The sequence below is a fragment of the Callithrix jacchus genome, chromosome 5 (assembly GCF_049354715.1).
Source record: "Callithrix jacchus isolate 240 chromosome 5, calJac240_pri, whole genome shotgun sequence".
NCBI classification, from domain to species: Eukaryota; Metazoa; Chordata; class Mammalia; order Primates; family Cebidae; genus Callithrix; species Callithrix jacchus.
Genome location: NC_133506.1, coordinates 164,934,721 through 165,078,899, shown reverse-complemented (window position 1 = coordinate 165,078,899; position 144,179 = coordinate 164,934,721). Strand labels below are relative to the sequence as shown.

The 144,179-nt window shown below is 46.6% G+C and overlaps 1 protein-coding gene and 2 long non-coding RNA genes across 3 annotated transcripts in view; 2 read left to right on the top strand and 1 right to left on the bottom strand.

Annotated features, from left to right (window-relative positions):
- The first annotated feature begins 30,002 nt into the window (after window positions 1-30,002).
- Window positions 30,003-126,137, top strand: SIAH3 (siah E3 ubiquitin protein ligase family member 3). Its single transcript, XM_035302610.3, has 2 exons — window positions 30,003-30,252; window positions 122,992-126,137. The coding sequence occupies exons 1-2, from the start codon at window positions 30,118-30,120 to the stop codon at window positions 123,658-123,660; spliced, it is 804 nt and encodes a 267-aa protein (XP_035158501.1). The 5' UTR covers window positions 30,003-30,117; the 3' UTR covers window positions 123,661-126,137.
- On the bottom strand, window positions 90,216-98,518 carry LOC144582795 (uncharacterized). The gene is made up of 2 exons (XR_013536250.1): window positions 98,255-98,518; window positions 90,216-93,722 (listed from the first exon to the last, which is right to left on the bottom strand). It is a non-coding gene; the product is annotated as an uncharacterized LOC144582795 (long non-coding RNA).
- Window positions 126,138-140,179: 14,042 nt separating the features above from the next.
- The window catches only part of LOC144582794 (uncharacterized), an 8,615-nt gene continuing 4,615 nt past the window's right edge, over window positions 140,180-144,179 (top strand). Inside the window, exons 1-2 of the long non-coding RNA XR_013536249.1 lie at window positions 140,180-141,240; window positions 143,140-144,179. The exon at window positions 143,140-144,179 is cut by the window's right edge and continues 4,615 nt beyond it. This is a non-coding gene — a long non-coding RNA (uncharacterized LOC144582794). The remainder of the gene's footprint in view (window positions 141,241-143,139) is intronic.

Below are 144,179 nucleotides of genomic sequence, written 5' to 3'. Positions count from 1 at the left end.
CAGAAAAAATGGCTTCCTCCTTGAGGAAGGCTGCTTCTCATGTGTGGGATGGGCCCTAGTGAGGCACTAGGTATTGAGCTTCTCTCTGATAGGAAACTTTTTAAACGTTATTGATTCAACCTCATTACTCACTATTGGTCTGCTCAGGTTTTCTGTTTCTTCACGATTCAATCTTGTAGGCTGTATGTGTCCAGGAATTCATTAATTTCTTCCAGGCTTTCCAGTTCCTGGCATGCAGTTGTTCACACTAGTCTTTCACGGTCCTTTGTATTTCTGTGGTATCGGTTGTAATGTCTCCTTTTTCATCTCTGATTGTATTTGAGTCGCTTCTTTTCTCTTTGTTAGTCTAGCTTACAATTTGTCTATTTTGTTTATCTTTTAAAAACACCAATTCTTTACATTTTGTTGATCTTTTATACTGTTTACTTAGTCTCTACTTTGCTCGCTTCTGCTCTGATCTTTATTCTTTCTTTCCTTAGGCTAATCGTGCCTTTCGTTGGTTCCTGTTTTTCTAGTTCTTCGAGGAGCAGCATTAGGTTGTCTAACTGAGATCTTTCCCCGTCTCTGATGTAGGCATTTGTCACTGTGGCCTCCCCTCTCAGAACCGCTTTTCTTGGGCAGGTGATTTTAAATTTTCCTTTTAAATTTCTTTGTTGACCCATCGATTGTTTAGGAGCATGTTGTTTAATTTCCATGTGATTATACATTCTCCAAAGTTCCTTCTGTTGTTGATTTCTAGTTTTATCCCAGTGTGGCCAGACAAGATACTTGATAGCATGTTGATTTTGATTTTTAAAAATTTGTTAAGATTTGTTTTGTGGCCTAACTTATAATCTGTCCTGGAGAATGTTCTATGTGCTGTTGAGAAGAATGTGTATTCTGAAACTCTTGGATGAAATTTTCTATAAATACCTGTTAGGGCCATTTTGCCTAGAGTCCAGTTTACTTCTGATGTTTCTTTTTTGACTTTCTGTCTGGATGATCTGTCCATTGCTAAAAATGGGGGTTAAAGTATCCTAGCACAAGTGTTTTTCAGTCTGTCTCTCCCCTTAGATCTGTTAAATATTTGCTTTACATACTTAGGTGCTTCAACATTAAATATATACATACGGCCGGGATCGGTGGCTCACACCTCTAATCCCAGCACTTTGGGAGGCCGAGGCGGGTGGATCACGAGGTCAAGAGATCGAGACCATCCTGGTCAACATGGTGAAACCCCGTCTCTACTAAAAATACAAAAAATTAGCTGGGCATGGTGGCGCATGCCTGTAGTCCTAGCTACTAGGGAGGCTGAGGCAGGAGAATTGCCTGAACCCAGGAGGCGGAGGTTGCAGTGAGCCGAGATCGTGCCATTGCACTCCAGCCTGGGTAACAAGAGCAAAACTCTGTCTCAAAAAAATATGTATATATGTATGTATACATAAGTACACACACACACAGACACACACACACTCTCTCTCTCTCTCTCTCTCTCCTGCTGTATTGACCTCTGTGTTATCTTAGCATGGCTTTGTCTCTTTTTACAGATTTTGGCTTAAAGTCTACTTTATCTGATGTAAGTATAGCTACTCTGCCCTTTTTTGTTTCTATCTGAAAATCTTCGTTGTAAAGGAGACTTTGAGAATGGTCGTATTAAATTACCACTTAAAATGGCAAGTGCAGTAAATTATTTAAGGACTCTTCCACTGCAGGGGTTGTGCTTTTGTTTTCTTCAAATTAAAAATGAAAAAAAAAAAAGCAATTTCAGAAAAACACCATTCAATGTTTTTCCATCCTGTGGAGATTCAGTCCTAGCTTTACCACCAGAAAAAAAAGAATGTCAATCATGTAACTGAAAGGAGCTGAAAGAAGGAAGACCTTTCCAGGGGAGCTCTGATTCAAGGCATGAGGACCAGTGCCGGCGATCACCAGGTAGCCTCTGCTATTCTGGGAGTGAATGAAGCCATGTGCCAGAGGCGTGAGGCCACTCATCAGCCAAAAACAGGGGCACCAAACACTGACCCTGCGTGACATGGATGAGCCTGTTCCTGCCTGGCTCACAGGCTTCCTGTAAAGGAGAAAGAATAGTATTTCTCAACCTTCTTATATTAATACAGGACAAATGCTTTTTAATTAAAATCCTTCTGAGTCCGCACATCAACCCTGTGCAGTAGATACAACTCTGCCCATCTCCAAGTGGAAAATGGCTCAGAACGAGAAAATAACTCACTGAAATAACACAAACATCTTCTGTGTTTAGACTCTGGGGCCGGGAGCGGTGGCTCACACCTGTAATCTCAGCACTTTGGGAGGCCGGGGCAGGAGATCACAAAGTCAAGAGATCCGGACCAGCCTAGCTAATATGGTGAAACCCCGTCTCTACTAAAAATACAAAAATTAGCTGGGCGTGGTGGTGCGTGCCTGTAGTCCCAGCTTCTTAGGAGGCTGAGGCAGGAGTCACTTGAACCTGGGAGGCAGAAGTTGCCCTGAGCTGAGATTGCACCATTGCACTCCAGCCCAGGCGACAGACCAAGACTCTGTCTCAAAAAATAAAATAAAATAAAATAAAAAGTAAGACTCTGAACCCTCCCTGCTTCTGCCACACCATAAGCTTCATTCAGCAACCTCAGAGGAGAAGCCGCAGCAGCTCTTGGGAGAGGAGGTTTTTCCAGAAATCAATAGCAGGAGGAATTTTGTATTTGTATAAATACATGGAAATTAAGCTACAGCAGGAATGGCCGCAGGAAGCAAACCTCTCGAACAGTGAACTGGGAAGAAAGGGGTGATTTATTCGTCTGGGAGCAATGTGGCATGGTTGCCTAACAGCCAAGCTCCAATTCACAAAAAAAGTCCCTGCCCTTATAAAGACTTACAACTCTGGAAATTACATGTGAAAGGGTCTTGGGCTCACAACTCTGGAATTACATGTGAAAAGGATCTTGGTCCATGGAGTAGGCGTGGGGTATGTGGCTTAGGCGGGGGTTTGATTTTGCCTAAGTAAACACAATACCTTCCGGAAAGATTCCTCCACACCGTGCCTGCGATCTCTAGGAGGGCGATTAAGGTGGCACTGGTCTGCCAGCCTTCACTTCTCCTATTGAAATGCAATGTGGAAGTCAAAGGGGAGGTGGCCTTAGGTGCTTAGGTCTCCTTCCTCAAAGCAACCCAGTGACAAATCAGAGAATTACAACTGTGGATGGTATATGTCCACAAACCCAACATCTGTCTCATGTATAAAGAGAGACTCCTTCGAAGCATGCCAAAGAAATGAGGGAGAAGGTTCATAGCAGCGCTGTTTGTAAACCCCCAATCTGGAGCACACTCCATGTCCATCACCCATGGAATGATACATACATCGTGGTGCAATTATGGGAAGGAACGCTGGGCTGCAGTGAAAATGAATGACCTCCGCCTGCCACATCAACAGAGATGGATCTCACAAAATGAGCAGAAGAAGCAAATCTTGGAGGAACAAGCGACACAGACCTCAAAGACAGGCCAAGCTACTCTTCTTCCTGATGTATACATAGGTGGTAAAATCATAAAGAAAAGCAGGGAATGATCATAAAGTCAGGATGATGGCTGCCTCCGAGTGGATGGAGGGAAGTGGAGTCCAGAGGTGGGTCCTAAGGCCCCAGCTCTGTTCTCGTTCCCCATCATAGCAGTGGGAATTCAGGTTCCTGCTTTCTTAAACTCTACAACAGAGAAATTGTATATATGCTGCTGGATGTTTATTTCACAATAAACATGAAGGTTAGGCTGGGTGTGGTGGCTCATGCCTGTAATCCCAGCACTTTGGGAGGCTGAGGCAAGAGGATCATTTAAGGTTAACAGTTCGAGACCAGCCTAGTCAACATGGTGAAACCCCGTCTCTACTAAAAATACGAAAATTAGGCGTGGTGGTGTGCGCCTGTAATCTCAGCTACTCAGGAGGCTAAGGCGCAAGAATCACTTGAACCCAGGAGGGGGAGGTTGCAGTGAGCAGAGATTGCACTGCTGCACTCCAGCCTGGGTGACAGAGTAGACTCTGTCTCAAAAAAAAACAAGTTAAAAAACAAATAGAAATCCACAGTGTGTGTCACTCTAATACACACATTCATATATCTGTGTATGTTCATACACTAACAAGAGAACTTCATGAAGAAACCTGTCTTTATTACAAGAAGTATACTCGTATTTTAATCCTATTCTATTTGCTCCCCTGTTTAAATGCTGGTTGTAAACTATTAAGCTGATTTCAGAATCCACTACCGGATTACAAACACTGCTTCAGACTAATGATAAATACCAATATACCTCCTTGCTTAGCTTAGAAAGGCTGTTTGAAATACTTGGTAAAGCCCAACGTAGCAAGGGCAGCCCTTATTCTCAGAAGGGATGCACCTCTTTTGATCCGACATTTGCATTTCAACAGCAGAGCTTTTCCCCTGGGAAGCTCATCCAATAAGTGACTGCTGGTTATTGTACTGCGGAGCCAGATGCCCTTATCATCTGATTCAGTGAAGAAGAAGAAAAAGACCCTTTGCAACAGTTCAGGGCTGTGTTTCCGGTAGAATAACAGTATTGCCAAGAGACAAAGTGTATCATCAGGAAATAAGCAACGAATACTATCTGCAGAGGCGGCAGGAGTGAGAATGGTGGCAGGCCCACCTGAAGGACGAGGAATGCTGGGACGAAAATGGAGCTGGGATAGCGCATCCCGTGAAGAACGCTTTGTTCAGAGCTGTCCTGTTGTGGTTGGCAAAATACGTCCGGGGAACGGCTTGTGGATGGAAGAGCTGCTCGCGGCCAGGTAACATGGTGGCAATGGAAACCATCAGTAGACAGCAGGCTAACAATAGACAACCCTTCAGTGCCTGGGTGATTCAGAACAGTCCTCTCCAGTGATTGCACTTTAGCATTTGTTTTTTAAGCGATGAGGTCTCGCTCTGTTGCCCAGGCTGGAGTGCAGTGGCATGATGATCTTGGCCTCAAAAATCTTTCTGCCCCAACCTCCTGAGTAGTTAAGACTATAGGCATGTGCCTTCATGCTTGGCTTATTGGCATTTTTTTTGTTGTTTTTTTTTTGCAGTGATGGGGTCTCAATTTGTTGCCCATGCTGGTCTCAAACTCCTGGCCTCAGGATACTCAAGATATTCTCGATATTCTCCTGCCTTGGCCTCCCAAAGTGTTGGGATTACAGGCATGAGCCACTGAGCCTGGCCTACTATTGCTTTTAAGGTTGAGGATGACCCCAGGTAGAACAAGCCAGCCACAACAGAAAGACTAGGTACCTGCTTGCATAGTTCCACGCCTTTCAGGGTCCCTGGAATAAAACCTTGCTGCCCTCTGCCTTTCCTGGACACCCGAGTTCAGGATTGCATATACGTTCTATTCAATAGGACAATACCAGCAAAGAGGCATTAACAGTTTCCTGGGGTGAAGGGGAAAGCTCAGCAAATGATGCCTTCCACACAGCCTCCAGAACCCAGCTAGGCCAGGGCGGGAGCCCATGGGGTACTGTTTCCAGGCCCCCCTGCCCATCTAGCAAAGCCCCATAAGGGCTATATCAGATGGCCTCTGCCTGGGTTGGTCTCAGACTCTTCTTCAGGGCGTGACTGGAGGAGGGGAGGCTCTGGCTGCTTCTGGGTACTTTGGGACACTCTGTATTCAAGCTTTAAGAAGGTAAGCCAGTGGAGCAACCAGGTGTTACCCTCCGGGAAGGGTCACAGTTAACTGCCACCCAGTTCCTGCACCCAACCAGGAGGAGGTAGAGTACCAAGTGTCATTCTGACAAATTCCAGCTGGTGGAGAGGATCAGAACCTTTGGTGTGAGCTGCCTGGAGGCGAGGAGCTCACGTGGGCTCCGGACAGTCTCTGCCGCGATGGTGGGGCTGCCAGAGTAGTCCAGCCTAATTCATGTATGGGTGGGTTTTCGTAGGACAAGGGCAGCCATGAGATAAAATGAGGAAGAAGAAATAGCAGCACTCTCACCATCCCCTGTTTTCTCCATGGTCACTGAAAATTTCTAGCCAGAGTGATAAAATCTGGGTTCCCCAATTCCTTTCACTGCAGTATTCCTCTTCCTAAGTAGGAAGGAGACGTTCTGCAATGTGATTGGCTCTCTACAAATCTTTTTAAATTAAAGTTTTTTTTTACAGAGGTAACCAAGTAAAAACTACAAATCTGTTGTCACCTTTTAGGTAGAGGAGAAGACAGTCCCCGGGGCAGTCAGCCTGAATATACTCAGGGCCTTAGCTTTGCATCAGGGTACAAGCAATGCAGAAAATCAGGAGCATTCTGTCCTCCAGAAGTGTCCATGAAGCAGGGTCTGCTGAGATGACATGAGATGCATTCCCTTCACCCTGTAAAACTGTTTAATGCTGTAAGGACTGCAGTATTGCAGCTGTGTGTGTGTGTGTGTGTATGTGTGTGTGTGTGTGTGTGTATTCATAAATTAGCGAAAGAACAAGCTTCAGAGAGAAAGACCAGAAACTAAAGGAAGCTCAAATGCTGGCAGAATGAGAAACCAGATATTACTCTTCAGGGTGGGGGTTTTAGCTCACAGGGCCTTCTTCCCGTCAGCCGTGGCTCTTGGCTCTCAGCCCAGTCTCCTGAATAGTAATGCCTGTTTCTAACCTTCTGGAAAGAGAGGGCTCAAATATACATTTTAGGTATCCCCTAAAAGGAAACCCCGAGTTTGAGAAGTACACCATCAAAGCTTTGTTAAACAGACTGTGATTCATAGTAGGGGCACGCATCTTGATGAAAATGGAAATCAAGCAGCTGTGCCTTTCTCCTGTGCTACGTGTAAATGCACCAGAGAGTGATAAGCCATGAGCACATCCAATAACTCTAATAATTGAATAATAAATAAGCATGCAATCAGGACAGACTGTGAGAGAGTAATGCCAGCGGGCGGAGGCAGCACCTCCCTGGGGCAGGCAAAGGCAGGCTGAGACAGATCAAAAAGGAAATGTTAGGATAACCTTCTGTAGATTTTGTGACCTTGGTATTTGTCCGGGACATGCAGCCACAAGAAAACTCCTAGAGACAGAACTAGCACAACCCCACCAGCCTCCTTGGAGCCCTAAAAGAGCCACTGAAACTGTGGTGGTTGTTTCCTTGTGGGCCTAAGATAGTCCCTGGCAGCTGCGGGGAAATCGCCTGAGTACTTAGATATGGCAAAACTGGATGGGTTCTGACTTCAGCATCAATCAGCTTCTTCACCAGGAAAAGAAAGAAAATGTGTGTGGTGGGTGGGGAGGGAAATTAGGTTGTTGAGTTGGAAGAATTAACATAATGGAAGGGAACTAGAAGCTACGAAAAGTATATGAATCCATTGCCATATACAACTCGTTCCTTGAAGCTTTGTTTTTTTCCTCTTTATGATTCCTGGAGGGTTTGGCCCAGTGATTTGGGCGATGTGTGAGGCTGCAGTTAAATCTGGGGCAGGGAGGGTGGAGCTCCATTGCTGAAGGAAGAAGTACGAGGCAAGGGTGAGAGGAGAGAAATGGCAGGTGCATGTGAGGACTTGCGTAGCTCCCGCTTCTCGAAGGAATGCAAGGAGGAGGCACTGTCTAGTTAGAGGAGGAGCCTCTCCCAGGAGCTTCTACCAGGGATGCCACGGCCACTGTTACTAGAAACACCCAGAGCTGGCCTTCGGCCATGTTCCTTTGGGCCCTGGGAGAGGAAAAGGGGCATGGGGTCAGTAAATTGTGGTGCCTTCTATTACTGTTGTTAGTGACCTTCAGAGTAGCAACGAGGTACTAGAATGTCGTTTAGAAATGGAAGACACAGTCTCTATTTCAGTCCACAGTCTAAAACAGTTCCAAGGTCACACATAAATTAATCTAACAGTTCTCTGTATTCATTTTACACACTTAGCATAGTACCCTGTACACAGGGCCTTAGCAAAGGTTATGGCTGATGATTGAAGGAGAAAGGGAGGGGGAGAAGAAGGGGAGGGGGGAGGAGGAGAAGGAGGAGAAGAAAAAAAAGGAGAAAAAGAACAAGAAAAACTGAGGGAGAGAAGGAGGTAGAGGAGGAGGAGGAGAAGGAGGAGAAGCAGAGGGAGGAGGAGAGGTTGGTGATAAGGCCTGGGAATGGCTGGGGTAGCCCTTTCTGCAGAAAGGGGTAAATCAAATGATCTGTACTATTGCTTGTAGCCTATGAAAAACGACTTTACGGCTGGGCGCGGTGGCTCAAACCTGTAGTCCCAGCACTTTGGGAGGCTGAGGCGGGTGGATCATGAGGTCGGCAGATCGAGACCATCCTGGTCCACATGGCGAAACCCCGTCTCTACTAAAAATTACAAAAAATTAGCTGGGCACGGTGGCGTGTGCCTGTAATCCCAGCTACTCAGGAGGCTGAGGCAGGAGAATTGCCTGAACCCAGGAGGCGGAGGTTGTGGTAAGCCGAGATCGCGCCATTGCACTTCAGCCTGGGTAACAAGAGCAAAACTCTGTCTCAAAAAAAAAAAAAGAAAAACGACTTTACTTTCATGTTTGGTCCAAAATTATATTAATATGAATATTTCACCTCTCGGTGTTGAGCCTATTATCATTGAATAATAAATATCTATTAACTGATTTTATGAATCTATTTAATGGAATGTAAGTGGAGAAACTAATTCTGCTCCACCAACAGGCAGCTTGTTAGCAATGGAGTGCAAAGAGAAATTGATTAGGCAGGATCCCAGTGGAGAATAGGTCCTTGAATACTGAGATTTTTTTTTTTTTTTGAGACAGAGTCTCACCCTGTCACCAGGGCTGGAGTGCAATGGCGTGATCTCAGCTCACTGCAACCTCTACCTCCCAGGTTCAAGTGATTCGCCTGCCTTGGCTTCCCGAGTAGCTGTGATTACAGGTGCACACCACTACACCTGGCTAATTTTTTTGTATCTTTAGTAGGGACAGGGTTTCACCACTTTAGCCAGGCTGGTCTTGAACTCCTGACCTTGTGATCCGCCTGCCTTGGCCTCCCAAAGTGCTGGGATTACAGGCGTGAGCCACTGCGCCCGGCCCAAGCTTTTTTCATTCCATTGCTAAGTCCACCTTTTCTGCTGTGAGGGGAAGAGTAAGGAAAGCATCAAAGCTGTGATGTCAGAGGCAACTCCTTCCTTGACAAGGGAAAATCACACACTACCACCGAACGTTAGGAGCTTAATAATTAGCTTTTGTTTTCCTTAGAGAGGTTCAACTTCTTCTTCTCTCTGTCGATGGAAGTGAGTGGATTTTGAGCACCTGCTGTTCGTTCATTCATCAACGATTCTTGGTTTAACTAGATATCTGCTAGGTGCTGTACATCATTCATGCCAAGCCAATTCAGAATCAATTGGTGCCCTCGGGGAGCTTTCAATCTAGTAAGAGTCTTAAAAGTATTTATATATCACTAGAGTACAAGGCAGGATAAGGCAAATGCCCTGAGAGCGTTGCATGTAAAAGCTAGCAGGTGCTCTGAGGTGGTAGAGAAATGGTGAGAGAAGAAACCTGCCATCTCCATTGTTGTGTGAGGATGGGGAGAAGGAAGGGGCCCATCAGATTGTATCCCCCCAGGACCTGAAACTGATCTGACACTGCAGGTGTACTGCCAGCATGTTGCCTTCCCGCCTCAACCCCCTCCTGCCCCCACCTGAACTCACTCTTTGCTGCCTCTTTAAGAGACTGTGACTTTTGGCCCTCTGCTTTGCATTTCAGGGTCTAAAAGTCTGAGACTACTTCAAGTGCTCTTAACATTTGTGCAGTCAGGAGACTAAATCTCTCATTGCAAATCAGCGGTCCAAGAAAAGAACAGGTTAATGCGATTATATGTTGACATTTCTGCAGTGTCCAATCTGAAAAGTGCTGGCTGTTGTCTAGGTTATCTATTCAATGAGCACTCAAGGTGAAATGTCCCAGTGCTATCAAGAAATAGCATCATTTCAAGCCCTGCCATTACGTACACTAAGAATATCAAGTCTCAGGGTCTGCTAAGAGGAGGAAAAGAAATCAACCATCCTCATGAAACACACACACACACACATGCACACACACATGTACACACAGTTTCTCAGTACTACCTTTGTTTTTATTTCATCGATCCTCATGAAACACGCACACACATGCACACACACACGTACACAGTTTCTCAGTACTACCTTTGTTTTTATTTCATCGATCCTCATGAAACACACACACACATGCACGCACACACGTACACACAGTTTCTCAGTACTACCTTTGTTTTTATTTCATCGATCCTCATGAAACACACACACACATGCACACACACACGTACACACAGTTTCTCAGTACTACCTTTGTTTTTATTTCATCGATCCTCATGAAACACACACACACATGCACACACACACGTACACACAGTTTCTCAGTACTACCTTTGTTTTTATTTCATCGATCCTCATGAAACACACACACACATGCACACACACACGTACACACAGTTTCTCAGTACTACCTTTGTTTTTCAACCATCCTCATGAAACACACACACACATGCACACACACACGTACACAGTTTCTCAGTACTACCTTTGTTTTTATTTCAACCATCCTCATGAAACACACACACACATGCACACACACATACACAGTTTCTCAGTACTACCTTTGTTTTTATTTCATCGATCCTCATGAAACACACACACACATGCACACACATACGTACACACAGTTTCTCAGTACTACCTTTGTTTTTATTTCAACCATCCTCATGAAACACACACACACACGCACACACACACGTACACAGTTTCTCAGTACTACCTTTGTTTTTATTTCAACCATCCTCATGAAACACACACACACATGCACACACACACGTGCACACACACACGTACACACCACACACGTATACACCACACACACACGTACACACACACAGTTTCTCAGTACTACCTTTGTTTTTATTTCAACCATCCTCATGAAACACACACACACATGCACACACACACGTGCACACACACACGTACACACCACACACGTATACACCACACACACACGTACACACACACAGTTTCTCAGTACTACCTTTGTTTTTATTATTGACGTTTTTTGTCATTAGCCTCAGAACCTTTTTTTTTTTTTACTACAGCAGCACAGAAAATTTTATTAATATTCTGATTCTTGCATCACAGCTCTTAGGGCAGGAAAGGATGAGGATACAGGGCACCTCTATCGTAGAGCAAGCAAACCACCAACTAGGATCTTGAGATTCTCTCTAAACTGTTCTTTAGAAACATGCTGTGCCTTTAATCTGCCTTTTAAAAGGGACACAGAACAGAAAATGCTTGTTTGCAAATAAGCATCTGAAAGAATATAGTAACAGCTGACCTGGGCTGAGGCATCCAAACAAAATGGTCATTGTGGAAGGAGACAATGCAAACCACACTGGGCAAGAAACTGAGGGCAGAGAATGTGCAGTCATTTGTGCTTTGGGTATTTCCACCAGCTCCAAGGCCCCGTTGGAACAAGTATCAACCAGGAGGGTCTCTACAGCTTGATACTTTATTAAGCTAACTCAAAAAAAGTCACTGCCACCAACAGCACTGTGCAGTTTTATTAGCCATTCAACTCCAGTAGCATCTGGTAAGATTGGGACAGAATTGGGATTGAAAAGTCAACAGATATTCAGCATCTAACAGTTCAAAAGAAGCCACTACATACTCTTCACAAATATGTTCTCGCAGCGCCGATACAGACTAGCCATTAACCCAGTACACCAAGTGTACTGAAGTAGAAAAGGTGCAACAAGAAAAACAGCTGCATCAGAAAGACCAACACTTTGGAAAAAAACCCTTTCAGTTTCTCCCCTTTCGCCCCTAAAACGACATCTTACAGTCTGGATCTACCTATACAGTCCTACATTAGCTTCTAAAATCTTAGTCAGGAGGGAAAAAATAAAATGACACCGGCCAGTACAGCCTTTGGAGATTTAGGAAGGGGATGGGGAGAAAGTCAGTTCTCAGGGCAGATTAGTCAGCTTCAGCCTCGTCAGCAGATCTTTGGATTCTCTGTTCTTCTGCGCGTCTTCGATGTGCTGATGCTTCTCTCGCAGACGCTTCCATTTTGCGGGTCAGTTCTCTTCTGCCTTTCTGCTGAAGTTGTTGTTCTCTTCTCTCGCCTTCTGAGCACTTCTTTCTCGTGCTCTCGTTTCTCAGCTGCTGCTTCAAGACCTCAGCTTCATGGGACTTGCGTTTTTCTTCTGCTGCTTCTAATTTCTTCTGAATTTCCTCCAGGGAAAGATCCTTCTTTTTTGGAGGGGAAAGGGGGAATTCCAGAACGGATTCCTTTCACTGAGGGCTGAGGATCAACTGGGCCTCAAGGAAACCCAGCATCTGCCCTTCTAACCAGAGAAGGGAGGTCATAGGACAGCAAGCAATTCATACCTAAGAAAGGCACGTTCCCCTATTTCTTTAAACATACAAGTAAGCAGAGATTTAATGGAGAAAAATTAAAAATACAGACAAGTTAAAAAGACAAAACAACCAACCAAAATTCTACTACCCAGAGAACGTCACTGTAAATATTTTGGTGTATATCAATCAAAACTTGGGTGTGGGTTTTAATGGAATTATTTTTATATATAATATTTTCTGACCTAATTTCCTTTTTAATATGTGATAAATATCTTTGCATATAAATGTTAACAGAAAAGCCTTAGCCAAATTAAATTTAACACAGTTTAATTGAATACAGAACAGTTCATGAATTGGGCAGCCTCCTGAGCCAGAGTGAGCTCAGAGAGACGCCAGTGCAGCCTGTGCTGGGAGATCTATGGACAGAGAAAGACAAGTGGCAACAGAAAACTGAAGTGAGGTGCAGAACAGCCGGATTGGCTACAGCTTGGTGTTCGCCTTATTGGAATATGGTTTGAATGGCTGGCCCCCTTTTTTGATTGACCAAAACTTGGTGACGGACACAAAAATGAGTTGCAGAAAAACAAAAATAAGTATAGAAAAACCTTTAGGCGGAATTTAAAATATGTAAGGAGGCAGCTTAGGCTAAATTTGATTTAACATATATACACATATATTCATTATATTCTGTCTGCAGGAATTCTGCCTGCAAACAGACACACACTTGTATATCATAATTTTATCATTTTTAATGGTTATATAATATTTATTCTCAAATGAATTGTAATTCATTTATTCAATCCTGCATATTGTTGGACATTTAAGTTGCTTGTAGCTTTTCACTATTAAAAAATTACCCTAATGAGTATTCTTTTATATACATTATGCTTTCTTGTCCATAATTTTTTTAGGATAAATATCTTAAAGTAGAATTGCTAGGTATATACACATTTTTGAAGCACTTGCTGTATATTTTCAAAGTGTATTCAGGAATATTGTTCTCATTTACACTTTTAGCAACAGAATCCAAGAGATCCTCTTTCCCTAAACCCACGAGAAGCACCTTTTAAAGTCCTGGGTGTTATCCTTGCCCTTGGACTTCCAACTAGGACACGCTGCTTTTGTGACAGCAGGTTACAGAAAGTGCTCTGCACCTCTCATGGGCACCGGACAAAGAAAGATGGGCAGGCAGCCATAAACTGGGGGAACACCTGAGATGGGCTGTCAGGACCTGGTGAAATTTTGCTCCAGAGAAAGAAGAGGAAACAGCAAGCTGTCATCCTCAGAGATACACGGCTCAGTTCTCTTGACTTTTTTTTCTGTTTTGAAAGGAAGCCATACCTTGAGTTTATAGAGCACCCCCCAGCAAGGTCTCAGCTTTCAATCCCTTTCCAGATTCAAGTACAATAAAAACTCGTGCACTTTTATGTAGATGACTGAAGCAAATCTTCCTGCTACTGTGTTCAGTGTAGGTCTGATCATCTGCTTCACTACGGCCGCCTAATGGCAGGGTAGAGCAGTGGTCCAAAACCAGTGTTCCCTTTAGATATTTTCCTTTTTCATTTCATATGTAAGATATTGGCATAAATATATATTAACCCTCAAATCTATGGATGAAATTGCCTTTTTGACATTATTCTTGGTATCAACTGTTTTTTTTGGTACCAAGAATCTGTTGCCCGGCTGGAGTGCAATGGTGTGATCTCTGTTCACTGCAACCTCTAGAGACTCCCTGGTTCAAGCGATTCTCCTGCCTCAGCCTCCCGAATAGCTGGGATTACAGGCACTCACAACCACACCCAGCTAATTTTTGTATTTTTAGTAGAGACAGGGTCTCACCATGTTGCCAAGGATGGTCTCGATCTCCTGACCTTGTGATCCGCCCGCCCTCAGCCTCCCAAAGTGCTGGGATTACAGGTGTGGGCCACCACCCCCAGTCTGGTGTCAACTTTTGTTTTATTTTCTCCTAAGGAAGCACCAAGAAAGGAAATGTAAGATCTGGTCCGATGGATCCCACACCATTAGCTACATGAATAGGACCCTATTCATTGTATGAGTGACTTACTAGGGCCGTGGTTACTCACTCCACAGAGGGTTTATGGGATGAGAATTACTGCCGTTTACACAGCGCCCTGTGGGGCCCTGTGAGGTTAGTTAGTTTTAAGTGTCAACCTGGCCAGTTCTCAGTACCCAGATATTTGGTCAAACACCAGTCTAGACGTTTCTGTGAAAGTATTTTTCTTTACGAGATTAGATCAGTAGACGGAGTAAAGCAGGTTACTCTCTCTACTGTTGATGGGCCTCATCCAGTCAGTTGAACGCCTTCGTAGAAAAAGACTCATCTCCCTTGAAGAAGAGGGAATTCTGTCTGTAGACAGTCTTCAGTCTTGAGCTGCAGAATTGGCTGCTCCCGAGGTCTCCAGGCTGCCAGCCCCCCTGCAGATTTCATACTCAGCAGCCTCCACAATGACATAAGCCGTTCCCTAACTCTCTCTCTCTCTCTCCTTCTATCTATATGTTGGTTCTGTTTCTCTGGAGATCCCGAACACAGGCGCAGTGACAATTTGTAACAGAGCTTCCTGGCCAGGGTTTCTACTTCACCTAGCCTCACTTTTAAGTCCAGGAAGCAAGCACATGTGAGCTCCATTCCTTCCCAGGCTCCAGTGAGAATGATAATTCAAGCAGTGTCCCAGGTGCCGCACTGAAGTCACTGCCCACCTCCAGGAGGCTGGCCTCAAGTTCCCTGTGTATAGAAGAGGAAGCAAAGGCCCCAGAGGGTGGGCTCCCTGCCTCTAGCCTCGTATGTGTGACTGTGAGCAGCTCTGAGCCCAGGGTTCAGATCCAGGTTCCCCTGACTTGCCTGATTCCAAAGTCCAGGCTTTTGTTCTCTGTGCTGTCCTACCTTGTTGTAAAGTGGTTGGCATTTGAAAACATATTCAGTCCCAACTGAGCAGCAGCAGGACTCTAAATGCTCTTACTTGTGAATGAGTAAAAGCCACCCAAAGACTCTTTCAGGTTCTGAACACATTAAATGAGGATCTGAGGGAGACTCAGAGCAATATTTCTAGAATGCACTTTTTTTTTTTTGAGACGGAGTTTCGCTCTTGTTACCCAGACTGGAGTGCAATGGCACAATCTTGGCTCACCGCAACCTCCGCCTTCTGGGTTTAAGCAATTCTCCTGCCTCAGCCTCCTGAGTAGCTGGGATTACAGGCATGCACCACCACGCCCAGCTAATTTTTGTATTTTTAGTAGAGATGGGGTTTCACCTCGTTGACCAGGATGGTCTCGATCTCTTGACCTCGTGATCCACCCACCTCGGCCTCCCAAAGCGCTGGGATTACAGGCTTGAGCCCGGCCTGCACTTTGAAAATATAGAGCAAGTGCTTCAAAAATGTGTATGTACATAGCAATTCTACTCTAAGAAATTTATCCTAAAAAAATTACAGACAAGAAAGCAAATGTATATACAAGGATATCAATTAGGGTATTCTCTTAATTGTGAAAAGCTGCAGGCAACCTCAATGTCTATGTTAGGACTCTGTTTCTCCAACGTAAGAATGATTTAGATGCTCAGCTGCTCCACACGGATTTTTCCAGGTCTGTCTCTTCATGCCCCACTCTGATCCTTCTCTAGGGCCTGTTACAGGTAGAAATGACCTCTGCCCTGCCTAGAGAGCCCCTGACCCGGCTCTTCACAGGTTCCTGGTGGCCGTCTCAGGGCTGCCTTCTGTAGGGGATCCTGCTGGACACCCTCTGCTTTGGATGAAGCATCTCTAGCCTCCACGTTCCTCTGCCTTCCTCCTCTTCCTTGGCAGGTAGAAAGATTTGTAGGCAAGAGCCAAGGGGAGGAGGAGAATGAGGAGGAGGAGGAGGAGGAGGAAGACGAAGACCAATGCTATTTTCTCTCTTTTTCCCTCTCAAGTTGAGGCAAAGTAAAAGCATAATAAGCATCTTTCAACCACCTGAATAGATGCCACAGCAACGGTCACAGAGAAACGTCAATGTGTTTGAGCACTTGGGGATAAAGCTGTAAGAAGGCCTGTCCACCCCTGTTGGAGACGTAGGAGAGAAAATGACAACACAGCAAGAGCCACTGGGCTCCCACTGCGTTCAGGGGGGGTTGTAATATGTAAAACACCATTTGCCTTTCATTGTTAACACATCAAGTGCTAGGGGAGTAGGCTCACCCAGAAAGTGTTTGCTGTTTTACAATATTCTTTCCCATTTCCCCAGGAAAAATCACAGAATCATCTGCCTCTTTATTCCCGCAGCCCCCACCCCGCCCCCTCCCCCCCACCGCCAACCCTGTTTGTTGCCAGAAGCAGCTGCTGTTGCCTTGGCAACATTACAGAATAAACCTGTTGCTCGTGGACCATCTGCACCCAACCCGGCTGTGTGGAGGCTGTTTGCCTCCTTTGCTTGTTACCCACCAAAAATCAGAATTCGGTGTTCAGCTGCTGACCGTCCTGAACAGTTCTACGGGGGTAACTGAGCTGCTCATCCCCGTCTCAGACGCGGAAGCCGAGCCCTGGTTCATTCCTTCAGGTTCAGGTCTTTTCCACAAGACCCCTGGTAAATACATGCCTGTTACCAGGGAGACGGGACCCATCAACACATTACAACCCAATGGGATTAGTCAATTTTCTTGTAGAAAATAGAATCTTGATGGATGAAAGCATAGGGCCAACGTGAAAAATAGAGTTTTTTAAAATTGTACGATTTTTACTGATTTTTTTAACTGACTTTTAAAACTGAGTTATCTATTTCTCCTTATTCTAAAAGGGATATAATACAGTGATCATAAAAATAATATTTGCTTCTTAAAACAGGTTTAAAAAATAAATTTTTTAAATTACCAACAATCCTGCTACCTGAAGACAATCACTGTTACTATTTTTGTTTTTTTTCATACTGTACAGAATACTTCTTTTTTAAAAAATGAATTTATTTTATAAATACAATTTTATATTCTGATTTTCCTAACTTAATATATGTTGGACTTTTTTGCATAAAGATCATTTAAACATGATTTCTTTCTCTTTCTCTCCCCCGCCCCCCATCTCTCTCTTTGCAGTGTGCTCCTTATTTGTTAAAGAAGTGGGTCACTTTTCTACAATCTGGATTTCGCTGGTTGGATTTTCATGCTGTCCTCGCTAGCATTCCTCTGTCCCCTGTACTTCCTAAAAAATGGTGGCTACCTCTAGAGGTTTGGTCAGATTCACGTTTGATACTTTGGCAAGCATATTTCATAAGCGGAATGGCATGCTTCCCGGGAGAGACATGGCACCTGGTTATCTGCCTCTGTGTGGTCAGCAGCCGCGGAGGGTCACTGCCCAGAGCCATTATTTCATTAGGAATCTCAAAAAGGTAATATTCTCATCTGACCATCATTTCTTCATTTATGAACCGGAATACTTCTGCAAGATAAAACTTCTCACCAACAATTTGATGATACTGAGGTACAGTTCGCACAAGAAAGGCAAGATAAATGCTCACTTTATTCCCTTTGCCAGTTATCAAAACAACGAATTAAGTGCCAGACATACTCCAAAGCAAGCTAGTTTTTTGTATCATTGTGAGCGCAGGGGCTTAAACATACTTGATGTGTTTTAATCCATTGCAGCCACCATTTTAACGATGCTTCAGTCGTCCCATCTTCAGCAAGGAAGAGCCTCTCATGATCGCTTCTGAGCCTTTAACGAGACCTTGGTATTTTCCTCCTTGTCTTTTTTAATTGCTTCCTTACTTTCTCTGGTGATGAGATGCTCCAGGCTGGTCTAATACATTTTCTGTTCCAGACCTAGAACTAGCCACTTCTTCAAAGATATCTAGTTTGTTTGCTGTTGGGAACATTTATGTGGAAACCACAATCTGTGTTCTATGGCACTTTTTATTTTTTGATACAGGGTCTCACTCTGTCACCCAGGTATGAATGCAGTGTGCAATGGCATGATCTCCACTCACTGCAACCTCCACCTCCCCAGCTGAAGGAATCCTCCCACTTCAGCCTCCCCAGTACCTGGTACTACAGGCATACACCACCACATCCAACTAATTTTCTTTAATTTTGGTAGAGATGGGGTTTCTTCATGCTGCCCAGCCTGGTCTCAAACTCCTGAGCTCAAGGATCCACCTCACCTCAGCCTCCCGGAGTGCTGGGATTACAGGTGTGAGCCACCATGCCTGGCCCTACAACACTCATTTTTAAAGGTCTTTTCAGTAGACAGAACTAACTAACATAACTTTCTTCTCCTTCTCCTCCTTCTCTCCTTTCCCCTTTTCTTCCCCTTTCCCTCCCTCTTTCCCTTCTCCTTCTTCTCCATCTCCTTCACCTCCTCTGCCTCCTTAACATAAAATACACCACTGCAATCATTGCAATTCAAATTCAGGACTGCAATAGATGTATTTTTAACTTAATGCATTTTATACCTGTAACTTCTTTCTTTCACACCAATGGCACCAACATAATGACTCATTTGTTTCATCAGCAATACACACACGCATCAAATTACTCCCCAACTTGGTGGCTTGCCACAAGGACTAACACTCACTATATTACAGCTTCTATAGAGCAGCAAGTCATAAGCAGCATAGCTACACGGCTCTGGAACACGGGCTCTCATAAGATTGCAGACAAAATATTGGCCAGAGCTGCAGTCATCTGAAAGCTTGACTGGTGCTGGGGGATCTGCTCCCATGAGGGCATATTCCCATGGCTGGTGAGTTGATGCTGGCTTTGAGAAGACCTTAGCTGCCCTTCACACGGCCTCCCACACAGCTGGGAAAGGGTCCTTACCGCATGATGTCTGGCTTCCCCAGAGAGAGTGACTCCAGGGAGCGACATGGAAGTGGCAATGCCTTTGATGGTGTTGCCTCAGAAATCCCACATTTTTGTGTATATCACATTTATTGTTATAAGCGAGTCAAAGGGAAGGAATTCGTCTCTCCTGTTGAAAGGGAAATGTTAAAGAATTTGCAGACTTATTTCTTCCTACCGTCTCTCTGCAGCTCACTTACATTTCTCCCATATGCAACATACACACCCTTTTTCCAAAGACCCCAAAAGTCTTATTCCTTTACAGCATCAGCTCACAGTCCAGGATCTTGTAATCTGAGTCAGGTCCAGGCGCGACTGAGACTCCTCAGCTGTGGTTCCTTGAGTTCAGCTCCGTAAGTACAGTTTCTCACAATCTGAGGACCTGTGATCTGAAGAAAAAGTTATCTGCCACCCGCTCTTCCATTATACACCTAATACAATGGTAGCAGAAGCATAGGATAACTGCCATAGGCCCACCCCTTTCAAAGCAGGAGAAAACAGGAGATACAAAAGGGTCCCTGACCCATAGCAGTTCTAAAATTCATCAGAGCAAGTGTTGGAAGTTCCTTGATTAGAACACAAGACCTGAGAATGAGTCTCCATAGCTCCCAGCTCCAATATCTGAGCCCTTGGTTCTACCCATTAGGTCATTCATTCTTTTTCATGAAAGAAAAAGAGCCCATGTTCTCTGCTGAATAGTTTTCTCATCTTGCTTCTTGCCTGTAGAAGCTTGAGGGTTCAAAGGCCTCTTTTCATTTTACATGGATTCTGCAAGCTCCTGATAGTTCTAGCAATTTACTTCTCTTAAAAGCTTCATGGATCTCCTGTGATTCTTTTTTTTTTCTTGAGGCCTTTATTTTCCTTAAAAAAAATTTTTTTTAAATTTACTTTACATTCTGGGATACATGTGCAGAATGTGCAGGTTTGTTACATAGGTATACATGTGCCATGGTGGCTTCCTGCACCCATCAACCCATGATCTAGGTTTTAAGCCCCACATGCATTAGGTATTTGTCCTAATCCTCTCTCTCCCCTTGCCCCCCACCCCCCAGCAGGCCCTGGTGTGTGATATTCCCCTCCCTGTGTCCATGTGTTCTCATTGTTCAACTCCCATTTATGAGTGAGAACATGCAGTGTTTGGTTTTTTGTTCCTGTGTTAGTTTGCTGAGAATGATGGTTTCCAGCTTCATCCATGTCCCTGCAAGGACATGAACTCATTCTTTTCAATGGCTGCAGATCTCCTGTGGTTCTTACTGTAGCCTACTCAGGTGAAACACACCCACCGACTCCTCTAAAATAAACCCTTCTCAATCTTGGACTTCCTCTAAAAGCCTTTTCAAGATCCTTGAGGTTTACATTAATACTCTCAACTCCTATCCGCTACCCAATTCCAAAGCTGCTCCTAAATCTTAGAGTTTGGTTATGGGAACACCCTATTCCTGATGCAAAGACTGTATTAGCTGTCTATTGCTGCATGACAAATTTCCCTTGGAGACGAATTAGCCTAAAACTTAGTGGTTTAGAGCAACACTGAACATTTATTCTATCACAGTTTCTGCAGGTTAGACATGTGAAAGCAGCTCTCATAAAGTTGCACTAAAGGAATTCATTAGCCAGGACTGCAGTTATCTAAAGGTTTGACCAAGACTTTGGGGTCTGTTTCCAAGGTATCTTATTACATGGCTGGCAAGTTGGTACTCGTGGTTGGTAGGGAGATAGTAGTTCCTTTCCAAATAGGCCTCTCCAGGAGGCTAATGGAATGTCCTCATGGCAGGGGGGCTGGTCCCAGAGCAAGCCATGCAGGAGGACAATGGGGAAGCTCCAATTCCTTTGACAATCTAACCTCAGAAGCCAGACGTCATTTTCACACTTCTTATCAGAAGGAAGTCCCTACGTCTGGCTCAGGTTCAAAGGAAGGGAATTCGGTCTTACCTTTTGAAGGTGGAGATATATTTTTAAACTACCCAAACACCGCTACCAACAAATAATTACTAAAAGTAGTTAAAGTTTTCACATTTGTTTTTGTCCTTAGAGGGTATCTTACTAAGGACTTCTAGACTGATTACTATATCTAAAGTCAATTAAAACTGTTCTCTCTATGTGCATATGCCACCAACTTCAAAAATAGTTGATTTCTTTTGCTTTTGGCAAAAGCTTGTCAAGAGGTTTTGTCAAGGATTTCTTGTTTTGTAATTTTAGAAAATAACTTCAATGTTTAAAAGCCAAACTATAGAAGAAGGTATGTCCGAGAAGCCTGGCTTAATTTCCACACCCTCTGCCCCTTCCTTTCCTTCCCATTTATTAATTTTATTTTCAGTTTGTTAGTTATTCTTTTTTTAAAAAAAATCGCTATTCGAATAAATATGTATTCCCCATTTGAAGACAAACATTTGCATGTTATGCACATGTTTCTTCATATTTCTTTCTTCTTTTACCAATATAATCTGAATTCAATCCATAGTAGTATTTGGAGATCGTTGTTATGCCTACAGCTAACGGTCACCATTTGTGGAGATGTATATAGTTATTCAACCAGTCCCCTATAGAGGGATAATCTGGAGGTTCCTAGTGTTTTATCATTACAAATAGTGTTTCAGCGAATAGTGTTATGCATATAGCTTCTACATGTGTTACTGAAGCATATTTCAATAGCTATAATTTTCCATATTGTGGATAGATAGATACACCTTAAATACTTTAAGTCTACTTGGATTGTGGACATATAGTCTCTTTCTGTTTTTTTCCCCGAGTAGTATAAATGATACAGCAGTGAACATTCTTGCTCTTAAATCTTTGTTGAAATTTCTGATTATATCATAAGAACAGATTTCCAGAAATTTAGTTAGTAGGTCAAAGTTCATGAACCAGCCAGGCACAGTGGCTCACGTCTATAATCCCAGCACTCTGGGAGGCCAAGGTGGATGGATCACTTGAGGTGAGACGTTTAAAACCAGCCTGATCAACATGGTGAAATCCCATCTCTCATAAAAGTTCAAAATTTACCAGGCTGTGGTGGCACACACCTATAGTCCCAGCTACTCGGGAGGCTGAGGCAGGAGAATCACTTGAACCCAGGAGGCAGAGGTTGCAGTGAGCCAAGATCACGCCACTGCCCTCATCACACCCAGCCTGGGTGCCAGAGTGAGACTCTGTCTCAAAAAAAAGAACCATTTTAGGCTGTTGGTGCATATTGTCAAATTGTTTTCAAGGAAAATGTGTAAAAAGTTTATATTCTCAGAGGTAGTAAATCTCAGTATCTGTTATCAGACAGGTCTGGGCTCAAATCCTACCTTTACAATTCACTAGTTGAGGGACCCTGGACAAGTTACCTAATTTTCCTGAGCCACAGATTCTTCATCCATAAATGAGACTAAAATCACTCATGGTTTTGTGGCAAAGAAATAAATAAGGTATTTGACTATATATGGACTTGAGTACATAGGCCAAGTATTTAGTATAGTTCTTGACAAATGGCAGGTATTTAAAAGCTTGTTTTTATTATTCTTACCACTAGCAGAAGAGAATGTCAGCGTTATAGCAGATTCATCATCACTGTATATATATATATATATATATAAAATCCTCCAGTATACCCTTAATATGATGGTAGCATAATCATAGGATAACCACTATAGACCCACCCTTGGGTATACAATATAATATATATTATATATAATACAATATTTTAAATAATTATATTATTTTAATAATATTTAATAATAGTAAAAATACAAAGAAGTTTAAAACCAGCCTGACCAACATGGTGAATAGTAAAAGAATGTTATCTTGTTTTAATTTGCATTTCTTTGATTTCTTGTTCTAGTGAACAGTTTTTATTTTCATGTTAATTTTTATTTTTAAGACCACTTTATTGAGGTATGATTGAGATACAAAAATCCGTACATATTTAACGTGTACAACTGGATTCTGGAGCTCTCAGGAAGCTATTTGTGTCTGTGGACGGTGGTTCGCTTCGAAGGGGCGGAGGGCAGGGACCTCCTGTGTTACTGTCTTGTTGCCCTCATCACTCCCTATTTACTCACCTTTTCATTACTTCTTCTGGGGACTCTGATATTCTTGGTCTATTTTTTCTATATAATTTTAGTTCCTTAAAATGCATGTACAAGGGTTCTTCATTAGAAATCAAAACCTTTCTCATACTAGCTGCAGCTATATCCTCAATACTTTGTTTTTCCATTTTATTTGTTTGACATTATTTGGACATACAGATTTTAATATTTTATTTAATCAAGTATTTCCCTCTGTGATCACTTCAATAGATTTTTGAAAACCTTTGTGAAGTACTTCACTATTTTAAAATTCAATTATTTGCTCATCCACGGGTTATTTTAGCGTTATTGAGGGCATAGATCTTATGTATAGAAAAGTGCTGATCATACATTCACAGCCCGATGCATTTCCATGAAGCGGGCGTAGTCATTACATGAGTTTTCTAAGTCTGCCATAAACGGTGTGGCTTGGATGACAGAAATTCATTGTCTCACAGTTCTGGTGGCCGGAAGTCCAAGGTGTCAGGAGGGTTAGTTTCTTCTGAGCGTTGCAAGGGTCCCTTCCCTGCCTCTCTCCACCTGCTAGTAGTTTGCTGGTCATCACTGGCCCTCTTTGGCTTGTGGTGTGTGGTTGTGTTGCCCCAATCTGTGCCTTTGTGTTCACAGGTCGTGCTCTCTTATGTGCATGCCTCTGCCTGCATTTTCCTTTTTATAAAGGCACAAGTCATATTGGATTATGTCCCACCCTAATGACCTCATCTTAATTCGATGATCTCTGTAAATACCCTATTTCTACATTAAGTCGCATTCTGAGGTGCTGGAAGTTAGGGCTTCAGCATGAATTTTTTGGGGAAAACAATTCAGTCCATAACATTCATGGAACTAGGACACAGATCAAGACATAGAATAGTACCCGCTTTCTACAAGCCCACCTCACATGCCCTTCAGCTATCCCCTCTTGCCAAGGTTACCCTCTCCTGATTTCTCACGCCACAGGTCCCCTTGTCCATTTACTTCCCATACAAGGAATCACATGTACATGTTCTCTTGCATCTGGCTTTTCTGCCTGAAATTTGTGTCTGTGAGATCCATTTGTGTTATTGCATTGTTGCGTGCAGCAACTGTTCGCTCTTTTTCATCTGTATGTAGTATTTAATAGAGGAAAATTAATGTAACGTGTTCACGTTATTGCTGATAGACATTCAGGTTATTTCCGGGTTTTGGCTAGCATGAGTATGTTGCTATGAAAATCCTAGTGCATATCTTTTGGTGAGGACATGCTCCCATCTCTATTGCTTGTGTATGGGGAGTAGAATTTCTGGATCAGAGAATATATATGTTTAGTGCTAGTAGAGGATACCTAATGGTTTTCCAACGTGGTTTCCAGCAATTATATGAGAGTTCCACAACCCCAGTGGTACTTTGTGTTATTTACACAGATACATTTTTGATAAGAAGAAGGTGGTGGTGATGATGATGGTGATGAAGATCGCTTCTCATTGCTACGTTTATCATGAAATCTGCACATGGGGCTGTTATTATCTCTATTAACTCATTTAATCTTTCAAACTATGCTTTAATGAAACTAATAGCTTTGTTTTACAGATAACAAAACTAAGCGCAAATGAGGTTGAGTAACTTGCCCAAAATAACAGTAACTAACAACGCAGGGTTTGAATCTAGATTTGCCTGATTGTTAATCCCAGACACTTCCTCGTACAGATGAAATGTAAATTTGGTTGCCATCAAAGAGGAGATGTTCTGGGCCTCATGGGTAGCGTGAGGGGATAGGTGTGTCTCTTGCAAAAGAGCCAACTCGGTGGTAAAAGTGGGCAGAGCTCCAGATCTCCACCTCAAGTCTTGTTTGTGCCACCCTATTTTGGGACATTAATCATAAACAGTTATTATTAGGGTAAGTTCCAAACATTGCCCATTAAATGATTATTTTCAAGACTGTCTCTAGGAACAGATTGATGTATTTCCTATTTTAAAATAGAGTGACAAAGCCAGTTTTGGGGTATAGAGTTAAAGCTATGACTTAAGTCTAAAGCCAGGCAGAGTGTAGCAGCAGGTGCATGCTGCTCGTCTCATGGCTGATACGGATCGCTGTGTCGCCCTTCCGGCTTCACCTTCTCAGTCCTGGTCCTTGGGCAATATGAGGGACATTTACCCTTCTAAGTATATAGCCAGGGGCCAGCTCTACTTTTGTCATGCCCTCTACTTGTTTGACCCTGGGTGGTAGGGAGGATTTCAGTGGGGAAAAATATTTCAGGGCACAGGAAAAAAAAACATATTACCTGCTGGGCGCGGAGGCTCAAGCCTGTAATCCCAGCACTTTGGGAGGCCGAGGTGGGTGGATCACGAGGTCAAGAGACCGAGACCATCCTGGTCAACATGGTGAAACCCCGTCTCTACTAAAAATACAAAAATTAACTGGGCATGGTGGCACGTGCCTGTAATCCCAGCTACTCAAGAGGCTGAGGCAGGAGAACTGCCTGAACCCAGGAGGTGGAGGTTGCGGTGAGCCGAGATCGTGCCATTGCACTCCAGCCTGGGTCACAAGAGCGAAACTCCGTCTCAAAAAAAAAAAAAAAAAACATATTACCAAATAATCACCCTTCTGCCAAAGATGCTCAGTAGAAGCAAGTGTTGGGAAGCGACTTCAAATCAGGCAGTATGCTGGTGTCTTCAAATATCTCAGCTTAGTCTTCACAATGTCCACGAAAAAGAAATAAATGTCTATTATTCCCATGTTACAGTTGTGGGAATTGAGCCTTGGTGAGGTTAAGAAAACTGGCTGAGGTTATAATAAGGGAAAAAAACAATATAATAATGGGTTTGCTCTAGGCATACAAGGCGAGTTCAACCTTGAAAAGTCAATTAATGTGGCCAGATGCAGTGGCTCACACCTGTAATCCCAGAACTTTGGGAGGCCAAGGCGGGTGGATTGCGAGGTCAGGAGTTTGAGACCAGCCTGACCAATATGGTGAAACCTCGTCTCTAATAAAAATACAAAAATTAGCTGGGCATGGTGGCAGGCACCTGTAATCCCAGCCACTCTGGAGACTGTGGCAGGAGAATTGCTTCAACCCAGGGGGTGGACGTTGTAGTGAGCAGAGATCGTGCCACTGCACTCCAGCCTGGGTGACAGAGCAAGATTCCATTTCAAAAAAAAAAAAAAAAAGTCAATTAATGTAATTAATTGCATCAACAGACTAAAGGAATAAAATCACATGATCATTAATAGATGAAGGAAAAGCATCTGACAAAATCCCACATCCATTCATAGTAAAAATTCTCAGTACACTAGGAGTAGAAGGAAACTTCTTTACTTGATAAATAATAACTACAATAAACCTATAGCCAACATCATACTTAATGGTGAGAAAATAGAATCTTTCCCACTAAGGTCAGGAAAAAGACAAGGACGTCTTCTCTTATCATTTCTTTTCAACATTGTACTGGAAGTTCTAGCTCATGCAATAAGACAAGGAAAGGAAGTAAAAGGTACACAGATTGAGAAAAAAGAAATAAAACTACCTTTGTTTACAGATGGCATGGTTGTTTCTATAGAAAATTCAAGAGTCAACAAAAAACTTCTTCAAACTAATAAATGATCATAGCAAAGGTGTAGAATACAAGGTTAATACATAAAAGTCCATTGATTTCCTATATGTAAACAATGACGAGTAGACTTTGAAGTTAAAAACACAATACTGTTTACATTAGCACCCAAGAAGAAATGCTTAGTTGTAAATCTAACAATTTTTCAACAAATGGTACAGAAACTGAGCATCTGTATGCAGATTAAAAAAAAAGAATCTGGACACAGATCTTGCACACTTCACAAAAATTAACTTAAAACTTGAAAGTAACCAAGATGGCCTTCAGAAGATGAACAGATAAATAAACTGTGGTCACCCAATGGGATATTATTCAGTGTTAAAAACGTGAGCTATCGCATCCTGGATATGGATATTCAATGCATGTTATAAAGTAAAAGAAGCCAGTTCAAAAAGACTACACACTATATGGCTCTAATTACATGACATTTAGAAAAAGGCAAAACAATGTCACAGACAGCGTAAAGATTAGTGATTGCTAAGAGCTGGGGGAGGTTGGTGGGAAGGGGTGAATAAGCAGAACACGGAGGATCTTTTAGAGCAGTGAAAATTCTTTGATACTCATAATGGATTTGGGTCATTACACATTTGTTCAAACCCATTGAATGTACAACACCAAGAGTGAGCCTTAGTATAAACTATGGACTCTGGATGATGGTGATGTGTCAATGTGGGTTCATTAATTGTAACAAATGCACCCCTGTGGTGGGGGGTGTTAATAACAGGGGAGGCTGTGCAGGTGTGGGGGCAGGGGGAAAATGGGATATCTCTGTGCTTTTCTCTTAATTTTGCTGTGAGCTTAAGACTACTCTAGAAACATTAGGTCTTTAATTTATTAAAAGGGAAGATAAAATTAAAGGAGCGTTGATTTTTATATCTTAAGCACAAACATGAGATTATCAACACAAAGTTATAGATCTTTGACCAATCTGATGGAATCCTCATCTTGTGTACAATCATTTTATTTTAAAAATACTTTTTCAAAAAAAAATGCAGAAATCCCCACTCTCATGGAACTTACCTCTAGCAGGGTGACAGAAACAATAAATTTTTAAAAAGTAAAGAAAAACCAAACCAAACAAAAAATCAACACAATTGTTCCACTAGAGCCAAAAATGTAAAAATCATTTGAACCGGCGGGCGCGGTGGCTCAAGCCTGGAATCCCAGCACTTTGGGAGGCCGAGGCGGGTGGATCACTAGGTCAAGAGATCCAGACCAACCTGGTCAACATGGTGAAACCCCGTCTCTACTAAAAATACAAAAAAATGTAGCTGGGCATGCATGGTGGCACATGCCTGTATTCCCAGCTACTCAGGAGGCTGAGGCAGGAGAATTGCCTGAACCCAGGAGGCGGAGGTTGCGGTGAGCCGAGATCCCGCCATTGCACTCCAGCCTGGGTAACGAGAGCGAAACTCCGTCTCAAAAAAAAAAAAAAAAAAATCATTTGAACCTTTCTGAATTGTTAATATCTTTAAGGAATCGATAAGAGTATATGCACACTTTTATTTTTTAAAAGAAATAAGGACATTGAATGTTTTCCCAATGAACTGCTGAAAACTTATTTTCTGGACAATGCAAACCTTCCAAAGCGGATTCCGGTTTTGTGGGCCAGCAACCCTTATTATGTGCCATGTAACAAGTGGGTCCAGGGACTCATGTCCTATAAAAATATCACACGGATGAGGTTCTAATCAGTTCAAATGTTGGCATCTTCTAGTTTGGTGACAGTGTAGTAATTTTAGAAAGCGCAAAGTTTCCTTTTTAGTTGGTGGTCAGCTTGTCCCTTAAAACACTGATTTGGTTTTAAATTCAAGCTAAAATGAACAACCTGGGCTCTGTCCTGGCATCAATAAACTTGTGCATTATTATTCTCCTGCATGTTATTTTGTTGTTAGTTTAATGGCCTGATCAGGTCACAGACTTAGGTGTCCCACGTGGCCGTGTGCTTTGCATACATTACAATCCAAGCATTGTAGTTAGAACAAGAGCCACGTGGGAGGGGGCAATGGGCTCACACTCACAGAGTACAATTCACAGTGGGGGCTGATCCAGCACCGGGTCTGGGCTGACTTTGAAGAGGAAAAACACGATACACTCAACTCCCCTGCTTTAGCTGCAAAGAGGAAAACATCAGAGCTAGTCCCAAAAAACCCAAAGCCCTTCAAGTACCGCTTGGGAATCTTTTCCTCAAGAACCAGCGGCCTCCCGCTCCCCGCTCCTCACCAGCCCTGTTGTGGGGAGCAAGGACGGGTTTGCAGTCTGGGGACTAGAATGCCCTCTGCCTGTGCCAGCACAGAAGGGTGCTGCTAGCATTTGCGGAAACAGGTAAATGATGCGGCACGTGCATCCTTCATCTCTATTTTAACGTCTCCAACAATCTAGTGGTTAATTAGCAATTTGCTGCCCACCGATATGCAAATGAGTGACAAACAAAGGTTCTCTGCATCTGTAATTATTTTGCTGATTTACAAGCCTCTTTCCTCTCAGTGTAGGTTTCTCTCTGTGTATGTGCATTCACGCATCAGGGATTTCATTATTTTTTGAAGCATACTCTGCATTTTTATACTTTAATACTTTCAGACTTCAGTAATCACAGTAATTTGGGTAAAAAGAAAAAAATACATATAGTAATATATGCTTCCCTCCACCCCTCAACTCCAAATGGATTTGTCAGGGGTTCTTTTCTCCGATGAAGAGTGGAGAGTAAGATTTATCAAGGGGCTGTAATCCAAATTGCAGAAAGTCAGACGCAAGATTGAAAGATACACATTGTGGCTGCTGCCAAGTCCTTATCTGGATTCAGAGTCTTGTAATATTTTATTTTCTCCCAAGCAGCTCTGGCGAGTCGAGCCACGATCTGCGTTATCCATCTGCCTACTTTGGAGCGGGGTGTTGTACTATTTGGCGGCTTAAACGCTCTACGCTCTTGCCAGGGCATTAAGAAAGGCTCTCATGTTAAATTAAGTCAATTAATAAACGGAGACACATTAAGCAATCAATTTTGTCAGCCCCTCTCGCCGCCGTGATGGACGGTTGGCTGTAATCAGAAGATAAATGCAATGCGCTGATCTATGGTGATGTTCAATAATTCGTTCTCCGCCAGGCTCGATTCATCAGGGAGTTCGGCGGGGAAGGCGCTTGTCATTGGCTGTGTCTGCACCTCAAGGATAACGTTTCTGTCCCTTCGATTGGCCGCGTCACGCTGCAGATTCTAAGCGTCTGGTTTGATGATGAATATGAGAGCGCGCTGAGCCGGCTGGAGCGGGGTCCCAGGCTGCGCTCAGTCCCGGCCCGAGGACTCGCCGCTTCCTCCGCCCCTGCCCGGGCGACAGCCCCCAAAAGTTGTGATGCTTTTCCTCGCCCAGTGCTTCGGGGCTGTGTTCGATCTCATCCACCTCCGCTTCCAGCACTACAAGGCGAGGCGGGTCTTCTCCGCGGCCGGGCAGCTCGTCTGTGTCGTCAGCCCCACGCACAACCTCAAGGTGAGTCTCCGTGTCGTTTTCTCTCCCCCGGCTCGGGTTCAAGTCTTCTCTCGGCGGCGGCGCGGGCAGCCCTTTGCTTCGCGGCGGCGGGGGCTGTGCCTGGACCCGGCGTTCGCCCGGCTCGCTGTCCAGGTGCCCGGGTGCTGGCAGGGACCCGGTGGGGTTTCCCGACGGCAGGAAAAGCTGGACTGATGCTCTGGTGTCTCCGTCAGCCTGAGAGTGGCGTGGGGGGCAGCGGCGAGGCTGCTGGAGGGGACGGGGGGCGTCCCGATCACTTCCCCAGTATTTGTGGGCGAGCGTTCAGGAGACAGGATGTGAACTTAGCCAAATTGCGCTCTTCTGTCCCATGTTGGGAGAGGTGGTCAAACACGAGGGTTTTGGAGGCTACTGGGGGGTGAGGAATCCTGGAACAGGGAGCTGGGAGTTTTGGGCGGGCGGCGGGGAGGTGGGGGGGTGTCTTTCTGCAAAGTGTTTGTCCTTGTCCTCAGACTCGTGTGTCTGTGTGTGTGTGTGTGTGTGTGTGTCGGGAGGATTTTGGCTTTTTTTCCTTCCTGCTGGTTAGATGCGCTCTTTGCGCTGAAGACAGGAGGAGCAGGATTTGCCTGGATTGTGTAATAATGAAACCAGCTCCGAGCTGCTGCAGCCACTGCCTGGAGCTCCCTAGGCGGCTGGGTGCTGGGTTGCTGGCGGCTGCCTTGCTGCCCTGCGGCCTCTGCGTTTGTATCCTCAGGTTAGTGTCCTTTTAGGGATCAGACCGGCACAGCTGCTACACATCACAGTCAAAACCGACTGGGAGAGGAGGGATGGGCCACTGGGTAGGCGTGAGGGGGAGACGGGAAGAGAGGAAGTCAGGGAGATCGGGGCTGGGGGCTGGGGAGAGGCCATAACTGAACTCCCCAGATGGGAAACTCAGCACCTTGCCTCTGTCCTAACCGAAGAGGTGGACTCACTGAAAGTTCCTTTCCTGTCCTCCTCTGTAAGGCAGGACTGCGTGCAGGGGGGAGGGGCCATGTCGGCAGCGCCAGTGCCAGACAGTCTGTGAGGATAGATCTGTCACTCTGACCACTGCTGTTGGGCAGGAAGAGCATCGCCTGTTGTCCATCACTTTATAAACTCCCACAGCCAGACCGTCCTCAGCTGGAGACCCAGGTCAGCACTGATGGGTACTCTCACTCCCAATTCCTGGAAGTCCCTAGGAAAGACAGCTGCTTGGAGCTGCTGGGGCTTCCTGCCAAGGCCAGTCCTGGAGGAGGGGCGATGGGCCGTCCTGGGACCCCGATGGTGCACCACCTGACCTAGGATCTGACTCTGTCTGTCACCCCAGCTCTGACGAATGCCACCGCAGCAGCTGTTCACACCTGCTCTTGCTTGTGCACTCTTTCCTCTCATTTCACTATTTTTTTTCTTTAATGGCTTAGTTTTATAAATGAGAATTCACTACCAGTCATCCTTGGCAAAGCAAGTATACAGTATACACATTAAAATATAATTCTGAATTCCATTTTACGGCCACTTTTGAGACACATTCAAACTCCCATTATTTTGTCACTTTGCATTAGTTCCCTGGGGCAAGAAATTTTGTTTACTTCTGTTTTGTATTTTAATACCTTTAAAAATTGCTTATGAGACTTTAGCGTTTCCGAAGTTTGAATTTTTTTTTTTTTTTTTGAGACGGAGTTTCGCTCTTGTTACCCGGGCTAGAGTGCAATGGCGCGATCTCGGCTCACCGCAACCTCCGCCTCCTGGGTTCAGGCAATTCTCCTGCCTCAGCCTCCTGAGTAGCTGGGATTACAAGCACGCACCACCATGCCCAGCTAAGTTTTTGTATTTTTAGTAGAGACGGGGTTTCACCATGTTGACCAGGATGGTCTCCATCTCTTGACCTCGTGATCCACCCACCTCGGCCTCCCAAAGTGCTGGGATTACAGGCTTGAGCCACCGCGCCCGGACGGAAGTTTGAATTTATATGGTTTCATTGACTGCAGATGACGAAGGAGAATAGCAGGGTGTTAAGGTCTCCGAGAGGACTGAGGGGAAACTGTTTGTGTACATTTCTCAATGATGTCTGCCTGGGTATTAACGAGTCGTCTTGCTGCCCTAACTGGGGATCCAGAGCCAGGGTCGGAGGCCTTGAGTCAGCTCTGGCCAGCTGTGTGAACTTGAATCCCTCCTCGGCCTGTTTGAGCCTTCCCTTCCTCACCTTTTAAGTGGGCTTCTGATCTGCCCTTTCTCCGCCTCAGCTTTTGAGGTTGAAGAGAGGTGTTAGAGGTGCTTTACAACTCTCCTCTAAAACTAATGTATGTTATTGTATATGTAATTTGTAGAGTTCCAAAAGCAAATTCAAAAGTTGTCACATAACACCTTCAGGCACTTTAGAAATCATCTAAGCAGCAACCTAGAAGTGGGTGACATATGCTTTGAGAGGCCATGGCTCACTTCTTCACTTACTCTCATTTGGCTTTTCATTTCCCATAAAAAAAAAGACTTAGGGATTTTGCTCAGAGAAACATCACCACACCTAAGCAAAGCAAGTTGAGTGCTGCTGCCGTCCCCAGGATGCGGGGTGGGGCGCACAGGATCTGGAGAGGGTGCCAGGTAGGGAGAGACCCTAAGGGTCCAGTGGCCCATCAGAGAAGTTTTACCCCCTTCTCAGACCTAAGGGCTAATAGCCATTTGGATAACTTGAAAAGGACTAACTGTATAGGAACATCACTGCCCCACTGCTTGTGTTAAAAAGCACATGTAACCTCAAAAAAATTCTCCTTCGAAACACTGATTTCTATAAACAGACCATGGAAATATCCCTTGGAAATAATAAGCTGTGATCTATGTAGTGGGGAGGAAAGTCCTTTTTTTTTAAGGAAAAAAAAAACCGTGGCGATATTAACCCAGAATAGCTATTGATCAGCTGTGCGTCCCCACACTTTGTATGACAGGCCAGTGCATGAGATGGTGACCAAGGGCAGACAGGCTGCAACGTTGCTTCCAACTGTCTGGGTTGCATGTAGCCACATAGAGGGCTGGGTTTTTCTTTGTGGAAGCATTTATGTGTTTTATCCTTTCTTGGGCTTTCCTGAGAATTTGAACCAACCGCATTTTAGAACCTGAGGCAAGTGCTGAGTTATAATCAAAATTCACTTACAAAGCAAAGAAAATGGTGTATTTATCATGCCTGTATAGATGACCTTCCTTCTCAGTCTTCTTATGGTGATCATTCAGTAACCTGGGATTCCTTCAAGCAAGCTGATGCTTTTCCTTCTAAATGGAAGGCAGAACCTTCCCGGGAACAGCAGATCCTCTGGCTAAAGCCATTAGACCCCTGAAGCTCACCCTAATTAAGGGACATTTAGAGTAGCCAGCCTTGAGCATGAGAGACCTCAGCTTTCAGTGGGTGCCAGGCAGTGGAGGGCAAACAAGAGCGTTTCCCTCTGTCTCTCTGTCTCTGTCTGAGGACTCTTTGCACAGATCAGGGTTCCAAATGGTGCCCCCACTTCTTTCCACCCCATAAAAAGTGACCGTCAAGGAGCCAGCTTTCTTGGCTGCCTGCCCTCTGCTTCCTCATTCACAGAGGTTATTGAAATGTGGTGAGCAGACTTCAGGCTGGCGCTCATGAGGGCGCCTGCTCCTGCTCCTGATTCAGCATCCTCTCCCTCTGTCCTCTGCTTGTTTCTAAACCAAGAAAGCCTTTCTCTCCTGGCTGCACTCCCATTGGCGCTGGTAGCTTCTAGAGTGCCCTGCCCTGGGCAGCCCTGCCTTCTTTTGCCCAATCTGCAGAGGTATCCTTTGAGGGGAGGAGCACTCAATTCCCATGCCCAGGTTCTTCCAGAGAGGGCTCTGTAGTGCTAGCCCTTCCCAAGCAGGCACTAAGTAGCTAGGCTGAGACTGGCTGAGTGACTTCCTCTTCTTAACCACAGCTTTTGATGAGCAAGTTTCTGAAAGAAGAATAGCAAAATGCTTTCTGGCAAACTTCCACGAGGCCCGCTCTGATACCTGCACCCTGTGTCTGCACCACCCAGACAACCAGTTAACCTTTTCGTAAACACGGAATGGGAGGGGCATACGGGGCAGTCGTGGCGTTAAGTGCCTGACAGATACGAAATCTAAAACTGGGGCGTTTCAGTCCCATTTGTTGATGCATTCATGTGTCTTTCATTCTCAGACCAACCTGTGTGGATGAATGTGTGCTGAGCGGCAGTGGGGAGGGTGGGAGCTGTAAGGAAGAGGAGGAGGCAGCCGGGACCAGGAAAGGACCGAGGTGAGATGTGTGGCCACCTTTGCCATTTATGGGGTAATCTTTGGAAACCCCGTGCTGCCCCGGGCTTTGCTAACTGTTTCACACAGCACAGCAGGCTGCTGAATGAGAGGTAGAGACCTGAGCCTTGTCTTTAAAGATTTAGAGGTGGCCTTTGGAGTGTTCTGCGTGAATACCTAGTTTAAAGCAGTTAAAGCCTTCCAGCGAGATTTTTCTATTATTATTATTAAGAAAAAATGTCTATTATTTATTATACTGAACAACTCTGACCACCAGAGACGAATGGGGGGGGCAGGAGAGAAGATGAATAGCTGGTGTGTGGGTCACTCAGTTCCTCTCCACACAGCCACCTCCGATGGTTCCACTCCCAGTCCTCTGGGTATTTCACTGTCTTCTTTCTCTGTCCAGGCTGTAGCCACTTTGCCAGAGGGGCTGGCGGAAGGGTAAGGAAGGCGACCTCAAGCTAGTGGTGGTCACTGCGCGAGCATTACTCTAAAGGTTTTGCGGCCTCTTCCGGCCCATGGGTTTCTGTGAATATTGTATGGCAGTCCACTGTGTGGCTCAGAGCAGTCGTGCGGCTTTTCTGGTTAATGGTGATTGCAAATGACGCTCCTGAGTCACGTAACCGGGAGGCCCAGAGCCCCAAGCTGTCATTTGGTTAGCTGTGTGCCAGTGATTGAGTTGCTGGGGAGGCTGACGCTGGCGGCTGCGATGAGGTGAGCCGATTACCTCTGTACTGCATTTATCCAGCAGCCCCGAAGCAAATTTGGTGGAATTCCCTTCACTGTGATCCCTCAACCTGCAGGGACTGTTTGGGAAAATTAGAAAATAGATACTGAAAGCTTTCTTTGAAATCTGCAGAGAGGTCTGAGTTATTTGAATGGCTTCCCTGGGGTAGGATGGATTATCTTCCCAGCAATTAACAACGAGAACAAAATTAACTGTCTGTGGAGGTATTTTACCCTTAGCAAAGTCATCTTGACCCACCTAGCTCTGCTCCTCCAAAGGGAAACTGTGACCTGGTTAGACATGAAATGTCCTGTGGAAGGGATTCACCTGAAGAATGGAGACCTTAGAGACAAATTGAGACTAGAAGTTAGGTCTTCTAGGCTGGGTGTGGTGGCTCACGCCTGTAATGCCAGCACTTTGGGAGAACGAGGCAGGCGGATCACCTGAGGTCAGGAGTTTGAGACCAACCTGGCCAACATGGTGAAACCTGGTCTCTACTAAAAATACAAAAATTGGCTGAGTGTGGTGGCAGGAGAGGAGGCTGAGGCAGGAGAATCGCTTGAACCCGGGAGGCAGAGGTTGCAGTGAGCTGAGAGCATGCCATTGTACAAGTCTGGCAACAAGAGCGAAACTCCATCCCCCCCACAAAAAGTAGTTAGGTCTTCTAGCACCAGATTATGTTCCTACACTGCCCCAGGTTGCCTTCAAATTATGCTAAGCTAAATGCCCCTTGCTCCAGATGCATGGTGTGGGGGCAAAAACTTGCAAGGGTCCCTTTCCTATACGCTGTCTCCCCTTGGAGGCCAACAGCACGGCACCCTCGGCTGTGCCACACACCCTGCCATCTCCCCTTTACCAGGGCCTTGTTTTCTTCCCAAATTAGAGCTTCTACGTCGTCATCCTTCCTTATCCCCTCACCCCCTCTATGAGTTTTGGGCCATAATTTTGAAAGAGACAATCCTGAATGTTGAAGTTGGGAAAAATGAAAATCCCAAAAATATAAGTATGGGAAAAAGCTAAAAAATTGTAACACCTTTATTTAGATTTTTAAAGAGAATTTATTTGAGAAACATACAAAACCACAACAGAGTATGTTATAGGCCACTTGACACAGTAAAAGGGGCAACAGTAACATACATAAACAACACTCAGATATACTAACTACTGTAGCATGGGCATAAGTTCTAAGTAGACAAACTGTATTCATAAAGAAATCAGTTGGGAGGCCGAGGCGGGTGGATCACGAGGTCAACAGATCGAGACCATCCTGGTCAACATGGTGAAACCCCGTCTCTACTAAAAATACAAACAATTAGCTGGGCACGGTGGCGCGTGTCTGTAATCCCAGCTACTCGGGAGGCTGAGGCAGGAGAATTGCCTGAACCCAGGAGGTGGAGGTTGCGGTGAGCCGAGATTGCACCATTGCACTCCAGCCTGGGTAACAAGAGTGAAACTCCGTCTCAAAAAAAAAAAAAAAAAAGAAATCGATCAGACGGGGAAATGTATAAACATGTATTTCTATGGTTGGTAATCGTGTGCACCAGCTTTATATCTGCGGCCATCTGAAACACTCAAATCTTTTGATGGATGGCTCAAAAACCAGTGAGTCACCACTGCACATAGTCACTGAGACCACCAAGATCTCAAGTAATTGTATCTTTCACGAATGCAGATGTACAGGAAGGACGTTCTTCATTTACTCAGGAAGTTTCAGCGTTTGTACACACACACACACAATGCCTACACACAAAATCAATGTGATAATGTACTTTCCTGGAGTCAAATTTGCCAAAAAAAAAATAACAATAAAACAAATGAGAACTTTCTAAAAGTCTTTATACAATGCATACAGAATGTACACATCTATTATCGGAGACAATACGAAGATAAAATACACAGTACAGTATCTTGGCACTATGTGTGAATACCACAGAAGCAGTACATGATTAAATAATTTGGCAGCAGAGTTTTGCATTTTCACTTCTGTGGTCTTCGAAATGGTCACTGCACTTGTATTCGGAGAGTGGTATGGCCTACACACTCTGTGAGTATATGCTGTCCGTTTGAAAGTTTGCTTTTTGCTGGGCCATTGCAGTCAAGTGATTCTCTGCCATCACAGCACCAGTGTGACTAGCTTCTCAACTTTCATCTTTCACCATGATGTAGCTTCATGCACTTAATTTCTCACAGCATTTTTGCAAGGGGTCGGTTTCACAGATCTCTTCCACTGTGTTGTGAGGTACACGTAAGAATGAATGAATGATACTCAGCTTCCCCAATACCAGATCTGTATTAGTTAGGGTTCTCCAGGGAGCCAGAACCAAAAACATATGTATGTATACGGATCTATGAGAGGGGATTTATTAGGAAAATGGGCTCACACAATTATGACAGCGTAGTAGTCCCACGACATGCCCACCCGTGAGCCGGAGACCCTGGGATGCTGGTGGCGTGGCTCACTCCAAGTCCAAAGGCCGTGGAACCAGGGCAGCCAATGGCTAACTCTCATTTATGGGGGTGCTGGTGTAAGCCTTGGAGTCCGAAGGCTGGTGAGCTGGAAGTTCTGATGTCCCAGGCAGCAGAAGAAAAGTCTGTCCTGACTCTCAGAGAGACACCAATTTGCCTTCTGTGTTGTCGGTCCATGGCCACCGACACTGAGAACACCTCTTCCCCAGCTGACCCACTCAGAAGCACACACTAACCTCCCCTGGAAACACCCAACGTAATTTACCAAGATGTCTCGGTATTTTTACATTCAGTCAACCTGACACCTCACGTTTAGTCCACAAGTCCACACCTTGGTACCCATATGCATCTCTTTAAATCACACTTAATTTCCCAGTGACACAGTAACAAAGGAATAATTCTGCCTCACATGATACAACTACATGGTGCAGTTATCCTGTGCACAAGCCAAAGGCACGAACCCTTCCTCCAGATTTTGACCCTCAGAATTTTAACATTTGGGATTTTAATCTTTTGGGAATGGGATTTTCAGGATTTTGGACTTAGGGATTTTGATCTGCGGGGATTTCAGCTTTTGGGGTTACGACGTTTGAGATTGCACCTTTTGGGATTATGCCTGGCACCAGCTGTGAGCACGGTCACTGTGATGAAAGCTGGCTTTGACTCCCCACCTGATGTCTTTCTCCCTCTTCCCTTCCTCTCCGCCAGCCTCAGTGCTCGCTGCTCCTTGGTGTTTTGTGAGTTATCTTTGGCCTTGACGAGAACTGTAAATAGAACAGTTTTTTTGCCTTATGTGAAGTCAGATTTGTCCTTAATGTTTAGCTTCAGAGAAAGCATGGGACCCCGTTGGGCTCTGAGCCTGGAAACCGATGGGAGACAGGCTGGGTCTCGGGAAGACACGCATGCCTGCAGTGGGACAGGAGCTGAACGAGCTGGGCCCTGTCATTCATAGAGCTGGGAGCCATGCAGATAAATCCCCTTCTCTGCACATCCTGAAAACTTGCCCCTCATGATTTATGTATGACTTCTTCTCATTAGCAGAGGCTTGAGTAAGCTCATGGGTAGGTGGCTGTGGGAGGGGTACCCAATTCAAAGGGTATATATCTGCAGGCTCAGTGACACCACTCTGAGATTAGCAGGGCAGAGAGAGATGTGGAGGCAAAAACTGCATGTCTCCATGAGGTTGTACATTTTCTCTCTGCCTGCCGTTCACTGAAGCTTGAGGACACAGCTTCCCTCTGAGCGGGGCCTGGATGAAAAGGGGGATCATTCCCAATCTAGGCTGCAGCCCCTGGAATCGAGGAAGGGCGAGACAGAACTCCTACCCCACTGTCATCAGAAAATTAAACATTAATGTGCTAAGCCCTAGGCCTGTGTTCCCTGCACTCCAACCTGAGTTTCTACACACGCAAACACACACACACACACATACACACACACACACACAGAGGAGAGAGAGAAGAAAGAAGGAAAGAAAGAAAGGAAAGAAAGAAAGAAGAAAGAAAGAAAGAAAAAGAAAGAAAGAAAGAAAGAAAGAAAGAAAGAAAGAAAGAAAGAAAAGAAAAGAAAAGAAAAGAAAAGAAAAGAAAAGAGAAGAAAGAAATGCAATTCTGAGATGCTCCCTGGTGTGGGCCCTGAGTGGTCTCCGAATAGCAGTGTAAGATCACAGGATGCAAAGCCCAGTGGGTGAGGAAACCTGGTCCCAGCACGGGAGGAATGAATGGGATAAACGAGACCCTTCTTCCCCATCCGGGCTGTAACCAAGCAGCCTCAGGAAAGAGGTAAGGGGGGAAAGCGGTGTTGGGAAACAAGAGAAACGTTTCAGTTGAGGACCTAGAATATGAGTTTTGGAGTCAGATCTGGGTTCGAATCTAATGCTGCACACCTTGGATAATATCTGCAGCCTCCCAGAGCCTGCATGTCCTCCCCTATAAAATGGCTGTTGTAAAGATTAAGTAATCTGATGTACAGGTCAGGCACGCATGGTGGTTCATGCCTAGAATCCCAGCACTTTGGAAGGCTGAAGTGGAAGGATTCTTGAGCCCAGGGGTTCGAGAGCAGCCTGGGCAACACAGTGAGACCTTGTCTCTCCAAAAATATAAATATAAACCAAGCATGCTGGCCCATACCTGTAGTCTCAGCTATTCAGGGTGGAGGAACTGGGGTGGATGATTGCTTGAGCCCAGGAGGTCAAGGCTATAGTGAGCCATGATTGCACCACTGCACTCCAGCCTGGGTAGCAGAGCAAGACCCTGTCTCAGGAAAGTATGCACAGGATGTACGTAAGTGTTCAGCACGGCACCTGACATATTATAATTACTCCGTCAACAGCGGTTACCATCAGTTACCATCACTACCGATGAGTGATGAGTGATGAGGCTGAGTCCTGCAAGTTGTTACCTGATGCACAAGATGTGGCCCGAGTTCCTTTGCTTAAGTTTGGATGACCAAATTTTTACTCCAACTGGATGTTGAAGGGAAGGGGGAAGAAAAAGGACATACCCGTTGAGGACCGTGCGTTTGAAACACACAGTGTTCAAGCTGAGAGCCAGCAGGATGTTCTAGTTCAGGGACCTGGTCTAACCAATGTGACTCATGGGGATGAGGTGACCTGCCTGAGGTTCCCAATGAGGAGGCTCCAGCAGGGCTGGGGATGGCACTGTGGTTAAGGACACTGCCTCTCTAATGTGTCCCCATGGCAGTGTTGGACCTCTTCCCAGAGGGGTCTTGTTCTCAGGACCTTGCCAAGGAATAAACCAGCTGGACCACAGTGGGGCATTTAAAAGACAAATGTTCCTTGTGTCTCTAGTGCTGGCACAAATACATAGCGAGGGACAGGGAAGAGGCTCCAGACCAAGTCACCGAAGCCTTGCAGCCGCCATCCCAGACTTTCACACAGCAGAGGCGTCCAAAGGCTGCATATTCAGCTTCACTATGGCAGCATCAGAAAGCAGATCAGAAACAAACCTAACGTTTGTAGCAGAAGAACAGGGTCTTTGTGGATAATTTAGAACTGTGGTCTGACTGGAAATGTCAGTTTTACTGGCAAGATGCTATAGCTTGTAATCATTTCTTGGTCCTTTAATGTATTTTTAATCAAGAATCCATGGTAAGGAGGAAACTGCTCATGGCTGTTTCCAGCTGTGGCACCAGCAAGGAGAGAGTAGCCTGAGGAAACAGTAGGCCCTGGCTCCCCAGGACAAAAGGACGGTGTCCTCTGCAGAAGAGATGGGTCACTGCAGCCCATGTTTGGAGAGGGAGGGCAGGGTTGGCATTAGGAAGGCCCTATAGAGCTGGAATCAAATGCAGATCAGCAACACAGATTTCACCAGAGACTGGCCAGCACGCCTCGCCACCTGCCAGCTTCATCACCAGACTTCATGGCCCCTCGGAAATAACTGCTACAACTCTGCCAGGATGTGCCAAGGAGTCCGAGGCAAGTGGCTACTTGGAACCTTGGGTTCCCGTTGTGTACTTTAGGGATGTATGATGACCTATACTAGGCCAAGGCGGGTGCCCATCCTGAAACTCTGACACTAGTTTTCTACTGCATTAGTCACGCACACAGTAAAAACAGTAATGGCAACAGCCACAAAGTGCTACATCCAGGAACTATGTTAAAGGCGAATGCATTTAATTGTCACGGGGAAATAGTATATTTCCATTCTCCGTTATACAGAATATCAAAACAGGAAAAGGTTAAAGAGCTGACTCGAGGTCACCTGGCTCTTGGTGGCAGAACCTTTTTTAAAAATTAAAATTCTGTGCTTTACAGCACGTCCTGGTACGTCATCCTTCAGAGTTCACTTTGCACGACAAACAACAGCCGATGTGCTTGGCCTTAGGATTCATACTGAGTACGTTTCATTTTAAAATGCTGAGCTGGGACCCTGTGTCTTTCATCCTGTGTGTATAAATGCACTCAGAGATGCTCCGGCTCTGGGTGGGCATCCTGGTAGCATCCTGTGCGTATAAACGCACACAGAGATGCTCCGGCTCTGGGTGGGCATCCTGGTAGCATCCTGTGTGTATAAACGCACACAGAGACGCTCCGGCTCCAGGTGGGCATCCTGGTAACATCCTGTGTGTATAAACGCACTCAGAGATGCTCCGGCTCTGGGTGGGCATCCTGGTAGCATCCTGTGCGTATAAACGCACACAGAGATGCTCCGGCTCTGGGTGGGCATCCTGGTAGCATCCTGTGTGTATAAACGCACACAGAGACGCTCCGGCTCCGGGTGGGCATCCTGGTAGCATCCTGTGTGTAAAAACGCACACAGAGATGCTCCGGCTCCGGGTGGGCATCCTGGTAACATCCTGTGCCTATAAATGCACACAGAGATGCTCCGGCTCCAGGTGGGCATCCTGGTAGCACCCTGTGTGTATAAACGCACACAGAGACGCTCTGGCTCTGGGTGGGCATCCTGGTAGCATCCTGTGTGTATAAACGCACACAGAGACGCTCTGGCTCTGGGTGGGCATCCTGGTAGCATCCTGTGTGTATAAATGCACACAGAGACGCTCTGGCTCTGGGTGGGCATCCTGGTAGCATCCTGTGTGTATAAATGCACACAGAGATGCTCTGGCTCCGGGTGGGCATCCTGGTAGCATCCTGTGTGTATAAATGCACTCAGAGATGCTCCGGTTCGGGGTGGGCATCCTGGTAGCATCCTGTGTGTATAAACGCACACAGAGACGCTCCGGCTCCGGGTGGGCATCCTGGTAGCATCCTGTGTGTATAAACACACTCAGAGATGCTCTGGCTCGGGGTGGGCATCCTGGTAGCATCCTGTGTGTATAAACGCACACAGAGATGCTCCGGCTCCGGGTGGCATCCTGGTAGCATCCTGTGTGTATAAACGCACACAGAGACGCTCCGGCTCCAGGTGGGCATCCTGGTAGCATCCTGTGTGTATAAACGCACACAGAGACGCTCCGGCTCCAGGTGGGCATCTGGTACCATCCTGTGTGTATAAACGCACTCAGAGATGCTCCGGCTCCAGGTGGGCATCCTGGTAACATCCTGTGTGTATAAACGCACTCAGAGATGCTCCGGCTCCGGGTGGGCATCCTGGTAACATCCTGTGCCTATAAACGCACACAGAGATGCTCCGGCTCCGGGTGGGCATCCTGGTAGCATCCTGTGTGTATAAACGCACTCAGAGATGCTCCGGTTCGGGGTGGGCATCCTGGTAGCATCCTGTGTGTATAAACGCACTCAGAGATGCTCCGGCTCCAGGTGGGCATCCTGGTAGCATCCTGTGTGTATAAATGCACTCAGAGATGCTCCGGTTCGGGGTGGGCATCCTGGTAACATCCTGTGTGTATAAACGCACACAGAGATGCTCCGGCTCCGGGTGGGCATCCTGGTAACATCCTGTGTGTATAAATGCACACAGAGACGCTCCGGCTCAGGGTGGGCATCCTGGTAGCACCCTGTGTGTATAAATGCACACAGAGACGCTCTGGCTCTGGGTGGGCATCCTGGTAGCATCCTGTGTGTATAAACACACTCAGAGACACTCCGGCTCCAGGTGGGCATCCTGGTAGCATCCTGTGTGTATAAACGCACTCAGAGATGCTCCGGTTCGGGGTGGGCATCCTGGTAGCACCCTGTGTGTATAAACGCACACAGAGACGCTCCGGCTCCGGGTGGGCATCCTGGTAACATCCTGTGTGTATAAATGCACACAGAGACGCTCCGGCTCAGGGTGGGCATCCTGGTAGCACCCTGTGTGTATAAACGCACACAGAGACGCTCCGGCTCCGGGTGGGCATCCTGGTAACATCCTGTGCCTATAAACGCACACAGAGATGCTCCGGCTCCGGGTGGGCATGCTGGTAGCATCCTGTGCCTATAAACGCACACAGAGACGCTCCGGCTCAGGGTGGGCATCCTGGTAGCACCCTGTGTGCTGCTCTGTGCTGCCTGGTGGGATCAAGTCCCTGTGGCCTGCAGCAGTGACTCGTTCCCTTCTTCCTGCATGCTGGAATCACCTACCAAATTTACTACTGCATCCAAATCCTTATCTTAGACTCTGTTTTGGGGGAACCCAGTTAAGACTATGTGTATGTATATTTTTTTAACTACTTAGCATTTACTGAGCACTTACTAAGTGCCAAGCACTGTACTAAGTGATTTACCTGAATTGCCTTTTAAGAAATCCTCAGGATAATCCATTAGTCGATTTCCAGTTTACACGTGACGAAGCTGAGGCACAGAGAGATGAAGTAAGCCGTCCAGAACCCATTCCATGAGCAGCAGAGTTTAGCTCATGCTTTTTCTTTTCTTTTCTTTTTTTTGAGCCAGAGTCTCGCTCTGTCACCCAGGCTGGAATGCAGTGGTGTGATCTTGGCTCACTACAACCTCCGCCTTCTTTTGGGTTCAAGTGATTCTCATGCCTCAGCCTCCCAAGTAGCTAGGATTGCAGATGGATGCCACCATGCCCAGCTAATTTTTGTATTTTTGGTAGAGACGGGGTTTCACCATGTTGTCCAGGCTGGTCTTGAACTCCTTACTTCAGGTGATCCACCAGCCTCAGCCCCCCAAAGTGCTGGGATTGCAGGCATGAGCCACAACGCCTGGTCTAGCTCACGCTTTTAACCTTGATGTTGAGCTAGCTCTCCCTCCTGATTATAGAATTGGTTGTCTAGAAGCTTCTACAAAAAGCTAAGCCCTTCGAATTCAAGCTTGGTAAAAATTATGCTTTGTATACAATATTTCTGGAAAATCTTTGCCACAACTTTACCTAAATGCCCAATTCGAAATTATCCTGTAGGAAAGGAAGTTTGTGCTCTAAGAGCGTGTCTTTTGAGAAATGAGTTACCTGGTGTCACAGGTGGACAAAACGTCTGAAACTTGGCCTGGTCTCCAGATGCGGGTCCTGTGACGGTCTCGGCGTTATCCAACACTGGAAGTTAGTTGACCACACTGGAAATGCACATGGTCTGTAAGCACCAAGATAGCATCAAACAGCTGCTTTTTCTCAAGAAAGAAAGAAGGAAAAAGAAAAAGAAAAGTCTTTTTATACAAAGCAAAATGGCCTTTAAGAGAATGCGGCTCTCTCCATGTAACCTGTTCTCTAGGAGATCTACAGGCTTTTGAAACTTCCTTTCTCATTAGCGGCCATACTCTATAACTATTTTTTATTTTTTCTAAAATCAAAGAGGAAAAAAATTTTAATGACCATTTTCTACCTCATTTAACTCAGCTTCTACCCTGGTTTCTGGTAAACCCTTCCCCTTATGCCCTTGGAACATTTTCTTTTTCGAACCCTGCTGTGAGAAGAACTGAGTGAAGGAGGCATCAGGGCGAGGTGGGCTTGTGGGAGGGAAGAGGAATGACGTCAGGGCGAGAGGCGGGCTTGTGGGAGGGAAGCGGGATGACGTCAGGGCGAGAGGCGGGCTTCTGGGAGAAAAGCGGGATGACGTCAGGGCGAGAGGCGGGCTCCTGGGAGGGAAGAGGAATGACGTCAGGGCGAGAGGCGGGCTCGTGGGAGGGAAGAGGGATGACGTCAGGGCGAGAGGCGGGCTTGTGGGAGGGAAGCGGGATGACGTCAGGGCGAGAGGCGGGGTTCTGGGAGGGAAGCGGGATGACGTCAGGGCGAGAGGCGGGGTTCTGGGAGGGAAGCGGGATGACGTCAGGGCGAGAGGCGGGCTTGTGGGAGGGAAGCGGGATGACGTCAGGGCGAGAGGCGGGGTTCTGGGAGGGAAGCGGGATGACGTCAGGGCGAGAGGCGGGGTTCTGGGAGGGAAGCGGGATGAAGCCTACAAGCCGTGTGTCCAGGTGAAAGCCAGAGAAAGAAGGGACTGCGTCGACATTGACCCTAGAAAGCGGGAGGGAAACCCTCAGGCCAGGAGCCAAAGAGGGAAAGTCACCAAAGAAGGCCCCAGAGCCACCTCATTAAACAGCCCTGACATCTGGGAAAAGTCACCAAGGGGTGCAGAAGGCTCATAGGAGAGCCTGGAGTAGAAGGAAGGAATGAAAAGGAAGCGTGAGGAAAGGCCTCAGACGTGGTGATGTGCAGTCTCCACCACCCCCTGCTCTCCGTGATGTCTGCTTGTCACAGTGCCCCTCAGGGTGGCGGCCTGGGTCCCCTGGGGCCGGCGCTGGTGCTGCAGGAACCTGGCTGTTCTCTGCCAGCCCCGTGCCCTGCGCGAGCCTCCCTGTAAGCGGGAGGGCTGACGAGCACATCAAGAAGCCGCCTCATTGAAGCCAAAGCGCTACATCTGTTTATGGTAATTAAATAAATGCCAGTTGGAGCCTTCTCAGTGTGCTTACCCAGGCAAGTGCCAGAAACGCGCCGCTCTCCAAGAATCGCAGAGAAATTAGAAACAAAGGCGAGCTCCCAGACACTTAACCACCCACTCCTTGAAAATCTTGGCCTAGGAAGTTTACTGAGAAGCAAGAGGCTAAGCTCTCGTGTGCAGTTCCGGCTTCTCCAGTGGGGTCTGCAGCTAATCGTTTAAACGTGGCTGGTTCTGCTGTCACATGAGATGACACTTGCCCTTTACCTCCCTCCAAGGTGACCTTGATGTGCAGAGACGGGTCCTGACAATTGAACTGATTTACAGGCTGCGGCTTTTCAAAAAATTTTGAGGCAATTTACACCAAATGGAGGGGTGATACGTGACAATGGAAATAAAACGGAGAATGCAAACAGCTTAATTTTATGAGCTTAACTCGTTTATAGTGGGAGACGGGAATTGAGTAGAAAAGTCCACGGATGTATTTTAAACATTCCTCAATGTATGGGAGACGCCATGGGCTTTGGACTAGGATGTGGCTTTAACTCCAGTTCTAATATTCCGATCTGTGAGATCCTTGGCAAGTTGCTTAATCACCTTGAGCTTCATTTGCCTGGAATCACACATACAATGTGAGGCTAATGAACAATCAGTGTGGTAAATAGAAGCAGACGCACCTAGGCCAGAGCCTGGCACACAGTGGTGCTCTCATAAACATGGCTTTCTTTTGGCCTGCATGCATTCCTTCTTTCTTCCCTCCCTCTGCCCTCCCTTCCTTCTTCCCTTCTTGTCTTTCTCTCTCTCTTTTTTCCTTTCTCTATTTTCTTTTTCTTTCCCTATCTTTCTCTCTCCTTCCTTTTTCTTTTTCATTCTTTTTCAAATTTAAGGAAGTCCCCCCAAAGCTCCTCACATTATTTGATGAGTGAGTTAGAGAAGAACCTCTGGGAATGAGAAAGAGTTTGAAATTAGGAAAGGAAGTGAGCCTTGACAGCCAGGAAAGGGAGAAATTTCCAAAATGGGTAATGACTCTATGAACGATTCCAAAGCCACCAGATGAGTCTCTTAAAATCTCTGAGTCTTTTTTTTTTTGTTACTGGAGTGTAGAATTAATAAGATTAGTTTCCTCCTTTCGCCCCTAGCCAGATCTCCCCAAAAGATTTGGGAGTGGAAAAGGGAGAGCTGGGAAGATGTTTTCTCCACCTGAAGCTAAGAAGACCAGGGCCACTGTTGTGGTGTCCCAGGGGGACACAAATCCAGACAGATATGAAGCTGCACTGAGCGACATGGAGCTGGGACTAGGGCAGCAGATGTCCACACATTTACCACTAGCCAATTATACAATAAAGATGGCAAATGCAATTCTCTTTTACTCTCTGAGCTCACGGGGGTATGTCCATGCAGACAGAATGTGGTGTCTGCAAAGTGACCACTGGCAAATATTACAGGCAACTGGGACATCCAGGAATGTCCAGCAGCAGGAAGCAGCGTCACGGCCACAAGGTTACCGACTGAGGCAGGATTTCTTTCTTCAACTTTTAAGTTTAGGATACACACGCAGGATGTGCAGGTTTGTTTCATAGGTCAGCGTGTGCCATGTCAGTTACTGCACAGATCATCCCGTCACCCAGGTATAAGCACAGCATCCATCAGCTATTCTTCCTGATGCTCTCCCTCCCCCTGCCCCCTCACAGGTGCCCAGTGTGTGTTGTTCCCCCAGCGTGTGTCCATGTGTTCTCATCAATAATCAGCTCCCACTTATAAGTGAAGACATGGTGTACTTGGTTTTCTGTTCCTGTGTTAGTTTGCTGTGGAAAATGGCTTCCAACTCCATCTATGTCCCTGCAAAGGACATGCTCTGTTTCCTTTTTATGGCTGCATAGTATTCCACAGTGTATAGGCAGCACATTTTCTATATCCAGTCTATCGTCGATGGGCATTTAGGTTGATTCCCTGTCTTTGCTATTGTAAATAGTGCTGCAGTGAACATATGCATGCATGTGTCTTGATAATAAAATAACTTGGCAGGACTTTTCAAGATCGAGTCCTTGCCTCCTCCTCTGTGAATTCTTTCCTGATAATATTTGACCCCCTCATCTACCTCACTGGTCCTCACTGATTTTAAGCACAAAGCTCAGACTCTCCACTCTATGCATGCCCTTGCATGTCTGTCAACGGAGAGTTCCCCAAGGGGTCTGTATCCCCAGGCCTGGTATAAATTGGCTTGTATAGTGGGTGCATAGTAGATGTAGGTCTAATTAATAAATCAAAGGCTCGAGACTGCAAGAAGGTGGGAAACTAACCGTGTTATCAATACAGAGGCTGAAAAACAGGAAACAGTCCGGTGTCTCCCAAAGCGGGCTGGAAGGCAAAAACGTGACATTCAGAGAGCTGTGACGTACAAGGCCAGAGCCGAGGAGGGTTCAGAGCGTTGCTTCTGAGCCGGCCTGGGTCTGAGCTCACAGATGCGGTCAGTGACACATCAAGCTTAGCATAATACTAAGTGCCGGTCTCTGCAGTCACGCTTCCTGGGTTCAGCTGCTTCCTCTACAGATGCAGCCATGCGACCTTGGACTTGAAGTTTAGCTTTTTGGGGACCTCAGTCTCCTCATCTGTAAAATGGGGTAGTAACAACTGCCTGTCTCCTCTGGTTGTTCTAAATGAGTTAATGTAATAAAGTGCTTGGCACAGAATACATGCTGTACGGATGTGTTAGCTGCCGTACGGATGTTGTTAGCTGCCGCACGGATGTGTTAGCCGCCGCACGGATGTGTTAGCCGCCGTACGGATGTGTTAGCCGCCGTACGGATGTTGTTAGGTGCCGTATGGATGTGTTAGCCGCCGTACGGATGTGTTAGCCGCCGCACGGATGTTGTTAGCCGCCGCACGGATGTGTTAGCCGCCGCACGGATGTGTTAGCCACCGTACGGATGTGTTAGCCGCCGTACGGATGTCTTAGCCGCTGTACGGATGTGTTAGCCGCGGTACGGATGTTGTTAGCCGCCGTACGGATGTGTTAGCCGCGGTACGGATGTGTTAGCCGCCGTACGGATGTGTTAGCCGCGGTACGGATGTTGTTAGCCGCCGTACAGATGTGTTAGCCGCCGTACAGATGTGTTAGCCGCGGTACGGATGTGTTAGCCGCGGTACGGATGTTGTTAGCCGCCGTACAGATGTGTTAGCCGCCGTACAGATGTGTTAGCCGCGGTACGGATGTGTTAGCCGCTGTACGGATGTGTTAGCCGCTGTACGGATGTGTTAGCCGCGGTACGGATGTTGTTAGCCGCCGTACGGATGTGTTAGCCGCGGTACGGATGTCTTAGTCGCCGTACGGATGTCTTAGTCGCCGTACGGATGTTGTTAGCCGCCGTACGGATGTGTTAGCCGCCGTACGGATGTTGTTAGCCGCCGTACGGATGTGTTAGCCGCCGCAGGGATGTGTTAGCCGCCGCACGGATGTGTTAGCCGCCGTACGGATGTGTTAGCCGCCGCACGGATGTTGTTAGCCGCCGCACGGATGTGTTAGCCGCCGTACGGATGTGTTAGCCGCCGCACGGATGTGTTAGCCGCCGCACGGATGTTGTTAGCCGCCGCAGGGATGTGTTAGCCGCCGTACGGATGTCTTAGTCGCCGTACGGATGTTGTTAGCCGCCGTACGGATGTGTTAGCCGCCGCACGGATGTGTTAGCCGCCGTACGGATGTTGTTAGCCGCCGCAGGGATGTGTTAGCCGCCGCACGGATGTGTTAGCCGCCGTACGGATGTGTTAGCCGCCGCACGGATGTTGTTAGCCGCCGCACGGATGTGTTAGCCGCCGTACGGATGTGTTAGCCGCCGCACGGATGTGTTAGCCGCCGTACGGATGTTGTTAGGTGCCGTATGGATGTGTTAGCCGCCGCACGGATGTGTTAGCCGCCGTACGGATGTGTTAGCCGCCGCACGGATGTTGTTAGCCGCCGCACGGATGTGTTAGCTGCCGCACGGATGTGTTAGCTGCCGCACGGATGTGTTAGCCGCCGCACGGATGTGTTAGCCGCCGTACGGATGTTGTTAGGTGCCGTACGGATGTGTTAGCCGCCGTACGGATGTTGTTAGGTGCTGTACGGATGTGTTAGCCGCCGTACGGATGTTGTTAGGTGCCGTACGGATGTGTTAGCCGCCGTACGGATGTGTTAGCCGCCGTACGGATGTGTTAGCCGCCGCACGGATGTTGTTAGGTGCCGTACGGATGTGTTAGCCGCCGTACGGATGTTGTTAGGTGCCGTACGGATGTGTTAGCCGCCGTACGGATGTTGTTAGGTGCTGTACGGATGTGTTAGCTGCCGTACGGATGTTGTTAGGTGCCGTACGGATGTGTTAGCCGCCGTACGGATGTGTTAGCCGCCGCAGGGATGTGTTAGCCGCCGCACGGATGTCTTAGCCGCCGTACGGATGTGTTAGCCGCCGCACGGATGTGTTAGCCGCCGCAGGGATGTGTTAGCCGCCGCACGGATGTCTTAGCCGCCGTACGGATGTGTTAGCCGCCGTACGGATGTTGTTAGCCGCCGCACGGATGTGTTAGCCGCCGTACGGATGTCTTAGCCGCCGTACGGATGTGTTAGCCGCCGCACGGATGTTGTTAGCCGCCGCACGGATGTGTTAGCCGCCGCACGGATGTGTTAGCCGCCGCACGGATGTGTTAGCCGCCGTACGGATGTTGTTAGGTGCCGTACGGATGTGTTAGCCGCCGTACGGATGTTGTTAGGTGCCGTACGGATGTGTTAGCCGCCGTACGGATGTCTTAGCCGCCGTACGGATGTGTTAGCTGCCGTACGGATGTTGTTAGCTGCTGGGATTCCCATTGTTGTTGTTGTTATTACTAGATGTGAGGAGGGCACGCTTAGTTCATAGGTCCTGATGTTGATGCAGAGAAAGGAGAGAAGAATCTCGTGTGTCCGGCTTCCATTTACTAGATTATAGCTGCTCTAACCTTGACGGATTAGTAGTTGATAATCCGAAGACTCGTTCTCTGCGTGCTATTGAGAAACGCTTCAAGTTCCATTTTTGGAGAGCCTGGGAAGTAGTCACTATCACAGTGATACCAAAGGTTCGGTCTTTAAAAAAATGGGCTGTAGATTTGTGAGTATATTCAGATAAATCAGGGAGCTTCGTGGTTTGGGAGGTGGTGGGAGGGAATCACTCTTTCTCCTTTCCCCTTTCTAGTCTATCTTGTGGGCTTTTACACCTGCCAAAGGGAACACAAGAACATTAAAAGGACTCTTTCATCATTAGAGGAAAGTTTCTATTTACTTGTCTTTAAATATACACTTATAAAGCGTTAGGCACACCCTGTTCTAATTACAAACATAACTTATTTGATCCTCAAATAACCCTGTGAAATAGAGCTATGACTGTATAAATGAGGAATCTGAGGCCCAGAGAGGTTTAGCAGTGAGTCCAAGGCCACACAGCCGCAAGTGGTGGAGTCAGGATTGTGAACTCAGGAGTTCCTCCTGTGTCACCTCCAGAAGGCCTAAATTTAGGGACCTACACAAGACGGTCAGTGCCCCTTTTCTGGCTCAGGGTAGGTCAGCTTGGGTGGCCCAGCTTTGGAAGGGACGTGTCATAATCCACAGGCAATGCGCTGGAAGCCCAATGGGACAGCCTCCAAGAGGACAGGGGTGCTGCCCAGCAGCCGTAGGCCCCGAGCTCCCAGGGAGAACCGCCCTGGAACCCAGACCTCTCTGCTGCATCTTCCTGTCGGTGTCCTATTCCCCAGTCTCATGAGGTGCTAACTTCTGAATTTCAGTGAGATTGGAGGCCCAGGGGATTTTCTCCCCTTTTTCCAAGCGAGAACAAAAAGCCCTAGGGAGCCCAGCGATGTCAGTGAACAGGTCTGTGTGATTGCTGGGCCTTCGCAATTGGACGGCCTTTTTTTTCCCCGGGTAGAGATAAACGTTGATAACTCAATGATGATAAAAAACACTGTGAAGTGTCAAGCACAGCATGTTTAGTGGCAGAAGCTACGAATAATTGCTTCAGCTTTGCTGCTAAGAAAACCAGTTGTTGAGTCCGGGATAATTCTAGTACAAAATTGGCATTCAGGGATTAATTGTTAGGAATATAATGACTGCTACAGCCCAAACTAATGAGAACAGAAGGCAGTTTCCAATTAGAATTCCGGGAATGAAGTAGGGTTTGCCAGGCCGAATGGTGCAGAATGGAAGGGCTTTTTCCCCCACTTTCTTCTTTTTTTTTTTTTTCCTTTTGACCTCAGTATAGGTTGGGCAAAACATAAGAAAGCATTTTGCAAGAACAGCTTCTCAGAAGACCAGCCAAAATCTGTAGAGACTCCCCAGGAGAACTTGATTGACTGTGAAAAGCCTGGCTGAGCCCTTCCTGGAGGCCCTGAGCAGGTTGGGGACAAGAAGGCCAGGGTGAGTCATCACCATGCTAGGGAGAGGGAGCCAGCTCTGGGCATGGAATCAGACCTGTCCCTGCCACTTACCAGCTCTGACCTTCAGCGGGTCATGTCCCATTTCTGAGTCTATCCCCCTGTTTCAAAAGCAGAGTGGATAACAGCACTTACCCTGCCAACCGTAATGGTTTCTCGCAAGGATCAAATGAGAAAATACCTGACAAGGTGCTCTGCAACCTTTAAATCACAGTGTGGGTAGAGAGTATCATTCCTTTTATTTGTGTGCTTAGCTCTGCCTTGTTCTAAAAAGGACTGCCGTGTGTGTGTGTGTGTGTGGTGTGTGCGCGTGCGTGCGTGTGTGTGCACGCGCGTGTGTGGTGTGCGCGCGTGCGTGTGCATGCGTGTGTGTGTGCGCGTGTGCGTGTGTGTGTGCGTGTGTGTGTGTGTGTTTCCTGCAAAGCTATGAGGGCCGTGTAGAAAACTGTCATGGCAAGCAGTCGGTCAGTACCAAAAAAGACCCAGTGCGGTGACTAGATCCAGCTACACAATAGCGAGGGCCCTGGGAGGGAGCTGATTCACTCTATGGAAGTGTAGGATGTCTGACCTTCAGCGATGCCCTTGTCAGACCTGGAGCTTGAATAATGGAGGAGAAATGAGGAAAAGAAGAGGAGTAGCTCTTTCCTTCAAGTGGTTATTTATTGAGCACATGCTATGAGCATGTGTTTACTGACACCGGCTGTAGAGAGTCGTGCTATAATGGAGGGAAGCAAAGAATCCTTGGAAGATGCCCACTATAATGGGTACCTCATGGGAGAGGTCCCAAATTTGTCACCAGTTTCCCGGTTCCTATCCAGTTTCCTCCCACCTCTGTCTCTGCTTTCTGGCTGCGGTTGCCAGCAGGGGTGCTGAATAGAATTTCCCCGAATTCTTTCAGCTACCCAGAAGGCACATGCATCCAAGTCCCACCACAGAATAAAGACTCCTCACATTGCCAACAGGATTTGCATGATCACAGCACATTCTGAGAGAGGATTTAGACCCGATGCTTAGGATGAATCAAAGTCAACAGAAAGTAGCAAGTGTTGATGAGGATGCAGAGGAGTTGGAACCTTGAGCATCGCTGGGAAGAATGTAAAATGGTGCAGCTGCTATAAAAACAGTATGAAGCGTCCTCTAAAAATTAACATAGAATTTCCATATGACCTACAATCATACTTCGGGGCATTTGCCCAAAAGAATTGGAAATAAACAGTCAAAAGGATGTTTGTTGCAGCATAATTCACAATAGCCAAGAGGTAGAAACAACCCAGGTGTCCATCAACAGAGGAATCAATAAACAAACGTGGCAGATGCGTACAACGAGAGATTACTCAGTCACAAAAAGGAATGAAATTCTGACATCCTACATGAGCAGACCTTGAAAACATTATGTGCAATGAAATAAGCCAGACCCAGAAGGACAAATATTGGATGATCGCCTTGACACGAGACGTGTCAAACACACAAGTCCATAGAGACAGAAGGTAGATTAGACGTTACCGGGGCTGAGGGACGGGGAAACGAGGAGTTCCTCCTTCACGGCCACACATCCTACATGAGCAGACCTTGAAAACATTATGTGCAATGAAATAAGCCAGACCCAGAAGGACAAATATTGGATGATCGCCTTTACACGAGACGTGTCAAACACACAAGTCCATAGAGACAGAAGGTAGATTAGAGGTTACCGGGGCTGAGGGACGGGGAAACGAGGAGTTCCTCCTTCACGGCCACACATCCTACATGAGCAGACCTTGAAAACATTATGTGCAATGAAATAAGCCAGACCCAGAAGGACAAATATTGGATGATCGCCTTGACATGAGACGTGTCAAACACACAAGTCCATAGAGACAGAAGGTAGATTAGAGGTTACCGGGGCTGAGGGACGGGGAAATGAGGAGTTCCTCCTTCACGGCCACACATCCTACATGAGCAGACCTTGAAAACATTATGTGCAATGAAATAAGCCAGACCCAGAAGGACAAATATTGGATGATCGCCTTGACATGAGACGTGTCAAACACACAAGTCCATAGAGACAGAAGGTAGATTAGAGGTTACCGGGGCTGAGGGACGGGGAAACGAGGAGTTCCTCCTTCACGGCCACAGCATCTCTCGGGGGTGAGGAAAGGTTCTGAAAATAGATGGTGGCGATGGTCACACACATTGTAAATGTAATTCATGCCACTGAATTGTACACTTACACATGGCGAAAATGGAAGATTTTATTTTAGATACGTTTACCAAAATAAAATATATATATATACTTTGCTCAAATCAAAACAAACAAAACAAAGGCCAAGTCCCCAGGCAGAGTTGAGCATGGCAGGGCCCTTGACTGCCTGGGTGGCGGCACCCCAAAGCTCTCTTCCCTCCTTTCTAGGCACTTCCAACTGGAAATGCTCTCCCACCCCCCAAAGTCCGTCTTCTCAGGTGGGGCTCCTTGGCCGTGTGCTCTCCAGGACCTATGCTCTTCCTCCCCAGAATATGCAGCTTGGTGTAGGATGTCTGAATGGTGTCTGACTCCGCCATGAGCCGTGAATGCCATGAAAACAGCATTGTGGTTTCTTCTCTCCACTATAGACGCTGCCCATAGTAGGACCTCAATAAACACAGACATGTTGGGTGAAGAGACACACGAAGGAATGAGCTGTTCAGGCTTTTTTCTCACGTCCCCCTTCCTCTTTACCCCATTACCCATTACCCAGCACTCACCGCCGTCTGAACTGCTCTATGTTTCCATGGTGTCCCTGCCTTCCCATTAGAGTATCAACTCCTCGAGAGGATGGATTATTTCTGCCTTGCCCACCATAGCTTCCCCAGTCTAGAACCGTGCCTGGCATATTGAAGGGCCCCGATAAGTATTTACTGAGTGAATGCAGAGCAGACCTTCACTAACCCACTCCTGGATTATCTCCTACTGTGTATCAGTGCCAGATTTGTGTGTCTACAAATGTCACCTTGCACACGACCCACTTCTGCTGATTGCCTCAGTGCCTCCCCCATTCCTGGAGGTAATAAAATCTGTGCTCCTCTTGGAGCAAACACTGGCCTCTCCTGGCACCCCCTCATCGCTGATCATACCCTCTCACTGCTGGAAGGCTCTGAGCTCATTACATAGACCATTTTTTTTTTTTCTGAGACAGAGTCTCGCTCTGTTGCCCAGGCTGGAGTGCAATGGCGCGATCTCGTCTCACTGCAACCTCTGCCTCCCGGGTTCAAGTGATTCTCTTGTCTCAGCCTCCCAAGTAGCTTGGACTACAGGCATGTGCCACCATGCCCGGCTAATTTTTGTATTTTTAGTAGAGGCCAGGTTTCACCATGTTGACCAGGCTGGTCTCGAACTCCTGACCTCAGGTGATCCGCCCACCTTGTCCTCCCAAAGTGCTGGGATTACAGGGATGAGCCACCACACCTGGCCAACATAGACCATTCCTAACTAATTCTGCGCTCTCTTCCCGAAATACCCTCCTCTGCCTCTTTGGTTAGTACTTTCTCTCCCTCTAGGACCACTCAGAGGTGTCTCCCTCAGACCTCCTGTGTCTGTCTCTAACATGGCATAACCTGCTACCCAGCTGGGTTCTCCACCTAGACTTGAGGCCCTGAAGAGCTGAGAGCAAGTTCAGTTCATCTCCCTGGCTTAATGCCTGGCAGATGGCAAGCACCAGTGAAGAGGGTTGTAGCCAACCACAGCTCTTCACGGTGAGTTTGAGAATGAAGCAAGTTGCCTCTCGATTGAGATAAATGACCTGTGTTATAAAACCACCCTTAGGCCAGGCAGGTGTGCCCCCTAAGCTCTACAGGACCCACCTGCCTGCCTCGGGCTGTGCCCCCACCCCACACCTTGAGGAATGTGCAGCCCCAGCTGAATCTCCCCACTTGGAGCTCATGCTTCCCTTTCTTGTTCTCTCTCTGGGTCCTCGGGGCTTGTCTTCTGCAGGTCTGTCCTCCCAAGAGTGCACAGGGCCACCGGCGGGCATACCCCTGACAGGTGTCCAGGCTTGCTTTTTATAGAGACTGTAGACAGAACTTAGAGATACAGGCTGAGGTGGCCACATACATCAGGTGTGGGATGGAGCCAGGGATGGGAAGAAAAGGGGGTGGCTGCCCCTGGAACCACAGCTGACTCTGTCCAAGGAGTCTGAGCCCTTATTTCAAACCTGGCTTTCTCATGTGTTATGAAGATGTTCATTTATCAAGAAAGGAAGAAAAATGGAGTTTATTTAACAGCCTGTTGGCTTAGTGTGTAACTCCGAAACATTTAGATAGATGCTTCATGCTGCTTTCTGTGACTCTTGCCCGGAGTCTCGCAAATGTTCGAGGCAGGCGTGCATCGCAGCCAGGCAGGAAAGCCGCACCCTGGGACAGAAGGCTCCTGGGGTGTGGGTTATCATGGCCTCGAACCCAAGCGCCTCTAAAAACACAAGGTAATTGCTGCCCTAAATAGGGGTGAGATTTATTAGGAATCCTGAGAGAGAGGCAATGCGTGGCCTTCTCAGAGGGAAAAAAAATACTGAAAGGGAAACAGGCAAGACTGTTTTGCCTCAGACTAATTGCTGGTGTTAGATGTCAGATCAGGGGTAATCTCTGGAGGTGGAAGCGAGGGTCCGCCTGGGAAGCAGCATGAGAAAACATTCTAGGATGTAGCAAGTGTTCTGTATCCTTTTTTTTTTTTTTTTTTTGAGATAGGGTCTTGCTCTGTCACCCAGGCTGGAGTGCAGTGGCACGATCACTGCAGCCTTGCTTTTTGGGCTCAAGCAATCCTCCAACTTTAGCCTCCCAGGTAGCTGGGACTAAAGGTTGACACCATCATACCCAGGTAATTTTTTTTAATTTGTTATTTTTTACAGAGACAAGGTCTTGCTATGTTTCTCAGGCTGGTCTCAAGCTCCTGGGCTCAAGCAATCCTTCCACCTCAGCCTCCCAAAGTGCTGGGATTACAGGCATGAGCCACTGCACCAAGCCATGTTTTATATCTTGATCCGGGTAGTGGTTACTGGGTCATGCATATGTTAAAATTCACCAGGCTGCACCCTTGAGATGAATGCATTTTACATACCAGTGAGTTTTGGAGTCAGTCAGCTTGCTGACGCTTGCTAGCTCTATGCCCTTGAGCGAAGTTACTGATCCTTCAAAACCTGAATTTACGCCATTGCAAAGTGAGTGAAATCAGCCCATCTACCTCACAGCACTGTGGTGCCAGTGAAAGGTCTTGGTGCTCAATCAGAGATCATTCTAGATTAACCATTATTAAAGTAGTTATGTAAGCTACTGCTTATTAAAATGCTTTGAAATTTGAAAAGGGTGGATTTTTTAAAATGCTGTTTTCTGCAAAAAAAAAAAAAAAAAGAGTTAATTCTGTTCAAAACTCTCCTCCCTTCTAACTGCTCTGTCAATACCACTTGTTCTCACTGATTCCCTTTAAACAGCACGCGGGTCTAGATGCTTTTCTGCACGGTAAGCAGGTTTCTCTTTCACCGTCACGCATGACAATGAGACCAGATTCAATCCTACAGGAAACCAGAGCACACTTTTGAAAACGACTTATTGAAAGAGACCTTTGTGGTCATGGACTTCACCTCGGGCCCCTGAAAGAGCCTTGGTCCTGGCTGCATTTGATTCCTTATGGAAATGTCCTGGCTCTAATCTAATTCCACGCGGAAGCTCAGCCTGGATTGAGAGGAAATTTGGACTGTCTTTGATTAGATACGCTGGGATAGCAGCTTTTGAGTCTCACAAAATAGTGACTATGCCTCCTTATCATACTGCGGTTACATTTTGCTGTTACCTAAACACGACTTCAAAAGGAGAAGTGGCTACAACACAGAATCCCAGCGGCTTCCAGAGCAGCATTTGTTCCTTTGTCAAGCCTTTACTTGGTGCCTGCTAAGGACAAGGAACCATCCCAGACACCACTGAGGTGAAAATGATCAGAATAAAGATCACCACGGCCCTCAGAGAGTCTAGCTAGTTCACTTCCGTTTTCTCATCTGCAAAATGAGAATAATAATTGCTTTGCTGGGTTGCTGGGAGGACTAAATGAGATATTACAGGCAAAGCATTCCCCCAGGCCTGACCCATGGGACTGCTCCATCCACCCACCCACCCACTCATCCATCCATCCACCCACCCACTCATCCATCCATCCACCCTCCCACTCATCCATCCATCCATCCATCCACCCACCCACCCACTCATCCATCCATCCACCCACCCACTCATCCATCCATCCATCCATCCATCCATCCACCCACCCACTCATCCATCCATCCATCCATCCACCCACTCATCCATCCATCCATCCATCCATCCACCCACTCATCCATCCATCCACCCACCCACTCATCCATCCATCCATCCATCCATTCATCCATACATCCACCCACCCACTCATCCATCCATCCACCCACCCACTCATCCATCCACCCACCCACCCACTCATCCATCCATCCACCCACCCACTCATCCATCCATCCACCCACCCACTCATCCATCCATCCATCCACCCACTCATCCATCCATCCACCCACCCACTCATCCATCCATCCACCCACCCACTCATCCATCCACCCACCCACCCACTCATCCATCCACCCACCCACCCACTCATCCATCCATCCATCCATCCATCCACCCACTCATCCATCCATCCATCCATCCATCCATCCACCCACCCACCCACTCATCCATCCATCCATCCATCCATCCACCCACCCACTCATCCATCCATCCATCCATTCATCCACACACCCACTCATCCATCCATCCACTCATCCATCCATCCACCCACCCGCTCATCCATCCACCCACTCATCCATCCATCCACTCATCCATCCATCCACCCACCCACTCATCCATCCATCCACCCTCCCACTCATCCATCCATCCATCCATCCATCCATCCACCCACCCACTCATCCATCCATCCATCCACCCACTCATCCATCCATCCATCCATCCATCCACCCACCCACCCACTCATCCATCCATCCACCCACCCACTCATCCATACATCCACCCACCCACTCATCCATCCATCCATCCATCCATTCATCCACCCACCCACTCATCCATCCATCCACTCATCCATCCATCCACCCACCCACTCATCCATCCATCCATCCATCCACCCACTCATCCATCCATCCATCCATCCATCCATCCACCCACTCATCCATCCATCCATCCACCCACTCATCCATCCATCCACCCACCCACTCATCCATCCATCCATCCACCCACTCATCCACTCATCCATCCATCCACCCACCCACTCATCGATCCATCCACCCACCCACTCATCCATCCATCCACTCATCCATCCATCCATCCATCCACCCACCCACCCACTCATCCATCCATCCATCCACCCACTCATCCATCCACCCACTCATCCATCCATCCATCCATCCATCCACCCACCCACCCACTCATCCATCCATCCATCAACCCACCCACTCATCCATCCATCCATCCACCCACCCACTCATCCATCCATCCATCCACCCACTCATCCATCCATCCATCCATCCACCCACCCACTCATCCATCCATCCATCCATCCACCCACCCACCCACTCATCCATCCATCCACCCACCCACTCATCCATCCATCCATCCATCCACCCACCCACTCATCCATCCATCCATCCATCCATCCACCCACCCACCCACTCATCCATCCATCCACCCACCCACTCATCCATCCATCCATCCATCCATCCACCCACCCACCCACTCATCCATCCATCCATCCACCCACTCATCCATCCATCCATCCATCCATCCATCCATCCACCCACCCACTCATCCATACATCCACCCACCCACTCATCCATCCATCCACCCACCCACTCATCCATACATCCACCCACCCACTCATCCATCCACCCACCCACCCACTCATCGATCCATCCACCCACCCACTCATCCATCCATCCATCCATCCATCCACCCACCCACCCACTCATCGATCCATCCACCCACCCACTCATCCATCCATCCATCCATTCATCCACATACCCACTCATCCATCCATCCACCCACCCACTCATCCATCCATCCACCCACCCACTCATCCATCCATCCATCCATTCATCCACACACCCACTCATCCATCCATCCACCCACCCACTCATCCATCCATCCACCCACCCACTCATCCATCCATCCATCCATTCATCCACACACCCACTCATCCATCCATCCACCCACCCACTCATCCATCCATCCACCCACCCACTCATCCATCCATCCATCCATTCATCCACACACCCACTCATCCATCCATCCACCCACCCACTCATCCATCCATCCATCCACCCACCCACTCATCCATCCATCCACCCACCCACTCATCCATCCATCCACCCACCCACTCATCCATCCATCCACCCACCCACTCATCCATCCATCCATCCATTCATCCACACACCCACTCATCCATCCATCCACCCACCCACTCATCCATCCATCCACCCACCCACTCATCCATCCATCCATCCATTCATCCACACACCCACTCATCCATCCATCCACCCACCCACTCATCCATCCATCCATCCATCCATCCATCCACCCACCCACTCATCGATCCATCCACCCACCCACTCATCCATCCATCCATCCATTCATCCACACACCCACTCATCCATCCATCCACCCACCCACTCATCCATCCATCCACCCACCCACTCATCCATCCATCCATCCATTCATCCACACACCCACTCATCCATCCATCCACCCACCCACTCATCCATCCATCCACCCACCCACTCATCCATCCATCCATCCATTCATCCACATACCCACTCATCCATCCATCCATCCACCCACTCATCCATCCACCCACTCATCCATCCACCCACTCATCCATCCATCCACTCATCCATCCATCCACCCACCCGCTCATCCATCCATCCACCCACCCACCCACTCATCCATCCATCCATCAACCCACCCACTCATCCATCCATCCATCCACCCACCCACTCATCCATCCATCCATCCATCCACCCACTCATCCACTCATCCATCCATCCATCCACCCACTCATCCATCCATCCATCAACCCACTCATCCATCCATCCATCCACCCACTCATCCACTCATCCATCCATCCATCCACCCACTCATCCACTCATCCATCCATCCATCCACCCACTCATCCATCCACCCACTCATCCATCCATCCATCCATCCCCCCACCCATCCACCCACTCATCCATCCATCCATCCCCCCACCCACCCACCCACTCATCCATCCATCCACTCATCCATCCATCCATCCCCCCACCCACCCACCCATTCATCCTCCATCCATCCACCCACTCATCCATCCATCCACTCATCCATCCATCCACCCACCCGCTCATCCATCCATCCACCCACCCACCCACCCACTCATCCATCCATCCATCAACCCACCCACTCATCCATCCATCCATCCACCCACTCATCCACTCATCCATCCATCCATCCACCCACTCATCCATCCACCCACTCATCCACTCATCCATCCATCCATCCACCCACTCATCCATCCATCCATCCCCCCACCCATCCACCCACTCATCCATCCATCCATCCCCCCCCACCCACCCACCCACTCATCCATCCATCCACTCATCCATCCATCCATCCCCCCACCCACCCACCCATTCATCCTCCATCCATCCATCCATTCATCCATCCGTCCACTCACCCACCCACTCATCCATCCATCCACCCACCCATTCATCCATCCATCCATCAATCCACCCACTCATCCATCCACCCACCCACCCACTCATCCATCCATCCATCCACCCACTCATCTATCCATCCATTCATCCATCCATCCACCCACCCACTCATTCATCCATCCACCCACCCACCCACCCACCCACTCATCCATCCATCAACCCACCCACTCATCCATCCATCCATCCACCCACTCATCTATCCATCCATTCATCCATCAATCCACACACTCATCCATCCATCCACTCATCCATCCACCCACCCACCCACCCATTCATCCATCCATCCACTCACCCACCCACTCATTCATCCATCCATCCATCCATCCATCTACCCACTCACCCATCCATCCATCCATCCATCCATCCAAATGTTTATTTAGCATCTCCTATATGCCAAACACCATCCTAGGCTTTGAAGATATGTTAGTGAATGACATAAACAGGTCTGATCTCATGGCGTTTACAGTCCAGTCCAGAGAAGAAGAAAATAATAATATATCAGGTAATGTTAAATGCATTACAGAGAACTAAAACAAGCCTCTGTAGACTGACTCGTCCAGGAAAGCTTTCTTTAGAAAAGTGTCACATGAGCTCACATCTGAATAAAAAGAACACACACGGAACCAGCCATATAAGACTCAAGGGAAAATGCTTTCCAGATAGAGGCTAAGGAGAAACAAGGAAACAAAGACACAGGGCTGGAGCGTTGGGAGCCGGGGGAGGAAGGCAGAGATCTCTGAATGCTGAGAGACTTGGCTTTGGTCGTCATGGTCAGGGGAGGGAGCCTTTGGAGGAAAGCTGTACTCAGACAAGACCTAGGAAGCAGGGGAGCTGGGGAAGGACCATCCTACAAAATGAAGAAACGTCGCAGGCACAGAGGATGTGGCCAGAGCAGGTGCGATGTGAGCACCCAGACACCGGGGGTCTCTGAGAAGGGACCCTGCCCTGGGTCCTCAGAAACTCTCTGGCAAGGGAGTGATCAGGAAGGGTATCATCAGGGTGTTATCCTCAAGGACCACCTAGGGGAGGGGTGGCTGGAGCCCTGATAAAGGCCGTGACAAAATCCGGAAAAGAAATGAAGAGGACTCACAGCACAGAAAAGGCCAGGAGTTGGGAAACACAGAGCTGATCTGGGAGATACGTAGGAAGTAGAAGTGTCACTGGGCCTCCAACTGCAGGTACCTTACCTACTGCAGGTGTGCACTGATGCTTTTGAAGGAAGGAACAGATGAGGAAGCTGCTCAGAGCTTGGGAAAGCAGCAACAGAAAGTACTGCCCTCATAACTTCTTGCTTACCAAGATGTTTCCTAAGAGACACAGCTTTTCACATTTCCCCATGGTTGCCTTCCACAGAACAGTGAGCTGGGCAAAGTGGACCCTCAGGAGGACTACTTCACAAAGATGGGAAAAGGTCAGTTCAGATGTCGCTCCCTCCAAGGCACACTGAGCATGCGTCCCGGGTGAGGCTGGGGGCTGTGCTCCTGGCTTGGGTGAAATCCATTTTCCAGAGAGAAATGTGGTGTGAGGCCTTTTCTCCATCACCCACATGTCCATCTGTTAATGCAGTGCTCCCGGAGTCGAGATAATGATTTAAAAGCTCTAATTTTGTTACATTCTGAATCCTGCCTGCTATCAAGTCTGATTGTAATGAGATTTGGGCAGGAGATTGGCTCTTAGTGGGGTCAATTTATCTTTGGGAGAAAGTCCTCCCATCAAAACGACCAGGAATTATTAGCACTTAGAGGAAAGCTGAAGAGACCTATTAATCCGAGATGCCTAGGGAGTCCTGAAGTGTGAGGTGCAATTATATTTCTTATTTATTTCACCCAGCTTCATGTTCGAGGGTTAGGAAAAGATGTGTAAGTAGGATCTCGTGGAAATCGATAAATATTTATTAAGCACCTGCGATACCGTCACGCTGCTGTACATTTGCACTCACCGCCGTGAACACCTCAGCACACACGTCGGTACTGTCACTTCTCAGCACAGCCCTGCAGAGTAGAGGATGGCCTCCTTGTTGGTTTTTGTTTTTTAATAAATGAGGACTCAGGCTCACAGCTAAGAAGTCCCCTTCTCTGATAAGTGATAGAGATTTTAACCTGGATTTTCCGATTCTGGTGCACTGCCTTAACAAATCATACCACAACACGTTCTTTAGGTGCCAGGCTCTATGTGCCTGGAGGTCCGAAGACATCCAGCCGTGGTCTCTTTCCAACAGTGGTAACTCCACCTGTACATTAAATCATCTAGGGAGCTTTAAACCAAGGTGAAGGGCTGAAACCTGGGTCTCAACCCCAGACGCTCTGCTTTAACTGGATGAGGTCAGGCCCAGAGCCTTCCAGCTCACAAAGAGGGAAGGAAATGGCCAGTGGCAGGTGAGGGGTATGGAGGCTACCCCGGACCACGCTGGGTATTGTCACTGTTTTTGTTAATGGCAGCAGTGCCTTATGACAGCAGCCATGGGCAGGTCCTGCGCCTGCCGTGGGCCTGACCACGTTCAGTCTGACTGACAGGCTTTTGAGGCAGCTAACATTACTGACACTCTTCGGGAATTCGATATGGCATTGTGGACAAATAAAGGGTTTGGCACTAAACGGAATTGACTTTAAAACCTAGTTCTGCCATTTTTCACTTGTGTAGTTTTTTTAAACTGAAGTTCACTTAAAGCTAAGTCAGATTTGCCTAGTATGTAAAATGGTGTGAGATGTGATAAGATTTATCTTCTAACAGCCTGGTTAATCTTTTGTTCTTTAATTCCCAGTACCCCCTACCCCCACCCTTCTCTTTCTTCTCCTTTCCTTCTTTCCGACTGTGCCACAGCACCAGTGGCATTATCAGGACCAGCTCACATTCCTTCCTTTATGGGGAAAGACTGGCTCTCTAACTTGCCACAGATGACCCCTGCCCCTCTCCCTTCTCTCCCTTCCATGCCCACCTTGTATAAGATAATTTAAATGCTTAGCCAATCAGGTCTAGTTTAGATTGTGTGGTCCGACCCCAGCCAGTGGGGAAAGGACATGGGGGCAGGACTCACATCAGGAATAAAAACTTCCACTCTCCCTTGTTCTGTGTGTTCTCTGGTGGCAACTAGCCGTACAGGGGACACCCTTCCCTGCAGAAGTTAATTTGCCTTGCTGAGAAAACTACATTTATGTTCTAGTGCTATTTCTTTGCAGCACTGAAGAACAAGCGTTTTATTTCTGACAAATGGGATGTAAAAATTGCCTTAATTATAGAGCGGTGAAGAGTAAACATATAAGAATGGATATCTGGCCTTTGTAAGGCCAGTGGACTTTGTAATGTGGACTGTTGGTACTGTGTTCACTGTTTGGGTGATGGGTTTACCAGAAACCCAGACTCCACCATCACTCAAGATAACCATGTAACAAACCCGCACACGTGCCCTTGAATCTAAAATAATATATATTTTTTAAGTGGTCCCAGTGTTACTGGAGAGGGGAGCTGAGGCTCAGAGCCAGCAATTTGCCCAAGGTCACACCCAGGTCACAGCCCAGGTCTTTGACAGACACTGTCAGTCCCGCTCCCTACAGTCCTTGTCAGGCCTGTAGGACTTGTGCGGTGCCGGCTGGCCCTGACGGCCTTTGCATCTTTTGACCCGTCTTAAAGAGAGGGTTGGATAGTGCTGGGTGATGAGAAGCGGAGCAGGCTTCCTGGTGTCTTTGGATAGTAGTTTTGAGACCAAAATCTTTTAAGTGCTTGGAGAATCACAGAATAGACGGCGCTCTCTAGGGCTGAGAGTTTACATTCAGACAACTGGAGAGTTTTAAAGCTGAAAGGCAACGGCAAATTTCACGAAGGGAAAGAAAATGGGAAAAACTCCAGAATAGACTGAGATTCAAGGTTTCTAAAGGAATGCTATAAAAAGACCTGCCTGGGAAAATAGGGCGGACTCGCCCTGCCTATAGTGGTTCTGAGGATCAGCTGAGATCGAGCACAAGTGCTTCAAAAACCCAGATGCAGCAGTTCTCAGCTCTGGCTGCGTATTAGAATCACCAGGGGAGCTTTTACAGAACTCCAGCTGTAAGGCCCACCCCAGACTGACAAAGTCAGCACTCTGGGGTGGGGCCAACCACTGGTCTTCCATAAATGCTCCCCAGGCAGTTCGATTGAGCCGGTACAATGAAGAAACCACCACTCCAAACGTCAGGAGAATACGAGTTGTAATTGTTTTATTATTCAAGCAGACCCAGGACTATCATGGAATAGGATACCCACCTTCTGCTGAGGTTCAAATAAGAGCTAACAGCTTCAATCTGGAGCAGAAGGGATGGGTTAAATCTAAGGAGAAGGTTTCTGTCTGGAGAGGGAAGGATTCAAAGAGCTCCTCAAGTGCTGGCCCCTCTCCGGGATGACGCGAGGATAGACCTTGGGGTGACTTCATAGCCTCCGCTCTTCATTTTCTCATTAAGAAAGGAAATCAAAAGAACCTCATGGAGATAAGTTTTGAGGCTGGGGATGGAGGCCATGGGGCAGGCAGTGAAGTGCAAGAGCACAGCACCTCAAAACCAGCTCGGTTTCAGGACGATGAGCAAAGCACAGCACCTCAAAACCAGCTCGGTTTCAGGACAATGATGAAAGCACAGCACCTCAAAACCAGCTCGGTTTCAGGACAATGAGCAAGAGCACAGCACCTCAAAACCAGCTCAGTTTCAGGACGATGAGCAAAGCACAGCACCTCAAAACCAGCTCAGTTTCAGGACGATGAGCAAAGCACAGCACCTCAAAACCAGCTCGGTTTCAGGACAATGAGCAAGAGCACAGCACCTCAAAACCAGCTCGGTTTCAGGACAATGAGCAAGAGCACAGCACCTCAAAACCAGCTCGGTTTCAGGACGATGAGCAAAGCACAGCACCTCAAAACCAGCTCGGTTTCAGGCCTATGAGGAGTTCTGTCCCAGGCCTGCGCACGCCCAGCTCCCAGACAGCAGACATTTGTCATCTTGGCTGAGGATTTCAGCTCCTCTAACAATAACTTTTTTTTCTGATTATATAAAAAATAAGTGTTCATTTTCAAAATTAGGAAGTCAAAAATGTAAGAAAATCAAATCACCCATAATCCTGCTGCCAGAGGCAATCATTATTAATGCAATGTTGTCCTTTTCCATATATATATTTGATAATGAAATGTTAGCTCACGTTTTCACAGCATTGATCACTCTAGTTAGCGAGTTCATAACTGAAGCTTAGATCAGAAAACACTCAAATTCAAATGCACTTAATTATTTTAAAAGTCCTTTCGGCTCAGTGTGTTTTCAAATGATCCTATATACTGTCTTACTATACTTGGAAAAAATAAGGAACGATTGCTGAGAAGACACGTTCACCTCTAAGAAAATGATATTGGAGAGAAGAACAAGTTCCCAGCTCACATTCCAGAAAGACGGCAACTTTTCTCTTCTCTGTTCCCAAGTCACGGCACTGAGATGCCAGTGTCTTCAGAAAAGCTCCCAGTTACACCAGCCAGGCAAGTCTCAGGGGTGGTGCTGGCGAGCTCGAACTGGGAGTGCCAAGGAGCCGGATTTCTCCGAGACACTGTGTCCACGTGTCACTTGTAGCAGGGGACTCATGCCACAAGAGCAAAGGCGTGTGGTCCTGCTGGGGACACACAGGTGTGAAGCGTTCCCTGCAATGGCAGCTGATAACCCTCATGAATCACACCTGGCTGGTACGCAGGCCGCTCCCCCTGCCCTGTGGAGTCTGGTCTGAAAGAGAAGCAGCAGAAATCAGTTCGGCAAATGAAAAAGAACCTCCAGGTGTGTCACAGTGAACGTTTGTTCTTGTTCTCTCTTCCTACCCAACTTGCTGAGCCACAAACAGTCTCTTGACTGCCTTTTGGCCCCACTCTCATTGATTTTCAACCCAAGAATTGAGCACAGTTATTTCCTGGGGGCCATATCTAGGTAATGATATAATTAAGAGGGCCACAGAGTCATTTGCATAACACTTGCTCATAATTAGCATCTTTGTTATACTTAATTAGGACAATGGTTCAAACTCTCTGCGGTGATTTTCCACCTTGACGTCTAACTAGTCTCATGACACCAGATTTTTCTGATGGCCTACGATGCGTCAGGCACGCTACTGGGCTGCAGGGCGACAGGTTCAGGCCCTTAAGAACCGATGGCTTTGTTTCACTGAGTTGATCTTCGACCTCTGATATCCTTTCTTCTGCTTGGTCAGTTTGGCTGCTGAAATTTGTGGATGCTTCTCCAAGTTCTCGTGCTGTGTTTTTCGGCACAATCGATTCATTTATCTTCCTCTCTAAGCTGTTTGTTCTCGTTAGCATTTCGTCAAACCTTTTTTCAAGGTTCTTAGTTTCTTTGCATTGGGTTAGAACATGTTCTTTTAGCTCAGAGAAGTTTCTTATTACCCACCTTCTGAGGCCTGTTTCGGTCAATTCATCACACTCATTCCCCATCCAGCCTGTTCCCTTGCTGGTGAGGAGTTGTGATCCCTTGGAGGAGAAGACGCGTTCTGGTTTTGGGTGTTTTCATCCTTTTTGCGGCTTTGCTGGGGAGGCGAGAACTCAAATACATGTGACACTGTGACTGGGCTACTAGGACCTGAATTAGAGTTCTAGCTGCCACAGCACAGTACCGGGAATTAGATGGCTGGAATAACAGGAACTGATTGACTCAGTCCCGGTGTCCGCACAGCTGTTTCCTTCTAGGCCATGAGGGAGAACCTGTCCCAGGCCTTTCTCCTGCCTTCTGACAGCCTTGGGCATTCCAGGGCGTGTTCTCCCTGTGTCCTCACCTCATCTTTCCCAGGTGTCTACATCTGTCTCTGCCTCCAAGTTCCCCTTTTTACAAAGACACCAGCCATATTAGATTAGGGCCCACCCTGATGACCTCATCTGAGTCTGATCATCTGTAAAAGCCCTATCTTCAAATAAGGTCACCTTCCCAGTTCACAGGTACTGGGGTTTAGGGATTGAACATCTTTTTGGGAGACAATTCAACCCATAATGATACGCATTCATATGCAGAAAGAACAGAGGGGAACACAGAGAAGGAAAGGACAGACCTTGGTGGGAGCGTCTGGGGAGGAGGGAGGAGGAGAGATTCCTGGAAGAGAGAATATTACATGCAGAGAGCCAGAGGGCAGACATCAGCCTCCTAGAAGCTGGAAAGGCAGTAACACAGCAGGAAGCACGCCCCAGGAGCTGCCTGGTTCCCTTAGTTCTAAGGGCCTGAGAATCTGGGGGAGGAGGGGAAAGAGAAGCGCCAGGTAACCCAGAGAGTTACAGAAGCAGCCAGGCAGGGTCTCCTCTGGGAGGGGATTTTGGAGGCTGGTGGAAGAGGAGGCCAGGGTGGCGGGAGGAGGGGGAGGGAATGCTGCTGCTCAGCAGTACCCCGAAACCGCCTGGCTGTACCACCCACACTGTACCATGTGTCTGTGCACTTCAGAGTTAGCAATCAAGTGAACAAAATCAAACAAAATCTGTTCTCTCCTTCTACCTTTACAAGCACAGGCCTTAAACCATCGGGAAGACCAGGTTTCAGTCATAATCCCTAGATTCCGAGGAGCTCCTCCCCAGCACATAGTGGTGTGAGCAGATGCAGTCCCCGGCCCGCAGCCCTGTCCCTTCTCGTCCCATCTCTGGCTCCATCCCCACCACAGGGGGTTCACCTGCATGGCACCCTGCCCATTCGTCAAAGCTTCATTTGTCTCCAGCCAACACAGCTTCTTGACCACGTCTTGGCTTCGGGGTCTGCTTGTGGCATCGTGAGCCGTCTGGGTAGGTGCTGTGGTTGAATGTGCCCCTCCTAAATTCAGGGGTTGAAACTTAGTGGCCAATGTGATGATATTAAGTGGGGGGGCCTTTAAGAGGCACAGCGGCCACGCAGGCTCTTCCCTCCTGAGTGGGACTGAGGCCCTCATAAAGGAGGCCTCGTGCAGCGTCAGGCCCTCTTGCCCTTCTTCCTCCTGCTATGAGAAGACGCGTCGTTTCCCGCGGGGGGTGACACAGCAAGGCACCGTCTCGGAAGCAGACCGCAGCCCTTGCCGCACGACTGAGCCTGCTGCTGTTTTGATCTTGGGCTTCCCGGCCTCCAGAACTGTGAGAAAACACATTTCTGTTCTTTATAAATTACCCAGCCTCTGGCGTTCTGTTGTAGAAGCACAAGAGGGCTGAGACGCGGGGCTGGAGCTCTGCAGGTCCTGGGAGCGGGTTTGGGGCTTTGAGGGAAGAGACCAGATCCCCGGAGTGAGGTCTGTGTAGGTCACAGCCCTGGAGACCCCGCCCCTAAGGTGGGCACTGCCAAGGCGGCCAGAACCAGCCCTCTGACACACACGCAGGGCCCATTTCCCCTGTGAGCACAGAGCAAGCAGAAAGCTATTTCTAAAGCCACGTTGTGTGGCCGCCCAATAATTATGTTCCTCCTGAATACCAACTGCCACAGCCTCCTTTTTCTAGTGTTCCAAAGTCTGATTTCCTCCTTGCTGTTTCTTTCTTAGTTTGCAGTTACTGGTTTCTTGTAGAGGCCCTGAGGATCTGACTCTTCCTCAATGACCCCCATTCTTCCTCAACGACCCCACTCCTTCCTGGGCCTCCACCCGGTGGCATCACTGTGCGGCCCAAGGCCATGGCTGCCTCCTGGCTCTGCAGATGAGCGCACTCTTCTTCCTTTCTTCCTTAAATGCTCTTCCCATGCTGTGTCTGTTAGAAGTAAAGTCCAGCAGCAAATAACAACCCAACAAGACAATGAAAGACCACGGCTCACGTAAAATGTATTGCGTTGCTCTGTTAAAGCAATCTGGAGGCACCAGTCCCTGATGGTTCGGTGACAGCACAGGGCCGTGTGGGACCAGGCTCTTTGGACTTTCTACACTGGCCTCTCTTCCTTCTCAGGTCCTGGCGCTCTGAGCCATCACACGCACACGCAGCCGGAGCCCTCTTCACGGCTCTGAGTCAGCATTTAGCCAGCCCCCTGTAAAGGTCGGTTTCCTTGTCCATCTATCTCTCCATTAGAATACGAGCACCTAAGGGACAAAGACTGCCTTTCATTCATCGCCATTCCCTAACACATAGCACATGAAAAGGATTAAGAGTTAAATGTGTTTGCGTGAATTGCTGTATTATGGCAAACTGATGATGATCCTCACCTCTGTCCCCCTCCTAATCCCAGGAATTTGTGAATGTGACCTTATGTGGCAAAGTGTTTGTAGCCATGACTAAGTTAACTGTCTAGATAGGGTGAGAGTATCTTGGAGTATCTGGGTGGGCCCTGAATGCTATTACAACCGCTCTTATGAGAGGGAGATTGACACAGGCACACAGAAGACAGAAAACAGAAAGCTTTGAAGATTCTGGCCTAGAAATTGCAAGGATGCAGCCACAAGCGGAGGAATGCCAGCTGCCACCAGAAGCTGGAAGAGGAACAGATTGTCCCCTAGAGCCTCTGGAGGTGGCACACTTCTGCTGATGCCTTGAATTTGGCCCCGTGATAATGATTTCAGACTTCTGACCTTCAAAACCCTGAAAGCATAAATTTCTGTTGTTTTAAGTCACCAAGTCTGTGGTAATTTACTACAGCAGCCATAGGGAAAAAGCAATTATCTCTCCAGAAGTCATTATTTAACCTACGTACGTCCATGAAAATAGCAAATATACATACGTACATAGTACAAATTTCCAATCATTATGTAGCGTGTGTGCCTTGCCTTGAGTTCTCCCAGCAGCAGACCCTGAAACAAGGACATGATCACAAGTAGATTATTTGGGAGGTGGCCTGAGGAAACACCAGTAGGGGAATGAGAACATGAGACACAGATGGAGAGGAAGCCATGCCAGGTGCATGCGCAAGCAAGTTACCACAGCGGGCAGCTCGGGCACAGTCTCCCTGGGGACCCTGGGAGGTGATGGAGGATACCTCAGAGTTGTTCTGCTCAAGAGGAGGCATCAGGGTATTTTCTGCTCATCATTTGTCAATGGCTGCCCCTGGGGCACAGAGTTGCAGGGACTGGAGGAAGGCACCACACGTTGAGCATCAGTGACTACAAAAGGGATGCAGGCTGGGCCCCTGCCGCACCTTCTGCAATGTGGATACTAAGCTGGTGGCCTCTCCTCACACATGCAATAGACAGCAAAAGGGGCACAGTGGGTAAGAGCGTAGGTTCAGGGTGCCAGCAGACCTCAGATCAGATTTTCGTCTCTAAAATGGGACTAGCATTGTTGCCTGCCTCATGGGATTGTTGGGAAGAGTAAATACATATGTGTATATATATATTCTCTCTACATACGAGCTCTAAGAGAGATCCATCCTCTGCCTCTCCCAGCTTTGGTGGCTGCCGGCATTCCTTGGCTTGTGGTTGCATCACTCAGTCTTCAAGGCCAGAATCCTCACATCTGTCTCTGCTCTGTCTTCCCATTGCTTTATCTTCTGTAGGTCTGTGTCAAAGGTCCTTCTGCCTCCCTCATAGAAGGACACTTACATGATGCCATGTAGGGCCCACCCGGATAGAATCCAGCATATCTCCACATCTCAAAATCCTTAACTTAATCACACCTGTAAAGATTGGCCCGCCTAAAATTGTGTGTTGTTTAACTACAGGAATACGTTCTGAGAAATGCATCGGTCGGCAATTTTGTCATTGTGAACATCACAGAGTGCACTCACACAGACCTAGGTGGTCTAGCCTACCCCACACCTAGGCCATACGGCACAGCCTGGTGCTCCTGGGTTACAAATCTGCACAGCATGTGGCTACAGTGAATACCGTAGGCAGCGGTAACAGTGGTATTTGTGTACCTAAAAACATCTAAACATAGGAAAGATACAGTAAAAATGCAGTATTATAAACTGGTGGGACCACCATCGTATATGACCTAAACATTGTCATGCAGTGCATGACTGTGTGTGTGTGTGTGTGTGTGTGTCTGTGTGTGTGTGTGTGTGTCTGTGTGTGTGTGTGTCTGTGTGTGTGTGTGTGTCTGTGTGTGTGTGTGTCTGTGTGTGTGTCTGTGTGTGTGTGTGTGTGTCTGTGTGTGTGTGTGTGTGTGTCTGTGTGTGTGTCTGTGTGTGTGTGTGTGTGTCTGTGTGTGTGTGTGTGTCTGTGTGTGTGTGTGTGTGTCTGTGTGTGTGTGTGTGTGTCTGTGTGTGTGTGTGTGTGTGTGTCTGTGTGTGTGTCTGTGTGTGTGTCTGTGTGTGTGTGTGTGTGTCTGTGTGTGTGTGTGTGTGTGTCTGTGTGTGTGTGTGTCTGTGTGTGTGTCTGTGTGTGTGTCTGTGTGTGTGTCTGTGTGTGTGTCTGTGTGTGTGTGTCTGTGTGTGTGTGTGTGTGTCTGTGTGTGTGTGTGTGTGTCTGTGTGTGTGTGTGTGTGTCTGTGTGTGTGTGTGTGTGTCTGTGTGTGTGTCTGTGTGTGTGTGTGTGTGTCTGTGTGTGTGTGTGTGTCTGTGTGTGTGTCTGTGTGTGTGTGTGTGTGTGTGTCTGTGTGTGTGTGTCTGTGTGTGTGTGTGTGTCTGTGTGTGTGTGTGTGTGTCTGTGTGTGTGTCTGTGTGTGTGTGTGTGTGTCTGTGTGTGTGTGTGTGTCTGTGTGTGTGTGTGTCTGTGTGTGTGTCTGTGTGTGTGTGTGTGTGTCTGTGTGTGTGTGTGTGTGTGTGTGTGTCTGTGTGTGTGTCTGTGTGTGTGTCTGTGTGTGTGTGTGTGTGTCTGTGTGTGTGTGTGTGTCTGTGTGTGTGTGTGTCTGTGTGTGTGTCTGTGTGTGTGTCTGTGTGTGTGTCTGTGTGTGTGTGTGTGTGTGTCTGTGTGTGTGTGTGTCTGTGTGTGTGTCTGTGTGTGTGTCTGTGTGTGTGTGTGTGTGTGTGTCTGTGTCTGTGTGTGTGTGTGTGTCTGTGTGTGTGTGTGTGTCTGTGTGTGTGTCTGTGTGTGTGTCTGTGTGTGTGTCTGTGTGTGTGTCTGTGTGTGTGTCTGTGTGTGTGTCTGTGTGTGTGTGTCTGTGTGTGTGTGTGTGTGTCTGTGTGTGTGTGTGTGTGTGTCTGTGTGTGTGTGTGTGTGTGTGTGTCTCTGTGTGTGTGTGTGTGTCTGTGTGTGTGTGTGTGTGTGTCTGTGTGTGTGTGTGTGTCTGTGTGTGTGTGTGTGTGTCTGTGTGTGTGTGTGTGTGTCTGTGTGTGTGTGTGTGTGTGTGTCTGTGTGTGTGTGTCTGTGTGTGTGTGTGTGTGTGTGTCTGTGTGTGTGTGTGTGTGTCTGTGTGTGTGTGTCTGTGTGTGTGTGTGTCTGTGTGTGTGTGTGTCTGTGTGTGTGTGTGTGTGTCTGTGTGTGTGTCTGTGTGTGTGTGTGTGTCTGTGTGTGTGTGTCTGTGTGTGTCTGTGTGTGTGTCTGTGTGTGTGTGTGTGTGTCTGTGTGTGTGTGTGTGTGTGTGTGTGTCTGTGTGTGTGTGTGTGTGTGTCTGTGTGTGTGTGTGTGTGTGTGTGTCTGTGTGTGTTTGCAATTGTCTAGACACTATTTTAAGTGCTTTTAACTAATTAACTCATTTAATCCTCACAGTAATACTAAAAGGCCAGTGAAATTATTATTCCTATTTTACCCATGAGGAAATCAAGGCATTAGCTAGTCAGGAGAGGAAACGGGACGCGGGATGCATCTCACTGCCTAGTGCAAATTTCTAATCATTATGTAGTACAGCCTTTCGTCAATGACGTAACAGTACCTGGGTCAGTGAAATAATAGCCTGGTTGGCAGTAATCACTCCATATGTTATTGTTGTTACTGCTCATTGCCACTACCTGCAGGCACGTGTGGTTACCGTGGGCCCTCTCTCCCCACGGCTGTCATACTCTGAGCCGGATTCACACTGGATTGGCTGTCCTGGAGCAGGTGAGAGGCAGTTAAATGTCCCCCAGAGTGAAGAAAGTGGATGTGGATGATGTCAGAGGGCAGCCCGAGCACAGCCGCAAGGCGGCCAGGGGCGCAGTGCAGTGCAGTGAGCCTCCGTCTGGGGGAACGTGATTACGGGGCGGGCACGCAGGGCGGGGAGCTGAAGTTGTGAGCGCTATGTTGACATTTACATTTGAATGAACGCCATTCCTCAGGGTTCATAACTGAGCTGTTGTAATTTGTAACAAGGCTTTTAAAAATAGATGCACATTATTTTCCAGTCCATATGTTAGTGGAAATAAGTGACTATACACGCCCTGTCTTCTCTGGCTGGGATATTGCTGTGGTTTTCCGGATTAACCTCACTTCGTGTGTTTATTCCAGTTCAGTCAGCAGAATCCTAAGACGAAAAGGCCAGCAGAAACAGGGTCTCTCGGGCACCACTCTCTGCAGGGCACCACTCTCTGCAGGGCAGCACTCCTGCAGGGCACCACTCTCTGCAGGGCAGCACTCTCTGCAGGGCAGCACTCTCTGCAGGGCACCACTCTGCAGGGCAGCACTCCTGCAGGGCACCACTCTCTGCAGGGCAGCACTCTCTGCAGGGCACCACTCTCTGCAGGGCACCACTCTCTGCAGGGTACTACTCTCTGCAGGGCAGCACTCTCTGCAGGGCACCACTCTCTGCAGGGCAGCACTCTCTGCAGGGCACCACTCTCTGCAGGGCACCACTCTCTGCAGGGCAGCACTCTCTGCAGGGCACCACTCTCTGCAGGGCAGCACTCTCTGCAGGGCACCACTCTCTGCAGGGCAACACTCTCTGCAGGGCAGCCCTCTCTGCAGGGCACTCTCTCTGCAGGGCACCTCTCTCTGCAGGGCACCACTCTGCAGGGCACCACTCTCTGCAATCCTTGTGAATAGAGGCAAGGGCACCTGGAGTTGCACAATGCAGTGTCACAAACAGACAATCAGCAAGGATACAGCTTTGACGTCACCTCCTTCCAGTCCTAATCGGGCCTCACAGAGCGGTGAAGCAGAGGGACTCAGGCCAGCTGCCTAGGCTCCAATCCTGCCTCCGTCTGCCCGTGTGTGCCTGAGCATGGCAGCTACATTCCTCTGTATGTCAGTTTCCCCACCTCTAGAATGGGGTGATGATGGTCCCTAACTCGTGGCTTAGCTGTGAGCATTAAATGAGATGGCATGCCACGTGCTTCGTGTGGGCCTTGGCTCCTGAACTACAATACTTAAATACAATTTGCTGTGATTTTTATTGTGGGGATGCCCCATGCTGCCATGCCACCTCACCTGCCTCTGTCTGCTGTGTCAGCAGATAAAGAAACAGAAGTCTGGGAAGTTAGTTGCCTTATCTGGACTTGAGGCTCATTTCAGGCTGGGGCAGGAATGAAATTTGTTTTGTGTGGTTTTTCCTCCCAGCCCATTCACGTCATGGATGAAAAACTAATCATCAGGAAAACCCAGGTCTTTCCTGGTGGATAAGATAGAATGCTTTCAAATGAAACCTAAGGAGACCTGGGTTTATGCGGTGTATTTGTCATGGTTCTCCAGAGACCAGAATGAATAGGATGTCTATAAATACACAGACGTACATATGCACACACACATGTATACATATAAAGAGAGAGGTTTAAGACATTGGCTCATGAGAAGCTGGCAAGTTCAAAGTCCCCAGGACAGGCAGGCAGGCAGCCTGGAGACCCAGGGAAGAGCTGATGCTACCTCCCAAGCCTGGAGACTGTCTGTAGCAGAATTCCTCCTCCCTCAGGAGACCTCAGTCTGTTTTCTCTGAAGGCCTTCACCTGCTTGGGTGAGGCCCACCACAGTATGGAGGGCCACCTACCTCACCTACTGACTGAAATGTTCACCTCATCTAAAAAAATGCCTTCACAGCAACATTTAGCCTTGCATTTGACCAAATATCTGGGTACCACGGCCTAGCCAAGTTGACACAAAATTAACCTTCACTTCCAGAAAGAGGAAATGCCCCTCTCAAGCAAAAGCTAGAATTGTTTGAAACGGTTGATTAAAAAAAAGCTCTATTAGGTTGGTGCAAAAGTAATTGCAGTTTCTGTCATTTAAAAGTAATGGCAGGCTGTGCGAGGTGACTCACGCCTGTAATCCCAGCAGTTTGGGAGGCCAAGGCAGGCGGATCACTTGGGGTCAGGAGCTCAAGAGCAGCCTGGCCAACATGGTGAAATCCCGTCTCTACTACAAATACAAAAATTAGGTGGGCATGGTGGCACACATCTATAATCCCAGCTACTCAGGAGGCTGAGGCTGGAGAATCACTTGAATCCAGAAGGTGGAGGTTGCAGAGAGCTGAGATCTCACCACTGCACTCCCACCTGGGTAACAGAGGGAGACTCTGTCTCAGAAAAAATAAAAAGTAATGGCAAAACCCACAATCACTTTTGCACCAACCTAATACTAGAGCTTTGGAAGCAAATAAACTCATGAGTTCCCCAGCAGCACAGACAGATCTGAGCAGTGTGGGGTTGTGGGGAGGGGCTGGGAACTGAGGCTGGAGAGAGAATGGAGCTTCCTTAGGGTAGCAGCCCCTCACACGTGCTGTCTCTGGCTGCAAGCCTGCTCCTGTTCATCTTTGCCTGCTCAGCTCTTGCTCATCCTCCCAGAGGTCGCTTCTGAAGAGCCTTCCATGGTTCCCCGAGATGGCACTGGTTTTCCTGCTAAATATCTTCTGACCCGCAGCACCTACCCCACGCTGTGGCACTTTTCCTGAGTGAGGTAATTGCCAACTTCTCTGTCAGTTTCTGCCACTGAACTGTTGGCTTCTTGGGAACTATACTCCAAAAACACTTCTTGAATAGATGCGTGAGTGTTATGGACTGTATTTCTGTATCACCCCGAAATTCATATATTGAAATCCTAACCCCCAGTGGAATGTTTTTAAGAGGCGGGCTTTGGAGGGTAGTTGGGTTTAGATGAGGTCACCAGGGTAGAGCCCTTATGATGATATTGGTGTCGTTATAAGAAGAGAAAGGGGCCGGGTGCGGTGGCTCATGCCTGTAATCCCAGCACTTTGGGAGGCTGAGGCGGGTGGATCACGAGGTCAAGAGATCGAGACCATCTTGGTCAATGTGGTGAAATCCCGTCTCTACTGAAAATACAAAAAATTAGCTGGGCACGGTGGCGCGTGCCTGTAATCCCAGCTACTCAGGAGGCTGAGGCAGGAGAATTGCCTGAACCCAGGAGGCGGAGGTTGCGGTGAGCCGAGATCGCGCCATTGCACTCCAGCCTGGGTAACAAGAGCTAAACTCCGTCTCAAAAAATAAATAAATAGATGGATTGGATCCAAGATGGCCGATCGCTAACATCCCGGGATTGCAGCTCTCAGGGAAGGTGCGGAGAACTAGAGGACGCCACACTTTCAAAGTCTGGTCGCTCACGGAGCAGAAGATCCCCCAGTGGTGGAAACACACGGGTCGCCAGCACGACTCTCGCGGTCGGGGCAGCGGCTGTGACGGCACCTCGGTGCGGCAGCGCTCGGCGCAGAGTAAACAGGACCAGTTCCCCTTCTGACCGAGGTTTGGAGCCCCGGGAAGGCAGAGTCGCCTACTACGGACACAAGAAGGAAGCCGGACAGGAGAATCCTGGGCAGAAAAGCACCATCAGTTTTAACGCCGCTGCTCTGGCCCTGGGAACTAACAACCTGGACGCCCACTCAAGAGACCTAATCTGAAAGTTGGTAATTTCAAAGACGACAGGAGGATAAATTTACAATGACGGGAAGAAACCAGCGTAAAAAAGCTGAGATTACTCAAAGTCAGAACGCCTCTCCCTCTAAAGATGATCACAGTTCCACATCAACAATGGAACAAGGCTTGATGGAGAACGAGCGCATCCTGATGACAGAATCACTCTTCAAGGAATGGGTAATAACAAACTTCGGTGAGTTAAAAGAACATGTTGTAGCCCAAGGTAAAGAAACTAGGAACTTTGAAAAAAGGTTTGATGAAATCCTATTGAGAATAGACAACTTAGAGAGGAGTATGAGTGAATTAATGGCACTGATGAATACAATACAGGAACTCCGAGAAGTATGCACAGGTTTAAACACTCGAATTGTTCAAGCAGAAGAAATGATATCAGAGGTCAAAGTCCAACTTAATGAAATAAAACGTGAAGAAAAGATTAGAGAAAAAAGGATAAAAAGGAATGAGCAAAGTCTCCAAGAAATGTGGGACTATGTGAAAAGACCAAATTTACGTTTGATAGGTGTACCTGAATGCGACAGAGAGAATGAATCCAAGCTGGAAAATACCCTTCAGGATATCATTCAGGAAAATTTTCCTAAACTAGCAAAGCAGGTCAACATTCAACCCCAGGTAATACAGAGAACACCACAAAGATATTCCTCAAGAAGAGCAACCCCAAGGCACATAATCGTTAGATTCACCAGGGTTGAAACGAAGGAGAAGATACTAAGGGCAGCCAGAGAGAAAGGTCAGATTACCCACAAAGGCAAGCCTATCAGACTTACAGCAGATCTCTCGGCAGAAACTCTACAGGCCAGAAGAGAGTGGGGGCCAATATTCAACATCCTCAAAGAACAGAACCTTCAGCCCAGAATTTCATATCCAGCCAAACTAAGCTTCACAACTGAAGGAAAAATAAAATCTTTTATGAACAAGCAAGAACTCAGATATTTTATTACCACCAGGCCTGCTTTACAAGAGCTTCTGAAAGAAGCATTACACACAGAAAGAAACAACCAGTATTAGCCTTTCTAAAAATACACCAAAAAGTAAAGAGCACCAACATAAAGAAGAATTTACACCAACAAATGGATAAAACAGCCAGTCAACATCAAATGGCAGTAACCCTAAATTTAAATTGACTAAATTCCCAATCAAAAGACACAGCCAAAACCCAACGGCATGTTACATCCAGACCTGTTTCACATGCAAGGATACACAAAGACTCAAAACAAAGGGATGGAGAAAGATTTACCAACCAAATGGAGAGCAAAAATAAATAATAAATAAATAAAAAGCAGGAGTTGCAATTCTTGTATCGGATAAAATAGATTTTAAAGCAACAAAGGTATAGTGATAAAAGGATCAATGCAACAACAAGAGCTAACGATCCTAACACCCAGATAGGAAACTTAGATTCAATGAGACAGAAAATTAATAAGGATATCAAGGACTCGAACTCAGATCCAGAACAAGTAAACTTAATAAATATTTATAGAGCTCTCCACTTCAAACACACAAAATATACATTCTTGTCAATACCACATCACACCTACCCATTAGTTTAAATGAAACGTTGATTGGCCATTATTAATACCCAATTTTTTTCAAAATAAAGCAATATTTCCATTTACTCTCCCTCTTTCTCTTCCTCTTTCTTCCTCTCCTTTCCTTATTATTATTATTATTTTCTTCTTTCCTTCTCTCAAAAAAAAGAGAAATCAACTTGTAAACCTCTAGATCCAGGTCAGCAATGTCTCTTTCATTGCTTGATTTCCTTTCTTCCCTTCCCTCCCTCCCTCCCCGCTTCCTCCCTTCCTTCCTTCCTTCATCCCTTCCTTCCTCCCTACCGTCCTTCTTCCCTTCGTTCCTGCCTTCCTCCCCCACCAAAAAAAAGACCAAAAAAAAAAATAATAAATAAATAAATAAAAATAAAAAAGAAGAGAAAGAACCTAGATCTTTCTGTTCCTCCCTTTCTCTGCCATTTGAGGATACAACAAAAGGCAGCTGTCTGCAAACTAGGAAGCAGGCCCTCACCAGACACCGGATCTCCCAGGGCCTTGATGTTGGACTTCCCCCCTCCAGAACTGTGAAGTATCAGGTTGGTGCAGGAGTAATGTCGTGTTTTAACATGACTTTTAAATGGCAGAAACTGCAGTTACTTTCGTAACAACCTAATAAGTGTCTGTTGTTTAAGCCCCTGAATCTATATTGTGTTATAGCAGCCCAAACCGACTAAGATGGGTGATGAACGAAAGAAGGAATGACTCTGTAATGCTGGGCAGAAGGGCTTGTGGTCACCGAACTGGCCAAGGGGGCAGGGCCCCAGGAACGCCATTCTCCAGGCTCCCTGGCACCAACTCCTGGGCTTTTCCTTTCATGATCTTCCTTTCATGATGGGGAAGCCATCAGCTCTTCTCCACCATCACCCTCTCCTTATTCCAGCTGCATCACAGCATCACAGACTGAAAGAGCTAAGTGCAGCCTGGCGCCAGGGCAGTACTGACATGGGCTCGCCGTGTTCCCACTGGGTCCAGGCAATCACCTTCTGAGTGTGAACAGTGCAGACAGCCAGGGCAGGACACCCACCCGCTTCCCTACCATCCAGCTGGGAGCCCAGAAGGCCTGAATGGGCTTCAAGACACTGGCTCCCTTCTCCTGGGAAGACAGGGCCTCACATTTCCAGCCCAGGAGACTAGCGTCTTTATTTGCTGCCTGCATTCGAGCATGTGAAGATATGCAAAACTTTCTCCAATTGTCTTAACTTCCCTTGTGTGTTTTATCTGCAAAGCCTTTCATGCCACCTGTGCAACAGAACATCCTGGGGAATTCCTGTTTAGTCATGCTGGGATCTCAGGCCTCATTCTGAACACTTAAGGAAAGCTTTCTTACCTGGTTGCTATTTGGACTGTGAGTGTGAGTGTGTGTGTGTGTACATTATATATTTATGCACCCGTATGCATCCCAGGAAAGCATGGCATCAAGGAAGCTGTACCCCAGGGTTCTAGTAATTCTATGTCATGACAACGATCATTATAATCATTATAATCTTAGCCACCTGCCGCTCCAGAATGAATGCAAGGATTAATGGATGCTGCTAATACTGTGCCTTGAGTCCTTAGGGAAAGCTCTTCAGCAGGCACTGTTTTTTAACCTCTTTCAAGTGAAAAGGAAAAAAAGGATGAACTGGCAATTACGCCACATCTTGGCCTCTGCTGCCTGTGTCCTAGCCTGGGACCTTGGGCCAGTCATGTAACCCTTCTGATTCTGTTTCCTTGTTTGTAAAATGGGCTCGCAGGGCTTGTCTGTCCCCTCTCCTGGGGTTTGGGTGAGGATAAAACTAGATCGTATCAGTGCATGCCCTTGAAAACTGGAAAGCGTGGAACATGGGGCCACACTTGGACCTACATCATCAGCCCTCAGGCAGCACGGGCATCCCCTGGAAGGTTCTTCTGCGGAATTCCCCGGGTCTGCTCCAAACAGGGCTCACTTGTGTCTGCTCCATCTACAGTGATGCTGGGCGTCCTTTTGGTGACTGGCGTCGGACTAACAGATGTGCATTGTGAGAGTGTGGCTGGAGTCTCTCAAAGTCCAACTTTCCCATGGGATTCCGGTGCAGGGCATGCACCGGAATGCATAAAGTGAGTGACAGTGAAGGTGGCCGTCTCCGGCCCTGTCCTCTGACCTCAGAACACTAGGGTCCTGAAGTGGCTTCCTGAGATGCAAAGAAGATATCGCCCGTGAGTGTCGTGAGTGTCCTGAGAAGCGCTTTTACAAATACAACAATAAGCTGGGTATGGTGCATGCCCCTGTAGTCCTGGCTACTTGGAAGGCTGAGGACGGAGGATCACTTGAACCCAGGAGGCAGAGGTTGCGGCGAGCCCAGGAGGCAGAGGCTGCCATGAGTGAGCCTTGATTGCACCACTGCACTCCAGCCTGGGCAACAGAGCAAGACCTGTCTCAAAAAAAGGTGCCCTTTAAAATGTTCTATTACATATCAACAAAGCTTAATCGCAGAGTTTACAAAATCTAGTTAGCCCAAAAACGTTCATTTCTGTTAGGAAATGTTCATTGCCCTCACCATGACCAGAGTACCAATATCACCACCTCTCACCCACTCCAACCAGCCCGGCCTCACTAAGCTCAAAGGTGAAGGATCGTCACCCTCACCGCCAGCACCACCAATTACCAACCACTATGTCCCAGGCAATGTGCCCAAGTTTTAACTAAAATTCTTTTTCATTCTTTTGTCGTCGTTGCTTGTTTTTTTTAAATAAAATTTTCTAGATTTTAATTTGTATATAAGCCTTCAAAATTAAAACAAAATCGGATTTATTTTATTTATTTATTTTTTTGAGACGGAGTCTTACTCTGTCGCCCAGGCTGGAGGGCAATGGCACAATCTCAGCTCACTCAAGCGATTCTCATCTTGGCCTCCCGAGTAGCTGGGATTACAGGCATGTAACACCACGCCTGGCTAATTTTTATATTTTTAGTAGAGACAAGGTTTTACAATGTTGGCCAGGCTGGTCTTGAACTCAGGTGATCCACCCGCCTTGGCCTCCCAAAGTGCTGGGATTACAGGCATGAGCCACCACGCTCGACCTTGAAATTCTTTTTAATTCTCGAAATCACCCTATAATTGTTTTGATTTTACAAATGACACTCTGAGAGGTTAAGTCACTTTGCCCAGGTTGCACAGCAAATGAACAGCTGAGCCAGGACTCAACCGTAGGGTTCCAAAGCTCATTCTCTTAATCTCTTCCCTGTTTTGCCTCTCTCAGTCCTACCAGAACAGTCCTTCAACCGAATGTCCATGGACGCCAACCAGCAGATACTGGCATTCGAGCAGTACGTTCTCTTTCCTTCTCACTCTGTTCCTGCTTTCTGCAAAGTTCATCCCAGGCCCAGTGAATACAGACCTTCCTTCTCACTAAAAGGTCTGTGGAGACAGTGAGACAGAGAGCCAGAAGATACTTGCCTCTTCCTGTCTCTAGAGCCATCCATAACCGGCAGTGACAAGGCAGAGCCAAATTTTAGCAGAATTTGTTCAAACTAATCATTCTTGGAGAGTAGCAATTCTAGACTCGCATCAGTCAAACTCATACTGCAGCCCATCGTTTCTCAAAGGCTTTGCCTCTGACTCTAAGCCCAGGAGAGGAGAAACCAGCCAGCCCCAGGCAAATGCACTGGGCCCCAATTCCAGTCTGCATGGGCCCCTGTAACTGCATTTTTCTGTTTCCCAAGGGTGATTTGCTCCAATTCCAGAATACATCAATACTCCCATATATAAGCCACCAAACACCAGCTGAGAGCTTGAAAAATATCTCCTGGATTTTAAGTATCCAGAGTGGTTAGCAGCAGCCTGACAGCCATACACACAAGAGTCGAGATATATATGAGCTTCTGGTGCAGACCATTCCTCACCCAGGCGCTGGTGCTGAACGGGACTTCATCTATCCATTCAGCTGACCAGCCATGATGGAGCCTCGCAGTGCATGACAAATAGGACTGGGCTACTCATCTCTGACCTCCTCTGGGTAGTCAAGGTGGGGCTGAGCGTCCTGAGGAGGCCAGTGTCTCCGGCGGGAGGGTGGAGCATTCAGGGCCCAGAATGTTGGCTGTGGGCCCTGTTTTCTCAGCAACGTTTGCTGGATTGTGCCTTCAGGTCACTGTCCCCAAACTCTGGTTGCTTTAGGGACTGTGGGCGCCGTGGCTCTGAACTAGCTGGACCAGGGAGCTTATGGCAACAGGACAGGCTTCTCTCTGGGCTGCTGAAACACTAAACAGAAGACGATGTTTTGGTTTGCTTTTGCTTTTGCTTTTTTTCATGTCTCCCCCTTGACTAAATTATTCTTTTTTTTGTTGTTATTTTGAGATGGAGTTTTGCTCTCATAACCGAGGCCAGAGTGCAATGTTGTGACGATCTCTGCTCACTGCAACCTCTGCCCCCTCAGTTCAAGCGGTTCTCCTGCCTCAGGTTCCCTCCCGAGTAGCTGGGATTACAGGCGCCCACCACCACGCCAGGCTAATTTTTGTATTTTTAGTGGAGACGGGGTTTCACCACGTTGGCCAGGCTGCTCTCGAACTCCTGACCTCTGATGGTCCACGTGCCTCAGCCCCCCAAGTGCTGGTATTACAGGCACGATCCACTGCGCCCCGCCAACTACATTATTCTTAAGATTTGTTTTTTAATTTATAAAAAGTAGTATTTCTTCTGTCCAGACATTTGTAAAATATGGAAAACAACTAAGGAGAAAACTGCCTGTAATTCCACCCAGAGATAAACACCATTGCCTGGCACTTTTACTTTCAGTAATTTTTTAAATACGGTATGTTTGATAGTTTTTATAAGAGCATTAAATCTTATTATGTATACATGGGTTTCCCTTGCTTTTGTAAAAAGCCATATACTATAAACATTTTACAGTCTCTGAATGAAGATGGGGGCTTCTTGGGTAAGCAATTTGGGGGCTTTCCAGTCCAGTAATTTCTGATGTCAGTCTTGGCCAGGCTAGAGAAAGAGGGCCCAAATATTGATATTCTCAGCTGAAAGTTTCCTGATGGTAGCAGAGCAGACAATTCTGCCCTGGCAATTTCTCCATGAGGCCCAGCCTCTCCATCTCTGCTGGGCATCTGCCATTTATCTGGGGCATCTGTCCAGAGATTCGGATTCTGCAGATTTGTGGACACAAAAAACATGTCTAGCGTTTGTCATGATTTTCAGACCACAGTCTATAAATCTCTGGTGTAGACTTAAGGGTGGAACAAAAATTATGGAGTCCATTTAAAGGTCTCAGTTCTGCGCAGCCCCTAACACATGCATTCTTCCCACCTTAAGTCCTAGAAGCGGAGCCAATTACCTTCAGGCAGCAGCCACTGAAAGGTCAGAGGTTATGCAGGGCAGCCTCAGGATTTCTGTCCCCTTGGGAGTCATTGACCCTGACTCATCAACTTCCTTTGTGAGTCAGGGCCAGGCAGGGATCATCAATATTGTTACAATAGGGTTGGAAGCCCAGTTGATCACTGTGCTGGAGGCGGAAACCGAGGCCTCAGGGCCTCCTCGTTCAGCTTCTAGGGTTCCTTGCCTTATCAGATGTGAAATGGGTACAGATCTTAATCATCTTGTTAATTTGAGATGTACAATCAGTGTAACATTCTTTTCTCTGTAACTGAACTTAATATACAATCCGAGTTCCCATTCCATCAAGAATGGAAACTTAATCTTAACCAGGATGGAGATTCCCACTCTGCCTGGAGCTGATTCCGAGTTCTGAGGGGCCTGTGAAGTAATGTTCTGGTAGATAAGAAAACTATGCATGTCCGTATGGACATAAGTTTATCGTAAGTTTTGCTGATATAAAGTATGTGTAATACAATTTATAAATAATAAAATATACAATATTCTATAGCTTAAATTTCATATCACTGCACAGAACGTATTGGTTTTGTTGAATTCTTGTATCTGTAGCCAACCTGCAGTTACAATTCAGCCATCATGTGACAAAATCAGACTGCGTTGGCTATCCAGTTCATGGAAAAAGTCACCGTCACATGTCACTGATGAATGTGTGTGACTTAAACACAAATGTTGGTTGATGTTTTCTTTTGTGTTAACAAGATAAAAGTGAAACAACAAAGATAAATGTCAGATTATCACTCACTGTTCAGTGACGTGAATATTTCTTTGCTGAGTTGGATACTAGTTTTGGGATACTCAGACTATTTCCATAATTTTTCGTGTTATTTAACACAAAGTGACAGCTTTGTGTTAAATACCAGCACTCTTTTAGGTTCAATTTGCCCTTATTAACATTTTCTTTATCACTTTCTTCAGTCTACTCTAGAAAATCGGCAGAATAGAAAATGAAGCCCTGATTTATATCATTTGCCAATTGCCATGGTGTAAATATTCCTATCACGACTCATGTAAGCTGCCAACACGACATCATTGTACATGAAGTTGGGGAGAGGTTTTTAGTTATTTCTACCATACAGAGACAGATACAAACACAGATTTGCAGATATGTAAACAAACAAGAACATATTTAATAGGAAAATGTAATCAAATGTTTAGTAATGAGCCATTGGTCACAGCAAATTGCTGCTGTGTCCTGACTTTTCCACACACTGAGTCTTCTCTAGGTCCATAAGTTCTCTACGGCTTCTGTGCCCCTCTCGGCGAATGGGGATGCAGATTTTAAAACTCAGTAGGAGGGTGGGGGGATTTTTTTTCTCTAATAATATACAATGCTAAACTTGCTGCTCTACTAAATCTAATAAATAGAACCATGTGTATATGGATCTCTGTGCTGTTCCATCAGTCTGCCTTGTTTTCTCACGCATGTGAATCACCAGGTTTTAATACTGTAGCTTTATTCTATGTTTTATAATTTGATTGGATAGTCTCGTTTATAACTATTTTTCAGCAGTAGTCTGACTATAATTACACATTTATTTTTTCCATATAAACTTTTTAAATTACTTGGTTTTTTACTATTTTGGTGTATTTATTATGATCTTGTTAATTTTAGGGAATATCAACATGTTTATAACAATGAACCATCTAATTGAATAGATGATACTTTCATTTACTCCATTTTTTCTCAGTGTTCTTCAGTAGCATTTTATGAGTTTTTTAATAGCCTATGACTGTTTCTTATAAAATGTATTCCAAGGTATTCTTTTTAATATGATCAGCTACTTATCTGAATGCATGACTTTACTGAATTCTTCATGTTTTATTTTTTTTTTCCAGTTGTATCTCTCATTTCCAAATTTTTATACCTTTTATTTCTTTTTTCCTGTCAAATTGCATTGGCTACTTCCTGTGGAGTGTTAAATAATAGTGATATAGTGAACATTCATGGTTTCTTTCTGATTTCAGTGATGCTTCCAGAGTGTACCCATTAAAAATGTCAGTCTACTTGTTACGGAAGTTTCTCTGTCTTTTACCATTCTTCTAACAGTTATTGAAATAAAATTCACATACCTCTAAATTTTTATTTTCTTCAACTTTTAAGTTTGGGGGTATGTGTGCAGGTTTGTTACACAGGTAAATTGCATGTTGTTAGGGTTTGCTATATGAATAATCCTGTCATTCAGGTAGTGAGCGTAGTACCCAATAGGTACTTTCTCAACCCTTGTCCCCCTTCTACCCTCCCCACTCTCACAGTCCCCAGTGTCTATTGGTCCCATCTTTATGTCCATGTGTGCTCAATGTTTAGCTCCCAGTTATAAGTGAGAACATGTGGTATTTGGTTTTCTGTTCCTGTATTAGTTTTCTTAGTATCATGGCCTCCAGCTCCATCCATATTGCTGCAAAGGACATGATTTCATTCTTCTTTATGGCTGTGTAGTATTCCATGGTGTATATGTACCATATTTTCTTTATCCAGTCTACCAATGATGGGCACCTGGGTTGATTCCATGTCTTTGCTATTGTGAGGAGTGCTGTGATGAAAATATGAGTGTGTGTGTCTTTTTGGTAGAACAATTTCTTTTCCGTTGCATATATGCTCCATAATGGAATTGCTGGGTTGAATGGTAGTTTTGTTTTAAATTCTTTGAGAAATATCCAAACTGCTTTCCGTAGTGGCTGAACCAATTTACTGCTCTGCCAACAGTATATAAGTGTTCCCTTTTCTTCATAACCTCATCAACATGTTATTTTTTGTCTTTTTAATTAGCCATTCTGATGGGGCCAAAATGGCATCTCATTGTGGTTTTGATCTACATTTTTCTGGTAATTAATAATGTTGAGCATTTTTTCATATATTTGTAGGCCACATGTATGTCTTCTTTTGAGAAGTATCTGTCATGTCCTTTGCCCATTTTTTAATGGAGTTATTTGGTTTTGCTTGCTGAATTGGATTTCTTACAGATTCTGGACATTAGACCTTGGTCAGATGCATAGTTTGGAAATATTTTCTTCTATTCTGTAGATTGTCTGTTTGGCCTGTTGATAGTTTCTTATGTTGTACAGAAGCTCTTTAGTTTATTTAGGTCCCACGTGTCAATTTCTGTTTTTGTTGCAATTGCTTTTAGGAACTTAGTCATAAATTCTTTGCCAAGGCCAATGTCCAGAATGGTATCTTCTAGTTTTCTTCTAAGATTTTTATAGTTTGAGGTCTTACATTTAAGTTTCTTATCCATCTTGAGTTAATTTTTACATATGGTGAAAGGTAGAGGTCCAGTTTTATTCTTCTGCATATAGCTGGCTAATTATCTGGGCACAATTTATTGAATAGGAAGTCCTTTTCCCATTGCTTTTTATTGTCAAGTTTATCAAAGATCAGATGATTGTAATGGTGCAGCTTTATTTTTGGGTTTTCTGTCCTGTTCCATTGGTCTGTGGTCTCTTTTTATACTAGTACCATGCTGTTTGGGTTACTGTAGCCCTGTAGTATAGTCAGGTAGTGTGATGCCTCCAACTTTCTTCTTTTGCTTAATATTGATTTTGTTATTCACACTCTTTTTTTGGTTCCATACAAATTTTAGAATAGGTTTTTTATCTAATTCTGTGAAAGATGATTTTGATAGTTTAACAGGAATAGCATTGAATCTGTAGGTGACTTTGGGAAGTATGGCCATTTTGAGAATACTGAGCACAGGAAGCTTTTTTATTTGTATCATCTATGATTTCTTTCAGCAGTGGTTTGTAGTTCTCCTTGTAGAGATATTTGACTTACTTGTTTAGATGTATTCCAAAGCAGGGTGTGTGTGTGTGCGTGTGTGTGTGTGCGTGCATCTGTGTGCATACGTGTGTGCATGTGTGTGAATGCATGTGCACGCGTGTGTGTGTAATAAATGGGCTTGCATTCTTGACTTGACTCAGCTTGAACATTATTGGTGTATAAAATGCTGCCAGTTTTTGTACATTGATTTTGTACCTAAAACTTTACTGAAGTCATTTATCACCTCTAGGACCCTTTTGGTGGAGTCTTCAGGGTTTTCTAGGTATAGAATTTCCTATTTGGATACTTTTTATTTCCTCCTCGTGCCTGATTGCCCTGGCTGGGACTTCCAGTGCTGTGTTGAATAGGAATAGTGAGAGCAGCCATCCTTGTCATGTTTCAGTTCTTAAGGGGAATGCTTCCAGATTTTGCCCCTTCAGTATAAAATTGGCTATGGGTTTGTCATAGATGGCTTATAATATTTTGAGGTATCACCTGTTTTGTAAGTGTGTGATTCAATTGATTTTAGTATATTCACAGAGTTGCACGATCATTACCATTATCTAGTTTTAGAACATTTTCATCACCCCCAAAAAATCCCATATTTGTGAGCGAACACACCCACCCTCCCCCGCTCCAACCCTTAGCAACCCATCTTTGTAGCTATGGATTTGCCTATTCTGGACATTTCATATAAACAGAATTATAAAATATGTGGTTGTTCGCCACTGGCTTCTTTGACTTAAAATAATGTTTTCAAGGTTTATCTATGTTGTAGCATGAAGTAATAACAATATATTAATATTAAAGATGTTAATAGAATTAACAATAACAAACTTACCTAAATAATATATAGCTTTTATTTTTAAAAATTTAATGTGTAAAATAATTATTTTTGTGAAAGTTCCAACCACAGTTTACTTTTTAGGAATCAATGTGTTTTTAGTGTACAGTTGTATGTATCTCTACAATTGGTAATTGGGTAAAAATATGGATTTTCGTAGCTGCTACTAGTCTTATATCCTTCTTTACATCTTACCCCACCTACCTGGAATTTTTTATTAGGAGTTTTCTTATGTCGTCTTTGTCCATATCTCCCTTAAAATCCTGATAATAGGACTCAAACTCACACGTAGCTCAGAGACCTCATCTGTGTCGTTTCTCATCATTTCTACTCACTTGGACCTCAACTACCTTGACCTTCCAGGATTGCAGAACAATTTGTAGCTTTCAGGGCTGCTGATTTCTACACGTCCTTGCTTTTTGTCTACCCGAATGTTCTTTCCTTCTCCCTAGAAACTGTCCTTTCCCAAGATAACTCCCATTCACGCTTCAAGACACAGCTCAGCTACCACCTCCTCCATGAGACCTTCCTTGGCCAGAGTCTTCTTTTGCATATGTGCTCCGTAATGGAATTGTCTTCCCTCTGTGGTCCCACAGCTCCCTGGGCTTACTTCTATCATAGCGCGTATCACACATTCTCCTGTGGTTGTCTATTTTCCAGCCAACCCCCATTAGACTGTACACTTTTTTGGGATCAGACACTGGGTATTATTTATCATTTTATCACCAGGATCTGGTACATAAAAGAGGGCTGATAAAGTTTGATGAATGAATAAAACTAAATCCGTATCCTCCAGCTTTAGACATATCAATAGGGACTACCTGATCACTTGCTGTATGTGCACCTGTAACCTGAGCAAGACAGTTATACAGAATGCAGCTCTCACTCTCAAACTACTTACAAGATGAAGGCACTCCTGCCCACACTCTGCCAAGCAGACTTTCTAGTCGGCAGCTGCTTTCATCCAGCCTCCTTGCTCTGCCTTCTTTATCTAGGCGAATGCGTATTAATTTGGGATGGCAACATGATGACCGTTGATCGAGAGCTAGCTGGGGGCATCCCAAGTCTCACCAAGGCCTCTGATCTCTGTTTTAGAATATTGCATTATCCCAGAGTGTCCCCATGGCCTATCCCAAGATATAAGTCGGGGCTCCTAGTGACAGCGAGTGTAGCTCCCCAGTGTCTGGGAGTGAATACCTCTGCTGAGAATCATCCTAAATATCCAGAAGCTTTTCCCACTATTCTTTTTCTTTTTTTGAGACAGAGTCTTGCTCTGTCACCAGGCACCAGGCTGGACTGCAGTGGCGTGATCTTGGCTCACTGCAACTTCTGCCTCCCATGTTCAAGCAGTTCTCCTGCCTCAGCCTCTTGAGTAGCTGGGACTACAGGCGCATGCCACCATGCCCAGCTAATTTTTGTATTTTTAGTAGAGACAGGGTTTCACATGTTGGCCAGGCTGGTCTCAAATTCCTGACCTCAAGTGATCTGCCCACCTCAGCCTCCCAAAGTGCTGGGACTACAGGTGTGAGCCACTGCGCCTGGCCCCAAACTTTCTTACTCTGTAACAATCTTTCAGTTGATTCTCTTGTGTAATACCACAATTTCCAGGAAGGGCATTTTCCCTTCCTGCTACCTGTGTCCTCCAATGAATCAGCATGGACAGGCAGGATTTCCATCAGAACGCAGCCCTGCAGGCCCTCGAGATCTTCATCTGCTTGCCTAGACCAATGCTGAAGCATGCAGAATGTCAGCCAGCAGATGTTATTCCCTGGGTGACCAAAACACTTGACCTTACCTATAGTCAAAATTACATGGATACTAGGTATGAAAACACTTTGTAAAATGTTGAAATGATGGTTCAAGCTAATAGTTCTTGACCAGAGAGATGGCATAAGAATAAAGTAACAAGTTATTAAGTAAATGTTGAGCCCCAGCCGGGTAAAAGGCTGTATACAAACACATTGTCATTGTAATTCTTAGTCCCTAATGTTATAAAACACATTATATTCAATACAGCCTACAAGTCATGGCCACATATCCAGGACGTGGCACCAGTCAAGTGTTGTGAAACTCCTGCCCTTCCTCCTCTTGTCTTGCTTTCAAAGCTCTCTGTAATCTCAGTGCACCTTCCTTACTTAGCCTCATTTCTCCTTGTTCTGCCAAGGCCTCACCAGTCCGTGGAAAGCACAGCTCCTCCCTGCGTTCGGGGATGGCCTCCGTCTTCCAGGAGTGTTTGCCTCTCATCCCTCCACTACCCGGAGTTCCTCTGTTGTTTCTGACCCATTTCAAGAGTCACCCCCAACACAAACCTTTTCCTGCAACTCAAGCCATTTGATACTGAGGGAGAACGCACCCTGCGTCACTCCATGCATGTATACATTGCAGAAGCATATGGCTTCACATGTGCCAGGTGCTGGCGAGCTCCCGGAGGCCAAAATAGCAATGTCTACAGCCGTGTCCACCCCATCACTTCACAGTGTCCAGCATATTCCAGTTGCTTCACAGGCATATGCTGATGGATAAGGATCCTGGGAGAACATGACCCCGAGCTTAAAATCAAAGGTGGACACAGGCAGAGTCTCCCCGTCTCATGGCTCATTATGGAAGTGAGGCTGCATCCCCCTCCCCGCTGTGAACATGGCACCAGGAGAGGTCGCCCACAAAGATGACGTTCTATCTCATTCCCAATTCAGTTCCCACGGAAGCCCTTGCCAGGGCCCTTCATATTTTGTGTTAAAACAACGAAAGAGGTGACCCGAGCACAATCTCTAATAGGTAGCACGGGTCAACAATGATTCATTTGTACGAGTGCTTTTCGCATGACGGGCTGAGATGAAAATTTGTCCTCTTCCTAGCAAGAGCTATAAATTAGTTTTATGCCACTGTTAAACCCAGAGGCAAAAAAGGAAGGGATTGGAAGGGGGGAGGCTCAGGGAGTAAGGCCTGGCTGTTTCCAACGCAAAGCAAGCTGCTTCTTGGGTCACACGAACAAGGAGGTCGAGGGCGGAGGGTGGACGGCAGAGGGCGGGCAGCAGAGGTCAAGAGACTGGGCCAAAAAGAAGTCGACGCGGTGACTCTGAGGCAAGACAGAAGGTTCTTTGAGGCTCCAAACTACACTTTATCTTTCTGTTCATCTGCAGTACCTTGCAGGTTAGCCGAAGCAATGAACCGTGAGGCAATTGTGTCTCTCTTAGCCAGGTTTGAATAAAACCAATTCTGCTACATTCATACGCCTTCTCCAAGGCCAGTGGAGCCACTAAAAATAATGGTGTTCATCTACATCTCTTGACGCGTGTCGTTCCACAGGATATCAAGTAGAAAAAAAAGCAGTCTACAAGACTACATGTGCAATATTTAGGCATTTATGTCGAAATGGTATTGAGAAAAGTACACGCCAAAATGTTCACCGTGGTACGATCGGGATGGCGGCATACTGAGAGTTTTCTATTCTCTTCTTTATACTGTGCAGCCTCTTTTAAATACTTTGTGATGAGAATGCATGGTCTCCTAATCAGAAAAAAATAAGTTTAAAAACAATGTCGTTAACCCATAGTTATCTGTGCTAGAAAGAGGAAGAGAGAACAGTGATGTGGATCATCTAAGATGGGAAAAGTCACCCATGCTTGACTTTGGAATATGTTACGTACGTTTCCCCCCCAGAAGATTTATCTTCCTAATTATGCTTTGCTCCTTACTTAATATTAGGATTAGTTCTAACTCCCTTAGCTCCCCTGCCAACTAAATGAGCTAAGCTGGTTGGCAGGGAAAAGACAGCTTGGAATGAAATGAAATGAGCTGCAGGCAATCCACGTGGGGATAACTGAGTGCTGCCAGCTGCTTGCGGGACAGGAGCGGAAGCCTGGGCCATAGCCCCACTCTCTGCAGCCAGAATCTGGAGAATCAAAACCCAGCTCCACTACCACCAAGCCCCAGGTCTTAGGAAAGACCCTCTTCCACCCTGTGCTCTAGTGTCCCTGGGTACGAAGTGCTGTGAAAATGAGGCCCACCTCCTGGAGGCCGTGTGAAGGTTAAGTGAGATGGGGTACGTGTTGTGCTTAGAACCGATACCCATCAGGTGTTAGCTAGGACCATTCCTTGTTTCAAGCTTGCCCTTCCGTGATTTGCATCCATATGATACTTTCTTCCAAATGGATCTTAACATTTAAAACACATTTTAATGCATTCCTCCTGTTATCCAGGAGGAAGCCAGACATCATCATTCTTGTTCTGTCATCGTGGAAATTAAGGTCTGAAAAAAGTGAAAGGAACTATCCTTGGTCACGAAAGGAGGGGAAGACCTGAACCCACACCTCCGTTCTCCATGCCCCTTCGTGCCACCTGCTTCGGCCCCAACCCCATCCGCCCGTTTATGCCCAATTCCCTATGTCAGCCAATGCAGGGAAATTGAAGTTTCATGCTGAGGTCTGTCTATGATGACTTGTGAAGACCACCCAGGGAATTGCTGTGAAGTGCTTGGCCAGGATCTAGTGCCGTGGAAAGGCCGAGTTCTGGCTGCGGGGAGGGAGTGAAGAGGCCCTGGTTCATTCTGACTACTGGTCATAAGGCTGGTACATTAGCAAACCTCGGATCGAGCACTTGCCATTTCTGTGTTTTACAGAGGAAGGCTTTAGTGCCATCACCAACTTGTCTTCCAGAGAGTTAGTCACCATATTAGAATCATGGAACAAGATAGGACAGTTTGCACCTGGACCCGTTGAAAGATAAACTTTGGTACATCATAATTTTTAAAAATGTATTTGCACAAACAGCAAGTCCTGAGTCAGGAAGCTCCAAACCAGAAGTGGTTCAGGGCTCTGCTGCAGGTGACTGCAGGGAGAGCTTCCCTAGCGCCAGGGCTGAAGTGAGCAAAGGCACGACTGGTCTGTATAGTTAGAGCATTGCCTCATCTAGACAGTTCCAGTGCAAACTTTCAGACAATTTATCTAAATACCAATTGGTTGCGTGTGATTGGTGGTCTAAATGACCCCCCATTTGATCATATTGAAAGACAGGATACCATCCTGAACGTTCCCCTACAAATCCTGGCCTGACTCCCAGAAGCAATTCCCGCCCCCCCCCCACCAGTAGAAAAGTAAGCTCTCTGAGGACAGGAACCACATTTGCTCTGTTCACCGTTTATACCCATCGTCTCCCACAGCCCAGAGTGAGTGATGAATTTATATTTGTTGCATGATTGATTGATTGATTGATTTAATGGGTTCACTGTGTAACAGCAGAATGGTATGGAAACCGATGGGCCCTGCTGACAAGCGTGATACTTATTTATGGATTACTATTTAAAAACAGGAAGCTGCTTCTAAATTCTGAACATGAAAACCCAATTTAACTAATAGTAAAGAATTACGAGTAGCCATAAAATGGAGAATTTATTAATTAAAGCAAAGCTCTCTCTTCACAAATGAATTTACATACTCTTAAAGAAGATAAACTTCCCATTTTCTGCTTAAGAATTTCCTCACATCGCTTCTCAGCCTTTTGGCTAAGATCAAGTGTAGAATTTCCTCACAGCTCTGCTTCTTCTCTGCCCCCAGTGGAGTCCCGTGTCACCAAGCAAGGGGACACTACATGATTAACAAATCAAGGTGCTCCCTCCCTGGAACAGGGCAACCCTATTACCACCATCATGAAAGTCAGCATGGGCCCGGCAGGGACTTGTTAGGGAATCAGAGAGCTAGAAAGAGATGTCAGAGGTAAGAATCTGCTATCTGACTCCTAAAGGGATGTTAGGCCTTTTGTGAAGGAAGAGGGATTCCCGGCATGGTGTCAGTGGGCAAGGATGAGTGGCTGTAGCTCCTTGCCCTTCACAGTGTGGCCTGTGACCCAGCAGCTCTGACAGCCGTGGGAGCTGGTTAGAAATGCAGACTCTCAGCCCCATCCCAGACCTGCTGCGTCAAAGTGCGCATTTTAACAAGATGCCCAGGTGATTTGTGTGCACCCTGCACAGTGTTTAGGGTGCTAACCCTCTCTCTGCAGACTCATGAATGGAGAGTTCTGTGGCTTATGTAGGTGCAAGGGAAGTTAGGAGAGATTTTTACAAGTGCCTCAGATACGTTGAAGCTGTGTATGTACCTTCCCTTCTACAGCACCCCTTAGAGGATGGGGAAATGCAGACAGGGAGGAAGAATGTCCAGCCTTCAGGGGGATCCTAGAGGTCACCCAAGCTTCAGGCATTATGCAGAGTGGACCACCCCTGGCCTGAGACAAGGCCGAGCTGGAGCCTGCACCCCTTGGGCTACTGGAGAGCACGGCACTCTTGTCGAAAGTGAGCACCCTGCAATGGGGGAAATAGGAAAGAAAGAGAAGCAATGTTGAAATGTAGTCATGGTGAATTGTGTTAAAAAAAATTCCCACATAGAGACTATTTAAATTGCCTTGAAGTAGATTCGGCTAATTATCTTAGCAGACACTAATAAACTTGTTCCTTAGAGATACTCAGCGACTATAATAACCCAAAGATGAATATTGAATGAATGAGTTAGTAGGGACCGGCCAGCCCGCCAGCCTCCCAAGCCCTGGGGGCAGGAATCCTCCCTTCTACCTTCCCATCCCAGCCCCTGGAGCCTAAGATTTTTATTAAATATGTACCCAGCTACTAGGAAAGATTTAGAGTCAATAAAACACCTGCCCTTCCTTGGTTCAGGGGATTTACTTGGAGCCGTCCGCAGCTTTTTATGGTTGCTCTGTCCCCCAGCTTGAGGTGAGGAGAGCCACACTGCAGAGAGGAGGAGCCATTCCCACAGTCAGCGTGCGCCTCTTGTGACGCCACAACCAGGCCGCGGCAAAGTGTCAGGCCTTAGCCCCCAAGTCTAATCTCGGAGAGGAGCTCTCTGCCTCTAGGACCGAAGGGCAAGTCGGTGCCACTCCAGGCACAGCGTGAACACTTCAGCACCTTACCTCCTGAGTTTCTAGGTCCTGCGTCTTTCTGGGAGTGTCAGCCAGGACCCCACCTCTCTAAGCTACGAGACTCACGCTCCCGGGGCCCCTCCCTGATCTGACTCTCATCCCCATCCTCCAATCCCCCCAGCTACTGGCATCTCAGGCAAGCTGATGCTACCAGACCTACAGACAGGCCAAATGAACGAGTGAAAGAATGAAAGAAAAGACCCCCTAGGGTTCTTGAGCCCCATGAAATATGTCCATTTAACAGTGACCTGAAGACAACAGCCACATACACTCATACTGTCTCTTTCTTTCATTCTATTTTGTGCATGCAGTGAAGTACACAGATCTTAAGGGTATTCCTCCATGGATTTTTACACGTAAATATGTATATATACACATATCCATAGAGCCACCACCCACCCAGACCAAGAATTAAAATATTTCCAGCCCTCTGGGGCTCCCTCAGGTCCTACCAAGTCAATATGTCCACACACAAAGATAACCTCTGTTCACGTCTCTGTTACTGGTCAGTTTTGCATGTTTTCGAACTTCAAACAAAATTCCTCGATGTGTATTCTTCTGTGTCTAGCTTTTAAAAAAATTCAACATGTTTTTGAGCTTGATCCATGTTGTTGGGAATAGCAGTAGCTCATTCTTTTATTCTAGTTGCATATTATTCCATTGTGTAGTTGTATCACAGTTTACCCACTGGAACGTTTAGGTGAGTTTTGGATTTGGGCTCTTACGGTTCAGTGGTGCTGTAACCATTTCGTGTGCATGTTTTCTGATCACATCATGCTCATATCTGTCAGGTATTGATTATAACTGTAAAGGGGCTCAGATCTTACCCCCACTTGCAAGCTCACAAGGTGACCTGCCACAGTTTCATGGATGCTGACAAGACACGAGATTCCTGGGTCAGAGATGAACAGGTGCAAAGTGTCAGCTTGTGCCAGGACACTAACCCTGACAGGGCAGGAACTCAAGGCATAACATTACAAGCCATACACTCTTTAACCACGCCAAGCTGTTAGGAGAGCTTGTCGTAATAAAGAGGCCCCAGTCTATAAGGGGCACTTGTGACCTCAGCCTCTGTTGCCTGCTTAGTGCTGGGAAACTCAGACAGTATCACCTACCTGGTGTCACAGATTAGCAGGTCTGTGACTGGAGGCATCCCGCATGGTGCCACGGGGAATCCGGGTGGCTGAGATGCTGTTCACGTAAACATCATCCTTAGATGCTTCTGGCAACAAGGTCTCTTGGTTTCTTTGTGTATCTCTGGATGTGAGCTTCTGATTCGTGGGGCTCACATCCTCAGTACTCACTCTGGGAATGCCATAGTGTTTTCAACTGCAGAATTACCTCTGCTTCTCTCCATGAAAGGCTTATTGATTTGAGTCCTGTTTGGAATAAATACATTAGCCATATATATATATATATACACACACACACATATACATACATACATACACAGACACACACACACACATATACATACATACACACACACACACACACTTTTTTTTTTTGAGATGGAGTTTCACTCTCGTTACCCAGGCTGGAGTGCAATGGCACAATCTCCGCTCACCGCAACCTCCGCCTCCTGGGTTCAAGCAATTCTCCTGCCTCAGCCTCCCGAGTAGCTGGGACTACAGGCATGCACCACCATGCCCAGCTAATTTTTGTATTTTTAGTAGAGACAGGATTTCACCTTGTTGACCAGGATGGTCTCTGTTGTGAACTGAACGCGAGCCCGGGAATCTCATCCAGCGTTGCAATGAACATTTGTGTGCACGTGTCCTTAAAATAAAATGATTTCTAGTCCTTTGGATATATACCCAGCAATGGGATTGCAAGGTCAAATGGAATTTCTATTTCTAGATCCTTGAGGAATCGCCACACTGTCTTCCACAAAGGTTGAACTAATTTACACTCCCACCAACAGTGTAAAAGTGTTCCTATTTCTCCACATCCTCTCCAGCATCTGTTGTCTCCAGATGTTTTAATGATTGCCATTCTAACTAGCATGAGATGGTATCTCAATGTGGTTTTGATTTGCATTTCTCTAATGACCAGTGATGATGAGCATTTTTTCATATGTTTGTTGGCCTCATGTATGTCTTCTTTGGTAAAGTGTCTGTTCATATCCTTTGCCCACTTTTGAATGGGCTTGTTTGTTTTGTTCTTGTAAATCTGTTTTAGTTCTTTGTAAATTCTGGATATCAGCCCTTTGTCAGATGGGTAAACTGCAAAATTTTTTCCCATTCTGTTGGTTGCCGATTCACCCTAATGACTGTTTCTTTTGCTGTGCAGAAGCTGTGGAGTTTCATTAGGTCCCATTTGTCTATTTTGGCTTTTGTTGCCAATGCTTTTGGTGTTTCCGTCATGAAGTCCTTGCCTACTCCTATGTCCTGGATGGTTTTGCCTAGATTTTCTTCTAGGGTTTTAATGGTGTTAGGGCTTATGTTTAAGTCTTTAATCCATCTGGAGTTAATTTTAGTGTAAGGTGTCAGGAAGGGGTCCAGTTTCTGCTTTCTGCACATGGCTAGCCAGTTTTCCCAGCATCATTTATTAAACAGGGAATCCTTTCCCCATTGCTTGTCTTTGTGAGGTTTGTCAAAGATCAGATGGTTGTGGATGTGTGGTATCGCCTCCAAGGCCTCTGTTCTGTTCCGTTGGTCTATATCTCTATTTTGGTACCATTACCATGCTGTTTTGATTACTGTAGCCTTGTAGTATAGTTTGAAGTGTGGTAGAGTGATGCCTCCAGCTTTGTTCTTTTTGCTTAGAATTGACTTGGCTATGTGGGCTCTCTTTGGGTTCCATATGAAGTGTAAGGTGGTTTTTTCCAGTTCTATGAAGAAGGTCATTGGTAGCTTGATGGGGATAGTGTTGAATCTGTAAATTACTTTGGTCAGTATGGCCATTTTCACGATATTCATTCTTCCTAACCATGAGCATGGAATGTTTCTCCATCTGTTTGTGTCCTCTCTCATTTTCTTTTCTTTTTTTTTTTTTTTTTGAGATGGAGTTTCGCTCTTGTTACCCAGGCTGGAGTGCAATGGCGCGATCTCGGCTCACCGCAACCTCCACCTCCTGGGTTCAGGCAATTCTCCTGCCTCAGCCTCCTGAGTAGCTGGGATTACAGGCACGCACCACCATGCCCAGCTAACTTTTTGTATTTTTAGTAGAGACGAGGTTTCACCATGTTGACCAGGATGGTCTCGATCTCTTGACCTCGTGATCCACCCACCTCGGCTTCCCAAAGTGCTGGGATTACAGGCGTGAGCCACCGCGTGTGGCCCCTCATTTTCTTGAGCAGTGGTTTGTAGTTTTCTTGAAGAGGTCCTTTACGTTCCTTGTTAGTTGTATTCCTAGGTATTTGATTCTTTTTGTAGCAATTGTGAATGGCAGTTCGTTCTTGATTTGGCTCTCTTAGAGTCTGTTATTGGTGTATAGGAATGCTTGTGATTTTTGCACATTGATTTTATATCCTGAGACTTTGCTGAAGTTGTTTATCAGTTTCAGGAGATTTTGGGCTGAGGCGATGGGGTCTTCTAAATATACAATCATGTCATCTGCAAATAGAGACAATTTGACTTCCTCCTTTCCTATTTGAATACCCTTTATTTCTTTTTCTTGCCTGATTGCTCTGGCTACAACTTCCAGTACTACATTGAATAGGAGTGGTGAGAGAGGGCATCCTTGTCTAGTGCCAGATTTCAAAGGGAATGCTTCCAGTTTTTGCCCATTCAGTATGATATTGGCTGTGGATTTGTCATAAATAGCTTTTACTGTTTTGAGATACATTCCATCAATACCTAGTTTATTGAGAGTTTTTAGCATAAAGGGCTGTTGAATTTTGCCAAAAGCCTTCTCTGCATCAATTGAGGTAATCATGTGGTTTTTGTCTTTGGTTCTGTTTATGTGGTGAATTACATTTATAGACTTGCGTATGTTGAACCAGCCTTGCATCCCCGGGATGAAGCCTACTTCATCACTGTGGATAAGCTTTTTGATGTGCTGTTGCAATCAGTCTGCCAGTATTTTATTGGAGATTTTTGCATCTATGTTCATCATGGATATTGGCCTGAAGTTTTCTTTTCTTGTTGAGTCTCTGCCAGGTTTTGGTATCAGGATGATGTTGGTCTCATAAAATGATTTGGGAAGGATTCCCGCTTTTTGGATTGTTTGGAATAGTTTCAGAAGGAGTGGTACCAGCTCCTCTTTGTATGTCTGGTAGAATTAGGCTGTGAACCCATCTGGACCTGGGCTTTTTTTGGTTGGTAGCCTATTAATTGCTGCCTCAACTTCAGCCCTTGTTATTGGTCTTTTCAGGGTTTCAACTTATTTTTGCTTTAGGCTTGGCAAGATCCAGGAATTTATCTAGTTCTTCCAGATTTACTGGTTTATGTGCATAGAGTTCTGTGTAGTAATCTCTGATGGTGGTTTGCATTTTTGTGGAATCTGTGGTGATATCCCCTTTATCATTTTTTATTGCATCTATTTGATTTTTCTCTCTTTTCCTTTTTATTAATCTGGCTAGTGGTCTATTTTGCTGATCTTTTTTTAAAAAGCAGCTCCTGGATTTATTGATTTTTTTTGGAAGGATTTTTTTGTGTCTCTATCTCCTTCAGTTCTGCTCTGATCTTAGTTATTTCTTGTCTTCTGCTAGCTTTTGAGATTTTTTTGATCTTGCTCCTCTAACTCTTGCAATTTTGACAATAGGGTGTCGATTTTAGATCTTTCCTTGCTTCTCATATGGGCACTTATTGCTATATATTTCCCTCTGGACCCTGCTTTAAATGTGTCCCAGAGATTCTGGTATGTTGTGTCTTCATTCCCGTTGGTTTCAAGGAACATCTTTATTTCTGCCTTCATTTCATTGTTTATCCAGTCAACATTCAAGAGCCAGTTGTTCAATTTCCATGAAATTGTGCGGTTCTGAGTTAGTTTCTGAATTCTGAGTTCTAACTTGATTGCACTGTGGTCTGAGAGACTGTTTGTTATGATTTCCATTCTTTTACATTTGCTGATGAGTGATTTACCTCCAATCATGTGGTCAATTTTAGAGTAGGTGTGATGTGGTGCTGAGAAGAATGTATATTCTGTGGATTTGGTGGGGAGAGTTCTGTAAATGTCTATTAGGTTTGCTTGGTCCAGGTCTGAGTTCAAGTCCTGGATATTGTCACTAATTTTTTGTCTCGTTGATCTAATATTGACAGTGGAGTGTTAGACTCCCACACAATAATAGTGGGAGACTTTAAGTCTTTGTAAGTCATTAAGAACTTGCTTTATGGATCTGGGTGCTCCTGTATTGGGTGCGTATATATTTGGGATTGTTAGCTTTTCTTGTTGCATTGATCCTTTTACCATTATGTAATGTCCTTCTTTGTCTCTTTTGATCTGTGTTGGTTTAAAGTCTATTTTATCAGAAACTAGGATTGCAACTCCTGCTTTTTTTTTTTTTTGCTCTCCATTTGCTTGGTAAATCTTCCTCCATCCCTTTATTTTGAGCCTATATGTATCCTTGCATGTGAGATGGGTTTTCTGGATACAGCACACTAATGGGTTTTGGCTTTTTATCCAATTTGCCAGCCTGTGTCTTTTGATTGGGGCATTTAGCCCATTTACATTTAGGGTTAATATTGTTATGTGTGAATTTGATACTGACATTTTGATGGTAGCTGGCTGTTTTGCCCGTTAGTTGATGCAGATTCTTCATTTTGTTGATGCTCTTTACCATTTGGTACGTTTTTGGAGTGGCTGGTACTGGTTGTTGCTTTCTTTGTTTAGTGCTGCTTTCAGGAGCTCTTGTAAAGCAGGTCTGGGGGTGATGAAATCTCTGAGTACTTGCTTGTTCATCAAGGATTTTATTTCTCCTTCACTTATGAAGCTTAGTTTGGCTGGATATGCAATTCTGGGTTGAAAGTTCTTTTCTTTAAGGATGTTGAATATTGGCCCCCACTCTCTTCTGGCTTGTAGAGTTTCTGCCGAGAGATCTGCTCTGAATCTGATGGGTTTCCCTTTGTGGGTGACCCAACCTTTCTGTCTGGCTGCCTTAGCACTTTCTCCTTCATTTCAACCCTGGTGAATCTGACGATTATGTGCCTTGGGGTTGCTCTTCTTGAGGAATATCTTTATGGTGTTCTCTGTATTTCCTGGACTTGAATATTAGCCTGCCTTGCTAGGTTGGGGAAGTTTTCCTGGATAATATCCTGAAGAGTGTTTTCCAGCTTGCATTCATTCTCACCATCACATTCAGGTAAAACTATCAAACGTAGATTAGGTCCTTTTACATAATCCCATATTTCTTGGAGGCTTTGTTTGTTTCTTTTTACTCTTTTTTCTCTAATCTTGCCTTTTCATTTTATTTCATTGAGTTGATCTTTGACCTCTGATATCCTTTCTTCTGCTTGGTCAGTTCAGCTATAAACCTGTATATGCTTCACAAAGTTCTTGTGTTGTGTTTTTCAGCTCTATCAATTCATTTCTGTTCCTCTCTAAGCTATGTATTCTCACTAGCATTTCGTCAAACCTTTTTTCAAGGTTCTTAGTTTCTTTGCATTGGATTAGAACATGTTCTTTTAGCTCAGAGAAGTTTCTTATTACCCACCTTCTGAATCCTAATTCTGTCAATTCATCAGACTCATTGTCCATCCAGCCTTGTTCCCTTGCTGGTGAGGAGTTGTGATCCCTTGGAAGAGGAGAGGCCTTCTGGTTTTGGGCATTTTCATCATTTTTGCACTGGTTTCTTCCCATCTTTGTGGATTTATTTACCTGTGGTCTTTGTAGTTGGTGACTTTCAGATGGGGTCTCTGAATGGACGTCCTGTTTGTTGATGAGAAGTTATTTCTTTCTGTTTCTTAGTTTTCCTTCTAACAGTCAGGCCCCTCTGCTGTAGGACTGCTTAGGTCCACTCCAGACCTTACTTGCCTTGGGCTCACCTGCAGTGGCTGCCGAACCGTGAGGGTTCCTACCAGTTTCTTCTTCTGCCATCTTTGTCCCAGAAGGACACCTGCCAGATGTCAGTCTGAGCTCTCCTTTATGAGGAGACTCTTAGGATATATGGGGTTCAGGGAGCTGCTTGAGGAGACAGTCTGTCCTTTATAGGAGCTCAGGTGCTGAGCTGTGAGCTCCATTGTTCCATTCAGAGTTGCTAGGTATGTACATTTAAGTCTGCTGCAGCAGAACTCATAACAGCCTTTATTTCCCCAGGTGCTCTGTCCTGGGAAGGTAGGGTTTTATTTATAAGTTTTCATTGTGCTGCTGCCTTTCTTCAGGGATGTCCTGCCCAGCGAGGAGGCAGCCTAGTCACAGTCTGCCAGCAGAGGTGTTGCTGAGCTGCTGTGGGCTCCACCCAGCTACCATGTGAACTTCCCTGCAGTCCTGTTTATAAGGGTTTAGTTAGAACTGCCTCAGCAATGGTGGCCCACCTCTGTAATGGTGGACTACCTCAGTAGTGGGGGACTGCCTTGGTAATGGCAGATGCCCCTCCCTCACAGAGCTGGACCATCCCAGGTTCATCTGTGCTTGCTGTGAAACTCTCAATCCAGAGCATTTCAGATTGCTGGTCTTTGTGGGGCTGGGACTGGCAGTGCCTGATCATCTGGCTCTCTGCCTCAGACCCGTTTCTTTTTTTTTCTTTGATTTTCAGTTGAACAGTTGACTCTGTCTCCCAGGCTTTCCAGTCACCAGTTGAAAAGGCACCCAGATTTGTGTGAATTCTTGTGCTGAAACCTGCTGTGCCAGCTGAAACAGCCACACTGGGGGCTCGTGGTGCTTTTTTGCCAAGGAATCTCCTGGCCTGGCTCTCTGTTTCAGTCGCCTTTTTTCAGTTGAAAGGGCAACTCTGTTTCCCAGGCATTCCAGTCACCAGTTTAAAAGGCTCCTGGATTTGTGTGAGATTTTTTGTGGAGACCTGCTGCCCCAGGTGTGCTGGAGGCACTTTTCCGCCTGGGAATCTCCTGACCTGGCTCCCTGTTTCAGTCCCCTTTTTATCAGTTGAACGGCGACTCTGTCTCCCAGGCACTCCAGTTGCCAGCTGAGATGGCACCTGCACCCATGTGATTTTTTTTGAGTGGAGAGCCGCTGCACTGGCCAAAACAGCTGGGCTGGAGACCCGTGGCACTCCTCCTCCCAGGAATCTCCTGGTCTGTGGGCAATAAAAATCCATCTGGAAATGTGGCGATCACTCACCCTCTGCACCCTCACTGGGAGCTGCAATCCAGAGCTGCTCCTACTCGGCCATCTTGGATCCCCCCTACATTAGCTATATTTAAAAGGAAGATTTTTAAAGGTGACCTCTCATCCTAAACAACTACTGGTTATCTATGGAAAGGTCAAAATAAAATTTTTTTAAAAGGAGAGACACAATTAAATGTAATAACTAATCTTAGAAACTTGCTTGGTAAGACTTTTTTTAAAAGTTGGTCCTGGTGAGAATTTTCAGGCGGCCTTAAGGGAGACATGGAAGGACATTAGTGTTTCTGTGATTTAATCTTACTCATACATAGTCCTAGAAATTATAGAGAGTGCATTTCCTTAACTTACACCTCAATCGGCTAGCTGCCTGTATTAGTTCATTCTCTGGCCATTAATAAAGACACACCTGAGACTGGGTAATTTACAGGTAAAAAGAGATTTAATGGGCTTACAGATCCACATGTCTGGGGAGGCCTCACAATCACAGCAGAAGGTGAAGGAGAAGCAAAGTCACGTCTTACATGGTGGCAGGCAAGAGAGTGTGTGCAAGGAAACTGCCCTTCATAAACCATCAGATCCCATGAGACTATTCAGTATCAGGATAACAGCATGGGAAAAACCCAACCCCATGAGTTAATTACCTCCCACTGGGTCCCTCCCATGACCCATGGAGATTATAGGAGCTACAATTCAAGATGAGGTTTTGGTTGGGATATATCACTATGCAATAATAATGGTAATAACATCTACCACTTATGCCTTCTTTCTCTGGACTAAGCACTATACAACGTCCTTTGTATTTCTGGTATTAGCACATGAGTACAGAGTTGATAATCATTCTGGGAAGGTTTGATTATCAACTACATAGCCTACTATATAGGCTACATCCTTGTGTGTGTAGACTCAGTGTTTCCTGATATTAAAGCCATTGCCAGTCTACAGTACCTGTAGTCCCAGCTACTTGGGAGGCTGATGCAGGAGAATTGCTTGAACCCAGGAGATGGAAGTTGCAGTGAGCTGAGGGCACAGCACTGCACTCGGCCTTGGTGAAAAAGTAAGACTCTATCTCAAAAAACAAAACAAAACAAACAAACAAACAAAAAAAACTGTGTCAGGAGGGCCACACACCTTCTGAAGGCACTAGGGAGGAATTCTTCCTTGCTTCTTCCAGTTCTGGTGGGTCCAGGTGTTCCTTGGCTTGCAGCCACTTCACGCCAATCGCTACCTCCATCTTCACATGACCTCTTCCTCTGCATCTGTGTCTTCTCTTCTTCTGTCTTTTCTAAGAACACTGTCCTTTGATTTTGGGCCCAGCTGGTCAATCCAGAGTGATCTCATTTCAAGGTCTTTAACTTAGTTACATCTACAAAGACAACTTTTGCAAATAGGATTACATTCACAGGTTCTGGGGATTCGGATGTGAACACATCTTTTGGGGGCAGTCTTCTAACCTACCATAACTAGTTAGAAGGCTATCATGTAGCCCAGAGAGGTGATGAGGGTGGGTGCTGTCAGGGTGAGAAGTGGTTGAAATGCATTAGGATAACAGGTCAGTGAGGAGGAGTTATTCATTCATCCTCTCCCCACAAACTTCCTGAGTACCCACCATGTTCCAATCACGGGGCTGACACTTCAGATACAGTGGGGAAGAACACAGTGCTCACCCACCTGGGGCCTTTGTTGTGGTCCATCAGGAAGACGAGATGTTGAATATGTTTGTTGCATGTTATAAGGGAGCAGGCAACATACAGACGTGTCCTAGTCAGAATAAGGAACCCCTGAAGGATGAATACAACTTAATCTGGGGATAGGGGATAGGGGAGGGAGACAGTTTTGGCAGAGAGAGCTGAAGCTGTGGAGTTCCTGGTCATGATGTTTTTGAAGAACTCAGAGAACAAGGATGGCATGTGGCCTGGAGGCATCAGATTGTCTTGGGCCACCCAGGACATACCTCTGCCCACTTGTGACCTGCTGACATGTTGGGTATAGCAGTAGCTCATTCTTTTGTTACAGTCTGCATTTATAGTCTGTAGTTTGCATTTACATGTTAACCATTTCCAGTAACCTGTCTCCTCTCAAAGGTCGTGGCACTGACTCCAGCCACAACTGTGTGAGCGATACTGTTGCCCACAGTCTGAGGTTGTCCAGATTGCTGGACAGTCTCTGGACATGGTGTCCAGTCACTGCTGTGATTCTAAACTCTCCTAAAGAAAGGCTCGTAGTTAATGTGGCTTTGGGCAACTAAAAAGGTTAACCTGGCCGGGCGCGGTGGCTCAAGCCTGTAATCCCAGCACTTTGGGAGGCTCAGGTGGGTGGATCACGAGGTCAAGAGATCGAGACCATCCTGGTCAACAGGGTGAAACCCCGTCTCTACTAAAAATGCAAAAAATTAGCTGGGCATGGTGGCGCGTGCCTGTAGTCCCAGCTACTCAGGAGGCTGAGGCAGGAGAATTGCCTGAACCCAGGAGGCGGAGGTTGTGGTGAGCCGAGATCGCGCCATTGCACTCCAGCCTGGGTAATGGGAGCGAAACTCAGCCTCAAAAAAAAAAAAAAAAAAAAAAAGGTTAACCTTTCAACTGCTCATACAGGCCTCAGGTTTCACTTGGCAATTATGGATATATAACTACACAAAAAGTTGCCTTGAGGAGAAAGCCTTTCATCTGCAAGATTGATTAGACTCATTAGCATACTCAAAACCCTGCAGATGAAAAGCAGAAGCAAAGACTAGAGATGGGGCAGCATTCCTCTACGTGGTTTTACTGCAAGCCTGCCCCTAAGATTTGCAAGACTAGAGGCAAAAGTACACATGGTGGTCCACATACTGTCTGTATAAACACTCAAAAAGAATAAAACAAGGTATGAGATTCTCAAAATACATTCTGTCCTCCTACCTTAATAATTTTACCTTCATGGGTGGGCAGTGGCTCACACCTGTCATCCTAGCACTTTGGGAGGCTGAGGTGGGCAGATCACTTGAGATCAGGAGTTTGAGACCAGACTTGCCAACATGGTGAAACCCCGTTTCTACTAAAAATACAAACATTAGCTGGGCATGGTGGCACCTGTCTATAATCCCAACTACTTTGGAGGCTGAGGCAGGAGAATTGGAGGAACCCAGGAGGCTAAGGTTGCAGGGAGCCAAGATATAATAATAAAAGTATAATAAAAAATTATACCTTCATGATGAGCTGCATGGTGGCAGCTCCCAGGCAGCAACCTGTCCCACTTTCTTCCTAACCCAGCTTCATCCTGGGTTTTGATGGGTCTCACAAAGGCAAGTAGACACCCCAGCCCACATTCAAGCTCTGCTCATAACCCCCTGAAATAGTCATCCATTGGCCATACCTCACATCTAATGGTCTGCATTTCAGAAAGAGTACAGGCTGCAGGAATTTGACTTAGAGACACGCTGCAGGAATTTGACTTACAGACACTAAGTGGGGAACTCCAGCTTCCCACTTATGGGGCGTGTGGTCTAGTGGGTGAGCTCGGGGGTTCAGTGTGGGTACAGCCCATTAGCTCCTCATCTTATGGATAGGGACAGCTGGAGGAACTACGGTAATCTTTGCTTGGGTTAAAGTTACCTCCTGGTGGTTGTTAATAGAGAATGGATAAGGAAGGGAGGAGGCATCCAGCCTTTTTAGCTCAGGGGTCCTGCAGAGGTGCAAGAGGGGAACGTGGGCCTAGAGCAATCCAGGAGGTGGCCAGATTGATCTGGTGAGTTAACCCAGCAGACTGTCCTTCCCAAATTGGAAGAAGCAGTTCATTACTTGAGGCTTCAGGCATTCTCTTTTTCAGTAATCTCGCTAAAAAGCAAAAGCGAAGCAAGTACCTCTCTGGCAGGAGAAATTTCTTCTTCTTCAAAGCTCACACTGGCAGCTGGGCCTGTGTCAGTACTACCCTCTTGGTCAGAGTGAAATGCAGCTTTGGTGTCCCTCACTGTTGGGTTCTGGGTGAGAAGCTGCCAGGGCACCTTCCTGAGGAGCTCACAGATGTGGACACTTAGCCCCCGCCCCCCCAACACAGATACACACACTGTATTTCTATAGCAAACTGAGATGGAAGGGTAGAGGACAGAGCCTCTGACTGAAGACAAGCAGCTTTTCCCTGGATTTGGTCCAAAACAGGAATCTGTTCATGAATCATTCATTCATTCAAGCAGCATGTATTAAAAGTAATGGCAAAACCCACAATTACTTTTGCACCAACCGTTAACAAAATTAACATTTAGAGTCTACTAGGTGCCAGATACTGCAAGTCCATCGCGGCACTTGACACTGGGCAAACTTAACACAACGTCTTCCCTCAATGACTTCCAACCTAGTTGAGGAGAAAAGGCTACCAATTAGTAATTTTCTTTTTTTAGATATATATTTTATTGTGTTTTAGGTTTTGGGGTACGGGTGAAGAACATGTAAGATGGTTGTGTAGGTACACACATTGCATTGTGGTTTGCTGCCTTCCTCCCCTTCACCTATATCTGGCATTTCTCCCCATGTCATCCCCCTGCAACTCCCCACCCCCCTCTGTCCCTCCTTTCCCCGCCACAGACCCAGCATGTGATGCTTCCCTCCCTGTGTCCATGTGTTCTCATTGTTCAACACCTGCCTATGAGTGAGAACATGCGGTGTTTGATTTTCTGTTCTTGTGTCAGCTTGCTGAGAATGATGGTTTCCAGGTTCATCCAGGTCCCTACAAAGGACGCAAACTCATTGTTTTTTATGGCTGCCTAGTATTCCATGGTGTGTATGTGCCACATTTTCCCTGTCCAGTCTATCATCAATGGGCATTTGGGTTGGTTCCAGGTCTTTGCTATTGTAAACAGTGCTGCAGTGAACATTCGTGTGCATGTGCCCTTATAATAAAATGATTTATGATCCTTTGGATATATACCCAGTAATGGGATTGCTGGGTCAAATGGAATTTCTATTTCCAGGTCCTTAAGGAATCGCCACACTGTCTTCCACAATGGTTGAACTAATTTACACTCCCACCAACAGGGTAAATTGTTCCTATTTCTCCACATCCTCTCCAGCATCTGTTGTCTCCAGATTTTTTAATGATCGCCATTCTAGCTGGCGTGAGATGGTGTCTCAATGTAGTTTTGATTTGCATTTCTCTAATGACCAGTGATGATGAGCATTTTTCATATGATTGTTGGCCTCATGTATGTCTTCTTTTGTAAAGTGTCTGTTCATATCCTTTGCCCATTTTTGAATGGGCTTGTTTTTTTCTTGTAAATAGGTTTTACTTTTTTGTAGATTCTGGATATTAGCTCTTTGTCAGATGGGTAGATTGCAAAACTTTTTTCCCATTCTGTTGGTTGCTGATTCACTATAATGACTGTTTCTTCTGCTGTGCAGAAGCTATGGAGTTTCATTAGGTCCCATTTGTCTATTTTGGCTTTTGTTGCCAATGCTTTTGGTGTTTTAGTCATGAAGTCCTTGCCTATGCCTATGTCCTGGATGGTTTTGCCTAAATTTTCTTCTAGGGTTTTTATGGTGCCAGGTCTTATGTTTAAGTCTTTAATCCATGTGGAGTAATTTTAGTGTAAGGTGTCAGGAAGGGGTCCAGTTTCTGCTTTCTGCATATGGCTAGCCAGTTTTCCCAACACCATTTATTAAACAGGGAATCCTTTCCCCATTGCTTGTTTTTGTGAGGTTTGTCAAAGATCAGATGGTTGTACATGTGTGGTGTTGCCTCCAAGGCCTCTGTTCTGTTTCATTGGTCTATATCTCTGTTTTGATTACTGTAGGCTTGCAGTATAGTTTGAAGTCAGGTAATATGATGCCTCCAGCTTTGTTCTTTTTGCTTAGAATTAACTTGGCTATGCCGGCTCTCTTTTGGTTCCATATGAGGTTTAAGGTGTTTTTTTTTTTTTTTTTTTTTTTCCAGTTCTATGAGGAAGGTCATTGGTAGCTTGATGGGGATAGTGTTGAATCTATATATTACTTTGGGCAGTATAGCCATTTTCATGATGTTGATTCTTCCTAACCATGAGCATGGAATGTTTCTCCATCTGTTTGTGTCCTCTCTTATTTCATTGAGCAGTGGTTTGTAGTTCTCCTTGAAGAGGTCCCTTACGTTCCTTGTGAGTTGTACTCCTAGGTATTTTATTTTCTTTGTAGCAATTGTGAATGGCAGTTCGTTCTTGATGTGGCTCTCTTTAAGTCTGTTATTGGTGTATAGAAATGCTAGTGATTTTTGCACATTGATTTTATATCCTGAGACTTTGCTGAAGTTGCTTATCTGTTTCAGGAGATTTGGGGCTGAGACGATGGGTCTTATAAATAGACAATCACGTCGTCTGCAAATAGAGACAATTTGACTTCCTCCTTTCCTATTTGAATACCCTTTATTTCTTTTTCTTGTTTGATTGCTCTGGATAGAACTTCTAATACCATATTGAATAGGATGGTGAGAGAGGCATTCTTGTCTAGTGCCAGATTTCAAAGGGAATGCTTCCAGTTTTTGCCCATGAAGTATGATACTGGCTGTAGGTTTGTCGTAAATAGCTTTTTATTATTTTGAGATATGTTCTGTCAATACCAAGTTTATTGAGGGTTTTTACCATAAAGGGCTGTTGAATTTTGTCAAAGGCCTTCTCTGCATCAATTGAGATAATCATGTGGTTTTTGTCTTTGGTTCTGCTTATGTGGTGAATTATGTTTATACACTTGTGTATGTTGAACCAGGCTTGCATCCCCAGGATGAAGCCTACTTCATCACTGTGGATAAGCTTTTTGATGTGCTGTTGCAATCAGTCTGCCAGTATTTTATTGGAGATTTTTGCATCTATGTTCATCATGGATATTGGCCTGAAGTTTTCTTTTCTTGTTGAGTCTCTGCCAGGTTTTGGTATCAGGATGATGTTGGTCTCATAAAATGATTTGGGAAGGATTCCCTCTTTTTGGATTGTTTGGAATAGTTTCAGAAGGAGTGGTACCAGCTCCTCTTTGTATGTCTGGTAGAATTCTGCTGTGAACCCATCTGGACCTGGGCATTTTTGGTGGGTAGGCTATTAATTGCTGCCTCAACTTCAGCCCTGGTTATTGGTCTATTCAGGGTTTCAACTTCTTCCTGGTTAAGGCTCAGAAGGATTCAAGTGTCCAGGAATTTACCAATTTCTTCCAGGTTTACTAGTTTATGTGTATAGAGTTGTAGTAATCTCTGATGGTAGTTTGTATTTCTGTGGAATCTGTGATGATATCCCCTTTATGGTTTTTTATTACATCGATTTGATTATTCTCCCTTTTCTTTTTTATTACTCTGGCTAGTGGTCTATTTTGTCAATCTGTTCAAAAAACCAGCACTTGGATTTATTGATATTTTAAGGGTTTTTTTGTGTCTCTATCTCCTTCAGTTCTGCTCTGATCTTAGTTATTTCTTGTATTCTGCTAGCTTTTGAGTCTTTTTTTTTTTATCTTGCTCCTCTAGCTCTTTCAATTTTGATGATAGAGTATCAATTTTAGATCTTTCCTTGCTTCTCATGTGGGCATTTATTGCTATATATTTTCCTCTAGACACTGCTTTAAATATGTCTTAGAGATTCTGATATGTTGTGTCTTCATTCTAATTGGTTTCAAAGAACATCTTTATTTCTGCCTTCATTTCATTGTTTACCAGTCAACATTCAAGAGCCAGTTGTTCAATTTCCATGAATTTGTGCAGTTCTGAGTTAGTTTCTGAATTCTGAGTTCTAACTTGATTGCACTGTAGTCTGAGAGACTGTTATGATTTCCATTCTTTTACATTTGCTAAGGAGTGATTTACCTCCAATCATGTGGTCAATTTTAGAGTAGGTGTGATGTGGTGCTGAGAAGAATGTATATTCTGTGGATTTGGTGGGGAGAGTTCTGTAAATGTCTATTAGGTTTGCTTGGTCCAGGTCTGAGTTCAAGTCCTGGATATTGTCACTAATTTTTTGTCTCGTTGATCTAATATTGACAGTGGAGTGTTAGACTCCCACACAATAATAGTGGGAGACTTTAAGTCTTTGTAAGTCATTAAGAACTTGCCTTATGTATCTGGGTGCTCCTGTATTGGGTGCGTATATATTTGGGATTGTTAGCTTTTCTTGTTGCATTGATCCTTTTACCATTATGTAATGTCCTTCTTTGTCTCTTTTGATCTGTGTTGGTTTAAAGTCTACTTTATCAGAGACTAGGATTGCAACTCCTGCTTTTTTTTTTTTTTTTTTGCTCTCCATTTGCTTGGTAAATCTTCCTCCACCCCTTTATTTTGAGCCTATATGTATCCTTGCATGTGAGATGGGTTTTCTGGATACAGCACACTAGTGGGTTTTGGCTTTTTATCCAATTTGCCAGTCTGTCTTTTGATTGGGGCATTTAGTCCATTTACATTTAGGGTTAATATTGTTATGTGTGAATTTGATACTGACATTTTGATGGTAGCTGCTGTTTTGCCCGTTAGTTGATGCAGATTCTTCATTTTGTTGATGCTCTTTACCATTTGGTACGTTTTTGGAGTGGCTGGTACTGGTTGTTGCTTTCTTTGTTTAGTGCTGCTTTCAGGAGCTCCTGTAAAGCAGATCTGGGGGTGATAAAATCTCTGAGTAATTGCTTGTTTGTAAAGGATTTTATTTCTCCTTCACTTATGAAGCTTAGTTTGGCTGGATATGCAATTCTGGGTTGAAAGATCTTTTCTTTAAGGATGTTGAATATTGGCCCCCACTCTCTCCTGGCTTGTATGGCTGAGAGATCTGCTGCGAGTCTCAATGGCTTCCCTTTGCAGGTGATCTGACCTTTCTCTCTGGCTGCTTTAGCATTTTCTCCTTCATTTCAACCCTGGTGAGTCTGACAATTATGTGCCTTGGGGTTGCTCTTCTTGAGGAATATCTTTATGGTGTTCTCTATGTTTCCTGGATTTGAATATTAGCCTGCCTTGCTAGGTTGGGGAAGTTTTCCTGGATAATATCCTGAAAAGTGTTTTCCAGCTTGGATTCATTCTCTCCATCACATTCAGGTACACCTATCAAATGTAGATTAGGTCTTTTCACATAGTCCCATATTTTTTGGAGTCTTTGTTCATTAGTTTTTTCTCTAATCTTTCCTTCTCGTTTTATTTCATTGAGTTGATCTTTGACCTCTGATATCCTTTCTTCTGCTTGGTCAATTTGGCTATTGAAACTTGTGTATGCTTTGAGAAGTTCTCATGTTGGGTTTTTCAGCTCCATCAATTCATTTATGTTCCTCTCTAAGCTGTGTATTCTCACTAGCATTTCGTCAAACCTTTTTCAAGGTTCTTTGTTTCTTTGCATTGGATTAGAACATGTTCTTTTAGCTCAGAAAAGTTTCTTATTACCCACCTTCTGAAGCCTGTTTCTGTCAATTCATCAGACTCACTGTCCTTGTTCCCTTGCTGGTGAGAAGTTGTGATCTGTTGCAGGAGGAGAGATGTTCTGGTTTTGGGTGTTTTCATCCTTTTTGCACTGGTTTCTTCCCATCTTTGTGGATTTATTTACCTGTGGTCTTTGTAGTTGGTGACTTTCAGATTGGGTCTCTGAGTGGACGTCCAGTTTGTTGATGATGAAGTTGTTTGTTTCTGTTTCTTAGTTTTCCTTCTAACAGTCTGGCCCCTCTGCTGTAGGACTGCTGAGGTCCACTCCAGGCCCTGCTTGCCTGGGGATCACCGGCAGTGGCTGCAGAACAGTAAGGGTTGCTACCAGTTTCTCCTTCTGCTATCTTTATCCCAGAAGGATACCCACCAGATGTCAGTCTGAGCTCTCTTTTATGGGGTGACTCTGTATATACTGGGGTCAGGAGCTGCTTGAGGAGACAGTCTGTCCTTTATAGGAGCTCAGGTGCTGAGCTGTGAGCTCCGTTGTTCCATTCAGAGTTGCTGGGAAGGTGCTTCAAAGTCTGCTGCAGCAGAACTCATAACAGCTTTTCTCCCCCTAGGTTTTCTGTCCGTGAAGGTAGGGCTTTATTTATAAGTTTCTGTGGAGCTGCTGCCTTTTTTCAGGGATGCCCTGCCCAGCAAGGAGGCAGCCTAGTCACAGTCTGCCAGCAGAGGTGTTGCTGAGCTGCTGTGGGCTCCACCCAGCTGCCGTGTGAACTTCCTTGCTACCCTATAAACTGTCCTGTTTATAGGGGTATAGTTAGAACTGCCTTGGCAATGGTGGTCCACCTTTGTAATGGCGGGATGCCTCAGCAATTGCGGACTACCTCGGTAGTGGTGGACTGCTGCGGTAATGGCAGATGCCCCTTTCCCACAGCTGGTACATCGAGGGTTCAGCTGTGCTTGCTGTGAGACTCTCAATCTAGAGGATTTCAGATTGCCGGTCTTTGTGGGACTGGCCATGCCTGATTATCTGGCTCCTTGCCTCAGACCCCTTTTTTTCAGTTGAATGGGCAACTCTGTCTCCCAGGCCTTCCAGTCACCTGTTGAAAAGGTGCCTGGATTTGTGTGAAATTTTGTGTGGAGACCCACTGTGCCAGCTTGGCACTTTTTCACCTGGGAATCTCCTGGCCTGGCTCCCTAATCCAGTCCCCTTTTTATCAGTTGAACGGGTGACTCTGTCTCCCAGGCACTCCAGTCGCCAGCTGAAATGGTACCCAGACCCATGTGAGTTTTTATGTGGAGACCCGGGTGCTGGCCAAAACAGCTGTGCTGGAGACCCATGGCACTCCTCCACCTGGGAATCTCCTGGTCTGTGGGCAGTAAAAATCCATCTGGAAATGTGGCGATCACTCACCCTCCACACTCTTGCTGGGAGCTGCAATCCAGAGCTGCGCCTTCTCGGCCATCTTGGATCCCCCTCTTTTTTTCTTTTTTTGAGAAAAGGTCTCACTTGTGCCCAGGCTGAAGTGCAGTGGCGTGATCTCGGCTCACTGCAGCCTCAACCTCTGGGCTAACCTAATCCTCCCACCTCAGTATCCAAGTGGCTGGGACCACAGCTGCCTGGCTAATTTTTGTATTCTTTGTAGAGACAAGGTCTTGCCGTGTTGCTCAGGCTGGTCTCAAATTCCTGGGCTCAGGCGATCTGCCCATCTCAGCCTCCCACAGTGCTGGGACTATAGGCATGAGCCTCTGTGCCTGGCCGTAACTAGTGATTTTCAATGCAAGTTGAAGTAAGTAGTGAGTGGTCTGGGCAGTCTTAACTGCCACATGACCTCCTCACAAGTCAGGTAGGGAAGCAGCATTCTCATCTTACAGCAGCTGATTCTCAGGTAATGCCAGGTGGGACAGTGGCTGGCACATGTGAGTGATATAAAGGACAGAACCAGTGTGGCCCTCATATTGGAAGCTGTTACTGATGCTTCGATGTGTGCTATGAATGTGTGGCAAGCATACATTACATGTCGGGCACTGTACTAGCAGTAAGGACACACGAAAAATTAGTCCCTGTCCTGAAGGCAATCAGCAAGCAGGAAAATATTCATGGATAAATCAGCTAACGCTTGTCAGCCAAGGGCAAGGATCTGGAAACGAAAGGTCCCTGGAATCTCAGGGACATATTTTTTTTCAGTGTCATCCACCTATTCCTTCCCATGTGTCTGGCAGATGCGTTTATAAGCTTGGTCAGGAGGCTTTGGAGATCATAGGACAGGTGTCTATGAAGACATCTGTATGGAACCTTTTCATTATTTTGCACCCATAAGTCTCGGTATTAAACAATTTTGTTCACAAAGTTATCTTTTCAAAGTCACAGCCTCTATTAGCCTCTTTTCTAGCTAATCAATGGCATAGATAGGTCAAGACTTAAGGCTTCTGTGTGTAGTAACCACTGTCTCCACACTCAAGTTACCTAATTTTGATCGCCAGTAAAGAAACTTTGTATGCAGCGGTATTTCAGAGGCAAGATTCCAATACAGTTAAGAAATGGCGTCAGAGCACCAGGTCCTGACTGAGCAGCTGAACATGAGGATAGGTAGGGAACCAGCTTTCAAGGCCCATTCATAAAGTAAGACATTTCTGCACTTTTAACTAATTTTCACAGCTCGAAAACCACTCATTTCATCTCCTAGTCCCATTTCCAGCATCTACTATGCCGATTCACCATACTAGCTTCACCCACAAAAACATCTATGGAAGTGTTAACTAGGAGCATCCGACGTGAATTTCAACCATGGAGACTCATCAAGGCCTCTGCAGTGTAGTCATTATGTCAGGTATGAACTTTCCCAAAAAAATGGCAGGTGATTACCTTGATGTTTGAATTCCTGGTTCAGGAACTGAGAGGCCCTAGAGATAGTTTAAAAATATATATATGTAGGCCGGGTGTGGTGGCTCACGCCTGTAATCTCAACACTTTGTGAGGTCGAGGCAGGCGGGTCACTTGAAGTCAGGAGTTTGACAGCAGCTGGCCAAAATGGTGAAACCCTGTCTCTACTAAAAATATAAAAATTAGCCAGATGTGGCAGGCACCTGTAATTCCAGATACTTGGAAAACTGGGGCAGGAGAATCACTTGAACCCAGGAAGCGGAGGTTGCAGTGAGCCGAGATCACATCACTGTACTCCAGCCTGGGTGACAGAGCAAGACTCTCTCAAAAAGGATGGATGGATGGATGGATGGATGGATGGATGGATGGATAGATTGATTGATTGATTGATTTATGTCATATTCCCTATACAAAAGTATTTTAAAGGAAATTGCAGACGTGCTCACACTGTCCATGTGAAGATCTCATCTATCTATGTAGCAAGAGCTGAATCTGGTGCGGAGGAGGGTACATTTTCTAACTAAGATGTTCCTATCCCAGGTGGTAAAAGCCTTACTGTTGTTTTCTCTTGGTTTAACTTATTTCTTATCTGTTTGGAAGCATCTGAAGTCCTGAGTTTTGCGAGCACAGTTCTGGAGGAGTCAGTCACTCTCCCTTCCTAGCAGACCTGACTCGCAATTTGGCTCAGACCTGGACTTTAGCCTCATACTCTGACGCCTGTGGAGGAACGTGACCCTACCCTCCACCCCAGCCTGCTCATTCTCCCTTTGTGTGAAATGCACTTATAGCCTTGCTGCCTTTCCCACTTCCTCCAGGACTAAAAACTTCAGTTAATTAATAGTCACAAATAAGGTCCTGAGCAAACTCAAGGCAGGTGCCTGTCATGTAAAACTGGGCGCAAAATCCTCCTTCAGCTAAATTGCGTGACACTGTTCCTGGAAGCAAGTGGAAAGGAAAAGCATTCCTCTAACCCTCAGTGAGCTTGCTGACCACGGGGAGCAGGCGCCAGAGTCTTTCCAGAGCCAGGTTTCCCCTTTGGAAGCCGGGATTTGGAGGGCCATTACCAACCACGGGAGTGTGGCTGATCTATTTAAGGAATGTGTTTTTAAATTCAATTATACCCTCAGTGGAAATGGCCTCACTAATGCTTAGAGAAAGCATTATGCCCAACCTATAAAGCCCGACATTGCTAGACCCAATTTTGTGCATTATTCTAAAGGTTAATTCAAGATCTCTCTTCCGACTGGGGAGTTTAAACACAGCCAATGGAAGGGAGGCATCCACTGACTGACTGAGGGGTTTATCAGTCTAAAAGAGTTCATTAGTTTTAATTAGTGTAATCACTAATGTTGCATTAACACTTCAGTGAAGGAAAGTAATTACTCACACATCCACCGTATTAGATGGGAAGATTGGAATTCATTTTCTGAAACGATTAGCATTTTGCCAATTAAAAGAATCCCTTCTCCCTGCCAGCAGCCCTGTGGCCTCACTCACCCAAGGATCGCTTGAAGGAAACATATTTTGCGTCAGAAGATGGAGCAGGAAGATATAAAAAAAATTAAGGTTGCGTTTAGTCTCGGCACCTTCCCCGGGTGACAGCGAGTGCACAGGTCTCAGGGAGTGTATCATGTCCTGCTCTAATTGCATAGTTATTCAGTTCAGGCTCTTCAGAGTATACCCTTGGCTGCTTTGTAACATGGCAGCAATTAAAAAAGAAAACAGCCAGGAAAGAGGAAGCCACAGGGAAGCATCGGAGAGTCTATGGGGAACGACCGTTGCTGGGGTCCACTGGTTGGACAAGGGTCGATTCTTGCTTCTGGCCCCGTTCTGATCACCAGCTTACAGCAGGTTCTGCTGCTGGGCATGGAGGGCATCATGCTGCCCACAGGGGCTCCCTAAAGCACACAGCTGGGTCCCTTGGGTGTTCCTGCTAATATGCACTGTGCACTGGGTGCCATCTCAGAGCCTCAGCGTGGCTGACAAGGCCTGGGCAATATGGTCCACCATCTCTCCATCTCCACCAGATTCCCTATGTGCCACTTGGGACTTCTTGTTACTTCCTGAACATCCATGTTCTTTCCTACCCAGCTCCTTCAAACGTGCCGTCCTACCTGTCAGCAAGCCCTTTGCCTGTTCTGCTAGAGAATTCACCCTTTACGCTTCCATCAATTTACATGTCACCTCACACTGGCTAGGATAGCTACCTCCCCCATGTGGTGCTCTCAGAGACCCTGGTGCACCCTGCATTTTTGAACTGTTTTAGGAAACACACAATCAAAGTGAGCTGGTGAGGCAGGAACAAGGAGCTAAATCTGTTCAGTGTTTGCAGCCCCTCACCCGTGATGGGTGGTGTGTACGTAAATGCTGAATGGCTTAGTTATGGGCCTCTCTCTCCCCCCCCGCCATAAGCCCCATGAAAACAGCCCAAGAGCCCCAGCCTGTTCACATCAGCAGCATGACATGAGGAATGGATATATTTGCAGCATGCAGGTGCAAATATCTCCACTCACCCCCCTTCACTCATCTGCGTGACCCAGTACCACTTTCAAAGGGAGCCAAACCTTGCTGAGTATATCTGCTGGGCTCCCTTTGCTGGCAACTTTCTGCTTGGGTTTCACCAACGCAAGGAACTGTCAGAGACTGGAGACAGGGAGATCCAGATATTTCGTCCCACTCCCTCCTGCTAATTTGACTTCCCATCTCTGACATTAGCTGCACAGGTCAGGACAGAGAAGATGGAAAATGGATCCGGGAAAGAATATGGGAAATCCCAGAGGCCATTTCTAAATGCGGATAGGACATTCTGTCTGTTCTCCCAGGTCAGCACTGGGACTGGCAGCCCCAGGCTAAGTGTGAGGTTAGGGTTTTCTAGGTTTTCTGGTGGTCTGTGCTCAGCCCAGATTGCTGCTCATGTGTGAAAGTGAGTGGATCAGAAGGGAGACAGGCAGGCACAGACTGAAGTGGAAGGCTGCCAAGTCTTCACCCAAAACCACATCTAAATGGAAATGCCCTCTCGAGGAAGCACTTGATCAAGTCCGTGATGCTGTTTTACAGGCATTCTCTCATTTGATCTCCTGACATGCCCTTGAGACAAATATTTTGCCAATGAGAGAACTGACTTCAGGCTGCTGTCCAGGTAAACAGTGAAACAGCCTCGAGTCGTTTGACCTCCAGCCTGTGATCTTCCTGGTGTATGATCTGTCACCGTTAACAGATCTGGGCTCCATTCCCAGCTGCAGCCCTTATGAGCTGTGTGACTTGGGCAAGGGACTCTCTCTGTGTCTATGTTTCTTCATCTATAAGACAAACATAAAATGTTTCTCTCTTGTTTGTTGCAAAGACTGGGAGAGAGTGGCCTTCTCTGAGACTGGAAGCGGGAGACCTTTTGGGTTTTTCCTAAGAGCCCAAGACCAGGTCCTCTTGAGCATAGAAGAGTTTGTGTAGGAGATTGGTAAGAGAGGTGGGAAAAATTACGGGAAAGACGTAAACGTTCTTGGAAGGCTGGGAGGTTTGCCTCTTTCCTGTAATTTTTCCCACTACCCTGACCGATCTCCTACAAGGTTCCCTGCCTACCGGGCCAGCAGGTAGTGCAATGACCATGGGAGGATCCTGACTCTGGCTGTTTAAAGGTGTGGGCCCCCGGCTTCCTGCATGATCTCAGGGAAGGGGAGAAGCCCTCCCCCAACCCAATGACTAAATGGTCCATGCCACCAGCAGGCGGGTAAGGACAAAGCCAGATTTAATTTTATTTTTTTAAGGAAATTGATCTTTTCTGTGAAAAAGTAAATGAAATATTCAAAACATACCTCCTTCCATAGTATGTATCACTCGGTAAGTCAGACCCATCACTAGCGGGATTCTGGAACACAGCTTGTTCCTGCATAGCTGAAGATCCACTGTCTCCCTTGGGAAAGGGGGACCGGGTGGGGTTGCAGGATGGAGGACAGCAGACTGCCCAGCAGCTGCCATCCAGGGGCGGGAAGGGTGCTACTGGAAGAGCCCCTGTAGATCACACTGCTCGGGGGAGAATGCAGAAACAAGCAGATGGAACTAACAAGAGCAGAGGAGAGCCAATCTGGCCCCTGCCTCCTCCAGGCCACCTCTATCACTAGGGTGACCATCCCAGTGCACTGTGTGCTCGGGTGTGCCATGAGCATGTGTGTGTGCATGCATGTGTATTGCGTGCATGACTGTGCATATTTGTGTGTGTGTGTGTGTCCTGAATGCCCTAAAGAAGGGAAGCTAGCTGGCTCACTATTAGCCCCAGGGAGCCAGGGTACACAGGAACTCTGGCAGCAACAGTGCCAAGTGACCTTCACCCCTACCCTCTGGACTTTGGGAATGAACTGAAGCAGGGCAAGGAGGCAAGTGCCCAAAGGCATCTGAAGTCTGGAAAGTATTTGGAAAGTGAGGGCAGAAGGGACACTCCCTACCTGAGTTCAGCCTAGGAAAGGGCTGCCAGGTGAGCGACTCATGCCTGGAGTGCACCGAAGAGCTGCCGCCTCCCCTAGCGACCTAGATCATGCAGGCTAATTATGGAAAAGAAGGACTCGGGAAACGGAGGAGGGAGCTGAAGGCATCATGGATGGGGCTGTGCCCCTGTGTTCAGAGTCGGGAGGGTGAAAATGAATCCCAGTCTTTCACTTACCGGTTTTGCAGCCTCTATCATGTTATTACAGAAGCCTGTTTCTTAAGCTGAAAAATATGAATCACAGTCTTCATGTCACATGGAGGACCTCTGTCAAAACTGTAATTAAATATAAGTGTATTAATATCTGTGCCACCCACACCAAGAGACACGCTGTGTATTGTACTCACAGCTGTATCCCTGCTGCCTGCAAGGACCTGGACACAGCAGATGCTCAGTAAATGTCCACAGACACCTGATCAGAAGGTGTCCTCACAGCTGGGGCACCTGTGGGCCTATCACCATGAGGAACAGAAGCTGCCTGGTGCTGAGGCCCTGGGAAGCTGCTCTGGGGCAGAGAGCTAGAAATGGGGTAGGTATGTGCCTGGTGTGGTGAGGTCTCAGGAGTCACAGCGGGGGCTCTCTCCTTAGGGACTGTGGTCTCACTGCACGTCAGCTCCTTATCCCACCAGATGCCTTAGGACACAGGAGAAGGGGCTACACTGGAAGGACAAATGGGCATTATGTAAACTTTGTTCTAAAATTAATAACTATGACAAAAATAGAAAAAAAATCTATTGACCTTCATTGCCTGCACAAAAATATCAACAATATCAAAAAAGCAAAAAAAAACCACCCACAGCTTTTTTTGTTCTTTATCATTGAAGACCATCACACTGCAAGGTCTGTCCCTTGTTTTTGGGGGTTTTTTTTTTTTTTTTTTTTTTTAGAAATGACCCTTTCTCAGCCTGCACTGGAGAGTCTGCTTCAACACTTTGAACGTCAGAGTGGTGGCAGCCAGGGACAGACACACCTCATCCTCCGACTGACGTTCTTCTCTTTCCTTACAGTATGTGTCCAGTCGGCGCGCCGTCACTCAGAGCGCTCCAGAGCAAGGTGGCTTCCACCCTCACCATCTCAGCCACCACCACTGCCACCACCGTCACCACCACCACCTCCGCCACCATGCCCACCCCCACCACCTCCACCACCAGGAGGCGGGGCTGCACACCGCCCCGGTGACGCCCTGCCTGTGCCCCCTGTTCTCCTGCCAGTGGGAAGGCTGCCTGGAGGTGGTGGTGCCCCACCTGCGGCAGATCCACAGCGTTGACATCCTCCAGGGAGCCGAGATCGTCTTCCTGGCCACGGACATGCACCTGCCCGCGCCGGCTGATTGGATCATCATGCACTCCTGCCTCGGCCACCACTTTCTGTTGGTGCTGAGGAAACAGGAGAGGCACGAAGGGCACCCCCAGTTCTTTGCCACCATGATGCTGATCGGGACCCCCACCCAGGCCGACTGCTTCACCTACCGCCTGGAGCTCAACAGAAACCATCGGCGTCTGAAGTGGGAGGCCACGCCTCGGTCTGTCCTCGAGTGCGTGGACTCGGTGATCACGGACGGGGACTGCCTCGTCCTCAACACCTCGCTGGCACAGCTCTTCTCTGACAACGGCAGCCTTGCCATCGGGATTGCCATCACCGCGACAGATGTGCGCCCCTCGGAAGCTGAAATGTGAGGCCGGGAGCCCTGGATGCTCCCCACGCAGCCTCCCTGGGAAACGCCTCGGACCTCCCGGCGCCGGGACTCCGGACCCCTTTTTATTCTTCTCCTCCCTTTAATTTTTATTTATTTATTTTTGTCTCAGGTATTTTGTGGGATTTAGTCTTTGTCGGCCATGGGCATTGTATTATGTAAACATCCTGTAATTCAATCTTGGCGTGGCGTTTGTCCTGCATTGCTGGCGCTGTTTTATAGAACATTTCTAAGATTTAGTCAGAATAGTTTTTTCCCGTCACCTCCAATTCCTTTCTCTGCTGCTTTCGAAGGGGATCAAAACACCATGAAGCAGACTGTTGGGGCGGAGAGGAGGCTTAGTATGAGAATCATTTCTTGTTTCTCTTTTCAGTCTATTTCAGAGCAAGCTGAATTGAACGTGTGTACTCAGCAGGTTGGGGAAGGGGCCCTGTTCAGAGATGGATCACATTTCAGACCAGCCAGACACGACTCTGACACCTTCCCAGGAACCTCAAGGTCAAAGCTGGGCTAGCCAGGCATGAGGAGATGGTGTCTCCTCCACAGGGCTGGAGGCTGGATTAGAGGTGTCATCTTGTGCTGAGCGCTCAGGTTGTCGCTGGGGCTCAGGAGTGACCAGAGGCCCACCTTCCTGTGATGGGCTCCTGTCACCTTGTTCCCAGGCTGTGCCATCTTTTCTTGCTCTGGAATCAAAGTCCTCAGATCTTTGGTGCTTTCTTAAAAACCCCTTTGCTTCTGTTGAGCAAATAGCAGAAAAGAATAGGCACGATGGGGAATGGGGAGGAAAAGCAACAGGGAAAAGAGAACATAAAATTAATCTCCCATCTCTGGGAGGGCACTCCCTCCATGGAGAGTTTTATTATCAAGTTATAAAACCCATCAGTCCCTCCGGAGGGTGCAGCTTTTTCATCTCATGCAAAAAGCAGAACCAGGACTCAGCGTCAAGGGCAAGAACTCAGAGGGCTGCACCGGGACCTCTGACCTGGCGGGCTGGCCATCGCTGACACATCTGGGCGTGGCTGACAGCCGTGACCGTGGATCCAGTATGCATTCGGCACCCTGACGCAGCGTGAACAAAACAGCCACAGAAATCCATATGGCCTCCGCGCAGGCTGCTCTCACTGATTTCGTTGGCAGAACAGTTCATCGACATCTTCCTGTAGACGTGTCTCGTGTTTCTGAAGAAAGTCAGCACGTTCAGTCAACTTTGTCTTTTCTGTCCTAAGGTGGACACCTTTAAGCCTTCCCAGGAGGACCTCTTCTAGCTCCTTTTTGTCGCATTTGTCCCTCCCTCTGGCTGCTCTCCAGACACTGCAGAGGCCAGGCACCCCATCCCCAGCGCATCCTCATGAGAGCCCACTCTCTGCACGCGTTCCTGCACTTCACCCTCTGGGCTGGGTCCTGGCGGGCCTCCAAATGACTACTTAGTTTCAGGCAGATTGCCCTGGCTGGCCATCCGCAGTCTTTTCTCCACCAAAAATAATTGGTCCCGAAACACAACACACTCCCCCTCAACAACTGGGTCAATTCTCCAGCCACTTTTGTGGCCAACCTGCAGCCCACACACCAGAAGGGAGGTGCCAGTTGATGGAAGGTTAAATAACAGAGGGTCACAGTAATCGCTGGGCCCCTGGGGCGGACACTGCATTCCATCAGAGCCCTGAGGGAGGCAAAAATGTCACCACAGATGGAGGCACCTGTCCGATGCTGCAGTCTCAAGGAAAGGGTCGGGGCCTGCTTGTTCTTTGAGCTCTCAGACGCCCCGCCAGGGCACCAGCCACCTGCCCCCCACCCCCACTCCAATCACACAGGTGCCCAAGAACGCCTGAGGCTGGTGGGTCTGCGCTTGGAGAGACTGGCTGTCTTCGCCCCTCCCTGTACCCCCAACCCCCTTCCCAGAACCTAAGACACGCTTGGCTCCAAGTCCGATGTCTTTAGAAGCCACAGGTCCTCTCCTTTGAAACCATTTGTGTAGCATCACAGGTGCTCCAAACCAACAAACAAAACCTCACTAACTAACATTCACAGGTCCTGTAACTAATATTCACAGGACCTTAGGGCTCCTGCCGACATCACCTTTGCCTTCTGGCTGTGCCAAGTCACCTGAGCCACCCTGGGACTGACTTCAGGTTATTTTCACTGCACACAAGACTGTACTATGAATAAGTGATCCTAGATGGGAGTTTTTATGTTGGTTCCTAGAAACCTTTAGGAGAAAGCATGGGAAACGTATTATCTCCCATCGTCGGTGCTCCCCAAAAGGCCTTTCCATATCTACGTGTGAAGAACTGGAGAAAAAGGCGCAAACTAACAAGCAAGAATTGGGAATAGAAAATGGTAACAACTGTGTGTATTTGAACTTCATAGTTCCTGAAGGGCTCTTTCATTTGAGTCTCAGGTTAATCCTGAATAAACTAAAAGAATAGAGGTTCTAAGACATTAAATAACCTTTTCAAGGTCGCACATCTGGTGGTTAGACCACAACCAACCCAGAGCAACCGACTGCACCCTTGGTGTGCTCGAAGTAAGACTCACCCGAAATACTCAGCAGTCTTGCCAGCTCACCAGTGGACTGAGGACTTGAGAATCAACTGAGTCTCGGTCCTGGGTTAGGAGAGGGAGCAGGGAAAGACTAGAGTGGATTTGCCTTGAGAAGCATCTCTGCTTTAAGAACTAGGCTGGGTACAGTGGCTCATGTCCACAATCCCAGCACTTTGGGAGGCTGAAGTAGGAGGATTGCTTGAGCTCAGGACTTTGAGATCAGCCTGGGCAATATAGTGAGACTTCATTTCTACAAAAAAATAAAAGTAAAAAATCAGCTGGGTTTGGTGACACAAGTCTGTAGTCCGGAGGCCAAGGCAGGAGGATGGCTCGAGCCCAGAGGTGGAGGCCACAGTGAGCTGCGATTACACCACTTGTAACTCCAGCCTCAGCATCACAGTGAAACCCTCTCTCTTTAGATTAAAAAAAAAAAAAAAAACACTAGTCCACCTGGAAGCAGGGGGCCAGGAAGTGGTTGGGGTGCATGCAGGGGCTTCAGTGCACCCTGCCTTTCGGAATCCCTTTGCCCACACCCAGGTCTCATCTCAGAGTCCCAGTGGGATCAGGTTGCTTCATGCAACCGAGGGGCTAGAGTTAATGACTCACTCTCTAAGGAGAAATTGTTTTTTAAAAGAAGGCCTAGAGAGACAGCAGCACTTCGCAGCGAAAAATGAGATACCAGAATCTGAACCTCAGGCATCTGCCAGGGGGCTTTTCAGGAGGTGTGGAGAGAGGAGCATTCCTCCCCTCGAGGCTGAGCCTACATACATGGTTGACGCTGAAATGGAGGTCAGGAAGATTGTCTTTCACAATCGGTATCTGCATGAATCTGTGCCCGCTATACCCCATATACCCCATCACTGGCCGTGGCTACTGTGGACACTGTAGGAACGGATCAGCATAGTCATCACAGTAGTACCCATGGCTACCACTCATTGAGGCTTTTCTACATGACCCAGTAGGCTATGTACTTGGAATATAATATCTCATGTAATCCCATAACAACCTCAGCAAGCAGGTGCTCTTTAATGTACGGGCGGGAAAGGTACGGGAACAGAAGTTAGCCAACTTAAGGTCATGCCGCTACCAAATGGCAGAGCTGGGCCTGGGACCCGGCACGTATGGCTTCTGACCAACAGCAGCCGTGTCGTTTCTATGAACATATGGACCCAAGGCTCACGAGGACCAAGGCATGAAGTGTGAATGGCACAGAGGCCTTTTGGCTCCCCTTTTCTCCATCTTTCTTCAGCCTAAGACCTAGTGGAGAATTGGAGCTGGCTTGCATTCTGGTTGGTAATCTTTCAGAAATTTTGCAAGCTGATTATTAAGTACAGCCAGAATTAAAAATGATACACATTTACAATTAAATGGATTATGTTTGAAGCAAAGGTCTCAGGTACCTAAAGCTCATCCCTTCCTCGTTAGCTCACTACTCTTGTTTTCTGTGTTTCTGGGTAATTTGCATCCATCGTATCTGTGCGATGAGCATTTATCTAACGATGTGCTGCCCTGCACCTTCCAGCTCCACATTTAGTGAGGTCGTGCTGACTGCCCGAAATTAGCCACGGTGGGAGTATTTACACCACGGAAATTAGCAAATGCTACTAGACGGGGATTTTTCTCCCTAGAAAGCCTGTCGTTAAGCATTTACCAGTATGGTCATTCCTCAGTATCCTTGGGGAACTGGTTCCAGGAATCTTGGGGACACCAGAAGCTGAAGATGCTCAAGTCCCTTTTGTAAAATGGACAAGTATTTGCATCTAACCTACGCAACCCTCCGGTATATTTAAATCACCTCTAGAGTCCTATTACACCGGATACAATGTAAATGCTACGTCACAGTCATTATACTGGATTATTTCTTACTGTTGTTTTTGATTCCCAGTTGATGGAATCCACGGGTCTGGAACCCGTGGATACAGAAGGTTGACTTAACACCACCACCTAGACATTGCTGATGCACACAGCAGGGTGGAAGAGGGGACTTTGGAAGGAGAAGCAAGGTCCCGGAGGCCGTGCTGACAAAGGCATAAGTGACAGCCAAGCCAGCAGAACAGCATATTGTTGGGAAAACAGGGACTCTTCTGGAGAAGAGACTCCAAGGCTCAAGCAGTGACAAGAGCATTTTCTGCCAAAGAGCACCCTCCGCTCTCCACTAGACACTTCCCTATTAAAGAGCACCCTCCGCTCTCCCCCGGACACTTCCCTATTAAAGAGCACCCTCCGCTCTCCCCCGGACACTTCCCTATTAAGGAGCACCCTCCACTATCCCCTGGACACTTCCCTATTAAAGAGCACCCTCCACTCTCCACTAGACACTTCCCTATTAAAGAGCACCCTCCGCTCTCCCCCGGACACTTCCCTATTAAAGAGCACCCTCCACTCTCCACTAGACACGTCCCTATTAAAGAGCACCCTCCGCTCTCCCCCGGACACTTCCCTATTAAAGAGCACCCTCCACTCTCCACTAGACACTTCCCTATTAAAGAGCACCCTCCACTCTCCACTAGACACTTCCCTATTAAAGAGCACCCTCCACTCTCCACTAGACACTTCCCTATTAAAGAGCACCCTCCGCTCTCCACTAGACACTTCCCTATTAAAGAGCACCCTCCACTCTCCCTGGACACTTCCCTATTAAAGAGCACCCTCCACTCTCCACTAGACACTTCCCTATTAAAGAGCACCCTCCACTCTCCCTGGACACTTCCCTATTAAAGAGCACCCTCCACTCTCCACTAGACACTTCCCTATTAAAGAGCACCCTCCACTCTCCACTAGACACTTCCCTATTAAAGAGCACCCTCCGCTCTCCACTAGACACTTCCCTATTAAAGAGCACCCTCCACTCTCCCTGGACACTTCCCTATTAAAGAGCACCCTCCGCTCTCCACTAGACACTTCCCTATTAAAGAGCACCCTCCACTCTCCCTGGACACTTCCCTATTAAAGAGCACCCTCCACTCTCCACTAGACACTTCCCTATTAAAGAGCACCCTCCACTCTCCCTGGACACTTCCCTATTAAAGAGCACCCTCCACTCTCCCTGGACACTTCCCTATTAAAGAGCACCCTCCGCTCTCCACTAGACACTTCCCTATTAAAGAGCACCCTCCACTCTCCACTAGACACTTCCCTATTAAAGAGCACCCTCCACTCTCCACTAGACACTTCCCTATTAAAGAGCACCCTCCGCTCTCCACTAGACACTTCCCTATTAAAGAGCACCCTCCACTCTCCCTGGACACTTCCCTATTAAAGAGCACCCTCCGCTCTCCACTAGACACTTCCCTATTAAAGAGCACCCTCCACTCTCCACTAGACACTTCCCTATTAAAGAGCACCCTCCACTCTCCCTGGACACTTCCCTATTAAAGAGCACCCTCCACTCTCCCTGGACACTTCCCTATTAAAGAGCACCCTCCGCTCTCCACTAGACACTTCCCTATTAAAGAGCACCCTCCACTCTCCACTAGACACTTCCCTATTAAAGAGCACCCTCCACTCTCCACTAGACACTTCCCTATTAAAGAGCACCCTCCGCTCTCCACTAGACACTTCCCTATTAAAGAGCACCCTCCACTCTCCCTGGACACTTCCCTATTAAAGAGCACCCTCCGCTCTCCACTAGACACTTCCCTATTAAAGAGCACCCTCCACTCTCCCTGGACACTTCCCTATTAAAGAGCACCCTCCACTCTCCACTAGACACTTCCCTATTAAAGAGCACCCTCCACTCTCCCTGGACACTTCCCTATTAAAGAGCACCCTCCACTCTCCCTGGACACTTCCCTATTAAAGAGCACCCTCCGCTCTCCACTAGACACTTCCCTATTAAAGAGCACCCTCCACTCTCCACTAGACACTTCCCTATTAAAGAGCACCCTCCACTCTCCACTAGACACTTCCCTATTAAAGAGCACCCTCCGCTCTCCACTAGACACTTCCCTATTAAAGAGCACCCTCCACTCTCCCTGGACACTTCCCTATTAAAGAGCACCCTCCGCTCTCCACTAGACACTTCCCTATTAAAGAGCACCCTCCGCTCTCCACTAGACACGTCCCTATTAAAGAGCACCCTCCACTCTCCACTAGACACTTCCCTATTAAAGAGCACCCTCCACTCTCCACTAGACACTTCCCTATTAAAGAGCACCCTCCGCTCTCCACTAGACACTTCCCTATTAAAGAGCACCCTCCACTCTCCCTGGACACTTCCCTATTAAAGAGCACCCTCCGCTCTCCACTAGACACTTCCCTATTAAAGAGCACCCTCCACTCTCCCTGGACAATTCCCTATTAAAGAGCACCCTCCACTCTCCACTAGACACACTTCCCTATTAAAGAGCACCCTCTGCTCTCCCTAGACACTTACCTATTGCATTAGTGTGGAAAGTTCTCTTTGGTGGCTTTCATGGAAAAATTCAACTCCAGAAACTCAGCCTATCGGGTATCCCAATCCAAAAATCAAAACCAGCTCTATAAAGCTCAAATTTCCTGTTACTTGTTCCTACAGGTCACCCTCCCTACCTCTTTCTTACATGCTGGGCAAAATCTAATCTAAAGAAATGTTTTACTTTGAAATTAGAAATTGTAAATATCCACCATCCACAGCAAGCGGTGGTGTCAAACACCACGTGAGATGCATTACCACCAAAGTGGGACCCTCTAGAGCACGAAGCTGAGAGACAGAACACACAGGAGCCGAGGAATGTCACAGGAGGAACAGGGCCCAGGGCTTCACTTTCCTACTTGGCCACTTCACTTTACTGCAACCCGACAAGGACCCTGTTCAGAATCCATAGCCTACCCAGACCAACACTCTTTCTAAATCCAGGGCCCAGTTTCCACTAGGTCAAGAGTCACTGGAAATGCCCAGCTAAGTGCCTCAAAGCAGGCAGAACCTTCAAGGTCAACAGTGCATCCGTTACTCCAGTTCCAGTGGTTTCACTGGAAGGGATGGGAGAAGGGAGGGTTGCTGAAGCTTCTTCTCGGATGCAGTTCTAAGGGAAAGGGGAAGAGATCATGGGTGGGACCCCAAAGAGTTAGACCTTGATTAAGTTTCCACTGCAAAGAGCATCATGCGTGGAGTCACCTAGTCAGATCGTTAAATTTCAGATTGTTTTGTTCGTAAGATTTTCTTTAAGAGCTGATGAGCTCCCCATTGAGTTTGCCTGGAAAATACCCAGCTGAAGACCGACTTCACTGAAAAGTGATCCCAGAGGTCTAGTGTAGATAAACATGAATTTCCCCAAATCAGGTTATCACATGAGCTACCCACCTGGGTTAGAATTTGTCTTTTTCAATATTTTCTGACAGTATTTCACCTTGAGTACTATACTATAAATACTCCTCAACCCCTTTCAGCCTTTTTTAGGGTATTGAGATAAGAAAGAGAAAGGAAACTGAAAAGCATTTTACTCGGCCTGAATTAGTGTATATATAGTTTTCTACGCTTTCTTACAACGTTACAGACAATACCTTGAACCAGCTTGGACTGCTACTTCACCTCTGCCCTGCGTCTCATAAAGAAAGTCATTAAATTGCATTTGATACTGTTTCCTTGGACCCTTCGGAGTTGTTTCTGTGGTGGGTTTCTGCTCCTTCCACAGGCTACTGTGCAGCATGAAGGAACAGACATGAAATGCCAGGAGGGGAAAGTGCCATCATCAGGAAGTTGCTGCCACATTTGACTTATGCTCCATTATCTTCCTCCCCCGTTCTTTTTTCCCTCCGTTTTAAAGTCATAATTGAATGTAAGGGAGAAGGTACTACCAGAGGTGAACAGAAGCCCTGGCAACTAACTTGCCCCAGAACGATTCCGGCATCTGCTGGCGCCCTGAGCCCAGACCAAAGCCTCTCGCTGCATTGTAAAGAGAGACACAGGGCTTCCCTCCCGCTCCAAGCGCCCTGTACCCCTTATCTCTGCTCTCCCCTGACTCTGCCCCTGAAATTTACTTCTGGGCCTATGGGATCGGTTGTCAAGGCAGCCTCCATGGTTTAATTCTTTCATTTCAGGTCACTGTTAGTTACTGGCAAGATCGGGGTTCAGCAGAGTTCTAATCCTATTGCCTGTCAATTCACTTTAACCTCAATCTTCCTCCCTGCCGCCTTACTCCCAGGGCCTGTTTCCTGCTCTCACAAAGGCTTATCGCAAATGCCTTGAGTTGATCTGAGTGATCAAAACTGACCACACGGCCAGCATGAATATTCATGAGGCAGCGGACTACTCAGGCCAAGTCCTTTCTCGGGACTATTCTGCACCCCCCATAGTGTCCCAGATACTCACCTCTTCCCTCAAAATACCTTCAAAGACCTGCACTATGGTCGCTCAGTGCTGGAGAGAGATTTCCCTGAAAGGGAGAAAGTGGCCCTCCTGAAACTAAGCAGGGGAAGAGAGGCCCCCACTCAAACCCAATCCTGGTGTAACCTGGTTCCAGGACAGGATCGGGCTCAGCTCCCTCCCCAGATTGGATGTGCCTGAGCTTCTTGGGCTCTCACTCACCCAAGATTGGGACAATGACCCTGGGGCACAGTAAGCTCGTTCAAGTAAATATCAGACCCAAAGAGTTCTGCAGAGAGCCATTTATTAGGGAGAGAAAGAGGAGAGGAGAGAGGAGAAGAGAGGAGAGAGAGGAGAGAGAAAGAGAGGAGGGGGAGAGAGAGAAGAGAGAGCGAGAGAGGAGGGGGAAGAGGGGGGAGAGAGGAGAGAGAGAGGGGGAGAGAGAGAGAGAGGAGGGGGAGAGAGGAGAGAGAGAGAGGGGAGGGGGCAGAGAGAGAGAAGAGAGGAGAGAGAGGGGAGAGAGAGAGCGGGGAAGGGGGGAGAGAGAGAAGAGAGAGAGGAGGGGGCAGAGAGAGAGAGAAGAGAGGAGAGAGAGGGGAGAGAGAGAGGGGGGAAGGGGAGAGAGAGAGAGGAGAGAGAGAGAGAGGGCTCTCCCACACTGTTGTGGGAGGGGATCCCAGAGAGTGAAATCCCTATGGGCAGTGAGGGAGAGACAGCCCCCCCCCCCGCCCCCCGCCCCCCCCCCCCCCCCCCCGCCACGTTACCGTCAGAGGCTATCCAGAGATGGAAGTCCACATAGGTTAGGGAGTAGCGGGGATTTTAACCCCAGAGTTTCTCCCGCCCCATTCAAGTTCCCATCCAGTGAGAGGAGCTTTTCCAAACTTGCTCTGGAGTGATTGATTTTCGACTCTGATATTGGATTGGTTGCCTGGCCCACAATCAACGCCTCCTCCCTCAGAGCTTTTGGTGGGCTTTCTAAACGAAGGACGCTCACCTGGGCTTTCTAAACAAAGGACGCTCACCTGGGCTTTCTAAACGAAGGGCGCTCACCTGGGCTTTCTACCAGCCCAGGCACAAGAAAGTTAGACAAAGAATTCCAAGTTCCCCGATCACTGGAAGTTTCTGCCTTTGAAACCACACCCCTTGTGGACACGGTTTTCCTTGACACAACCCCTCACTGAGATCCAGGGTTCAGTGTGCTTCAGAATTACCTGGAGAAGTTGATTTCTAAGCCCCAGAACCAGAGACTGGGATTCAGGAGGTCCAGAGTGGAGGCCGGCATCTGATTTTTAATAGTCTCCATCGAGAGATTCTGCTGGTTATTTGGCTGAACTCTAGGTTCTTAAATTTAGAGCCAGGGGTCTGGTGAGACAGTGGCCACAAGAAACAAAGAAGCAGGTAAAGTCACCTGAAGAAGGGAGCCGGTACTTCTGCGAGAGGAAGGCAGGAAAGTCACTGGGAATGGCCACAGTGACATTCTGATGGAGAAGCAAGAAAATCGTAACTGGAGTCCAGAGAAGGGAGCAGAGTGGAATCAGGTAGGAGGTCCCTGGCACCCAGTGCTAGCGGGGACACTAGGGTTCTGTCATTTGGGCATAGGAGGGAAAGGCGGAGGCGTCAGAGGAGCAAGAGGGTCATCCTGGCAGATCCAGACCCAGGACCTCATCAGCATGACAGATGGACTGGGGCTGGCTCTGAGGCCAACGTGGTACAGTCCCACTGCTGAGTGTCACAGTCACAGCCCCCACAGCTGCGTGCTGATTAGGTGTCTGTGTATAGCTTCCTGTGAGTACAACATGGGCTTAGTCTATAAATCCCTGCCGGGTTGGGATGGTGGTAATTCATATTTAAATCTCTGCCCCCAGCCTTGACAGGGAGCTACCTAGCAAATCTCTGGGGAGGCATTTATTCATCCTGCAAATCTCCCCTGGCCGCCTGAGCAGGGGGTCCCCATGTCGGGGGTCACCATGTCGGGGGTCCCATGTCAGGGGGTCCCCATGTCGGGGGTCACCATGTCGGGGGTCCCCATGTCAGGGGGTCGCCATGTCGGGGGGGTCGCCATGTCGGGGGTCACCATGTCGGGGGTCACCATGTCGGGGGTCACCATGTCAGGGGGTCGCCATGTCGGGGGTTCCCCATGTCAGGGGGTCGCCATGTCGGGGGTCACCATGTCGGGGGTCCCCATGTCGGGGGGTCCCCATGTCGGGGGGGTCCCCATGTCGGGGGGTCGCCATGTCGGGGGTCGCCGTGTCGGGGGTCGCCGTGTCGGGGGTCGCCGTGTCAGGGGGTCCCCATGTCGGGGGGGTCGCCATGTCGGGGGGTCGCCATGTCGGGGGTCGCCGTGTCGGGGGTCCCCATGTCGGGGGTCACCATGTCGGGGGTCCCCATGTCAGGGGGTCACCATTTCGGGGGGTCACCATGTCGGGGGTCACCATGTCGGGGGGGTCACCATTCCATGGGTCACCATGTCAGGGCCCTCCGAGGGGAATGTGAATGATCAGACCTCTTTCTCTGGAAGCTCAAAGCTAAGGCCTGTGTAAGCCTTGCCTACAGGGTGAGGGAGAAGAAAATCTCTGAACTAGTTCCTTATTAGCCTAGAGGTAGACAAGACGGACTGTGCGCTCTCTGCAAGGGGCCAATGGGAAAAGCATATACTAAGTATCAAAGTTGGAGCTTTGATTACCACCCATTTAGGAAGTAACTGAATCTTCCATCCTCTCTGCCTCTTCCTTGATTCCAAATCAACTTCTATTAGTACACAGGAGGCGGACATTTCTTGATTTTTAGATTTGACTTTACAGACAATTCTGGGAATTGCAGCTTTTAAAAATAAAACAGAAAAGGAAGCACCCCAAAACACTGAAATGCTTCCAGGGCTTTCCAAGGTGAGCCCACCACCCACCTCGTGGTGCTACAAATAGTGACAAAATCTAGGCCAATCAGCAAAACTCAAGGAAGTTCTCCTGAAAGGCTGTGTGTATTTCCTGAACACCCAGCTCTGCACCTTCACCAACCAGGAAAGGTGCTCTATTGAAAAAAAGGAAAAAAAAAACAACCATGATCACGGCCGGGCACCGTGGCTCATGCCTGTCATCTCAGCACTTTGGGAAGCCGGACCTGAGGTCAGGAGTTCAAGACCAGCCTGGCCGACGTAGTAAAACCTCATCTCTACCAAAAATACCAAAATAAGCTGGACGTGGAGCCTGAGGCAGGAGAGTCTCTTGAACCTGGGCGGCGGAGGTTGCGGTGACCAAGATCATGCCACTGCACTCCAGCCTGGGTGACAGAGCGAGACTCCATCTCAAAACAAGCAAACAAACAAATCATAACCGCAGGAGATAATTTAGAGAGGTGGCAAAGTCTGAGGATGAGGCACAGCCGGGGATGGGCATAGTTCTCTAGAGGAAAGAGGGCAGAGAATAAGCTTCCTTGGTAAAATAAAGGACACCTAGTTAAATTTAAATTGTATATAAACAACGATAACAACACAATTTAGTGTAAATATAGTCCGTTAAATATTTGGGACATATTTATGCTAAAAAAGGACTTAATATTTTAACTGAAATTCAAATCTAACAGGGCGTCCTCTATTTTTATCTGTGGAATCTGGCCAACCTAGGAGAAAAGAGTCCACAAAATGCACTGGTTTCATTGTGGGCACAGGTGCTGGTTATCTGAAGTACGCAAGCAGAAGGGATAGTTCCCCCTGCCATGCCAACTGTGCCCCTAACTTGAAGGTGTGGCCAAATACCTTCAGCCACGAGGCTGAAACGCTACAGCCCTGTTCTCTGTGTGGACACTGGTGAGGTGGAACCTAACTCTGAATCTTAACAAAACCAGGATAGCTTTAGATCCCAGAGTCTCGGATAACATGGGCACTTGGGCAGTGGGAAGCCATGGCCATTTAGAAAGCAGTTCCAAGTCTTTGTACACCACCCAGAAGAGGATTTCAGCACAGGATGTGTGCTTGAGCAACAAAACGTTACTGAATGCCTCCTGGATGCTGGAGGGTCCGAAGGAAACAGAAGACGGGTCCCTTCCCCAAAGGAGCTTCTCAGTGCCCTTGAGGAGACAAAACACACGCATTTCTACCTGCATCAAGCGACTATCAAGTGGTCCATCAGTTCCTTCGCAGCAGTCCAGGAGCAGAGGTTAGGTGGCTTTGCACACTTCCACAGACTAGGCCAGTAAGGAGACAATGAGCCCAAATGTATTTAGACAGCAACAGAGACATTGCGGTGCAGGTTCCCTGAGCCCCAGTTCCAAGAGGACAACACAGCAAGGGCTGGGTGCTGCCTGCACATGCAGTGGAAGGGCATCACAGCACAAAAACCCTGAGACCAGGGAGGAAGCTCATCTTGTGTGGGGCTGCGAGCATGCCTCCATCTTCTTCTGTGAGGAAAGAAAATTGTTTCATTACCCTGGAATATTAGCAGATCTCTCAAAGGAGGGGATGCATCTCTCTTTACTATCTGAGAATATAAATAAATTGGCTCCACAGCCGAATTCTACCAGACACACAAAGAGGAGCTGGTACCATTTCTTCTGAAACTATTCCAAATAATCCAAAAAGAAGGAATTCTTCCCAAATCATTCTATGAGACCAATATCATCCTGATACCAAAACCTGGCAGAGACCCAACAAGAAAAGAAAACTTCAGGCCAATATCCATGATGAACATAGATGCAAAAATCTTCAATAAAATATTGGCAAGCCGATTGCAACAGCAAATCAAAAAACTTATGCATCATGATCAAGTAGGATTCATCCCAGGGATGCAAGGCTGGTTCAACATACGCAAGTCTATAAATGTAATTCACCACATAAACAGAACCAAAACCAAAAACCACATGATTATCTCAATTGATGCAGAGAAGGCATTTGACAAAATTCAACAGCCCTTTATGCTAAAAACCCTCAATAAACTCTGTATCAATGGAACGTATCTCAAAGCAATAAAAGCTATTTATGACAAACCAACAGTCAATATCATACTTAATGGGCAAAAACTGGAAGCATTCCCATTGAAATCCGGCACTAGACAAGGATGCCCTCTGTCACCACTCCTATTCAATATAGTACTGGAAGTTCTAGCCACAGCAATTAGGCAAGAAAAAGAAATAAAGGGTATTCAAATAGGAAAGGTGGAAGCCAAATTGTCTCTATTTGCAGACGACATGATAGTATACCTAGAAGACCCCATCGCCTCAGCCCAAAAACTCCTGAAACTGATAAGCAACTTCAGCAAAGTCTCAGGATATAAAATCAATGTGCAAAAATCACAAGCCTTCCTCTACACCAATAACAGACTTAAAGAGAGCCAAATCAAGAACGAACTGCCATTCACAATTGCTACAAAAACAATAAATACCTAGGAATGCAACTCACAAGGAATGTAAGGGACCTCTTCAAGGAAAAGTACAAACCACTGCTCAATGAAATAAGAGAGGACACAAACAGATGGAGAAACATTCCATGTTCATGGTTAGGAAGAATTAATATCGTAAAAATGGCTATACTGCCCAAAGTAATTTACAGAATCAACGCTATCCCCATCAAGCTACCATTGACTTTCTTCACAGAACTGGAAAAAACCACCATGAACTTCATATGGAACCAAAAGAGAGCCCGCATAGCCAAGTCAATTCTAAGCAAAAAGAACACAGCAGGGGGCATCACACTACCAGATTTCAAACTATACTACAAGGCTACAGTAATCAAAACAGCATGGTACTGGTACCAAAACAGAGATATTAGACCAATGGAACAAAACAGAGGCACCAGAGGCAACACAACATATCTACAACCATACAATCTTTGATAAACTCGACAAAAACAAGCAATGGGGGAAAGATTCCCTGTTCAACAAATGGTGCTGGGAAAACTGGCTAGCCATGTGCAGAAAGCAGAAACTGGACTCCTTCCTGACACCTTACACTAAAATTAACTCCAGATGGATTAAAGACTTAAACATAAGACCTGGCACCATAAAAACCCTAGAAGGAAATCTAGGCAAAACCATCCAGGACATAGAAGTAGGCAAGGACTTCATGACCAAAACACCAAAAGCATTGGCAACAAAAGCCAAAATAGACAAATAGGACCTAATCAAACTCCACAGCTTCTGCACAGCAAAAGAAACAGTCTCTAGAGTGAATCAGCAACCAACAGAATGGGAAAAAAATTTTTTCAGTTTACCCATCTGACAAAGGCCTGATATCCAGAATTTACAAAGAACTCAAACAGTTTTACAGGAAAAAAACAAACAAGCCTATTCAAAATTGGGCAAAGGATACGAACAGACACTTTACGAAAGAAGACATATATGAGGCCAACAATCATATGAAAAAATGCTCATCGTCACTGGTCATCAGAGAGATGCAAATCAAAACCACATTGAGATACCATCTCACGCCAGTTAGAATGGCGATCATTAAAAAATCTGGAGACAACAGATGCTGGAGAGGATGTGGAGAAAAAGGAACACTTTTACATTGTTGGTGGGAGTGTAAATTAGTTCAACCATTGTGGAAGACAGTGTGGCGATTCCTCAAGGCCTTAGAAATTGAAATTCCATTTGACCCAGCAATCCCATTACTGGGTATATATCCAAAGGACTATAAATCGTTCTACTATAAGGACACATGTACACGAATGTTCATTGCAGCACTGTTTACAATAGCAAAGACCTGGAATCAACCCAAATGCCCATTGATGATAGACTGGATTGGGAAAATGTGGCACATATACACCATGGAATATTATGCAGCAATCAGAAATGATGAGTTCGTGTCGTTTGTAGGGACATGGATGAATCTGGAGAACATCATTCTCAGCAAACTGACACAAGAACAGAAAATGAAACACCGCATATTCTCACTCATAGGCGGGGGATGAAAAATGAGAACACATGGACACAGAGAGGGGAGTACTAAACACTGGGGTCTATTGGGGGGAAAAGGGGAGGGCCAGTGGGAGGGGGAGGTGGCGAGGGATAGCCTGGGGAGAAATGCCAAATGTGGGTGAAGGGGAGAAAGCAAACAAAACACACTGCCATGTGTGTACCTATGCAACTGTATTGCATGCTAAAACCTAAAATGCAATTAAAAAAAAAATTGGCTCCACCGTGAGTCAGTCTCCATGCTTATACAAACATTCCTGAAAAGACAGCTCTGGAGCAACTGACCATTCATGCCTAGACATACAGAAACATGAGTTTCATGGACAATCGACTCCCAACAGCAATACCCAGCCGTATATGATGAAGAGTGAATGAAATGGTAGATTTTAACTGGTGTGGTGTGAGAAGGAGCGTGATGGCAGCTATCATGGTTAAAGAATGCTTCATCAAGGAAGAACTTGACATTGTCCCTGAAGACCTTGTAAATGATGTCCAGTGTTCCCAGCCCATTTTATCCACTAAAACAGGGGTCAGCAAATGTTTTCTTTAAAGAGTCAGATAATAAATATTTTAGGTTTTGAAGACTACATAGCCTCTCTCACAACTATTAAATTCTGCTGTTACGTGTGAAAGCAGTCATAGACAATATGTAAATGAATGAATGTGGCTCTGTTCCAATAAAACTTTACCTTCAAAAACAGGCAGAGTCTGGATTTGTCCCATGGGCTGTGGTTTGTCAGCTCTGCATTAGAACATGCAACCGTTAACATTCAGACAGAGGCGACAGGATCATCAATTGTGGGCGATTGTCGGGGTCCGGCACGTCTGCCGGGGGGACTACCGACCTGCGGGAGTCCCCAGACCACCAACCCTGCGGGAGTCCCCGAGACCACCAACCCTGCGGGAGTCCCCGAGACCACCAACCCTGCGGGAGTCCCCGAGACCACCAACCCTGCGGGAGTCCCCGAGACCACCAACGTAGGTGTCTCGTTCAACCTGAGAGAGAGAGTGCGTGGAAGAGAAAGAATACAGAAAAGTGGAGTCTGGAGGGCTGGGCAGCGCAGCGGCAGCCACAGCGATTTTATTCTTGTGGGTTACAGCTTTTATACTTTTTTCTTGTTACATTTACTTAATCTCAGTAGAAAGAAAAGGGTAAACAGAAAGGAAATAGAAACTCCATAAAAAATAGTTATCAGGGGCTTGTGATACCCGCTCAGAAAGCAGTTTAAAGGGGCTTGTGGTAGTAGTTTACATTTCAAAGATTTTACATTTCAAAGATACAATGGCGCCCTTAAGGTGGCTGGTTAAACCTGTTTTTCACCAGGAGCTAAAACAAAGGCTTGGCTCCAGGGAAAATACGGGCAGGGGTCTCTGCTCCTCTCAGGCATCTCAACTGCAGCAAGTTTATTGCTTACACAGAGACTGAGAGGACATGAAAGCAGACAGCACAATGTCCTCATAAACTGCAGACCTTTGCCTTGCATTCTGTTGTTGCTTCAGTGACTCAGCTCGCGGGCCCTTTGTCTCACTCGACAGCCCTCGAGGTGGGGAAATGCAGACAGGTCCAGCAGCCAAACTGGGGCGAGTCAACTAGCTGTCTCGAGCCCTTGGCCCAAACACTGCAGGCGATGGCAGAAGGAATGTATTCAAGGGGAAAACGGCTGGCTGGAAAGGCACTGAACAACAAAGAGGAACAGAGAAAATACCTTGACAAGGTTCTTCTAGGGTTCATCACTCTGAAATTCCCTGCACGTGTAAGGATTGCGTAGAATGACTACAACGCATTCTGGACTTTTTCCCAAATACAAGAATCAAGTCAGAGTACTGGGCAAACAAGGTATGTATTTGTATCCAAGTTCTACGAGAGCAGAGCAGGCTACAGAATCTTACTCATATGGTATCACCTGGGTTCCCAGAAATAAATTATTAAAGAGACTTTGAGTCTGAGGGCCCCGGACCTGTCCCTGACACCTGGGTGAAGTCTTCATCACAGCCGCGAGGAGGAAGGCGTTCCCAGGGAATCCTGCCAGTATTTCCTGAGGCAGAGGACAGTCAAGAGGTCAGGGCTTTGTCTTGTCTAGTTCACGATCACAGACAAACATTTTGGAATATGATCCTCTGTGGTGAGATGACAGACGTGGAGACATCTTCTTTTAAAAGAAAAGTCTATCACTTACAGTTCCCAAGAGGAGGGGGCACATCACACCATGTGTGGCCACACAGGGAAGAATGAGGTCAATCAGGAAGCAGGAGGATGAGGAAAAAGCACGGGCAAAACCCTTACTGTTTTCACAGAAGGCATGGGTGGAACAGAGTGAGCAGCCAAGCAGGTTGAGGATTGGACAGTTTTGATCACTTTGGCAGGCTCTAGGCTATGGGGTGGTCTCTATTTGTCTGGTTCCTGGCCCTGGGGTGATGTAGGGCAGGGAGACAGACTGCAGGAGCAGATAGAATAAAGACAGTGGGGGTGTAAACTCCGGACTGGTTGGTTTGCATAGTAAATACATGCTCTCAGGTAAGCTGTTTGCTCACTCTAGCAATGAGCTAACCCCGGGCTGGGCAGTCTGCCCCCTAGGTCTGCAAAGTCCCAAGATGTCAAAGACTCACAAATACGGAAAATAAAATGGATAATTAATATACCCAACCCCTCAAAAATTTGTTCTAAGAGTGTGGAAAGAAGACGGACAGCCTAAGGAGTTTAATCTCTCAGAGGTCTTGTGGACTGAGTTATGATCTTTGTAGAAAATCCTCCCTTCATACTCAGGTGGAAATAGAGGCCCACACTAAGGCAGTAGGAGCAGAAGATAACTTAAAGAAAGAAAGCAGCCTTTCAAGAGGATAGTAATTCATAAGGCAGTGTTGGTAAGCTTATGTGAATGGCGACTCTGGATTGTGCAGTGCACTCTCTGCACAACTGTATACAGCTGCCCAGTGTTTGAGTGCCCCGGACACACAAGAAAGGGAGGGCATATCAGTCAAGGCTTTTAGTCACAGACAACATCTACTTTAGCTAGTTCAATAAAAAAAATTAGGTCATTTATAGCACTGGGGCTCAGAAAACCATATCCCAGTATATGGTGTTTTGGCATGCCAAGCACTCTGAATTAAAGAAAATTCAAAGTTCTTTCTCACCTTGTTTTTACCCCAAGGGTAGGGTAGGGAGGGGCGCTCTCTCTCTCTCTCTCTCTCTCTCTCTCTCTCTGTGTGTGTGTGTGTGTGTGTGTGTGTGTGTGTCTATCTTTCTCTTTCTCTGAAGTTTCCTATTTGACTGAGGGAAGTTTTTCCAAAAGAAATACAAGTGTCTTTAAATCCCTGTCTGAAATTTTATTAGCCAGGGAGGATTAATCATCAAATATGAAAACAAAACTCATCACCATGCCCCCACCCAGACAGACTTTTCATCTATTCATTTGAGGGATATTACCTGAGAGACTTTATTTTCGTCGTGAGACAACCTTCGTTCCCAGTGTGGTTCTGCCCCTCACCTTCCCACAACGGGTCACCACCTCCCTGAGGCCCAGAAGAACCTCCTCCCAGGCTATTATCTGTTCTTCAGGCCCATCGTATACCCTGGAGACGTTTCCTCTTCCTCCTAAACCACCTGCATTCCCCGCTTTCCCCTCCCCTAGGAAGCAGGTGTTTAAGCTTTTCTCTGGCCAGTCTTTGTGTGACTCCCATGTGTTTGCATATTAATGAATTTCTATGCCTTTTCTCCTGTTAATCTGCCTATTGTCAGTTTATGTCAACAGACTCAATTATCCAACCTTCAGAGGGTGGAGAGAAAGTTCCCTTTGCTGTGCCAGCTGGAAGGCTAGAGAGTGACATCCAGGGGCAAAGCAGCCGAGAGAGAGAACACCCAGCTACAGTACAGAGCTGCTTGGCAACTTGATGCTAGAGACTGAACTCTAGGGGCAGAAACTCCACCCCAGCTGCCCCAGAAGAACCAGCTATGCCTGCCAGAAGATTAAGTCCCTAAATCATATGAGGATTCCTAAGTGCCAGGGAACCTGGGGAATGTGGGTGTGTTGGCCTTTAGGCATTCTCGCTCAGGAAGGCAAGTTAAGAGGGCACTGGAACCTGGGTTAAGTGAGCCAATTTATGCCTAAGTGAAAAATGAGAAACTTGGAGTTTCAGGAATAAAACTGGGGATGAGAGGCAACTACCACCGGGATTTTCACCTGAGTCCTCAACTGTCCTCACGCCAGCATGAGCTGGGGAGCAAAGGCTGAAGAATCGGAAGTAAGAAGCACCAGAGCTCTAAGTAGACAGCCTTCAGCCCAAAGACACAGTCCCAGAACAATGAACTAGATCACATGCTAAGTGCCACATATAATATTTATCACTTTAAGAATCCCATTGTGAATTCTTTTGCAAAGTGAATCACCATCCTTCTATATTTCTTTCCTGTGTAACTGGATTTAATATATTGCACTTTCTTACATGAAGGTATATTGTCCCATTGGAGCCTTTTAAAAGAACAGAACATCACAAATCTCATGAAAAGAGGCCATAAACAGTCTCGGTTTTGACCTAACAGGCACCAGTAACTGCACATGGAAACTGACAACTGTCAATGCCGTCATTCAATTTCAACCTTCCAAATTAAGAGCGGGAACTCATGAGTTTGGACGTGGAGGGAGAGCTGCATGATCCTCATACCTGGCCGTGTCTGCACCGTAGCTAAAGCCCTCAGAGGATCAACTCAAATGTAGATCATGGGCCCCACACTCACATGTGTGCTATAGATACTCACCATGGTGCCATTGGATGCGAGGA

What these genes read in the sequence shown, in the direction of transcription:
- SIAH3 (XM_035302610.3), top strand. Translation starts at nt 30,118, where the DNA reads ATGCTTTTCCTCGCCCAGTGCTTCGGGGCTGTGTTCGATCTCATCCAC. An exon ending in GCCCCACGCACAACCTCAAG is followed by an intron (nt 30,253 to 122,991) that starts GTGAGTCTCCGT and finishes CTTTCCTTACAG; the next exon opens with TATGTGTCCAGTCGGCGCGC.